Source organism: Ipomoea nil, unplaced genomic scaffold (genome assembly GCF_001879475.1).
Source record: "Ipomoea nil cultivar Tokyo-kokei standard unplaced genomic scaffold, Asagao_1.1 scaffold1407, whole genome shotgun sequence".
NCBI classification, from domain to species: domain Eukaryota; kingdom Viridiplantae; phylum Streptophyta; class Magnoliopsida; order Solanales; family Convolvulaceae; genus Ipomoea; species Ipomoea nil.
The window spans coordinates 1,260,107-1,377,458 of record NW_017617835.1 but is presented as its reverse complement, the minus strand read 5'-3'; the positions used below and the strand labels follow the sequence as shown (position 1 = coordinate 1,377,458).

Here is a 117,352-nt window from a genome sequence, read left to right as displayed (position 1 = left end):
CTAAGGTTAAGCAACCAACCAATCTCAATTGAAGAAAATATTGAAGATGTTGAAAGGATTGAGAAAGGTATATACTTCTAACTTCCAGCAATGATCTGTTTAATTGTTTAAGTTTTAATTTCCATTTTGTTTTTGTACTGCAGAGTTGTGCTGCACATCCAGCACTGGAACTGGAATGCCTACAATTGTTGTATGTTTACTTATTTACTTATTTGATTTGTGATTACTTATTTACTTATTTGATTTCATGATAAATTTATGCCTCATTGCCTCTGTATCAGTGTATCATGTATGTGTATCAATGATTCAAATCAATGTCCCTCGTGAGGCTGGGAAGTTGGAACTGGAAACTGGAAAGTGCTCATGGCTAGGTAACATTTTAAATGTTGCTGCCATTGAGCTCAGGTATCAGTATAAGTACTGACTAAATGTCTAAATGTGACTTCTGACTTCTGACTCACTATACTTATAAGTTATACTTGTATAAATGTTCATTATTGTGCTATGATGATGCTTCCACCATGTTCTCTGAATATATAGAATTGGGTTTGGTATGTTGCCTTTGAAGTGTGGTGTTTATGTCATACTCATTGAGTAGTGTGCCCCCAATCCTAACTTGATATGGAAAAAAAAGCTCTATCTGAGCATTCTTTTAGTCTTTTACAGTTTCAGTTTGTGTGATTGTGTTATTTGTGTCAATTCTAACTAACTACAAATGTTTTGAACTTATTGTGTTTTTATGTGTTCACTTATCAGGAAGAAGAATAGACATAGAGTACTCTATATTATATTAATCATATATTCATATATTGCTTTTGGAGTTTTGGATATCTGGCTTTCTTTTGCTCAATGCCTGAAACATGAAAGCTGAATGCCTGTATAAATGTTCATTATTGTGCTATGATGATGTTTCCACCATGTTCTCTGAATATATAGAATTGGGTTTGGTATGTTGCCTTTGAAGTGTGGTGTTTATGCCATACTCATTGAGTAGTGTGCCCCCAATCCTAACTTGATATGGAAAAAAAAGCTCTATCTGAGCATTCTTTTAGTCTTTTACAGTTCCAGTTTGTGTGATTGTGTTATTTGTGTCAATTCTAACTAACTACAAATGTTTTGAACTTATTGTGTTTTTATGTGTTCACTTATCAGGAAGAAGAATAGACATAGAGTACTCTATATTATATTAATCATATATTCATATATTGCTTTTGGAGTTTTGGATATCTGACTTTCTTTTGCTCAATGCCTGAAACATGAAAGCTGAATGCTGATGTGCTGATTGGAGAGTTGGAGACTGATGCAGTGATGCTGTTGGAACATGCCTGCTTGCTATGAACAATTAAAATTCTCATTACAAGTTTTAATTTTGTAACTTGTAACTTGTAAGCTAATCTGCTGATTATATGTAAGCTAATTTGTATAAGTTTACTTATGTTATTTACTTATTTTTGCTGTTAAGTAGTTAGTAATTACTAGTTAGTGGCTTTTAGTACTTAAGTAGTTCATTAGTTAGGTACTTAGCCACTTAGGTGTTCCATTTAAATCCATGAATAGAATATTTGATTTTAAGTTTTTTTCATTCTGATAAATCCGAATTACAACACGGATATCCGACCGATCCGAACCAATCCGAAAATAAAAATAACCGATCGGATTAGTCAACAAAAATAAACGGTTAGGGTGGTCAAAATGGAAATCCGAAATCCGACCGAGAGTCTCATTCCGCAATTCGATCCGTCCGATCCGTCCGACTGCACAGGCCTAATCTAAAGATGACATATTGAGATGCAACAATTCCTGGGGATTAGCATTGTCCAGACTCTGAATATCTCCCAGTCTACTCCAGCAATCCTTAGTGAAAGTGCAATGCATGAAAATATGAGAAATTGATTCCCTCTGGCCGTGACAAAGAACGCAGCTTGGTTAATTCTTAAGATAACTGGTTATGGCATTATTATTAGGGACTCCAATGGAACGCAGATCACAGCATCACTGGTTATGGTTCTTTTAAGAGTTAATTTTTTTTAAAATTAAAAAATCCATGTCAGCCTATTATTACCGGTAACTTGTGAGAAACCTGTAAAAAATGCTAGACGAACAAAAATTAATGATTTATGACTCAAAATATCACTTATTAAAGATCAAGGTGCGGCATGAATAATCATGAATGGTTCATGGTGCGGGATGATACTTTAGCCTAATATTTCAAATACAGTAAATTGCAATTTTAATTATTAGAGTTTTGTTAATTTCAATTCACCATTATTAAAATTGTTAATTTAGTGCTTAGTTATTTAAGTTTTATTAATTTTGGCCATTCTAATCTCTTTTCTTTCTTATTCCAGGGGAGAAGAAAGAAAAAAAAAAATGACTAAAATACTCTCATTATTTTACCTATTAATATTGAATATTGTCCCAATTGGGGCTTGAGCCCATGACTTCTCATTTTAGAGAGTCACTTCATGCCACTTGATCACAAGGTTATTGACATATTACTTTGGAATAAGGGTCAAATAGACCACTGAACTGCACACGAGAATGCAATTAGGCCACTGAACCTAAAAAACCTACAATTGGGTCCCTAAACTAACCAAATTCATTCAATTTGTCTATTTTTCAAGTTTCTCAAGTTTCTAACAAGTTATCCCTCCACCTAGGATGCATATGTGGCATTTAAAAAATAATAATTTATTTTTAAATTAGTTTTTTTTAATGTTTAATAAATAAAAACTAAAATAATTTATTTTTAAATTAGTTTTTTTATGTTTAATAAATTAAAACTAAAATAATTTGTTTCTTTTTTTGAAAATAAAATCCAAAACCCATGTACGATTAACAAATTATTTTATTTTTTTTAAAAAACAAATTATTATTATTTTTATTTATTAAACATTAAAAAATGAATTTGAAAATAAATTATTTTTTAAAAAATGCCACATATGCATCATAAGTGGAGGGGTAATTTGTTAGCAACTTGAGAAACCTGAAAAATGGACAAATTGAATGAATTTGGTTAGTTTAAGGACCCAATTGTAGGTTTTTTAAGTTCAGTGGCCTAATTGCATTCTCGTGTGCAGTTCAGTGATTTATTTGACCCTTATTCCTATTACTTTTAATGTATATTTTAATTATATTAATTTTATATACTAATACTAAACTTATCAAGTTACCATTATGAAATTTTGAAATAAAAATAACTACAGTCAAGTCTCGTTAACCAGACCAAATACATAGTGAAAGTATATTATTTTACTTGTCCTCCATGAATATTACTCTTAATTGTCTGAATTAAAACTTGAAAAGTAACACTCTAAATCTTGAGTATTTTGAATAAAATGTATATTACTGTCACTTATCACTAGCATTATTTGTAGGTTAAAATGAAGAAAAATAATCACTTTTAAATAACTTTAATTTTCTCATTTGAAAAATAATAATCTTTATCTTTATATATATATATATATATATATATATATATATATATATATATAATAAAGCAGAATCTAGCCACAAAATTTTCTCTTCAAAGTGTGATCTTCCTCTTGGCTTATGTAGAGATATTGATTCCTTCACACAACAATTTGCTTCTCGTATCGACGAATTAGAAGAGATGTCAACCGACAACCGTATCTGGAAACAACGATTAGTGGATATTGGTACTGTCACTGCACAGCAAGCAAAGGATTGGGGATTCACTGGTGTAATGTTAAGAGGTTCAGGGGCAAGATTAGCAAGTATGAATGCATTAATTGTGTGGGTGGATATATTTATACATATTTTTTTGAAGTTATTATGTGTATTTATATTTTATAAATTATATTTTATTATTATAGTTATATATCTATCTCTATCTCTATCTCTATATATATATTAAAGCATAATGAAGTATGGAAAAAATTTTATTGTATTGAAATTTATATATATTCATTTAAACCTCAATTATAATTAATTTGACTCCACATATATAAATAGGAGAAATTAGATATAAAATAAATATAGTCCTTACATAAATAATCTTTTTCAAATGAATAAATTTTTGAAAAATATCGCATGTTATTTTATTTACAAGTTTTATTTAAATACATTACTTATTACTTATATAATTAAAGTAGTTATTTCAAATTCAGATTCCTTTAAAAAAATCAAATTCAAATAATAATACAAGTAACAATAAACTTTAAAATCAACATAATAATAGCATAATTAAACTTTTAAAAATATTAAATATTACATTGTATAGTTATACTTATATTTTTAATCAAACTAATTCTGAGTTCAAGAACTCAAGTACGTATTTATGTTTCCACAACCATTACTTACTTTACTAATTCAAAGGATGTCAAAAATTTAATTGGTAAATTTGTTAAATTAATAATAGTTCGTGCATCGCACTGGACAATTACTAGTATAAAATGATAGTGATGAATATGTTTTATATTTTAATATTATTATTTTTAATTTATAATAAAAAATTGAGAAAATTGTGAAAATGAGAAACATATAATAAAAAGGGAAAATGTACTAAGTAAGTCTTTTTTTCTTTTGGTTTGAAATACTCATAATTCTTTACAATGTAATATATGTTCTATACTTTCTCAAACATTTTATATTTTTCAACCAAAGAATATAAGTCCCACCAATGGAGATCGAAACTATGACAACCCATTTGAATTGATAATCGAGATGTCATCACACTAGATTACTAAATAAGTCTTTAAACACCACATATATATATATATATATATATATATATATATATATATATAGTTAATACCCAAAATCGTCCTCGACTATAGTGATTTTTCTCAATTTCGTCCTAAACGACTTTGGTGACCTAATATCGTCCCAGACTTTTGTGTTTCGCTCAATTTCGTCCTCCATTTGTTATTCCGTCAAATTGGTGTTAAATAAAGGGACAATTCAATAATGTCAATATTGATCTTTCTTTACTTTCAACTTGTGAAGTGCGAAATTCCTCTTTCTTGTACGAATTACACCCAAAATTACTCCCGGACTTGCAAATCAAATTTTATATTCGCAATTTTAGGAGTAATTCTGGGAGTAATTCGTAAAAAAAAAAAAAGGGATTTCGCAGTTCACATGTTTATGAGTAAAGAGATGCCAATATTACAATCACTTAATTGTCTATTTATTTAACACCAAATGTACAGAATAACAAATGATGGACTAAATTGAGCAAAAGCACAAAAGTCTGGGACAAAATTGCGCGAAACACAAAAGTCCGGGACGATATTAGGTCACCAAAGTCGTTTAGGACGAAATTGAGAAAAACCACTATACTCGAGGACAATTTTGGGTATTAACTCTCTCTCTATATATATATATATATATGTGTGTGTGTGTGTGTGTGTGTGTGTGTGTGTGTGTGTGTGTGTGTGTGTGTATTTCTTCTAGCATTGTATAATCTTTGAGAAAATTTCAATTTTGGTCATATGACTATAGGGGCTTTGTTAATTTTAGCACCTGACTTTCAAAAGTGTCAATTTGGTACCTTAACTATGCAATTGTTATCAATTTTGGTCACTCCGGTCAAATTGCCGGTCAAAATTCGCTAGCAAATTTTAACAGTTAAAATAATAAGGGTATTTTAGTCATTTCACATCTCTTCCTTCTTCTCCGGCGATTTTTTTTTGCCAGCGGAGAACACCATCGTCGCGATCCGGGTCGCCCAGACTCGCGTCAACACCCCGAGGCTCAACGCCAACAATGTTCACGCCAAACAGCCTCAGTTGCTTTGCAGCAGCCTTGCATTGGACCACAACCACCGACTCGTACACCATTGCTTAGGTGCACTCTCTACGACGCCATTTTTCCCGCTTCAAACCCTTCCAGAACCACTACAAACACAGGGATATATACCTACATGGACATGGTTGAGGGTGATGTCGGTGTTATTGAGGGCCTGCTGAACCGATGGCGAGATCTTGGTAGTATCCTCGTAGACGGAGATGGAGATAGGCCAGCAGTAGTTCAATTTGACCAACGCCAAGCTAATATTCTGCGCGATCGGTTCGCATGCGACTAGAGTGGCCAAAATTCGCTGGAAAGAAAAAAAAGAATTCGCCGGAGAAGAAAGAAAAGATGTGAAATGACTAAAATATCCTTATTGTTTTAACTGTTAAAATTTTCCGGTAAAATTTGGCCGACAATTTATCCGGAGTGACCAATAAGTGCCATATGCCTCAAAGATGATCTTCAATGCAAGTTTGTTATGTTATGCTAGGCGATATGGGCAAGCAGAAACGCATGTATCTGGCGAGGCAAGCAGTTCTCGAGAGATTCCGTCAGTACAAAGATGAAAATTAGAAAAAATAAATGATGTCATTTACTTTCAAAAAAAAAAATGATGTCATTTCTTTAAAATAATAAAGACAAAGATAAAAAAAAAAACTTAAAAAGGTACTAACTTATTTTGAAATGCTACCTAAAATAACGTTTCAAAATAAATTCTTATTTAAGCTACGAACTTATTTTAAAAACATTACCAAACAAAGTTTATAACTTAAAATAAGCTCCTTCAAACAAAGCCTACGTCGGTACAAGTCAATCAATGGTGAGCCGTGCTGATAATGTAACGACAAACGAACATTAGTGTTATAGTTATGAGTAGATATATAGACTGAAACGAGAGCGATACATCATACATCACAACTGAGACTTTCTACGCACAGGAGAGAGCGAGGCGCTTCGGAAACTGCGCGTCATCGAGATTTCAGGTAACAATTGAAGCTACCCAGAAACAAAAAAGATCTATCTGATCTTCCTCGCGTAGAAATGCATTTTTCTTTTTGGTATTTATGCTTTTCTGCGTTGTTTCTACATTCATGTACTATCTCCTAATCGTGCTTGATTCATAATTTGGTCTTCGATTTGTCCGGGGCTTTGACGTAAATCGAAAAAATGTTCGTCATGAAGATGTGGGTTTTCTGTTCTTGTCACTGATAATCCATTTTTGGGTATTTTTCCGGATAATTATAATTAAATTTCCCAGCTTTACTTTGGGATTTCTCTCTCTCTCTCTCTCCAATAAATTATTCTCTTGCTGTAATTCGAGTTGAAAATGAATGCCTGATTATCTGTGATTAAGGAGACTTTTGATCCGCATATTTCTCAGCTGGGTTAGTGGATTTGTTAATGTAGATTCAACTACGTCGATACTAAGGTATCTCTATTGTAAACTGTTTGCTGGGTACAAACTAATGGATTTTCTAATATTGAGTAGCCTTGGTTTTATGCACATTTCCTGAGTTTGTGCAAGTGTGTTATACCAATGGCTGTATTTCATTTTCAGTTGTAAATGATGAGTTGGGCTGTATTACTTGAGCTAATCTTAATTTCTTTTACCTGTAGGTGAAATATACAATTGTTCTAACAGTCTGCTCTCAGTTTTGTTTGAAGGAATGAGTTTCACTGGCTCTTCTGTAGCTTCTGGTTAGTATTTTAATCGTATTTATTTTATTTTATTATTTTTGAGCATGTTCCATTAGCTAAGAATAATTCTGGATGATGTTTTTGTTGGATCCTGTAATTCATCCTAATGGGTTTGGAGTAGTTTAGTAGTCTAGTAGCTTTTGATCCATTATATTTGCAGTATCTGTTGTTTCTTGTACTTAGCCTTTGTGAAAATCATTGAAAATTTGGCTGGTTATGGAGGAAAACACCCAAATACTTTCTTTCTCTGGTTCTTTTTATTCGTAGGAGAAAGGGTGAGGTAGAAGTATAAGTGAAACATTAGGAGACATATCTATATTTGCACCGTATTGTCTATTATAATGAATAATGGAGAAAATTTTATTGTTATTATTATTATTATGATTATGATTATGATTATGATGATGAGAATCTTGCCAAATATATTCAATTGTTCAATCTGCAAATGCAAGGGAGGAGTACTAATCAAAAGAAGAAATGATTTTGACGACTTTGTCTCTGTATATCATTTCTTTATTCTTTCATAACTGAGTGAACTGTAATTTAAATCCTTATAGCTGGTAGAACTGCTGGAAGGTCATTCAACTTTGGACGGACTTATGTGGTGAAGCCCAAAGGTAAACACCAGGCAACTATTGTTTGGTTGCATGGCCTTGGAGACAATGGCTCTAGGTACTTCCATCCCTATTCCTTTTTGTGAGTGTCAATGTGATATGCTTTTGCATAAAGATTGTGTGCATCCTCCTCTTCCTATGACCTTGCCTTTAAGTGTCTTAATATCATTTGTCACTTGAGAATGGGTTTATCACTTTATCTCATGTCCTTTATCTTGTTTCTGGAAGCCCGGCATATTGATCTTACCACGCTTGGAAGTATAACTTTCTGTTAGCAGGACCCAATCTTTAATATTTCCTTTAGTGAAAAGGATTAATAAGTGATTTTGTTTCATGTTGAATTACAGTTGAAATTAATGTATGAGAGTGCTTAAATGAATATAAAATTAATTCTGTGAGCAATAGAAGTAAACTTTTCATTTTTATCTTTATCGAAGTGAAGAGGGCATCGGTGTTACGTCTTCCTTGCTATGGAGTATGGAGTTCTCAGTTAGTTAGTTGATATAAATGTGTTCATCATCCATACAACCATCCAAACTCAATTATGAAGCTTACTTAATCACATTCTTTGCTTTGATTTTCTTTTTTTGACAGCTGGTCCAGTCTTTTAGAGACTCTTCCTCTTCCAAATGTAAGGATTAGTTCCATAGATGTACTTGCATTAACCTTTTGTTGCATCATTCTACATTGGAATATACATGCTTTTGCTTATTGATGCATTTAACAGTCTGATTGTGTTATTCCAATGTTTTTTTAAAATGCAGATTAAATGGATCTGTCCAACGGCCCCTCAGCGGCCAATAACTTTATTTGGAGGCTTCCCTTCAACTGCCTGTATGTTGCCCTGCTATTTTAGCTGTTACTTTTCATTTTGATCAGCATATATGAGCAAATCTTACTGTAGTTATACTGTCTTAAATACGTTGGGGGAGAAAGAATCATTATGCAATCAAAATTGCTTTATATTACTAGTTGACCTAAACACTTCACACTTTTTTGCTGAAAGTTATGGATGTTATACTGTCCATAGAGTTCGATATTAACACATGATATAGTTGACTATGTCATCAATAAACACTTTTCATGGTTGAATCAGGGTTTGATGTGAATGAGCTTTCCGAAAATGCAATTGATGATGTAGAGGGCCTGGATGCTTCAGCGGCATATGTGGCAAGCTTGTTGGCTACTGAGCCTTCTGAAAGTGAGTTTTTATCTCGCAGTTCGAGAAATATAATTCCTGCCCTAAAGATATTTAAAACTTTTCTTGTTTTGGCCTTTTTAAAATTCTTGCTATTTCAGGTTGCTATGATTTCTTGTTTCCTAATGGGCTTTCATGTTTTAGGATATCAGATTTTGAGATTTTATTTTCCTCTTTTATATAATATGTTGGTATTTAGGGAGAAATAGTTCCTACTCATTGTATGATTATGGGAACCAACATGGTTGGCGTGGTGGTTCAGCACCTCGTCCCTTAAGCATGAGGTTGGGGGTTCGATCCCCACCCATGTGAATCGAGCAAACCATTTGGCCAGTCCCCTACCACTTAGTGTGCTGACAGTAGGGACGGGGGATTAGTCCTTCTGGCTATCGGCTGGAGGGATACCTTTGGGCAACCAAAAATAAAAATAAAATTGTATGATTATGGGTATATTGCCCGTTTATATAAGCATATACCTCATCTATCTAATTATGCATTTGATTTTGACAAACAACTCTGCTACTACTAAAATGTAGCTGAACAGAAAATGCAGCCCCCCTCGCTAATTATGCTCAAGTTCTCAGTAAGAACATAACGGCTTATCACCCTTTCACATTTATTAATACAATTTGTGTTTTGCAGTCAAACTTGGTGTCGGAGGCTTTAGCATGGGTGCTGCAACCTCCCTTTACTCTGCAACTTGTTTCACGCATGGGAAGTATGAGAATGGAAACTCGTACCCTGCCAACTTAAGTGCAGTTGTTGGATTAAGTGGCTGGCTTCCTTGTGCAAAGTTTGATGCCTAGCAACCTTCCCTTATTTCTTCTTATTACAAGCACGTTGGATCTAGTAGATATTTTTGTTGATCTATTATTCTGGCAGGACTTTAAGCAACAAAATGGCAGGGGTAGAGGAGGCTGCAAGGCGGGCTGCTTCACTGCCTATCCTGCTTTGTCACGGCAAAGGTATTTGATTTTTGTGTGGTCTCATTTGTATGGCGTATATATGCACTGAAAATTGATTTTCTTTCTATGTACAGCTATTTTCTATTTTTTTAACCAGGTGTAACTTGATATTTTTTTCATACAATTTGATACAGGAGATGATGTCGTTCCATACACGTTTGGCGAGAAGTCATCCCAAAAGTTGATTTCATCCGGATTTCCAGATGTCGCATTCAAATCATACACAGCGTATGTGCCTTGCACTTTTGAGATCTCGTATTTATGACATTTTGTAAAATAAATTCAATAAACCATCTAGCGTTGTTTGATTGACAGCCTCGGTCACTACACTATCCCAGAGGAGATGGATGAAGTTTGTGCATGGTTAACCTCCAAGCTCGGGCTCGATGGGAAATAGTTATCTTCCCATTTTGTTAATTTTGATTGTTGCTCAAAGGGCACTATGGTGATATGAAGGTTGCAAAATTGCTTTGTTTTTTGTTTTTTTTTTTTCATCTTTTTTAATGGATTGTATTTGACAAGTATTCCATCCAGAAGGTTGTAGCTTTACTCATATTGTATGAATTTATGGACCTTTAAATTATCTCTTTATTGGCTTGGGGGAAGTAAACAGTGCTATTTGGTAATTTCCACTCTGAATCTATTCTGTGCTTTATTTCTTGTATTCAAACCTCAATAATCTGTCTCAACTCAACTCACAGAGCTATGCAAACCTTTATGAATATTTTGTACAAACTTGATGAACATTTACTTCAAAAATGTAAAAATGGAAGAAATCTATCTTCAAAAGCCCTGGATGAACAATTGAATTGGCTGTTCTGAACAGTGAATTACAAGCATAATGTTTGCTTTGAAAGCAATGGAAGTTGCAATGATTAAGCAATCACTTGAAAAGCCCCACTGAAAATACACCTCAAGAGAATATGAAGAAACCATTACTTGTGGGGGCCACAAGGCTCATGATACAATGTGCTCTCTACTGTCTACACCAAATAATGCTCCTCTACTCTACTGCCATTGATCACAATTTTGCCACTTGCAGAAGAAAGTTGTTGAACGATTCAAGCCAATCACGAACGGATTTCGAATAAATAATGTCTCACTTGGATATCTCCCTTATAAAGCACACTTCCCCGCTGCCACGGGGAGGTGATAGCAGGTGCTTATCTGGATCGCCATCCTCGCTTTCATTGGGTTCCTGGGGTGTTACAGTAGAGAGCGACCCACTCCCATCTTCTTCTGGGGCACAATGAAAAGAATTAGCAAGTTCGGAGTAGCAGAAACATTCGGTCTATAGTAAGATCTGTTGTTTGCATTCACGAAAGGAGGATGAAATTCGTAATCGAAGACAAATATAAGAAGAAACCACCTGCACAAATATGGTATTCAGGAAGCTGTTTAACACTCGTTACTTGAAGGTATTCGGGAAGAAGACAGCTGCAGAAAGCACCTGAAAATTTAACACCAATTAATCATTCAATGTATAGAAATATTAGGGGAAAACCACCGATTCTTGGACTTTAAAGTTGCTTTTTTTCCTAAATAAAAAGAAAGTTTAGAAGTCGAGGGAGATGATGAATCGGGAAGAAATTATTACCAAGTCTGGCAAGTCGATTCACCCACCCGGGAATCCCCTTCCTAGTCAGTCTCCTAGCCATATCATCTGTGAAATGGTTGCAGTTCTTGGAGATGAGGTGGTAGGTGTCCCCGTGGTATTCAGAAGCCACATTTTCGATAAAAGTTCGGAATTCATATGGAGGTAGGTTAATCTGACCCAGCGGGATCGAACATCTGTAGCTAAAACCTGGGCAGCTCTTAGGCTCCACTTCAAACACCCCGCTTATAGGAAAGTCATGCGCTCCAAAACCATATTCCATTCCATGGACTGGAAATTTTTGCAATGCGGAAACAAAACTGAAAATTAATTCTTAGTAAAGTCTCATTGCTTCATTTCGCAACATCGTTTCATCATCAGGTTACAATAAAACGTCACTTTATTGTTCTTTTATTTTTCACATGCCTAGTCTACCAAATAAGTCTTCCGAGAAAATACACATGCTTATAGAAAGAGAGGTAGAGATCAACTTATCTGGTCACAAAAAGACCGCATAATCTCACAAATAAAACATATTTGTATAATCACTTTAAAATCATATCAAGAACAATCAACTAATATCAATCTGGCCAGCACTTTGTCCCTTAATTGGGCCGCCCCGGTGCGAACAGGGATTAGTCTGAGTATGGTACGGGCTTAAAGGTGCCTCCTACAGTTAGGGCCTACTCAAGACACCTCGTGGTCTGACAAAAAAAAAAAAACTAATATTCACCGTCTCCGTGTCTTGTGCAACTAGTTACAAAGATGCTTGAAGTATGCCTACTTATGATCAATTTATGCACAGAATATATTCTTTAATAGATAGATAACCCAAGCAACCCGATGATTTATCTGGAATTTCATACGGATCCACTCATTATGAAGATAAAAGCATATCTTAGAGAAGCAAATCAATACAGCATGAGCATCTATAGAATATTTAGAATGGAAATGAGGGAAAGTTTGTCACATCTGCATGCTGTTTTTGCAAAAAGAAGCTTACTTTTCTGCTTTTATGCTCACTTAACTTTCAAAGATTGTAATGAATGAAAATGGAGGGAAAAAAAAAAGATAAAATGAACATGTATATACAAAGATATCCATGAAGGAAAAAGGAAATAGAATCAGTCTAGAAGTAACTCATAAAGCACGAAAAAGATCAAAATTGAAAACAGTGAAAGAAAAAGGGAGTTCAGTTATTGCTTGCTCCTTAAAACCTTGGCATTTGTAACATGCTTCGAAGGACCAATAACCGACAGCATCTCTAGTGTACACTGTACAGGAAGACTCTCGAGAATGCTTGTAGACATTAGAAACTGTTCAATTATTTATTTCCCGAAAACTACAGCCTACCAATTGCTTCAAATCATTCCTATTATTTATGGTTCTAATTTTCTAGATCTACATGGCTATTCAAAGAAAGTCAAGGGTACATCATGAATCCCATCAAACTTAACATGCCAATAAAGACTAAAGAGAGATTCAAAGTGAAATGAATGTCATTGCAATCTCCACTTCCTTATTCCATCTTTTTCTTGGGTCTAGGAGCCAGAAAGGCACAAAGAATCATCTCTACCAAATATGGAATATTGGAATACTAATTCAGACTTAATCAATAAGACTCCATTAAAAACCTGTCCTTCAAACAACAAATTTTCAGTACCAAGAACTGTTCAAGATTTCAGAAACTCTATCACAGAGACCAACCACAATATGTTTCAATAACTAGAGAAAAACCCAATTCCTTAAAAACCAAGAAATGTTAAGCAAAAACAAATGCACATAAACATAAAACATAGATATATGCAAAAAAAAGGGTGGATTGATTGGGTGGTGCTGACCTTCAATCCCAGAATGGAAGATGCCAAACCCAAACCAAATGGTATAGTGATTGATGGGAGTAAGGTCATAGACGTTCAATATAACCTGCGAGCCGCGGCTGACGTTGCTGCTATTGCTGTCGGCGGTTGAATCGCTTGCATTTGCAGGCTCTCGGCTTGAACAAGAATGTGAGACGATGTTCCCTTCGCCCATTTGATTACCTTTTTCAAGAAACATAAAAAAGGCCCTTTTTTTTTTCTTCTTCTCCCTCTGGCTAGCGATGATAAAACATCCCAGAGTGAGATGTTTTGAGTAGTTTCGAGTGTGATGTTCCAACCTTCAAATCTTGAACGATTTGGGTCTCTCTCTCTCTCTCTCTCTCTGGGATTCTCTGATTCTTTCTCTCTCCGACTAGTGATTAGTGATTACACTTCTGGGAGAGGAAAACTATTTTCATTACTATTTGCTCCCCTTAATTGCTTATCAAGCTTAGACTCCCTACAGCCTTAGATCTCACTGCAAATTTCGTTTTCGCTTTCTTTGTCATGGCAGAAATGGATAGAAACAATCAATTATCAGAATTTCGGGGAAATTAATATATTTTTACATTAAATGTACGGAGAAATTAATTGGAATAATATGCAGAGTATAAATTTGAACAGAGTGACGTGTAAAATATTTGTTTATTGGATGTCCAATAATAGAATGTATGATAAATGATATAAAATGATTAAAAAAATAAAAATAAAAGATTGTTTGATAATGATGACAATTATTGATGAAACAACGTTAATATAAATTTATTTGTATGAGTTGTCGAATTATTTGGCTTTTGAAGTGTACGTTCAAATTAGATTACAAGTGTGTTGGTTCTTTTTCTCTTTTTTTTTTTTTTTCGCGTGTCAAAAAATCTGTCGTTATTATCTAAGAACGTGTAATATATGTGGAGAGGTTCATGCTTTACTTACTTGACTACCCTTTTTTCACAAGCTTTTGAGATGTGTCGGACAAGGAATAAGAAGTTGAAATAGACAAGTAATCTGCAAGTATTTTTGTACAAAGCTACAATTTAATTAGTTACAATATGAAAAAGAAGACGTGACGAGAGTTCAAAAAGTTATATTCTAAGAAGATTGATTGCTCAAGTTATTATTCTCAAATTTATACACTTGGTAAACATCAAGCTTTGAAAGTTGAACTTATTCGGGTGGACCATACACCACGACACCACGTGAAGGGGATTTCATGGAAGAGTGATACAAGGAATTTCTGGTATAAATTTAGCAAATGATGTACATTTAGTACATAAATAATGTAATCTTTTAATATATTAAAAATGTACATTGTATTCAGGAAAAATACATTATTTGAGTATTGAAAGTATATTATTTTGTATAATGTACATTCAGTACACAAATACTATATTTTTCGTATATTGAAAATGTACTTTTTGTTATCGTCCAATCAGCACTATTAAAAGGAGTAAAGATTGACAAATCTAAACAATTGTGCATTAACAAGGTTAAGATGTTTGTTTAGGGAGATTTAGTTGCTACTTAAGAAGAAATGCACAACAAACGGTGTGAAGTTTTTAGATTACTGAAAACATTCATATGCAAAATAAAGATTTTCAAAAATAGAAGGTCAAACTTGAAAAGAAAGTTGTTAACTATATATAAATCATTTACAATAAGAGCAAAGCATGTGAAGGTGAACTAAATTATGAATTACAATATGTGAAAAACAACTTAAAATGCTAAAATCATGCACATCTACATAGATCATATCTTAACAATTAGCAAACTAGGGGTGAGCAAAAGAAAGGGGCAAATCAAACATTCAAACCTAAATGCTACAAGTACTTAGAGGGTACAATGCAAGGAAAATCTAGCACTTAGAGGGTACAATGCAAAGGAAAATCCAAGCCACTCATGAATGAACTTAATGCTTGCACTAAATCAATATGGATAAGGAGAGAAGATAATGTGTGTCATTATTGTAGCCAATAAGATAACATCAAGCCAAAGTGCTTCAAATGTTTAGCCAACATGAGGTAAGGAAAACGAAAGACTACCATGAAGATAAAAATAGACCCCAAACCTTAAATCTTGTATACGATAAATTTACGTTTGAAAATTAAATCCAGCATGTTTTATTGTTGATGACAATGTAAATTAAGAGTTCAAGATGACAAAATCTATTATTAAAGGTGTCACTTATAATATTGCAACACAAGTTGAGACAACCAAGAACCAAAGAATTCTTATTACAATATTACATAGCCAATTCACTAAGAAATCCTCAACACAAGTCTAGAAGTGGATAAATGATCAAGGGGGATTTGTTGTGTACTAAAAGATTCACCTTGGGCCTTGGTGCTCTATTAAGATCTTGAAGAAAATATTCAGAAAGAAGAAAATCATTAAGTATGAAATGCAAAAGCCAAAAAATCTAGCAAGGAGCTAAAGAAGAAATTATAATCTATGTCACTTTTCTTTTATAACTCGTGTTTTAAGCTTGTCATGAAAATCATATTTGAACCTTTGCGTCTGCATATGAGTCTTAAATTTATAATCCCTTTTTTAGGGACAATCAAAAAAAAAAAAAAAAAAGGTTATTATTATTGCATTACCATTTCAAATTTTGGTGTGCATTACTAACTTTAAAAGGTTTGATTATTAAAATATAATTATTAATTTTAAAAATTCAATTACTACGTTACTAAGTTTAGCAAAGTTTAACAAATTGCTCCTATGTATTAATAGATTACTAACTTTAAAAGATTCGATTATTTGTTTGATACACTCTAACCTATTATTCTATTGTAATGCCAACCCTAATCAGAAAAATAACAGTGATACCATAAGATAGTACTAAGTTTAACAAAGTTCAACTAATTACTACACATAGGAGCAACAAGAGGCTATCTTGTGGCCTCATCAATAATGACATAATATAGTTAAGAATTATTTACTCAAATAAACTACCAACGAATTATACTTCCAAGTACAAATAACTCAATTCCTCTTTTAAATAAGATTTCTATTTAAGTCTTATAAATATAGTAATAAAAATTAATAAAACCCCTTTTATATAAAGTTTGATAATATTTCAAACTTTAAATTAGTTAAAATATCAAAGGTTCTCTACCCCAAGGGCCCCCTAAGATGTAAATTAGGATGACTCAAGGGCTCAACATACAGGGCCAAATGCTGATGCGCACAAGGATAATCTCAACACTGCCGCTATTAAAGTTCGAACCTTGGTCTCTTCTCTTAAATACTGTCTACTGAACCATTGAATTAAACCTGTGCAGGCTGATTCTCTACCTAAACCTAGTAATGAATGTTGTACATTTCATAACTTAAACAGAGTAACACTTGCCAATAATCAACAATAAAGATTAAATAAGGTTGATGAAAAAGGCACAATAACTTGATGCAAAGAACTAGCTAGCAGCTACTTAATCTCCCAACTCATACAAAGACTTACTTACAGTGCATGCTTGCTTGCTAACAATCAACACATACAGCTTTTCCACCTCATACTATGTAATATAAGAAAAAGATGAAAAGAAAAGAGACAAATATGATGAACATTCATGGTGCATTAGCTATTAATCTCCCAAACCAAATGGCTAAAACATACTTATAATAACATAATCTGGTGACCTCCATATCCCTGATCCCTTGGTAACCCCATTGTAAGAGCTCTAGATGTTGCTGGGCATAACCCCATTGGACTTTTCTTCCATTAAAATCCAGAAGAGTAAGCATTAATTCAAGGTAGAGGAACCGCTTTCTCATCCACTTGACACGGCTTTGGTATCCTGGGGGAATTGTATATATGTATGTACATCCCCGTATCCAAGAGACGACTGATCTGCTGCTTTTCCCGCTTTCGAGAGGAAAGGATTGAAGTATATCCAAGAGACGGATGGCGTTCGTTGATGCTCAATCATCTAACAACTAACGAGACAGCTTGCATTTGCGGGTTTAGTTAGAGCTGAAATATTGCTAGCAGCAATAACGTCGAGGTGTTCCCATGTCAGCCTTCGTCTCTCCGCAACCACATTCGACAACGACTTCTCTTCCTCGAGTTTGCTTTGGCAGGCACACACGAGCTCCTCGTCCATCTCCGTGATCACTTTCCTCACGTTTTGTGTCAGGTTCAGAATCGCTTTGTTCCAATGGTTTTGGCTATTCCTCTCTAGAGCTGACACTACAATCGGCATTATCACATCCTTGTTGTGCATAACAAGGTTAAGGATGTTGTCGTTGTTCCATAACAGGTGTGCTCGCTCAGCTACCTGGAAAAAAAATGGTAAGAAAAGAAGAATAAGCTAAGATGCTCGTTTACTGGCTAGGGTCAGTCAACTGGGCTATAATGCACATTGGCCAAACCACAATAAAAGATTGAATCCAACCAATTAGTTAGTCTAACTCGTGGCCTTATAAACCCATATGTTCTCTCTTATTTTATCAATGTGGACTCTTAACAGTTCTAAAGAAATTATCACCTGGAAATGTGAGCTGTTGAGGCAAGACCCTAAGCGGCGAAACAGTGGCACCATGATCTTCTGAAACTCGGAGACGTTGATCAGTTCCAGAAGCTCTTCTATCTCGCTGATAAACATCAACTCCTTTTGGCTATTTTTCACGGGCCAATATCTCAAGAGTTTTTCTATCACGACGCTACCCAGATTTTGATCCTTTTCTACAAACTGTACAACACAGTACGCAAGCTGTTGATGATAGACCCCCAATGATTTCGGTTTGTGTAAAGGTATCAAAGCCCGAGAGAAAAACATCTTGTGCTCCTCTTTCAACGGCAAAGCAAAGCCACTAATCACACTCCCGAAAACTTCTAATAGTTCTGAAATCCCATTATGCCGTTGAGTCTCGAAAACAAAGCCATAAAATATATTACTGACAGCGTTTCTGATAAAAGGCCTGTGCATCATGAACTTTCCATATAGCCGATGGAGAACAGATTTCAAGCCTTCCCTTTCCCTTGGGTCCTCGGAATCAAATAGGTTTAGTAATTTTAGTATGAAAGAATGGTGTATATATTTCTTCGCTACCTTCGGGTCAAGAGAACTTAGGCTTATAAATTGAAGGAATAGGTCATACACGAGCTGTAAGTGATACCAGGCGGGATCAAATAACGGTTCTTCATCATCACCTTCCCCTCGAGCAGATTGGGAGGGGTACTTCGGAGGAAAATCTCGAAACAAGTTAATGGCGCACATCTTACAAACCGCAGCTATTACCGATTCAGTGCATTTCAAAGATCCCGAAGTAACGAAATCATTCAGCTCTGCTAAAACCTGTCTCTTCAGATCTTTCTCCGCTGAGTTCTTATCCGGATCACTGAAATCATACACGGAGCAGCAGAGGTTCAGTTTACTCAAAAACAAGCCTTGCTTTTCCCCATTCGAAACATCTTTAAAGCACAAATGCGGTGCAATAGACTCCCCCCCTCCAGCCACAATGTTCGCTGGGAAAATCGCGGATGACATGCGTTTCACTACATTAAGCCGGTTCGCTATGACATTGCAGCTGTTTGTAAACTGAACCCCATTGCCCGAGTTCGTAGGGTTGTTGAACGAATTGCTCAAAGACGAATCTTTTGGGTCCGATTTCAGTGATTTCCGAGGAATTTTCGCAAGAATTTGCTTAAGCATAGTAGCAACGCTTGAAGTTGCAGCCAAGAGTGGACCTAAAGCCAATATGAAGAGCAAGATATACAATGAATATAAGGAACAACACATTAAAGCTAAGGATAAAAGTTTCATATTTCTATTCTCAAGTTATAATAAGTTACTAAATTTCACTGAGTTATTACTTTCAAACCACTCAATGTTGAACATATACACAAAGCCCTTGCTTGCTTTCAAGATTTTTAGCTTCAATTCAACCTAATTTCAAGAACATTCCTTTGCTATGAATGCTATAAGTTAAATCCAATCAAACTGAGGAATTGTGAGAACTGTCTACTCTACACTATGTTCACAGTACAGATCTCAGAAATTTAAGATCAGAATCCAACAAAAGACTCCAAACACAAATCTGCACATCCAAAACCTAAATTATATGCATGTATAAAACACAGATCCGGGACTGAAACCAGAGAACAACACTAACACACAAGAAGAAAGAAATCCCAGATCATTAAATCCACAAGTGAAAACTTTTCTTTCTCCAAAACTTCAAAAAGACAACAAGATATCATTTTTTTAATTGCACAGATATACATATATACACACATTAATATAGTCCTAATTTAAATGGGAATGGGTTAAAGATTCCATCTTTAACTGACCCGAAAACTCAAAATTAAATAAAATTAAGCAGCGGAGAGAGAAATGGAACCTGGGTTAGTGTGGGTCTGATGAGCGATGAGGAAAGAAGAAAAGGGCATAAAGATTCCTGGGAGAATTAGCAGAGATGAATAAGAAGAAGAAGAAGAAGAAGAAGAGAATGCAGGAATACTAAAACCAGCAGGGAGAGAGAGGGGAGAGTGTGGAATCACATCACATCATGGTCTTCCTCTTTTAGCTTTGAATTGAAGACACAATGATGGAAGTGGAGGAGCCCAGTTCTCTCTTTATTTATTTTTCCCCCCCTCTGGCCTCTCTCTCTGGGTACCGAGAAAACAGCACTCTTTTTTTTTTTTTTTTGTAAAACACAAACGTTTTTGTTTTTCTTCTTTTTCTCAGTTGTTGTTGCTGATTGATTGTTTTGTTTTGTCTGCTCTACGGAGGACTAAGTTGTGTTCTTGTTGAAACCTCTTTTATAGTACTACTCTCTCTCTCTGGAGGTTTCCTGGAGTGTGGTGCAAAGCATGATGAGTGAGAAAGGCAATGAATGACAGCGGCATTTTCAGAGAAATTGCCGGCATCAGACGGCGGTCACCCCTTCCGTCATTTGTAACGTAAATTACTGCCGTTACTTGCTACCCTACCAACCCCACTTCAAAAATATACTCCGTAATATATATATGTACTCAATTGTATTTAAAATTCAAAATTTTAGAGTGTTTTCTTTTTTAGAAAAAAATTAAATTTTAAATCTGGTATCTAAATTGGCTATTGTTATACCATAGAACCGGGTGGACCCATCGCAATTTTTACATACTGAATGTTCATAATTCAAATTATGAACATTTAATATTTAAATTGTATATTTTGAATTTGGGTCCACAGAATAATTTGCTCTAAACTAGTATGGTATGGTACAGGCTTAAAGATATTTCCTATAGTTAGAGTCTACTCATGACACCTCATGGTCTGTCCAAAAAAAGATTAATAATTTAGATATATTTGAGTACAATAATTTAGATATATTTAGTTCATGTAAAATTATTTTGAGTCTTTTTTTATTTTATTTTGTTATTGTTTCTTATAAAATATTTCATCTGTCCTATTTTATATATGGAGTTTGATTAATGAGTGATTGAAATTATTTACAATTTTTTTTGGTAATATGTATTTTAGTATTAACATATAAAATTTATATTTTGGAAACTACATCAACAACACTTTTCAATATAAGACTGTGAATTTAAATTTTATAAAAATGTTAAAGAAAATAAACAAATAAATGAGTTGATTTAATCAATAAATAATAAATAGAGCAGATAAAATGAGTAGAAAGTATGGTGTAAATGTTTAAATTTTATTTTTTTAGAATCTAAATTAATTATTTTTATTTAAAGTTAAATAATAGTATAACACTACCCCCCTCCCTTCTTTCCAAAAAAAAAAAATAGTACAACACTTATATTGTTTTTATTAGGTAAATTTTAACTATACTCTTAAATTAGAACAATTTTTATATAAACACATAGAGATAGAAAACAAAATCAATAACCTTTGTAATGTGAACATTGTTTGTTATAATAAGGCATTGTTAACGTGACTTTCATATAAACCATGTATTATCTGTATGGACATCACATTTTTCATATTTACCTTTATTTTATAATCAAACTGTAAAAACATGTATGACTGTACTTTTTGTCATTATGAATAACTATACTCGTGATTTTTCATCGACACATTTATCAAGGACAACCATAACATGTCCAACAAGGCCCCACGATGGATAGCCATGACAATACAATAGACGTGGCTATCAATCTTTTTTGAGATTTTATAAATTTCTAAGAGTTATATATATATATATATATATATATATATATATATATAAAAGATTAAAAAAATTCATTTGACCAATAAATATATAATAAATAGAACATAAAAAAAATTAGATAAAGTGAGTACCAAGTATGGTGTAAATGTATAAAATTTATTTTTGAGGATCTAAATTAATGTTTTTAATTAAAACTAAATAACAGTATATCACTAATAATGACTTTGCTACAACTTGTTTAGATTGTTTTTTATTGTGGAAAGTTTAACTACTGTTAAATTAGAACAATTTTTATATAAACACATAAATATAGAAAACAAAATCAATAACATTTATAATGTTGTTTTCTATAATAAGGTAGTATTAACGTGATTTCCATATACAACATTTATTGTCTACCTGGACATCACGTTCTCCATCTTTACATGTTCTTCTCTATCGAAACTAAAATCAAAGTAGAATCTCAAGCAAAATATGTATGACAATTGTCGTTATAGATAACCACAATCGTAGTTGTTCATCGACACAATTATCAAGGACAATCATAGTGTTTCCAACAAGGTCACCAGTAAGGATAGTAATGACAGTATAATAATTAATAAACGTGACTACCCATCTCATTCCAGCTTGTACAATTTTTTAATATTTGGTTAAAATTAAAAAGATAAGATTTAAAAAATAAGTTAATTTAATCAATAAATAATAAATAAAACATATAAAATGAGACTAAGTGTGTAGAAAGTATGGTGTAAATGTGTAAATTTTATTTTTGAGAATCTAAATTAATGTTTTTAATTAAAGTTAATTAAATTAAATAACAATATAGCTCTAATAATAACTTTCCTACAACTTGTTTAGATAGTTTTTATTTGAGAAAGTTTAACTATACTTTTAAATTACAATCCCTTAGTTCCATTTTGTTTGTTTGTTTTGATTAACAAGGTTTGATTGAAGTTATTTTTAATTCAAATTTTCATAATATTACGTTTAGTAATTAATATTAGTATATAAAATTTTATATTTAAAAACTACATTAAAATTACTATTAAACACACAAAAAAATTTAAAATAAATAAAAATTACTAAAAAAATAAATAATGAAGAAAAAATTGATTTGACCAATTAATAGTACATGACAAACAAAATGAGACAGAGGGATAACAAATTTGATATAAACACATAAAGATAGAAAGAAAAAAAATCAATAACCTTTGTAATGTATACGTTGTTTGCTATAACAAGGTACTATTAACGTGACTTTAGTATAAAACATTTATTGCCTACATGAACATCGTGTTTCTCATCTTTACATTTTCTTCTCTACCTAAACTAAAAATAAAGTAGAATCTCAAAAAAAAACATGTATGACATTTTGTGAATAACCACAATCATGGTTGTTTATCGACACAACTATCAATGACAATAATCATAACGCATCCAACAAGGTAACCACGAAGGATAACCATAACACTATGATAGGCATCATTGTCCATCTTTTTCGAGATTGTACAAATTTTTAAGAGTTTGGTTAAAAACGATAAGATTTTAAATCGGTTTTATGGGAACGTTACATTAGTAATAATTTCTTTTCTGGCAAATTTTAGTGGGTAATTAGTAACGTACATGATTTTACGGAGCAACTGTTGTTTTCACCTTTGGTTAAACCGTTTAAAGTGATGAGGTGAGATTTGTTAATGATTGAATGGGAATGATAAAAGAGAGATGCTTTTCAACAAAGAATTTTAATTTTCCTTCATTCCTTTTGTGTATATATTTTAAATAAATAATGGACATTATCCTTATGGTTAGAAGACAGTGATTGATAAAAGAAAGCGGCATCAAATTTGGACTATTCTTATATATTTGAGTAAATATCCAAAATGGTCCATCGACTATAGCTAAATTCACACATTGGTCCTTGACTTTCAATTTCAACTAATTAAGTCCTTAACTTTGTAATTTTAACACAACTTGATCCTCGTCTATTTGACCGTTTGTTGGCTGTGATTTTTGAGGATATATATATAATTTCATGGTCCGTCGGTTTGTTAAGGTCCCGGTTGCATTTCCAGACCGCACTGTTACATTCGAATCCACTGTCGAAAGCAATCTACCAAATCCGGTCGCCTTTCTTCAGCCTCCCTTTGGATTCAATGTAGTTGAGTTCGTACTAGAGTGAAGAAGACGACGTGTTTCCGAACCGGTGCAACGTCATCCGATCCTGGAGGCCTCCACGTGCTCCGACGAGAGCTGAAAGTTCTTCTGGAGATCGTCAATCAAGGTCAACAAACGATCAAATAGATGGAGGACGAAATCGTGTCAAAATTGCAAAGTTAAGGACTTAATTGGTTGAAATTGAAAGTCGCGGACCAATTTGTGAATTTAGTATAATCGAGGTACCAATTAATTAATCTTGTCCCAAAATATATTAATCATGGCGAATTGCACACCCGGACCGCCCGCAACACCTGCATGCTCAGCGTGGATCCATCACGCCAACCGTCGAGCAGGGCCGAGAAGCGGTACCGCCTCCTACAGACATTCCGCCCACAAACCACACTGCTGCCCCCTCACGGAAGAAATGCTACATTGATGCAGCCTTTATCCATGCCACAAGCAAAGCCGTTGTTGGGGCAATACTACTAGACGAACAGGGATCGTATATCACAGCTCTACAGGCGCCTTTGATAGACTGCTTCTCCCCGATTATGGCAGAAGCAATTGCGTGTAAAGAAGTACTATCCTGGTTATGGGATCGTGGAGAGAGATCAGTGGACATACTAACGGATTGTTTGTCACTTCAACAGTATTTATCACAAGCAAAGGATACACCACGTTCGTACCTCGGCTATGCCATTGACACCTGCAGAAACCGAATGGTTTCCTTTGATTACGTTTCAATTAATTATGTTCCTAGATCAGATAATCGTTTAGCACACATTTTAGCCACTTCGACCTTTAATTATTCAGCACCGATGTACTCGGACAATGGTCCGCCAGACGCTATTTCAGTATATTTCCAATAAATGCCGCGCAGGCTCTTTTCAAAAAAAAAAAAAAGCTAATTACTATAAAGTAACTACTTAAAATGTATTGAGACAAAAAATTATTTCAATAAATAAATTTAAAAATATTTGTTTTTTAAAGAAAAATAATAGTTTCACTAGTTTTAAACAAAGAAGCCCGTTAAATGACAGAAAAAGCAATAGATTTTTTATTTATTTACATACTTGTACACATCCAGACGTTATGCCATGGTACCGTGTTCACCATTCATGGTGAACACGATTCCAACGGTGTTAGTGCACCGTTATCTTTTTTTTTTTTTTTTTTTTTTTTTTTTTAATTACGTGACTGCCTACGCATTCACTTTGGAACCATGAGATTATGAATTTTCTGTTATGAGATTATGAATTTTCTGTTATGAGATTATGAATTTTCAGTTATGAGATTATGAATTTTCTGTTATGCGATTATGAATTTTCTGTTATGCGATTATGAATTTTCTGTTATGAGATTATGAATTTTCATTACATTCATAATTTCGGAGTTTCGGACATTCATAAATTATGAATTCATGCATGCACATTCACTTTGGAACCATGCCTACATATTCCCGTCCGAAATCACGGACATTCATAAATTATGAATTCATGCCTGCACATTCACTTTGGAACCATGCCTACACATTCACTTTGGAACCATGAGGTTATGAATTTTCTGTTATAAGATTATGAATTTTCTGTTATGAGATTATGAATTTTCAGTTGTGAGATTATGAATTTTCTGTTATGCAATTATGAATTTTCTGTTATGAGATTATGAATTTTCATAAAATTCATAATCTCATAACAGAAAATTCATAATTTGATCAGTAACGCGCCGTTAACTCCACATCCGCGATTTTTTTTTTTTTTGCCTAAAAACGACGTCGTTTTGACTTGTGTTCACCATTCTCGGTGAACACGATTCCACGGCATAATTTGCGGTACACATCAACGCAAACTAGGATTCTATGTCACTTTTGACTTTTTATTTTATTTTATTTTCTACTATACTAATAAGAGCCCAAGAGAGTTAGGTCTATAATAGGTAGAAAAAATGACGGTCAAATTTTTTAATCAAATGAATGACTCAGATTGATTATATTTTAATTTTTTCTTAAGATTTCCTAATTTATCCTTAATGAATATGATTATCCGTTAAATATTATATTTTTCGTTAATTTTTGTTAGTTCACCGTTAACTTAGTCATTGATTTCAATAAGAAAGGTAAAGGTCTTAGGTTCGAACCTCATCCCAATCAAAGTTGGCATAATTAGTAATCTATTTTATTCTTATTAAATTATAAATAATAATTTAGTAGCTACAACAAAAAATAATACATATACATTTCTTTAATTTGGAATTATGTGTCTACAATGTCTTTATTCAAAAAAAATTATTCATTATCAATAAATTAAATAAGAGAAATAATTTCATTAGTTATATTGTCTTTATTTTTCTCCAATATAAAAATTTTTTACATTCAAATTCATCAATTGATTATATTCGCTACATTGTCCCTACAATGTCTTTATTAAAAAAAAATTATTCATTATCAATAAATTAATTAAGAGATGTAATTTTATTAGTTATATTGTCTTTATTTTTTTCCAATGTAAAAATTCTTTACATTCAAATTCATCAATTGATTATATTCACTATATTGTCTATTATCTTTTTTGTGCACTATTTTTTAATTAAATATCAAAGTTATAATACAAAATAATGCTATATATTTATTTACCAAGTATGTTATTAATACTATGAAAAAATAAAAAATATATATATAATTAATAAATCCAATCATATTAACTACTTGAGGGATTTGTTGACAAAAAGAGTATTCAAATCATACAACAAATTGAAGTGATAACTATCTCGCAATGTCCTTGCTTGACAATCAGCAATTAGCGGTTAGCGTTAGCGGATTTGACCAGTGAATTATATCAACGGTTGGTAAAAAGATATTTGAAAAAATTAAATGTTTAGATTAACATGTAAAATGAACTAAGGGTATCCATATATTTAATAATAATAATAATAATAATAATAATAATAATAATAATAATAATAATAATAATAATAATAATAATTGTTTTAAAAAATAAAAAATATATATATAATTAAGCCAATCATATTAACTACTTGGGAGATTTATTGACAAAAAGAGTATTCAAATCACATAACAAATTGAAGTGGAAAACTATCTCGCAATGTCCTTGTTTGACAATCAACAGTTAACTCTTCAATATTAGTATATATTTAATATTTTATGCCCTAATTTTTCCCTTATGTCCCATATTTGGTTTCAATCATACCTATACAATTATTTTATTGGCAATTATAATCAATATGATATTACCTTGCATTTGTAAACTTAGAATTACCTATTTAAATAAGTAAATTCAACATTCAATTATCTATGCATGAACAATTTCAATATAATCTTGTCTTGATATATTTTAAAGTACTTATTTAAAAAAAAAAAAAATTGGGCATTATCCCAATCGCGCAATGCGCGTAAAAAACTAGTATTGGAATAAGAGTCAAATAAGTCACCGAACTGCACACAAAGTACAATTAGGCCATCGAACTCAAAAACAATGCAATTGGATCTTTGAACGACACAAAATCATGTAATTAGGTCTAAAATAACCTGTTGACATGAAATTGTGCTGACGTGACGATTACCAATTTTAAATAAAATAAAATATTAAAAAAAAAAACAAAACAAAAATTAGAACTGCCGGAGACGAATCTTCTCTCCATGGCCAGGGAAACGAAGCTTCGTCTCCGGCCATAAAGACGAAGACTGCCGGAGACGATATGTCTTCGGCAGTTCTAGTTTTTTTTTTTTTTTTTTTTTTTTTTTCATTTAGCCTAAAAACATGCAAGATTGCAAGGTAAAATGAAAGTAATTCTAATGTGCTATCATTCAATTTGCACAAATGTTTAATCTTTGTGGATGTATTTAATTGAACAACTTTAATTATATCCGGTCATAAGATCTCTTATAATTTTAAACAAGTAGAAATGTGAATCTCTAACATTATTGCTAACATATCTCACTTTATTTACTGCGCAGAAGATGATTCTTTTGTAATTCAATGGTTTAAAAACCTTTTATCTAGACATAATTAAAGATCACATTAACTACTTGAGATAGAAATTAACATTAATTTTTGCAACAATTTTATGTGTAGTCATACTCCAAACGCGTACGTACTCCTTAGAGTAATAATTCTTGTGCTTATATATTTGTTTCAAGTACAGACACGTTGACAGGAAACAAATGCAAATAACAACATTATTGCTCAACATGCCCTACAATGTACTTTATAAGCAACTTGATAAATTCTACAACTCTCTAATCCAAAAAAAAAAGAAAAAAAAACAAATAAAAAAAAAACACAAAACAGTAATTGATTGGTATAACATAATTCTCATACTAGAATGTCAAAAGTCTGCTTCTTGAATTACCAATAATATCGCAGTTAAGCCCGTTGCATAATGTCTTCTTTATGTAGTTCGTACACTCTTGAGTAGTGGATGTGTGATTCTCATGCTATCCAAAAAAAAAGAATATTTCACTTTTGATTCTCAATTATAGTGAAATTTACAATTTTGGTTTTTCGCGTTGACTTGTTTCATTTCTAATTCTCAACTTAAAAAAAAAAAAAAAAAAAAAAAAAACTTCTAATTTAAAGTGCTTTTTGAAAATTTAACTAAACTTTATCATATTATATTTAATGACACTTTGCATATTTTAGATTAAAAATAGAACAAATTGAAGTTGATAAAAAATAGAATATAATGTTTTTGAACTAACTATTTGTTGTAATATTTTATTGTTTGTCTCTATAATATTTTTGAAGTTGATAAAAAATGGAATATAAGTTCCATTAGTTCCTGACAAGTTGAGATCACCTTTCTTGAATATCACCGACACAATTTCAGCACTTAATTGAAGTATTTGAAATTTATTTTCCTTTTTTGGATTTTTACGAGAATTAAATTGTTAGTTTGATTTAAAATTGTAAAATATGGGTCGTGTCAAATTATTATTATTATTATTTTTGGTGTGGGCCGAAGTATTATTTTTTTATTAGTAAAAAAAAACTTTATTATTTTGGGGTAGGGTAATGATATAGGCGTGAAGAAGAAAAAATAATGAAGATGTATAACGTAAGTGGTTAGGTTGTTCCATGAAGTGAAACCTCAAAATTGGGAGACAAACCGCTTTATCTTTTTACATAAAAGTTCAATTTAGTCCCCAAAATAAGAATCCTTCACCAAGCAATTCCTAGTGGTTTGCAGGCTAAACCAATGATATGATGTGCCATAATTTTGTGCAAATTTTGCATCAATGTTCATCATAGCCTTTCATTTCAAATACTATGCACCAAATTATATCTTGAATCACTAATAAATGTTTATTTTTAATGTATTATAGGTTCATTTTAAAATAATTTATTAAAAATGAACATTCAAAAATTGAACATGTAGTACACACTAAAAATTAACTTTTATTTTGTATTATACAAAAAATGAACAAATGTGTTAATGGTTCAACGTAACTTACAATGTGAAGCATAATCCACAGTATAGTGATTGATATAGATGGATACTCAGCATGGACACCCAATCACTACCACATAGCAGACAACCGGGCATGACACTCAAACTCAACAATCAGCACTTGAGATATGTTCAGTCAGTCTGGCTCCCTAATTATCTTTTCATAACTTCTAAGCTCATTATTATTACTCATAAATACAAATAATTATCCATAAATCTTAATAATTACCATATTAATTACCCATGAATACCCCCTACTCACCACCGGGGAGAAACGAGAAAAGAAATGAGGGGTTGATCCACATCTCTATAGACTAGAAAACATAATACGGTGATATAGGTACAAAATCTCCTATAAAATAATGAATTTTTGACTTAGCACCGTCCAAAAAGGCATGTCATTTTTACCTTTTAGTTTCTACATTAAAATTCTTGTCTCTATTTATTTTTTACTTTTTATTTCTCATTTCATCGGTTATGTTAGTCCGTTAAGTTACTACCTCGGGTCACAAAGCCAACAGATACTATGCACAATGGAGCATATGTGCGAGTGAATACATTGAGTGAAGTATCAAACAATCTATATATATATAAAAGTAAAATCCTCCAAACAAATTTTCCCCCTAAAACTTAGGGTCATTTATGTAAATTAATATATATTATGTTGTTTATGGAAAGAATAATTTGGGATTGGTACGTGTGAATTAATTAAGAATAAAATTAATTAGGAATATTAATATAATGACTTAATTAAGAATAAATCAATATAATAAATTAATTATGGCAATACTTTAAAGAATAAATCAATATAATAAATTAATTATGGCAATACTTTAAATAAATAAATACAATTTCCTTTTGAAAAATCTTACAAATTTACAATTCTCATATTTTTTACCTATAAATACAATGAGATGACTAAAAAAATTAAACTCTTCATTTTACATTGCATCCTTCTTTTCCCTTGAAGGGGACTCTCTCATCACCAATTTAATCATTGTGGTTCAATAGTTGCTCAAACTAATATGCATATTTCAATGCATTAAAGGTACAATTTCTCTTTTAGCTATTTCTATTTCTGTGAAAAAAATATATTATTTTTTCATTTACATTCTTTATCATGTATTTGTCCAGGTCGATGCCACTTTAGACCAGCTGTAGTTGCTCTGACTAAGCCGATGCAGAAATGTTTAATTTTTTTAGAAACGTATATTTTTCGTATTATTTTTGTCTGTAATTGATCTTCCATAGTTTTTAATTATTGTTTTTTTTAATTTTGTATTATATGTATTTTTTTTTTGTATTATTGTTTTGTTTCAAACAATAATTTTGTAATATTGTTTATCTATTTTATTTTCAGGCATGATTTTTGTTATTTGTGCGATGCAATGGTTACGGAGTCAGTAGGGGATACTATAGAGAGAAAAAAATCGATGGCAAGATTCAGAAGAATGTTGTGGAAAGTAGTTCCTCTTCATCTAATGAACATACTTCTTCTTATTCTGAGAAAGAATTGAAGGCCAATAAATTAAAATATCTCTATATGCATACTTAAAAGAACCATTTAGTGTTTTTTGCTTTTATTGACCTAAACTTGATTTCCTGTAATTAAATTCTTATAAAACCAATGTTCTTATATTTTTTGTTTGTTTCTAGAGTATGGATTATTTGTTCCATACATTTTTTATTTAAATATATTGGTTGTGTTTTAAGTACTGAGTATCTGATGGTATTTTTTTATTGTTCTCTTTGTGTTATGCAGGGAGGATTTTATTTTTTATTAATAGAATACAATATTATATGATTAATATTATTAAAGTAAGAAATTTATATATGACAAATTACTATATATAATTATGGTAACGTTTTATTTAAAATTTAATGAAATTAATTTTTTCTATACTATTAATAAAAATAAATTTTTTCTATGTACAATAATTGTATATTAAAATATAGTAATACAATACCTAATATAATATATTCTTTCTTACTTTTCCTGTTCTTACTATAATTATAGATTAAATTTTCTATCAATTTGCTTATGTAAGATATCGTATGACATCTATATATTATTTCCTCTTCTGTTTTTCTTATTCTTTTTATTTTTTTTAATGCCTAATAATTACCACAAATAATTATTAATAGTTGTAAATTTATATTAGGCAATTATATAAATAATTAATTATTAAATCAAATATAATTTATTTTGTATTGTAGACGCATTGTTTTTAATAATTTTGATTTAAACTATTTAAGTTTCTATGTTTTTCATATACAAAGTTATAATTGTAAATTTACAATTGTAATACTGTTATAATAATATTGAATAAATATTACCCATATGTTTAGTTTTAATTATATATTATATTAAAATAATTATATATTAATATAATATAGTGATGATTAATACGGGTAAATCATATATAAGGATAATCTAATATAGAAAATATTCATTACTAACCATATATAACTTAGGAAATAACTAAACTTATTGAAACTTAATTATTTATAATTTCATCTTTAATATAAAATTATAAATATATAATTTTAATATCCAAATTTAATAAGATTTTTTTATTGTGAATCTATATATTTTAAATAATTTTAATTTAATAATATTATACCTTAATTATAAAATTAATACCATGTAGTCAATTAATTAAATATTCTATTTTATTTTTCCGCTCAAATTTTTGTAGTCAATTAATTAAATATTCTATTGGTAATACCGTGTACAAAAAATATTAATTAATTAATTAGGTAATAACATAATAGCATAATTGGTAATAATATGTATGGTATTTTATAATATACTTGGTAATATAATTAATTGGTAATAAACATATTCAGTAAACTGCACAAATAAGCATATAGATTTTATATTTTAAATTTTAAATTTTAAATTTATGTCTTTTGTTTAAATTGAAAGATTTAATTGGTTTACATCTATACTATTACTAAAAACAAAATCATCCTTTCCAAAATATCTATACTATTACTAAAAACAAAATCCTCCTTTCTTATTTTCAAAAAAAAAAAAAATCCTCCTTTCTTACTTTCCTTCCCAAACAATAAAAAAAGCGAAAAAAAAAAATATATTACCAATTAATAATACTAATAATTAGTAAAAATGTTAGTAGTAAAATAGAAAACAAAAACTTAATTCACGAAAAGTAGAAAAGGAAATTAAATTCACTGATTAATTAATACTAACAATAATCAGTAAAAAAAAGTTTGTAGTAAAATAGGAAAATAAAAAAATACCCTTAATTCACTAAAAACTAAAAATATAAACGGAATTTACTGATTACTAATAACCAGTAAAATAGAAAAATAAAAAATGAGTCTTAATTCAATGAAAATGAAATAAAAAATGGAAGATTGTGAAAAAAAAAAAGAAGATCATAATAAAGATAACAGTAAAATAAAAAGCAAAATTCTACCCAAAATTAGAAATATAAAAAAGATTCTTTTTTGAAGTCATAAAAAAGATTCTTAATTCATGAAAAATAGAAAAGGAAACAGAATTGACTGATTAATTAATACTACTAATAATAATAATCAGTAAAAAGGTTAGCAATAAAATAAGAAAATAAAAAAAGATCTTAAATTCACTAAAAATCTATACTCTATACTATTATTAAAAACAAAATCATCATTTCTTACTTTCCCGCCCAAACAATAAAAAAGAGGAAAAAATTATCAATTAATAATATTAATAATAATTAGTGAACAGGTTCATAGTAAAATAGAAACAACAAAATCCTTAATTCACAAAAAATTGAAAATGAAACGAAATTCACTGATTAATTAATACTAACAATAATCAGTATAAAAAAAAAAGTTGTAGTAAAATATGAAAAAAAAAAAAAAGGATCCTCAATTCATTAAAAATGAAAAAAGAAACGGAATTCACTGATTAATACTAATAATAATCATACAATATTTAAATGCACTATAATTTTTTAATTATAATTCTATCAATATAAATTATAATTAATGAAATTATATTATAGAATTTTTCTATATACATATTAATAAATATTATGTGTATATACAATGTATTATACAATCATATGAGGAAATGCGTCCGATTAGAGTTTAAATTTATTCATACAAAATTTAAAATTTATATATATATTTTTTATTTCTAAGTACAATTCTCTTAGTTAGTATTCATATTTTTAGAATTATAATATATATAAAATACAATTAGGAATGAATCAACTTAATTATCTGAATTTTTACAATAAATTTATCTAAATATGTACATGATTAGAGATTATATTAACTATACAAAATTTTAATTTTAATTTTGTATGTTATGAAAATAGATACTTGACCAAATATATAAAAGTCCAACTATATTATTATATTGTACATTATAACATCTTTTAATTGTTTTCTATTTTTATTTTTAAATTCATAATAAAAAAAATTCATGTGCAACACATGGGTAAAACACTATATTTTTAAAAATACAATTTGATAAACATCATAAATTAATTAGTACAATATCATTTATGTTTATAATAATTAAAGAAAAAATAAATAATTCAAATATGTGAAGCAATGATTTCAAAATGAAATTAATATACAGTTACAAATAAATATAACATGATTAGATTTACTTTAATTAGTTTTAATTTTCTTAATGAAGTGACTTTTCTTTATTCATTTTTTTATGGGATACTAAGGGAGTGTTTGGATTGCTAGAAAATCTATACTATAATTAAAAACAAAATTCTATTTACCTGATTTCCCGCCGAAACAATAGTAAATAGTAAAGGTAAATTAAAAAATGAACAGAAATATTTCACAATAATTCTCTACATCATCATCAATTAAAAATTGAACAAAAATTAGGTAAATTGGAAAATAAATGAATATTAATAATTGACTGAAAATTAAAAATGAAAAAAAGAAACAGAAATTAGGTTAATTGGAAAACGAAATGAATATTAATAATTGACTGAAAATAAAAAATGATCCATAATTGACTAAAATGGAAAAAAAAAATTGTCAGATTATTGCATTTTAATTTTTCACAATAATATTACACAGAAGAATAAATCAAATCACAATTATATCATAAATTTTTCACAAATTTTAACAATGGAACAGAAATTAAAAATGGAACGGAAATATTTCAATAATAATATTCTACATCATCAATTAAAAATAGTTCGGATAGGTAAAAATATCACTGCATCTGATATTCTAATTGACTGGAAATAAAAAAGAATAATTATTTGAAAATGAATCTGATATTACTAATTGACTGAAATTATAAAAGAAAATGAATATTAATAATTGACTGCAAATAAAAATGATTCATAATTGACTAAAATGAAAAAAGAAATTGACAGATCATTGCATTTTAATTAAAAAAAATGGAACGGAGATTAAAAATTGGACGAAAATATTGCAATAATAATATTCTGCATCATCAATAGTAAATTTATATTTTAAACAATAGTAAATGTAAATTAAAAATAGAACGAAAATATTTCAATAAAAATATTCTGCATCATCAATTAAAAATGGAACGAAAATTAGGTAAAAATATCAATGCATCTAATATTCTAATTGACTAATTGACTGAAAATAAAAAAAAAAAAACAAAAAAAAGAATAATTGACGGAAAATTAATCTGATATTACTAATTGACTGAAAATAAAAAAGGATCACTAATTGACTGAAATTCTACCATTATATATTTTTACCCGAGTCACCCATACTTTTGGACTAAAGGTGTTAGCTCTAGACGAAGATGGAAAAGATTGTGTTGTTACTACCAATGTTGTCTACAAAGAGGTTTTAATAGTGTGCATGTAAATACAATATGTGATATTATGTTTTTTTTTTTAATGACAAAATTGTTATATATCTAGACAAAAATATATATTTTCCGTACAAATAAATTAGAATATCAATTCATTTTTATAACTGAGTTGCTACACATTTGTCTAATTTATAAAAATACTGAACAATGATAAATAAAATCTTCAAACTTAAAGCACCGCGTGCGTACATCTACATATTAGCTATTAATTTGAACAATTAATAACATAAAAACACATAAACGATCCAAACCATACCTTCAATTGCACTATATAATATTTGATGTTTTAATTTAAATAATTATATATCGATCCAAATATTCTTAATATATTACAACAAATTCATTCCGTGCATCGCACGGGCGCAAATACTAGTTGTTTTAAAACTAAATAACCTCTAACTTTATAGTAAAATATTAATTGACATTTGACAAAAGTTTCTTTATACTATTTTTCAAGAGCTTTCAGAATTTTAAGTATAATATAAAATTATTGATGTTGCTTAAGCATGATTAATTTATGAGTTAATTGCATTAGATAGACATTAATAATCAAATTAGTCTATTAATTATAGAGATAAGTCAATGTCACTTATATTTATGCATTAAATAAGGTGGCAATTTGAGGGTTTAAGGTGATAAATTTAGTTAAACAATATATCATACGTGAAGTTGGCATATTCTAAGTTCTTATATGTCACCCCTTCAATTTTTTTTTTTTTTTTTTTTAAATATTGGTGACTAATTAACATGTGTGAAACTAACAAATAATATAATATTGTAACATCCCAACTACTATGTAGTGTGATTACATCTCTATTACCATTCCAAATGGGTGGTTAAAGAATTGAACTCCAGTGATGGGAGCATTGATTCTTTGTACTAAAAAGATTGAGAAAATAGAGAACAGATACTATCTTGTAAAGAATTATGAGTGTTAAAAAAAAACAAATAGTGTAACTTAAGGGACCAAAACAATCGCATTTATGTATAATTAGGGATGGTGTTGACTTATCTTTGTAATTCAAAGATTAACTCATATTGTCATATATATTCATATAGAGGCAAATACATGCTAGACCACATGGCAACTAGGGCCAATCCTTAAGAATCATGTCTAATGTTTGCACTGCACCCGAATACAATTGCACCGCAAGGTCCTCCAAACATGTCTGGAAGTCATAGATGTGCAATCATGTAGTAGTTGCCGTGCAATCATTCACAAATTCACAGGTTAAGTTTGTGGAATGCAATATTAAATTGAAGTTGAATTCTCATCACAATATATTAGTTGTAGTAATGAATTCATTCATCCGGGGTATGAAGTTGAGCATAATGTATATATCTTGTAATTGCAAATAATAGTATAGTAGTTAATCATATCCCAGTGTTGGTGGGGTGGCATGTGAGCAAAAGGAGCATGCATGTGACCTATGCTTATTAGTAACATTGTATTAATATCACAATTATGGCACAGTCGGTGTGAAATTAAACCTTTGCCTAATATAATTAATCATGTGAACCCCTCTCTGCATGGCTGACGCATTATTTTAGTTTTGTTGTTTATTCATTTCTTCACTTCAATTCAATTCATTATATTGGGCCACAATCCCTACCCCCCACCCCTTAACTATATGCTCTTCCATCATCATCATCATATCTTCTTCTTCTTCCCTTTTTCTTTTATATGCTAACAGACAAACCTACCCAACAAAGAAAGGAATCATATATCAACGTAACGGACCTCTTCTTCCAATGTCTTTCATACTAGCTTGATGAGATAGATGATACTACTATACCTATAAAAGGGACATACTATACACTTGAGAATTTGCACGTCTTTCTTTTGTCACGAGAAAGAATACACTCTTTCTTATGGACACACTTCTATTTTTGTACAAAGTATTATCATCATTATAAACTTATAAATAGTATTTCTGTCTCCATTGTATCTCATTCTTAATTGCATTCTTGATTATTGATTTCAAACAAATAATACTATGTTGTTTTACAACTTATTTTTTATTTATTGATTTCGGAACTAATCACTTACCAAAAGAAAAGAAAATTACAGGGTGGGTAAACAACTGAATTATTTGGGGGGATGCCAATCACAACAAGAATAACAAATTATCCTATAAAGAATAACAAAAATAAAGCATTTGGGAATGAAAAGAACAGCAGTTATTCGGATGGGTTGATGTGCCCAAAAAAAAGAAGAAAAAGAAGAGATGGGAGGGCAACTGGGGAAGGACTGTACTTACACGACCTTAAAACTGCTAACATAATTGTGAGGTAAACAATGCAGACACAAGGCGGAATATACCAAGGGGAGAAAGCATATACGTATGTATATATATCTAGATGACGACATAGCAGAAGAAGCATTTCTACGTGGGAATTACGATATGGAGCAGAGAACACAGGCTTCCTAGCTGCTTTCTGCTGGGAGCTGGACCATGTTCCCGGGCCTGTTTGCAAGTTTCGGCCTCCACTCGGTCCGCCCTTTAACAATCTCGTCGCCACCCTCAAGACGAAGCAAATGTTGGCATTCCACAGTTTCAGGGTTGTCAACATTGTTTCCCAGAACAGAGGTGAGAGACTGCAGGACACTGTCCCTCCCGCATTCCTTCCTGTACTCCAGAGTCATGGCAGCTAGCTCGTTATTCTCCAAAATTGGCAAGGGGGCGCTCTGCAACAAAATAACATTCCAGCAACTAGGATCCCGACATACTGTTGAAAGAAGCAGTGAAAATTACTATAGAGAGGAGGAAGCAGATATCTACCTCCAACATCCACCCAATATACTTCACATTATTAACATGCTGGTTCACATCCAAATCACTCCACTTTGGCTGCAAATTTAACAAAATGAGTATAACACACAATGGGAATAGAAAAGGAATTACTCCGTAATATATACGTACAGTTAGTCCAGTAAGAATGGAGTCTGCTGTCTCGTCATTAAGCTTTGGTAATTTCCTACTATCCTCTTCAACAATTGGAGCCCTATCCGAAAAGTGCCTTCCAATTTCAGTTTTAACTTCATCAGGCATTTTTGCTAACCTTCTTGTCTCTTTATTCATCATCACCCACACACTAAAAGCAATTCAACAAGTAATCAGTAATTTTTTTAAAAATCATTAATTAATTCAAATGATTTTCTGACTCATGCAAGTAGCATTTTTCCACTTTCCATATCCTTAATAGTATATACAGTTTAGGCAACAAAAAAATTATGAGACGAAATGAAGAAGCTTTATTCAAGTGCAAGAGATATGTATGGTTCATTCGGTATTTGGGTATAGGCATAGAACTGCTAATATCTATAAAGGACAAAAAGATCTTCTGGATGCTTATACCTGGAAGCTCTCATTAAAGTGTCCCCAGTATAAAAATCACGGAGAAGCCAATCACGTCGCATACCATTCTTTCCTGATGCAGCTACCCACGTATCTACTTCAACAAGATCACCCCTGATAAAAAGAAATTGAAGCTATGATCTGAGGTCCTAAAATACTTGTTCAAGCATTCTGACTTGTTCATTCTACATATAAGGAGAGTACAGAGCACTTAATGCACGAACAGGGAGATTAGTGACCTGATGGCCTGAACAAGCAATACAATCTAAAGCTTTACAATATAATCAGAAAGTATTTCCTTTAGATCAGCCATAGAGGTCATGGGAAACTTTGAATTAGCTACATCACAGATAAATCAGCTATGAACTCAAATTCATATATCACCAGATTGACTCCTACAACAAGAGAATACATACAAGCATATTCCAAAACTTAATGCACACATTTTGAAATTTAACCACAGCCTGGTTCATTCAAAATATAATGTCAAGGTATGCACTATGCAGAATATAGTATCCTAGTATAAATGACTGGTATCCATATGCAATTCATGGAAGTAACATTCAAGGAAAAAAAAAACCTACCAAGCAGGGTAACGATCCACAATAACCTGCATTTTACTGACTACCCAAATCAAATTTTTCTTGCACATTTCCTGAGTTGAGCCAAACCCGTCACCCATGATTCCCACCGTCTTCACATGGTTCAGCGCAGTTTCCTGCAGTTTGATGTCATCAAGATATACTCAAGACACCATAAAATTGTAATCCTATAACTCCATTACATTGTTTTTAGGTTGCACGTCTAAAAAAAGTACTATCTGTTCAATAAACATCCAAGCAAAACACATATAAATGCCTCAAATATACCTGTAAATGATTCATCATTGTTTCTATTGATGCAGTTCTATCAGCTCCTATTTCATAAGACCTGATACTAAAATTTTGACGAAAAACAAAACCATCTTCAACAATTCTTCCCAAACCAAATGGATCAATGAGCATGTCAGGGCGCTTCGGCTTCCAATCTAGCATCATCCACTGCTTCTCAGCGGCCAAGAAAATAGTTGTTATGGCTGCAAGAAGCATGCTCCAATCCGGCAGCTGATTGATAAATGTCTTTGAGGGATGTGAAGTGGTCACCTCATCATCAGTCTTGAAGCCATCCATCACAGTTGTCACAGTTCCATTTACCTTTGGAGGCGCTTGTGCACTGGCCTTAACTTGCAAATTTCTAGCAGTGGAGGATTTCAACTTAATGCCTTGTGCGTCTATGCTTGCAGGTGCACTTCCTCCAAACTTTGCAGATGTTTTGGCACCAGATTCAGGGGGCACATGATGACCAAGGAAAAAAGCAGCAGTGGCAACCATGATGAAGTTATTATACCTCACTAGTCTGTTTAAGTACAACAAAATCTCAAGTTCAACCCAAGTGAATCTTATGACTTAGGGAAATGAAAATTTAGCATACTCAGCAAAATGCATCAAATGTCAACATTTCTCTCTGCATCATATTGTAAGTATCAGATCAAATCCAACCTCCAAAGTACAATATTTACATCAATAGTAGCCCCTTGAACTTAAGCTTCAAGTAACCGTATACATTAGTCGTTGAAACAGAATGGAGAAAAGATACAACTCTAACAAATCAAATATGTTTTCAGTAATTATTCAAATAATTAGTACTTTGATAGTAAGAAGAATTTCACCAAGTGAGGGCCAAGTTCCTCAAATAAAATTGCCCCTCCATTTGACAAATCATAACAATTATGCAAGAACAAAAAATGTATGCAACTTAAAAAGCAACCAGAAAAAAGTTCAAAAATTAAGAGGGTTACTTTCCAGTTTCCACTAGTTTCACAACATTTGTTATATGTAGTAATTTATCAGAAGAATAATCAACAAACTAATTTCCAATTTTAGCTAAACAAATAAGCATTTTCCCGTCAGAAGATTAACCACCACAATAAACCAACATATCTTCCCAATAAAAGATGAATAGTTATATACATGAAGCATGATCCAAAGAACTCAAGAAAAAAATAAAAATGCATCCAACTATCCCAAAAGCAAGAAAAAATCAGAAATGTTCATGCACCCAAAGAGCCACATTTACGCAATGAAAAACAGAGAACAGATCTGGGAATCCGACCTCGAAAACCAAACCCATTAACTTGATATTCCACTAACAAACGCAAGCAACCAAATGAACATCCATTTCTCCGTTAATACACATCTCCTATCCTCACATTACGTAAAATACAAGAGCATATCACTCAAGCCCCGGAGATCAAAGGCACAAATCCAGAAATTCGAAAAGACAAACAAACAAACAAAAAAATGGAAATGGAGATAAATCCTTACCTTGAAGCATACGTGAGTGGAGTGAGTTAATATTGAGGATGAATGCGTGGAAATGTACGAAAACAGAGAGTTCAATTCCTGATCAGCAACCCATATTTCGAGAAGATTTCTTAGGGTTTGCAATCTTTTTTTCTTTTTTCTTCTTTATTATGAAATATGATGATGATATTCTTGTATTCTTCGTTTTCTTAGACTTTTTGAAATAGCTGAGAAAAACTTTGGCTCGGACTCTCGGAGAGAGAGAGAGAGAGAGAAGAAACAGCGGCTTTTTGATGGTAGGGATTGGGCGTTTCTTGGACTACAATTTATAGTGTCCACCTGGCGCATGCATTTCAACTCCCACACTTTGCACCCTGCTTTTCAACTTATTCACAACTATGCCATTTCCCCTTTTATTTTTTCCGAATGCCGTACTCCCATAACTCCGTAAGCTATACATCTGGAAGTAGGTCCCTTTTAAAAAACAAAAAAATAGTCTTTTCTTAATGTTTTTTTTTTTTTTTAATGTTTAACTAAACATTATAAAATAGTCTTTTCTTATTTAGTTGAAAGTATTAAAAAAATCGATTTGTTTCATTTTTTAAAACATAAACATAAATTTATTATAAAGTTATTTTGTATAAAATATTAATTATTTTAATCATGATAATAAAGGCATTGGTAAATCACGACTCGTCAAATCCAAATCTTCATGTGCATAAGACACATCCTTGGACATTTTTGTCATACATTTTTTCAATAGGAGTCGAACTACACACTACCACCTACAGTCATGATTTTTAAGTTAGGCGATAAACTAACTATGCTAAGTCATGGGTGCAGTTTTTGGGATTTTTTCATAGTTAGAGAAGAGAGAATAGAGGAAAGATAAATAATAATAATAATAATAATAATAATAATAATAATAATAATAATAATAATAATAATAATTATTATTATTATTATTATTATTATTATTATTGCAACAATATTGCTACTTCAATATAAGATGCTAGATCATGATTATTCTAATAGTTTTATTTTAAAATGTTAAATTTTTTTTAAGATAAAATGTTAAATTTTAATATGTAAACAAACTAATTTAAAATTTATGATGATGTTCTTTTTAATCTTTTTACATTTATCAGCTTATCGAAAAGCTAATTTTACCAAACACTTTCAATCATAACAGCTAAGTTTGCCAAACAGAGTCATTCTATACGCCCAATGGCCATATGCCCCATGAGGCCATGAAGTCTTCTGGTCTCCTCCGCCGCGCACGCTACCGTCAAATTATTGAGCAAGAACGAGAAAAAAGTAAGCCAGCGGAAGTTTGTTCTTGATGAAAAAAATTGAAGAAACCAGTCTAAAATGATTTATTTAGGAACAGGGTTGTAAAAATCCCGCCTAGGCACCGAGTAATTGGCGCCTAGGCACTAGGCGCCCATAGACCGTGGCGATTTCCGCCCTAGGCTCCTGCCTAGGAGACTGGCCGCCTAGGCGCCCGCCTAGCACCTAATTCAGCCGCCTAGCGCCTAACTCGTCTGATTACGCCAAGTTAACTCGTCAATTTCTGTCGAGTTAGTCGAGTTAACCCGACCGACCCGACCTTGCTAATTTTTTCCATTTATATGACATATACATATAATATGACATATATACACTCGTAGACTAGTTTGATACTTTCACTCTTTGGATGATTGAAGTATTTGGGTATTTCATTTGAGTTTTTTTTTTTTTTTTAATATTCTTTTGATGTGATGACTTATGAATTTGTCATTATGTCATTTATTTGGATGTGTTATTTGATTGAATGTTGAAAACAACATCATTAAAATTGTCAAATTGCAAGTCTGCTACTGTTTTTTTCGCGACCGCCTAGCGCCGCCTAAATTCCGCCTAGGCGCCGACTAGGCCGCTTAGGCGCTAGGCGCTGCCCGGGCGCCCGACTAGCGCCCAGCGCCTACTGCAACCATGTTTAGGAATATAGGGTGCACTAAAACACAAAAAAAAAAAAAAAGAAAAAAAAAGTACACATAAGCTAATAACCAGTGCCATGTCATCATGGTAACTTCGGGTAACCTGCAAAAAATTCTAAATGAAAAAAAATTACTAGTTTGTGGTTCAAAATATATGTTATGAAAGTACAGGGTGCGGCATAAATGTTCCGATATAGTTCATGGTGCGCAATGACACTTTAGCCTAAAACTTATTAACATAGTTTGAGTTAGTTAACTAGTTGAATTGTGTTTGAATTTATTTATTTATTTATTTATTTTATTTTACCAACATGATAATCAAAATTTCATACTTTATTTTTACATTCCAAATTAGTTTTTTTTTTTTTTTTTTGGGGGGGGGGGGGGGCGGGGAGGAGGGGGGGGAGGGTGAAATCTCATGGGTAGCAAATAGCAATATAGGTTTTCGCGACTAAATTAATCGGCTGCTACATTGCATTTCACGTTGTGGATAATTTATTATAAAAGCATTTTAAATGTATAATAGTTTACATTTTTATAATACTAGATTTATTATTATTATTATTATTATTATTATTATTATTATTATTATTATTATTATTATTATTATTATTTGAAAATAAAAGGCTAATTCATTAAACATAAACAGAAATGTTTACAATACAGATCATTAGAATGACAGTGCATTCTTTACCGTCAGACATAGAAACAAATTTCTTATAAATGTTATAGAAAATTTGGATTGCGGACTGTTTTATAAATTTGAAGCCGAAGTTGTTGAATGAACTCGGTGCTTCTTCACAGATCTGGTCAAACATAGCCAAGCCTGACTTTGATGCGACCATTTTATCATTCCACGCTTATGATAAGAACTCGTCAAAGAAACGAGAGGAAAACTCGTCAAAGAAACGAGAGGGAAACACTCGCTAGAGAGACGAGAGAAAATAAACTAGTCAAAGGAACAAAGGGATAACATAGAACCAAACTATAACAAAATAAATGGAAAAGATGATAGAAAACTTGTCAGATCTAGAGAGTGTCTGGCGCCTTCTTTGAAAAACGATCGGAGATAATCTGAAATCTAACGCTTATTTTTAAAACAGCCAGAGGATGGAGTCTACTAATGGCACCGCCGGCTCAACCCTCCATTAGAGCGTCAGCCGGCAGTCGGAGGATGGAGGTGTAGGGCTTTTACAGATGAAAAAGGGAGAGAAAGCAGTTGTTTGGAGAGAAAACATTTTAGAATTTTTTAAAGTTAATTTCGTTTACTAGATTTATGATTGTACATTACACGACTACACGTGCTACAAATCTATTTGTCAAAAATCTATTCTACAAAGATGGAAAATATAATTTCACCGAACATATTATACAATCTTAAAAAATGGAATATATATAAATTAGCCAAAATCACATCAAATAATTGAATTTCTTTTGTCATTTTTAAAATTAATTGGTTATTTAAGTATGAAATTGAGGATTTAAAGTTTTTTTTTTTTTTTTTTTGAAATAGGATTTAAAGTTTTAAACTCATAAGTATGCAACAATGTTCATAGAAAATTTGTCTTTGAATGTGGCTATTTTTAATTGATTGGCCCACCATGAAACTGGATTGATGTAAGAAAATAGGGAGAAAATATATAATAATATATTAATAAGGGTCCAAAAAAAGTATTGAAAATTAGCTATAAATAAATGAACACGACTGCTTTCAAAAAAAAAAAATGAACACGACATGTTTTTCAAAAATAAATAAATAAATAAATAAACACGACATGGAAATAATGCAAGCCCAAGTGACCCAACCTATAAGCCCAACCAATAAACTAATTGACCCACTTGAAAGCTAGTTGTTAGGTGCCAACCACTAAGTCAAACCAACTAACTAGACCACCTAGTTAGACCACTTAAACCAACGTTAGACTAGGCGGAGATGTTTGGTCGACGAAGATAATGATGACGACCTTGTATGAACTAGACTCCCCCCACCCCCACCCCACCCCCTTTATACTACTATTGAGGTCCTAGGTCGTCGAGAATAGGTGGACCAGAGTGTTCAACAATCTTTAACCATATGTGTGTCATGTGAGTTGCCAAAAATTATCACCAAATCATCCTCCATGTGATACATTGTTAATCAAAAGGGTTTATGTTTGACTCTCCATAAAAATTGTTTATTGATTTTCTCGATTTCAAAGTGAACTTCACTTAGAACGTACATTTAGGTACCAAGTATGTACTTTCTCATAAATTAAAAGATTTGACTTAAGTTAATATTTCGTGTACACCAAGATAGACATTAAATTAAATTAAATTAAATAATAAAGCTTTGCAATGTCAATTAGTAACAATGCTAACTACTATTCATAGAAAAAAAAAGTGATGACTTTTTTAGGTAGAATAATAGTTATACTTTTATTATTTATAAAAAGGCTCGTTAATTGAAATGTATTGTGTTAATTAAATCAATGCCCAATGATAAAAGAAATTGTAAAATTACATTATCAAAATAAATATGAACTATTATAGTTTTATTAAATTGTTAATTTGTTTAGAATTTTATATTTATTGATCATATTTTATTCTAACAAAATAGTAATTGAAATCACCATCAATCATATTCAAACATTTAATCATTTATATTATCAAATATATAATTATATGTAGTTGAATAATAAATTACTTCATTTTATTGAAAGGCAATGAAATAAAGGAGAAAAAAATATTAAATTTGTTTATAATCAATAATCATCACAAGGTATGGGCTAAAAGTTTACATGTACCAACACTATAAAACTTGTGCAATTAAAATATACTAATTTGAAAATAAATTTCAACACAACCCATAGAAAAGAAAGAAAGAAAGCTTGTGCAATTAAAATATACTAATTTGAAAATAAATTTCAACACAACCCATAGAAAGAAAGAAAGAAAGAGAGAAAGAAACAAAATCTTTAGATTGAAAATGGTATAGGATAAAGTATAACAAATCAGTGTATTACATAAGGCTGCCAGAAACTCCAAAACGACATTTTGAATTAGTGTTTATTGATTTTATTTTGAGATCAGTGAATAAGGCTGCTCATGAATTGGCAAGAGCAGCTCATTCTAATTCTGATTTCCTTGTTTGGCTTGATTCTATTTCTTCATGTATTGAACGTTTGATTTAATAAAGTATCATTTTGGTTTTCGAAAAAAAAAGTATAACAAATCTTTTGTCGCAAGCTTTCAAACATTGTTTTTTTCTTTGACTTTTCAAACATTCTATACTTTTTTTTTTTAATAATAAATGACGGGATAACCTACTAGACCCAACCCCGACCTGAGAGTAGAACAATAACGACGGTCAAACATAACGGTAATCTAGGCACTTATATAGAACAAGTATACTCATTATTATACAAAGCACCGCCTCATTTCAGAAACACATACATTTATGAAGAGCAGGAGCGCTGCAATTATTGAGTGACGTTGTACATATTATTGTAGGCATTGTACATGCTTAATCATGTACTCACACTCTTAGCAATACAATTACTCGTCTACTTACTTTCCCACAAACATATTTCAGTGACTTTATTACCGTCAATGAATTTAAATATCATTATATTATATTTTATTTTATTTTAATAGTGAATTAAAATTGTAAAATCATTGAAAAAAATAAGAATGTATTACAAATATACTGATATTTAATTAGAGTTCAATTTTAAAAATAAGATAAAATTATAGCGATAAAAATAGCCTTAATTTCCTTGAAGCATTCCCCACGTGGTTGTTAAATAAATAATACCCCGTAAAATAAATATTGTAATTAAATGTGGTTAGATAAGCTTTGATCGATAAATGTGGTACATGAACAAGTACTTTTTATTTTTATTTTTTACTTCTGAATGCGATAGAATTTTTTTGAAAACCTAAACAAAAATGGTAAAAATAAAAAATATTGAATAAAATCAATCATGGCAAAATGTCAATTCAGTGTAAGATGGTGTGTCCAAAATAGAGTTTTTTGCACTTTTGGTCCCATGATTATAGTGACACTATCAGAATTGATCCACGACTTTCTGACATTGCAATTTTAGTCCACGATTATTGTTTTTTTGGCAAAAATGGTCCTTCCGACCACTTTTCCGTCAAAATTTCACCGGAGTAAAATTTCTTCATTTTTAAGAAGGCTAAAGTTGACATGTTTAAGAGGCTTGTATTACTGATTGTTTTCTGCCATATTTTGCAATAAAGAATTATTTTTTATCTAGGAAAAATTGTTAAGAGAAATGTCAAATTTAGCGCTCTTAAAAATCGTGAATCAATTCTGATAGTGCCACTATAGTTGTGGGATCAAAAGTGCAAAAAACTCGTCCAAAATAGAAACGTGTTTACTGGCTCTGCATTTTCGATAGATCCTGTCATTTCACAATCCCGTATGTCTAGTAAAGTAATTCAATAAATTCCATAGCCTTTCAATAAACACAAAAAATTATAATTAAAAAAACAGTCGATAAGTTGTTACATCAGTCCAGAGGTGGGAACTGGGAAGTAAAATTAGAAGTACATATAGACATATAGTACAATTTTGTAAATATTTTAAAGGGAAAATGACACTTTTTCCCCCTAAGTTATATACTTATAGCACTTTTTTTCCCTCAATTATTTATGTAAGCACATTAGCCCCTTTAATTATTTTAAAAGTGGTAATTTTTCCCCCTGATATATTAAATTGACATTTCTACCCTTAAAGTAAATATTTTATTTATTTTACTTCTCCAACAAATTATTGTGTATATGTAGCAATGACCACGGTTCGGTTCGAACTGAACCGGACACTATAGCAATCGAATTAAAAGTTTCCGGTTATGATTCAGATCTAGAATCCAATATTTAGATTTCAATTTATTAAATTTATGAACCAAAAAAAACTGGATCATGAACAGTGAACCGGTGGTTCCGGATCCGGATCCGGTTCGTGATTTTGAACCGTCTTTATTTTAAATTTTATTTTATTTTTTATTTTAAAATAATCTAAATTCAACAATAAATGTATTTTATTTTTTCAGTTCGGAACATGAACCAGCCATTTCGATTTGCGATTTTAATAAACTCTAAATATCGCGTTTTGATTCTAAATTGTAATTGGAATATTTTGGTTTGGTTGCTATAATATCTGTTTGGTTTGAACCAAATTATAGTAATAATTTGTTGAAGAAGAAAAATAAATGAAATATTTATTTTAAATATTTATTTTAAGGGTAAATATGTCCATTTAACATTTTAGGGGGGAAAAGAGTCACTTAAATAATTCAAGGAGAAAAGTGCTATAAGTATATAACTCAGGGGGAAAAAGTGTCATTTTCCCTATTTTAAAAATGAAATTTGTTTCACAAAAACTAAAAATAAAAATAAAAATGATACTCCGTATGTAAGTATGTTATATCTTTGGATATTGTGACCGAAATAGAGGACATTTACCGGCTCTTTCGGAGATTACAAGAAATTTCCTCGAATATTTCACAAGCACCATGACTCGCTCAAATAAAAACATATTTAAATTATCCTAAAATTAATATACTAGTTATAATGTGTGCATTGCGCAATTAAATTAATTCCCAACACAAAAAATTAAAATGAGTATTTTTGACTTGTAATAATAATAGTAGTAAAGAAGAGTATTGTAATACGTAATATATAGTTATAATCGAGAATAAAAATGATGTCCTAACAATTTTTATATTAAAATAAATTAAGTCTTCTTAATGTGATATTGATGAGTCAGTTTTTTTTTTTTTTTTGTTTTTTTTTTTTTAAGTAGCATGATAATAAAGTGCTTATTTATGTTGTTGAACAGTAATTAAAAATTTATGTAAATTAAGTTAAAATATATGAATTCATAAGTTCTCCTTATGTATATGATTATGATCTCAACTGTTGGTATATGTAAACTATTCATCTTGTATAATTTAATTGTTATAATAATAGTATAAAACCAAAATGCTCATAGTTATTGTTGTTGTTGTTGTTATTAAAATGTTAAAAAATATTTTTGCAATAAGTAAGTTAAGAATAATAAATAATTAACGGAACATTTCATTATTAAAGTGTGTACTTAAATAGAAAAGTGTTCACGGTCCCACTGCTCAAAAAATAAATTTCATAATTTGTTTTTAAAATTAGGTGATGTATTATGCAACAACTGAAACACTTAGAATACAATTACTAAAATTGTATAAATTGAAAGACTAAAACACATTTTCAAAAAAAAAAAAGAAAGACTAAAACACATTCTGTACTTTTCTGAAATTTCAATGAGGTCAAGTAATCCCACAAGCGATAACATAACTAGTCTACGCCACTAAGAAACCAATATTATACATAGAACTTAATATTTTAACACATTAATGAAACTGACACAATTTTATACGTAGAAGATAGAGTATGCAAATAATATTATTCTATGTTTTTAATATTCGTACTATTTTGATATACAAAATAAAATAAAAGAAAGGTGAATTGTCTAATAATAAATGACATATATTATTTAAAAAAAAAAAACAGGGAGTATTCGATACTATTACATGGCGTTTGGTTGGAGAGGGGGAATTACGTGGGAAAAGAATTACAATTCCATGAGACATGAGAGATGAATTACTGGGAATAAAGTGAGAATTTAAATTTCAGTGTTTTTTTACAGGAATAAAATTACCGGAAATTTCAATTCCAATGTTTGGTATACATGAGAATTGAAAGGAAATAAGTAGTATAAAGTAAAAAATGTCCATTGTTGTTGTTAGACATTAATTTATGTTAAAAAAGGAAGGAGTAATTTTGACTCATCACTATCTTTTTTTTTCTTCCTAAAATCCCCGGAATTAAAATCTCGGGGGGGGGGGGGGGGTCCATTGTTGTTGTTAGACATTAATTTATGTTAAAAAAGGAAGGAGTAATTTTGACTCATCACTATCTTTTTTTTTCTTCCTAAAATCCCCGGAATTAAAATCTCGGGGGGGGGGGGGGGGGGCATGGGATTTTAATTCCATGAAAATGGGGGAATTGCAATGTCTTTCAACCAAACAAGAAAATTTTGTGGCCTTTGGAATTATGTGGGAATTAAATGGGAATGGAATTTAAAATTCCTTCAACTAAACGCCCTGTTAGGATTTTGTATTATATATATATACTAGAATTCAGTCTCCCTCTCCATGTATTATTGAGAATATATCATTTAACATTCATATCTGGGACTCTTTTATCCTTATAAATATATATCTTTATGTACTTTAAATACAATTGATTGATTAATAATAAGATCATTCTCAGAACTATCATTTTCATTTGGTATCAGTAAATCAAACGGTACATGGCTACAAACCCTACCAAGAAAAAAAAAATACCATTGCCGCGCTGCCTTTGGCCGAGGAAACCACCTCTTCTTCTTGCACCATCTCCGATATTGCCTATCCAACCACAACCTCGATAAATGCCCTACAAACAACCCATCACTTTATCTCCATTAAACTTACTTCCTCAAACTATATGTTCTAGAAGACTCAACTTGTTCCCTTTCTCCGCGATAAAAATCTCATGGATACGTTGATGCCACATTATCGTGTTCGGCTTTATTTATTAAAGCTTCGGATGAATGTTCCATTGTACCCGGTCATGCAGCAAAAAATTTGGTCCATCAAGATTTTTTTATGTTGTACATGCTCACCTCGTCTCTATCCGATGAAGTACTTGTATGTTGTAGTGGGACATGCTATGTCCCGGGTCCTATGACAAACTATTGAAGTCGCATTTGGGTCTTTTTCTTGGACACGATATTTGAGTTACATAGTCGGCTACAGTCTTTGCGCCATGAGAATTTCATTACGAGGGAGTATCTTAACAAAGCTAGCGTTTTAATTGGACTTCTTGTAGAAGCCGGCCAACCAATTAGTTTGGATGAACAGAATCTCTATTTAGTTAAAGGTTTCTGCCTTGAGTATGCACGCGATGATTTCTTCATTGACAACTAAAGAACCTGTGACAATTGATCAACTCAACGACTACCATTTTGTTCGTGACAATGTATCATCAAAGGAATTACAATGATGTGAGCTAAATTGTACATGTTTCTAGTGTTAGTTTGATTATTTGTTGGGATTTAATTCACCAAAATGTTACTTTATTTGCATATTTCCTTGTTTTATTATTTAGTTATGGTTTACACGTGTTTTAAATGTTTTACGGTGTTTGTTAGTGTTTTGAAACCATTGTAGGTCAAGTACAAGAGCAAGGGATGTTCTAGGATAAGTTTGGAATCAAATTGGACCAAAAGGGTGCGTACACAGAGCATTCAACGCGTTGAGCTTGTGGCTCGACGCGTCCAAAATTTCCAATAGCAATCACGGTGCAAGCCCAGGAGCCTCGAAGCATTGAGTAAGCTTCTTGACGCGTCGAGAGGTTGCAACCGAGAGAAAGAAAAATAACGCCCCATTCGACGCGTCGAGTTTTTCCAGAATGTTTCGAAGGCGAGCAGTGGAGTCTCGACGTGTCAAGATTACTTCTCGACGCGACGAGCGTGCGAGAATGCAAATTGGCAGTTTCCAAAGTTTGCGGGGAAAATTCCTATTTCGTCCCTGGTTTGACCGCCGCTATAAAAGGACGCCTTCTCTCAACCCTAGAAGATTATGCTCAACTTTGGAGACAAGAAAGAAGAGAATTGAGAGATACAAGTTGTCTTGGGAAGCAAGGAGAAAGCTAAGGAGATTTGGGAGAATCGATTGGTTTAATTATTGTACTCTTTTAATTAGATTATTTGTAAACTCTTAATATTTGCTTTGTATTGCATATATTAGCCCTGTGTGGCTAATTTACTTTTAAGATTCTTGGGTAAAAGTATTTATGAACCTATGTGCCTAGTTCTATAATTCTTAATATATTATTATTTGGGTTATAACTTATGTTGCAATTGTGATAATGTTGTTTGATGCTAGTAGTTAACGGCTGTAATTACTTGTTTCATAGATTTTTTTTTTTTTTTTGGTGTCACAACGGGAGTTGGACATAATTTAGAGCACACACAATTGCACTTAACTGATGCACCTTGGGAGATGACATATTTGTTAGGAAGTTTAATTCTTGATTGTTGCACATCGGGAGATGGTAGTAATTATGAATTTATTATGAATGCATGTTCTTTTGTTGTTGGGTGTTTATATCACGGGAGTGAATATTCACATAGGTTAGAGATTACGTGAGTAACTCTTTCTACTGTTTGCATTCTCACACTTGTTTGAACCCAGATTTAATATTGTTTTTAAGTTTGACACTAAGTGATTAAATACTTGAATCTCAGGAATCTCATTCTCTCCTTATTGTTCTCACAAACTTGCATACTTTGTTTTCCTTTAATTGTTTTAATCAATCATCCATGTCTTTCGTTAGGATTAACTTTATAATAATAAATTAGTAGCTAGTGCTTAATACGCCCCATTTCCATGTGGATCAATAACTTGTTTACTCCGAGTAATTCTTTGTTTGAGAAATATACTGCATTCATACAACTAAACTACATACGTTAATTATTTGTTTGAGAAATATACTGAATTCATACAACTAAAGTACATCTTAATTATAATAAAGCCATATAGTCTTGTGAAAATTAAATGTTGATATTAATGGTTAAATGTTGGTATTAACAACATTTAATTTTCACAAGACCATATGGTATATATATATATATATATATATATATATATATATATATACTTATTATTATTATTATTATTATTATTATTATTATTATTATTAGCAGCAGCAGTAGTAGTATTGTAATATATATATGAATATGAATATGAATTGCAACTATGTTGATATTAGGTTATGTATTTTTTAATAAATAATATTATTATAATGTTGTCCAATATTCATTCCGTGCATCGCATGGGTAGCATACTAGGAGCAGAAATACTCAAGATCAAATATGTATACCGTTAGCTGCGATTAATAATAGTAACTTTTTGTATCATACTATTTTCAATTATTAAATTAAATATTGTAAATACAATATCATAATTATTTTGCCATATGCTTAATAAAAATGTAATTTTAAACAATTAAATTGTGGTTCATGTTTTATTCTTCTGTACTTCAAATACCATTATTAAAAACATTTTTTTACCTATTCTAACATTACAAACAAATATTTAATATTTAGTCCGTGCATCGCACGAGACAATACTAGTACGTACAAAAAGACCAACAGACATCTTCACCAAGCCACTAAACACAACAAAATTAAATGATCTAAGGGGCATGCTCAATGTAACTTTAAGCTTGAGGGGTGTATTAGGACTTTGTATTGTAAGCACATTAGAATTTCTTCACTTTCATTGTATTATTGAAAATATATCATTTATCACTCTCCGTATATTATTGAGAATATATCATTTATCATTCTTATCTTAATGAGAAATCTTTATATCATTGTAAATACATGTCTTTTTTTTTTTTTTTTTTTTTTTTATGGGAAATCTTTATATCATTATAAATATATGTCTTTTTTTTTTTAATGCTACTGGCTCAAGGTTCGAGCTCACAACTTTTTAAATGGAAGTCCAATCATAGATATCATTATTAGAGTATATAGTCTTGGTATAAATAAATAAATACATGTCTTTATATACTTTAAATACAATTGATTAATCAATAATATGATTATTTTCAAAACTATTGTTCTCATTGTAGACATCCACGATGGTAAAGTGTGGCGATTGTGAGAAATGTGTATATAGCCCACCCTAAAGGTAATAATTATTAATATCCACATGCATGCACAGACTACCCAATACGATGTATATAATTAAGGTTCGGAATAAGGTTCAAATTGGCCACTGAACGTAACCTGAAAATGCAATTAGGCCATTGAACGAAAAAAAAGTGCAATTAGGCCATTGAACACTTAAAAAATGTGCAATTAGGCCACTGAACTCTCCAAACGTATGCAATTTTACCGGATAACAGGTTACCATCAATTTTAGCAGGTTACCTGCTTACGTGGCAGCTTAGTTGGCATTTTTAATAATTTTTAAATAATTTTTAATAATTAATTTTAATAATAAATAATAAAATTTATAAAAAAATAGAAAAAAATTAAATAAAAAATAAAATAAAGTCGTTTTTATTTTTTAAAATTTTTTTTAATAAAAATTTATTATTAAAATTTATTAAAAATGCCAACTCAGCTGCCACGTAAGCAGATAACCTGCTAAAATTGAGGGTAACCTGCTATCAGGTGAAATTGCACATTTTTGAAGTGTTCAGTGGCCTAATTGCACTTTTTTTTCGTTCAGTGGCCTAATTGCACTTTCAGGTTACGTTCAGTGGCCAATTTGAACCTTATTCCTTAAGGTTTTGATGAGAAAGCTAAGGTAGCGCGGTGGCGGCGCCTACCATTCCAAGACCAGTGAGATTCTCGCGAGGTGTTTCTGTAAAACGTATATAGTCTGAGGTTTTTCCTCGTAAGACAGAGGGCCCAGCAACCTTTTCTTTAACTAATCCTAAGCAAATTTAATTTGGCAGATCAGAGGTCAAAAACTTGGTGTGCCAACCTTTAATTTGTCAGCATTTATCCTCCCTCACATGCACGGAGTATATGTCTAACATTTTGCGATTATGAAAGGTTTTCGGACTTAATTTACTGATTTAATAGATAGTATTTATAAAAAGATGAAAGATTATGATGACTTAATTGGGATAATCATTCTACTTGCATTTACTTTTCAATAATTAATTAAATTTCTTAATAATTACGTGATATTGTATGATTACAGGGACAAATTATATTATACCTTAAATTATGATTTATATTGTAACGTGTACTATTGATATATGTTTATTTTTAGTATTATTAAGATTAATTTTTAATGTATTATATGTTCATTTTTAAGTAATACATTAAAAATAAACCTTCAGAAAAAATGAACATGTAATATACTGAAAATGAACTTCCAATATACTCTTAAATTTTTGTTTTTAATATATTATATGAATGTTATTTTTTTATACTATATGCTCTGATAAACACTTGATATGATAAATGATATCAAAGCAATGTTAGGGGGTTGAGTACTCATCAATACAATATGCTACACCTACTTTTTTTGTAACAAGTACAATAATACTATAATAATGTCATTATTCAACACCATAAAAATTTCCAATACTCTATTTATTCTCTAGTACGTAATAATACCACCATTAACATCCTAAAGCTTTATTTGCGCATGCATTAGTCCTTTTAGCTAGCTTTCATTAATCCCGAGTTAATCTCTTGTTTTATATTAGACTAAGATATTTCGTTTCAACATAACAACAAGAATATAATAATAATAATAATTCATGTAGCGTATGGTTGATGGTTCAATATAATTCTTCTAATTCTCGTATTCTACCTTTCCCCTTGATAAATTAAATACATGGAAAACAAATGGTAGGTTAGGTTTGTTGATCTAAAAGCAAAGCAGACTTGTATTTGTATTTTGCTACCTATACTAAATACTCTCCTATGCTAAGAGCATCCCAAGAGTCGTTTGTTGGATAATTTTTTAGAAGTAAAAATTGAGTGTGAATTTTTTGACGATTGTAATAAAGTTTTTCTTTTTGTAAATTATTCTCCTGCAAATGTAACATTTTTGTAGGACCCATTGAATGGGAAAAAAAATGAAAAGTTGTCACTCCAACGGTGCATTACGTTGGGTGGGTGCATTGCCGTGCCCAACTGACGCGTAAATATGACTTTTTTTTTCCTGCTTGTCAAAATGTTTTCTTTTTCCTGCTTTTTTTTGGTTCTCTCTTCACTCTCTATTTTACTTGGCACTGAAAAAATCATTCAAAAAAAAAAAAAAAAAAAAAAAAAAAAACTCTTTAGAGAGCTCTAACATACATGAATGATGAATACGGCGTTTACAGCTGTTTTGCTGCAGAAGGGAATAATGGCTTTAAATGCTGTTTTGCTGCAGAAGGGAGTAATGGCTTTAAATGTCATAAAGAGGGAGCAGAGGTACATAATCATCAAACAGGATTTTATATCACTGCCAATTTGTCTATGATGAGTTATTTGATTAAGAATGGTATGTTATTGTGCTTGGATTTAATCATGACCTGTGTTCATTATTTGGAAGCTAGTTCGAGAGCGAGTTATAAGATATTAAGGAACAATTATGTGTAAAGTACAATAATAAAATAATTAATTAAGACAATTAACAAGCAATAGTAAAACTAAGGGCTTGGACTATTTAGAGCTCGTGTAATGCATTGACAATGGAACTATGGAGATCTTACTAGGTGCCATTGCCACTCTCGTATCGTTGGACTCTCAATTAGCTTTAGCCCCCACTCTCATGGTGACTCAATGCCATTAAAGCATATATTTTATCAAACATGTGGTGCTCGCATCTCTTTTCAACCCCATTTTCTCAAAGTTGAGTTGTATTAGTGAGAGGTATGGCTATGGTGTGGCTCAATTCTCATAGGAGCAAGTGAGCAACATCTTATCCATATACCTCTTGAATAATTTGGCCACATGAACCATACAAGAGTCAATACAAATTAAACCACCAAACTCACAACTAGAGTCATCATCACATCATTACACTAGCTCATAGCACAATTCAATCACAAAAGATGACTTAATCCAATCCCTAAGTGAATCTAGCTATTCATCTTAGGAATGCAAATGAAAGCATCAATTGAAACAAGAGACAATGCAATCACAATTGGAAGAAAGACAATATAGAAGAAACAAGAAAGACTTAGCTTAGATGATGAACTATGAAAAATTAAATCTACAAATTGCAAGATGAAATCTGAAAATATTCTTCAAATCTTCTTCAAAGTTGTATTGATTATGCAAATGAAATGTTTGCAGGCTTTCTCCAAGAAAACCTTGGAGAGAGAGTGGATAATGAAAAATTTCCTAAAAATAACGCCTAGGGCTATTTATACCCCTCAAATCATGTAAAAAATACAGGTTAAAAAAGATTCTAGGCCCGTGGTCACAATGTGAGTCCCAGCGTTTTAGCATAGCTTGCAAGTTCCTTGAGGTCACGATGACACTCACCGGCCATGACTGCGATCGTGACCATTTACTCTGCGTAGTAGTTCTGATTTTTAGGTCATTTTTCACCTTGCAGATGTTAGAATTGGACTTTGTTATCTTCATAGAAGTGGTAGCTATTTGAAATACCTTTCCAATGCCATTGAATTCACTTCATTTGGATATTTCTAAGTTGATATATGCTTAAAATACTGAGACGTTGCATGACAGAGTAAAGTACATAACATAGTGGAGTCACGTTGGTACTCATGGCGTGAGTGTCAGCGTGAGCCCTGATCTTCAATCCAAAATGCACATTTCTAATCACTTTTATTCCATTGGGTCCCCGAGTCATGTCATGATACTTCCAACTCGTTTTTTGTTTTTTTTTTTCACTTTCTTGGCCTTTTCATGACTCCTGAAACACGATGTTTTGTCAAGATGACTTCCAAACATATCCAATTGAGCGTCAATTTACATGATGTTGCAATCAATGTTTTGTCTCCAAATCACCTAAATGACACAAAAGAATCAAATAAGTGCATACTTAGCTTCCAATTAACATAAAATTATATGAGTTTGATATTAATTGTGTACATAAAAATACTAAGAATTAGCGATTATCAATGAGACTTGAGTTTGCTAATCTCAAACAGTAATATATATATATATATATATATATATATATATATATATATTCTTGGTTCATTTTTCATGGAAATGGCTATTCCTTATGTAATGTTGAAAACCGGTATGGAGGGAAAAAAAATTCCAAAGATGTTTGAGGAATCAAAATCATTTAAAAACAAATGAAACTACCAAACACTTGAGAAGGCTAGGATTATATATAGAAAATTAGATAATAATTGTATCTTTTTGTACATACAAAAATCAAAGCAAATCAAAGAAAAGGAAAGAAAAGAAAGAAAGAAAGAAAACTCTCCTCACTAAACTTTATTATTTGTCACATCTAAAATCGATAATATCTTGATGTTTTGTGATTAACGATTGAATACGACTTTGTGCCAATGGCTCATTTGTCATTAGATTTGTCAAATTGTTTACCCACACTTATTCCCCTATTTTTAGAGCATGAGTTACCCTTTGAACATATCTCATTCACTAATCAATTTCTTACAATTTAGTAAGAAGGGATTTTTTCTTTGGAGGAAACACCCCAATTAACAAGCAGCCGATGTTTTTTTTTTATTATTTTATTTTTAATAATGTTATTTTATTTCAAACATATTTTGTAAATAAAATATGCAGTAAGAAATAAAAAGAAGATGAATAGAATAGAAATTCTATTCCATATTATTTGATCAGTAAAGCAAATGTAAGTTAGAATGTTTCGTTGTTTGCAATGAATGACAAAAATAACGATCCAAATATTCATGCACATAATAAAGTAAACATATATATACTTATTAACTTATTAACATAATAGATTTATTTCCAACAATTTCTGATGTAAATTCAATCATAGTATCGCACCAACATCGGTTATAACTAACTTATTAGTTAGTTGTCCCAATCCAAGCAATAAAATTGGTGTATATATTAAGGACCACATAAAATGTATTTCCTAAATAATTATTTATACCGCACGCTATTTCCTTGATAGAAAGTAATGGAGAAATTATCCAAAATTTCGGTGGTTTAAATAGACCAGGACTATGTGGTCTAATGGTACCCGGGTTGGACTTCCATTTGGAAGATTACGAGTTCAAGCCTCAGTGGAGGCGTTATTGGTTCTTTGTGTTTCAATAGGTTGAGAAAGTATATGAACAGATACTACAATGTAATAGAGCCAGTAACTTTCAAAAAAATAGACCAAATGTGTTTCCACATAAACAAAATCATACTTTTGGAAGTTACATCAAAGAGGTTCACATGTTCCTATCGCGAAATTATTGTGTGAACTATTGTCCGCATAGTTATGTGGACTATGAATACAAAGTACATTTTTAATATATTAAAAATAAAAATATACTCCGTATTATTTTTGTATTAAAAATATATTATTTAATAGTATATAAAATAATGTACTTTTAGTACTCAAAAAATGTGATTTATGTACATAAATAATGTACTTTTAGTATATTAAAAATGTACTTTTTATTTATGCTCCACACAGCTGTATGGATCATGGTTCATGTAATAATGTTTGGAGGGGGGAGGGGTTGTCTTGACTATAGGATTAGAAAGGACATATAGAAATACCTTTTTTTAATGCCAAGAAAACTCACATGTACTATCTGAAAGTATGCACTAAATAAACTCCAATTTTGTATAGTAACCTAATCATACAAAATATGTAAATCGCACTAAAATAATTTTATGTGACCTACTCAACTAAAGAATATTAGTAATATAAAACTCTTTTTAAAGGAATAGGATAGTAACGACAAATTATTGTATGGACCATGGTCCACACAGTACTGTCTACACAATTTTGTGTGAACCGTAACAAAAAGTACATTTTTAATATATTAAAAATACATTATTCATGTACTAAATATACATTATATAAACTGATGTATTTTCAATACTCAAATAATGTATTTTCCCTGAATATAATATACGTTTTTGATATACTAAAAATACATTATTTATGTACTGAATGTACATTATTTGATAGTATGGTTCACACAATAATGATTGTTTATGAAAAATTAATATGTATTCCTTGAATACAATGTACATTTTAATATATTAAAAGTACATTATTTATGTATTGAATGTACATTTGATAGCATAGCCGTATGGAGCATGATTGCTAATTTCCTATTACGAAATTCAAAATCCATTTTATATAAGGCCCATATTTAAAGCCTAATATTTCCAAGCACTCAACTCGGCCCGAAAAGAGTTAGCTGGGTCTGGTCCAGTTAAAAATAGCCCAAAGTGTAGTGGACCCGAACCGGTAAGCTTTTATGGCGTATTTAATTTAATTAAAGAAAAATTCGAAACACGTGCTTTCCATGCTGTCCTTATATTTTATAGGAATTACTACAAAACCCCAAAAACTTTCCTTTCTCCTATTGTCATAAGCATTACTTTGTCCTCCGCAGCTCCGCTCCTATCCCATCCCAATTTTTTTTTTTTTTTTTTGAAGAAAATTAATAATAATAAATCTGCGGAGGGAGTCGCCCAGTCGGCAATGGTTGATCGAAAGCTGATAATTTTGTGGTCATTCTGAACGACAACAACAATATACTGCAAAATCGAATATCAGTACAAGAAGTAAAATACCAAAAAAAAAAAAAAAAAAAAAAAAAAGAGAGAGAGAGAGAGTTCGTAGAAGCTGATCAATCATTGCTATTCACTGGTAAATTTTAGATTTTCAACATGAATTTCATTTTCAATTTGTTTGTATTGAATTTTCTAGGAATTTTCGGCATGAAGTTTTTGATTTTTTAGTATTTATTATTTAATTTCAGTTTAATTAATTTAAATTGGTATCGTGTTGTTCATGTAGCTGGGGAAGATTCGGATATTTGGAGAAATTTATTCTTAATTCTTATTCATTTTTATTTTTTTTAGTTTAATTTTTATTTTTATTGTAGTAGTAGGGAGGGGAGTGGCATTTCTAGTTGACCGGCATTCTGAATGGATTTCAAAAGTTGATTCCAATTGTCAATTGCGATGAGTGGTCTAGAATTGATATGTAGTTTGTGTAAACTGGATGTTATTCTCATTTGCGAATAGAGCATCCTTTTCTATTAGTTTAAGAAACAGCTTGTTAATGTCTTTTGTTTGGTAGGAAGTTCAGATTCAAAGTTAAAGAATTTATTTATATATGTAGGTATACATACCACCTGCTTTTACTTACTTGATTTGAAGAATCTTCTGCTACTATGTTTTCCAAATTGTAGAGTATTAGTTAATCTTCTGAATGTAGAGGAGACTAAAAGCTATTTTCATTTTATTGCCAGGTAAGAATTTCGTAAGAGGAGTTTTGTTGTGCAACTTTTTTATACTTTGTGATTGGTTGCTGTGCAATTCAAGAACGCCATCTGATTATGAAATCATTGCGGCAAATGCTATAGTGTTACTTAACTCTGTAACTATCCGGATTGCCATAACTGCATTGAGTTTTGTTGGGTTTAAATGGCGGCTACCTCTGAAGAACCAACTCGGGAGAACCCAAATGATAGGTTCCCTTTGCTTATGGAGCAGGAAGAAAGCTGTCAAAGTAATGATCATGTTATAGATATACGAGGTGTTAATCCTTCATTTTCAGCTTCACCTGACAATGAGTCTCCTTCTGGTTTGAATGCATCCCAGCGAGAAGATAGACCATCAGGCAGTCAATCTCCTCCTCCATCAAATGGTTCAATTTCTCGAAGTCTCTCAGTCACAAGGAGAGGCGAAAGTATGGGTCATCGGTGGAGCCCGTTTAATACAATGTTGTGGATTTCCGTTGAGCTAGTATTCACTTTAGGACAAATTATTGCTTCCGTCGTTGTTTTATCCTTATCAAGACATGAAAACCCACAAACTCCATTATTTGCTTGGATTGTGGGTTATGCTGCTGCATGTGCCGCAAGTCTTCCCCTCCTATATTGGCGTTATCTTCATCGCAATAATGTCATTAACCAGAGGTCAACTCCATTACGTCAAGGTTCTAGTCGTGTAAATTCGACATCAGATCCTAATTCTTACATTACCGTCTCGTTGACTCGGTCCTCAGAAGATGAAGATGGTCAGAATGTTCCAAATGCATCCCCACGCATTAGGAATCGGCAAAATACTGATGCAAGGTAAATACATGTGCATATCCATTCAGGGTGCATTATCATGGTAGCAGATGTTTTTGAAATGAATCAATGATATTATGTATTCTCTGAATCTGAATCCAAATATATATGTGCAATCTCAATTCCAATTTTTTTTCCTGGCCAGGATTGCTTCATTCCTGGAACATTTCAAAATGGCATTAGATTGCTTCTTTGCTGTTTGGTTTGTTGTTGGCAATGTTTGGATCTTTGGTGGTCAGTCATCTTCTGCCGATGCTCCCAATCTGTATAGGTACTGCTTACTTTAAATTTCCTTCTTTCTTTTGCCGCTGTAATACCTGTTATGCTAACATGCTTTCTACATGCTTTACAGGTTATGTGTAGTTTTCCTAACCTTTAGTTGTATTGGGTATGCTATGCCTTTCATCTTGTGTGCGATGATATGCTGCTGTCTCCCCTGTATCATATCTGTACTTGGTGTTCATGAAGATATGAATGGAATGAGAGGAGCAAGTGAAGAATCTATTAATGCTCTTCCGAGATACAAGTTCAAATCAAAGAGAAACGGAAGTGGCATTCGTGGAGACAATGAGACTGGGGTCGAAGAAGGTGGTTTTCTAGCTGCAGGAACAGAAAAGGAGCGGGTGATATCAGGGGAAGATGCAGTATGTTTCTTGATCTATATACTCACAATCCTTTCTTCTTCTCATACACAACTGTCCGTTGGATTGAAGATTCGGTGTAATTGTTGCAGGTTTGTTGCATTTGTCTATCTAAATATGAAGACAACGATGAGCTCAGGGAGCTGCCTTGCTCGCACTTCTTCCATGCAGAGTGTGTGGATAAGTGGTTGAAGATAAACGCGTCTTGCCCCCTGTGTAAATTTGAGATTGAAGTTGAAAATGAAGATTCATCATCTCCGGCAGAAGGCAGTCAACAAGTGTGAAGTGTTTTGGGATATGAAAACCCAATTGGCCGGCCAAGTGAACCTGGTAAGCCAGTGAGAATACACTTCATATTTGATTAATACTTGTCTGGTTTTTTGGCAATGAAATCCTGTTTGTACAGTTTTTAAAGTTCAAATCAGATATGAAGTGTGAAAGGAACAAAAATATTTGCCAAAGTATCTTGAATTGTGTTCAGCACTATCCTGAAGTTCAATGAATTTGTACATCTCAGATTTTATTATGTGATAAGGAAAAAGCTCAAAAATGAAAATATAAGTAATTAGATGGGCAGTGAGTGAGAGAAGGCATCTGAAGAGCCAAAGAAGGTTTGTTAACTCATCTGCACACTCTTTATCATCTTCTTCTATAGTACCCATTGCTAATATGCCAACCAAAATATAGCTTCTTTATCCCTTCCATTTCACTCCACAGTTAAATTTTTGTGAAAAAAAAAAAAATGGCTGTTTGTTTTTAGATTGCTTGTGGGATGTGATGTTGGTATTCTAATGCCTACCATATCAGGTGTATATATAGTGTAAGCTCAATATTTAACAAGTATTTTTGAAGTATTTCTATATATGGCCCAGTTTGGTAAAAAATTGGCCTATAAACCAATTTTAGCTTATTTGACCACTATTAATTGTTTGATTTAGTTAAAATATCAATATAAGTGTTTGGTTAATTAGCTTTTTGCAACTCCAAAATGTTAAAATTCAAAAGTTACTCCAAACAACTTTTTCAATTAACTTTTTCAGAAAAGAAATTATACCAAACAGCTATCCGCTATCAGCTAATTTACCAAACACTTTTCTACAACAGCTAATGTTATCAACTAATTATACCCTCTAATTAACACAATCAGCTAACAGCTAACAACCATTTACCAAACATGTATATATATTAATGTTCGATATTATAAATCCATAATGTGTTATGACGAATTAATAAACAAGTATACAATAATTAACAATAGAATCTATTTTACTTTTGGTCCGTAACTATAGTGAACTTTTGCCACAAGGAAGCTCACCAGACGCTTACGGGATCCTCCAAGATGGAGGTGCCCCAACTACTACACTAAGGGTGTGCAAAACAGAACATATATTGTCAAATAAACATAAAGTACTATAATAGTACAATTAAACTAGTGTGTGTGAAAAATGAAACTAAAAGAATAGAGCTCTTGCAATACCGTACATGGTCCAATGAAACTGTAGTAGAATTAAAATGCTACATTAGTGTTGCTGTAATGAAACTAGTGTGCATGAAAAATGAAATTAAAAAACAAAACAACATTTTCAAATAACTAAAATGTAATTAAAGTGATACGATGTCGTTCTGCTTTATGGTCCATACTGCTATATGGTCCACAATAAAATTTGCCAAACTCAGGTCTCTTGGGCCTGTTCAGTTCGGCATAATCAATTATGGACCTCTAAAACAGATACCCGAGCCTCCCAAACCCGCCTAGTTATATCCATCAAAGGTCCATTAAGAAGCCCGATTACCGTGCTCGTCACACATGCCACACCTATTGCATTGCCATAAAATCCTAAGATAAGAGTCAAATAGACCCTTCAACTACCCTTTCAAAAAAAAAAAAAAAAAAAGACCCTTCAACTACAAGCCAAAGTGCAATTAACCTCTTAAACTAACAAAAGCTTCAATTAGACCCTTGATCTTTTCACTTTATGCAATTAAGTTAATTAACAGGTTACATTTAAATCATAGGTAAAGTTTTTTATTTTAATTTTAAAAATTAATTAAAACAAAAAATATATTTCTGATTCAATAAATTAATAAATTAAAACAAAACAAAAACAAAAATCTTCCGACCACCGCTTGACTAGTTGGACGCAGAAGTCGGTTTGACTTCTCCGTCCAACTGGACGCGAAAGCCGGCCTGGCTTCTCCGCCCAGTTGGACGGATAAGTAGGTCATGGCTTCTCCGTTCTTCAAACACATGAATCGTTTCCATGACCACCGACACGGACAACCCATAAAACCAGCCTCTACTACTAACATGGTTAAAAGCAAACGTCACTATCTAATCAGCAATTTCGGCATCGGCTCGATAGTACACGGTAGGGAGTATGCCTAAGGTGAATGATAAAGCATTCGCCGATGAACTCAAGTCGGAGCACGAATTGAATTGAAATTCAAGCGAAAAATCGCCCAAGGCACAGAACCAGCTGGGGATGGCTCCATAGATCTAATAATGTTGTGAATGTGCAATCTTCCGACGGTTGGATTTCGTAACCATCACCATCACATTCTTAGCCACCCACGCCTTAATTCAGTCACCTGTGCTATTATTTAACAAAGGATTGTCAATGACTGACTTTATAGTGTTCTTCATCTGGGAAGAAGCTAAGCTGTATTCCAGTCAGGATTGAGAACGCTCAAATCTACAAAGCTTGTCTTAACCCATTGCTGAATTAAATACTATTCCAGTTTGGTCATATACTCGTATCTATTTCTTTGGTAATATTTTGTTGGATGAGAAGAAAATGCATTACGAATGAGTAAACCATTGGCATACAAAATCCTTCAGAAATTTACATACGAGAAAAGCTGGGGGGATAGGGGAATGGTTAAACAAAGTTTTGGACTGGTAACTTGGAAGGCAGTTAACAGCAAAAAGTAAAACATCAAAGGTCAGTCTCAATTGAACAAGATCCTGATGTTTATTGTACATTTAACAATGGACAATAAGATATGTATATATATGTTCATCCCCAACTCAAGAAAAAACAAAAGGAATTTACCGCTGTGGCTGCTGGTTGTAGTGGTTCTTCTCCTTTTTCTTTGCAGCAGCTAGCTTTGCGTTCCTTGCAGCAGCCTCACTAGCAGCAGCTTTGGCCGCACCATCCATCTCTTTGCTTGACTTCTTCTTTTTCATGGACTGCACTTTCTTAAGCTTCTCTTTCACATCAACATTATGAGCATCTTCAGCCTTCTCCACTCCACCACTTTCATCTTTTTCCTTTCCATTTCCAACTTCAACACCGTTGGGCTGATCCTGTTGCTCTTTCGCCTCCTTTGACTTCTTTTTCTTCTTTTTTGCATTCTTGCTCTCACCAGTAGTGCCATCATCCTTCTTATCCTCTCCATTCATCACATTCTCTACCTTCTTGCTCTGTGTAGCACCTATAAGTAAAAAGAACATTTTATGTTCAAAAGCCAGGATAATACAAAATTCATCATGCTACTTGAGCTTGAAAGCAGTAAAAAAATTCTTCAGTACAAATTCCAGCATGGTGCCCCAAACCAACATAACAAACCTCTCCACAACATCAGAGAGCATAAAAACCTTCCAGAAGCTCAGAGAAGTAGAGAATGTAAATTACCTAGTGAATCGTCTTTTTTCTCAGGTTGGTTGTATCCAAATTCAGCAAGCATAGCTTCAAGTTCTTCAAGTTCCTTCTTCTTCAATTCCTTTTTTGACAGCTGCCTTTCTGATTCCTTAGGTGCCCCAACTTCAGCAGGTATCTTAGCAACAGGCTCCTTCTCTACTGGCACTTCAGGCTCAGGCTCAGGCTCATAGTCCTGTTCTGGTTCAATATAGTCATCCACTTCATCAAGGCCTTCATCCTCACTTTCACTCTCCTGATATCCACGAGTAACAATGCTTATCCATCCACACTTAGTGAAAGAGGTAAAAAAAATAAAACACAGAGATTACAGGGTAAAGTGACATCTATCATGGTGCTAAAAAATGATAATAATAATAATAAAAAGCAGATGAGGAAAAGGATGATAATGCCATTCATTATAAATTGTCAGCATAAACAAGTAAAAATTAAAATTTTAAAATGTTTCGTAAAGGTCCTGATTGCCATCACCAAGACAGAAAAAAACAGGATGATTATATGCTTTCTAACAAGGATTTTTTTCTAAAAGAAATTTCAGGTAGTCAAAAATGAAAATAACGAAAGATCTTAATGAAATCATCAAAGAATACATGTCATGCAAGGGAAATGGTGAGAAAAGTGATGTGGGAATGAAGTGTATTCACTGATTACTAACTTTTGTTGTTCATGTCTACCGTGCCAACATAAGATTATTATCTCCAATAAACAGTGTAATATGTTTGACAGGTTTAAGTAATTTGCCTAAGCTAAGCTATCATTACCCTAGAAATGAAAGTCAGCCCAAATCACATGGAGTCATACTGGATGTGATATCAACTGGAGAAGAATCAGAATGTATAAAATATTTACTTATATCATTTGCCCAAACCACTCTTTGCATAACCAATGCTAGATGTTCTACGAGACAGTTTCCATATACTCCTTCCATCCCATTTTGGAAGGGGTAAAACAGGTAATTGTGTTAGGCATGGTTTTTACGAAGACAAGATGTGATATTATTTCCAAAATTTCCCTTCCAAATAGACACTGTTGTAAAAATCAGCCTAGGCGTCAATTAGGCGCTAGGTGCCCCTAGGCCAAGGGGATTTTACCCATAGGCGGACATTAGTTGGCCAACTAGGCGGCCTAGGCACCTGAGTCGGCCAACTTGGTTGAGTGTGTCTTTTTTTTGGTGTGCAATGTGTATTTTGTTGTGTTTTTCTTATTATTATTACTCACTCACATAGGCGCTAGACGCCTCCCGGACACCCAACTAGCGCCTTCTACAACATTGCAAATAGGCCCACCTAGTCGGCTAGTCAGATAAATTTAAAAAGTTAAATGGTATTAACAGTAAAATTGAAAAAGTAAAAAGCTAATGGTGTTTAAATTCAGTAAGTGGTCATTGTTTTGGGACAGAGTAAAAAGGAAGGTAAGACAAATAAAGTATGACAGAAGGAGTAATTAATAATGAAAAATTTATATTTGGAGAGACAGCTAAAAAAAATCTGATACAAGGAAAAGTCAGCTAAACTCAGCATTGTGAATCATAGCTTTATAACATGGAACCATTCCATAAACAGAACTTACTTAAAAGATTGCAAATAGATAAAATAAAGAAATACAGAGTATATTGTTTGTCACTAATAGGTTAAGTTTATTTAATTGGAAATTATAGATTGATAGAATAATTAGTCATCTACATGTTTGGAGAAGTCCTAAGGATTATGCAGTATAACAACTCTACTTATTTAAAGCAATATTGTATTAAAAACATCATAAATCATGATAATCATAAGCTTGCTTAACCAAACAGGACTAACATACTGCACCGAAAATAGAATAGCAATCAGACCAGTGCCAAATGCTACAAAAGCATCAGCACAAAAGCACTTTAAGTAAAAGAAATGAATACATAAATAATATACAGAAACATGAGAGTGCAGTATCAACTCAAACAATCAAGAGAGACATAACAAATAATTCTTGCGAATTGTAAGAGAGTAATTACCACATTCGAGCATAATTCTAAAGCAGAATTCAGAATAAATACCCATTTTTAACACATAAATTCACACTAAAAAAGCATCCAAGTGAAAGTACAAACTACAAAATGCATACCTCTACAACAGGAGTGGCTCTTTCTGTGGTCTTGGAATGCTGCTCCACCGGTGCCGCACCGCCCCAAACAACCTTAGGCGCAGCCGTAGTAATATAGTAATCATCGTCACTTTCGTCATCCACATCGGCCCACGATTTCGTAGTCAGCGGCGCCGGAGCCCAGAAAACCTGCGGCTGAGGCTCCTGCTTCGACGAACCGGAAGAAACCTTACTCTTGGAATCCTTGCTGGACTTCTTCTTCTTCCTGAGAGCTCCGAGCGCCGCGAAACCGTTAGTGCTGTTAATCACCAACTGATCATCCTTCCTGTTTCCACCACCCACCATTTTTTTTCCTCCTTTCACTCAGAATCTCAACGCCTCCACCAACACAGCTCGCCGCAGTCGACAGATATCTATATCTACGCGATTCAATCCACGGAGAAACAATCCCTGATTGTGGAATGATCGGATGGAAATCGAAGATGACAGATTTTCAGGGAAATTCCGGCGAAACAGGAATTTCCGATGAATTGAAGGAAAATGTTGAATTGTGGATTGGATGGCGGTTGTAATTTTGGGAGAGAATAGAATCTGTGAGGGTTATACAAAGGAGAACAGTCTGTAATTATTAGGGTTTGATAGAGAGTCGAGTCGGGGAAGATGGAGAAGAAAATTGAATTCTGGTTCTGGGACTTCTGGATTTGTTTGAGGGTACGATTGTAAATATGTGACGCCGTGTTTGGATTTGACTGAATTTATTGAGATTTGCCCAAATATCCCCAAATGGAAATTCACAACATAATGGTACGTGGATCCTTTTTTTTCCAAATCGGATATTTATAGTTTTAAATAAAAATATTTTCAAAAATGTTTTTTTTTTTTTTTTTTGCTCCAACTCTCCAAATATTCAATCATTATAATGTTGACCATAGTCTATATTCCATGTTTGGCCACTAACATACATGTCCATTTTTAGTAAAATATATATTACATTGAAATATACTAAAACATAACATGTAATAATAATCCATCTTGTAACGTGGATCAACATACACAATATATATATATATATATATATATATATATATATATATATATATATAGTGATCATATGTGAATCATTCTCCCCGTGAGTTAATGAGAACCAATTTTTCATGACCATTAAAACTTTCTCCTTTGTCTCCTCGCCTTGTTGTCGTCGATGTTGATTCTTCGTCATCACCTTCCTCATATACGAGGAAGGCAACATGGCAATTGCCTTCTTCGACTAAAAAAGCGGTCAACAACTATCAATTACATGTTGATTGCCGATAAAAATGATTTAAACAGAAGATTTTACTGAATTTGAATGTTTAATTAAAATGTTTTAAATTTCAAAAGTGTTGTATTGCAAGTTTGTTTGCAGGTCTTTAGCTCGTGAAGAACAGTAAGAACAAGAAGAAGAGTAGAGACAAAATAGAGGGTTTCTTATTCCTTTATATCACACCTATGATCATTACATTAGAATGACATATATATAATAACAAGTGTAACAGAATACAATAATGGAGACATAAAGGAAACCGTTACACAATAATGTCCACAATCATTACTATTTATAACACTCCCCCTTGGACATTATTTGTCAATGATCAAGCCTCGTTTTAAAAACTTTCTAGGAAAACCCTGTGGGAAAAACCTAGACAAGAAAAGAGTACAATAGAAAATATATTCATGCCTCATTAAAAACTTCACTAGGAAAACCACGTGGGAAAAACCTAGTTGAAGAAAAGAGTACATGATATATATAAAAACATATATTGTATTTGGTCGCCTCATTAAAAACCTTAACTTAAGAAAACCATGTGGTAAAAACTTAGTTAAGGGAAAAAGAGTACAACCATAAGCCTTCAGGGCGCAAACCGCATAATCTTCAGGATTTTGGGGTTTGTCCATTTAAGCAATTATTTTGCAACTTTTCCTCATTGTCATTATTATATCATACTCATGCCTCGTTAAAAACCACACTAGAAAACCCAATGGGAGAAAACTAGTGAGGAAAAGAGTACATGATATTTATGTATTTATGTGTTGCAAATAGTGCGCAATTGTTAGTCTTTTATGACTTAATCTTCAGGATTTTACGTTCAATGTTCAATCTTCCGGATTGATTCGAGTAAATGTACTTCCAGTCTCCCCCTGAAGATAACAATCTTCAAGTTCTACATATATTTCAAATTTTGAAGAGATGGATTGGACAAATCTTCTGGATTGTCACTTAGAGTAGTGTACAATAATCTTATGGCTCTTCTAGAGCTAATATAACATTTGTGCAACACAAGTGTTATTGTCCTCATTTTGAACATTTAGGGAAATTCATTGTATAACCAGTTTGGACTTGGCATTGCGGGGATCAAACAAAACAGCCAGTACCCGAGTAGCCTATTAAAACCGTATCATGGTTTCTTACATAAATGTCATGTCTTTGTATCTCGAAGATACCGGAGGATATGTTAATCATTATTCAAGTACTTCATTTGTAGGGGGAGCACTAGATTTTGCTAGCAATTTTATCACAAATATGTTGCGGTTATGGAACTTCTGGTTTTATAATGGTGCTCCAATGATAATGAAGTAAGGGACTTCGAGTCCAAAAAGGTTCCTTATCTACTTCAAGAGATTATTAGGCAACCTTTAGTTTGATAAAAACATGACACTTATATGCATATAGACATATGAAAAAACATTTTTAGATGTAGGCTGACTGGTGTATAAAAAACTGTAAAGAAAAACTCGATCTTCAAGTCGAGATAATACTTATAGCTTTCACAAGCTTTTTGTTTCAAAAGTCTCAGTCTTTAAATATGAACTGACATCATCAAGCTCTTTATATCTTTCATTGATGTTTACACCATCAATCTTGACTGAGATAATAAATAATAAATAAGTTCATTATCAATCCTTTATCGAGCACACAATGGTACATATTATTCCTTCAATGAGGATATTAACTCCATTCGCAACCCTTTAAAGAGTAGATAATGACACATAATAATACTTAAAAATGAGAATTATGAATCCATCAGGGATTTCTCAAGATAAATTTAACTGCATATCTAAATTTATTATTCTGCAAATTGTATTATGTAGCGGAACTTAATGCCATTTACCGTGGGAGATTATATTTGATTAAAATCAATTAAGGGTCTCTGCGTGAACCCATAGGCTACAAACTCGCTTTATCACCTCATTATTCTTATTTCTCTTTCATGCACACACCCATTTGTAACCTTCAGGGTTAACACTTAAATGGTGTATTGTTATAAAGAGAATTTATTCATTTTAGCGAGTCGAGCTATGCCTTAATTGCTCCTTTATATATTAAATAGTCATGGCACTTCTGGTGCCTAACTCTGGATCCAGATTATATAACGAGCAATTTGTAATAGCAATTGTGTTGTCGACAACTATAACTTTTTTGTAAAACTCCCATATTTGTAAAAGTAATGGCAATTTCTAAAACAACCAGATTCTAAACATTTCCCAAAGATATTTTGATCTGGTCGTTCCGCATCCCTAGTATTACGTTTGTTTGGTGCACCTATAAGTCTTACCAGGGTTTTTCGTCATCTGGACGAACGTCTGCAGGACATAATTATTCAAACTATTTCAAGAGTGACAATATTTCTTTACTAGATCTAGTATTATGATTCATATCTCTTTCGCCGATAGGTCTCCTACACTTCTGGTGTCAAGGAGTATCGATAGATATGTTTGGTCCTAGGATATAGGACCTAGTCACTTCTTTTATGATCATTATGATCAATAGATGTATTCGACAGATTATTTGCTAAAATCGCAAATAGATTATCTTTTGAACTTCCAGTTCAATCTAACTAGTACATGGATTTAAATAATGAAGATGTTTTTATCCTTATGAAATTTCTTGGCATTCCAAAAAGCTACAGAGTAGTATATTATCTCCCCCTAATGCCGAGAAACAATCTTCATTAGGAATGCAGTCAACGTACCCAATTATATGTATTGATCCCCTATCATGGGCTTTCTGTATTTAATCAATAGACGGAGGTTTCTTTGATAGCCCTTTTAGAGGTACGTTGTGGTGGTGATATAAAATAGACTGCGCAAATAAAATAACGCAGATAGGAAAATGTTACTTCTGAAATCACGTACTAGGTGAAAAAGGGGGTATTTTACAATCCTTGAGGGATTGATTTGTGATATGCATTGAGTTAGACTTGGATAAAAAGAATTTGACTCATAGTAACGTCAAACAATCCTTCGGGGATTGATGGGATAGGTTGACCATTTTTGGTCAAGAATTCATTGTCAAGATTCATCCTAAAAGGATGACTTAGAGAATTAAAATCCTTAATCTACCTTCTGGGCAAATAAATATACAAAATAATGAGGGCTATAAATTTAAATATCATATGCCCAAATCTCATGTCAAAAAGTTTCTATAGCAGAAACTAGCACTGTAAACATGTCATAGCCTTTAACTATTATCACATGCAAGCTAAGGTTTAGCAACGACAGGTGCAACCTAACCATATTGAGAATTCATGCTATTTTCCACTTATAAGTTGGGTGATAAATCTCAATAGCTATGGCCTATAGCAAATCATAAATTGCCAACAAGATAAATAACAAAATCTCTTATGTGAACATAATCAAGAGATTATATGCTAAATGTTGTCAATTAAAGAGAAGCACATGCAACATGTGATATAATTGTCCCTTATGTCTTGGACACCAAACACTCAATTGAGTCATGCACATCCATTAAATAAAGAATATCATGTTTGGTACACACAAGGCATGACATGACAAGAGATATTGTTTATTAATTCATAAATTATAAAAATGAGAGAAGTACCGTTCGCCGAATAATAATGAGCACATGTTCGCTGCCGGGCCCATTCATTCCTATTTCGGGGCGTCAAAAACAGCACTTTTCCAAGCAAACTCTCATTTTATTTCATAGTTTCATATCTCAGCATGAAAACATCACAAAATAGCAAGATATACAAGCTGAAAACGGCAGAAAATTTTCAGAATTTTGACCTGGATTGCAGAATTTTCTGGGGGAAAAAGGTAACACATTTTGACACAAAATTTGGCAGATATGTAGTTCAGTAAGTCTAGAACGTACATAAAAATTTTCATGTCAATCCAAGGTGTGAAAGTATTTTTTCTGAAAATTTTCACAACATTGCTCCAGGCAGAAAAATAATTGGCAGCACACTGCCAAAACTTTACAAATTTTTCTGGAATAACCAAAGCATATTTTTAACAAAATATTTTTACAGACATCAAATATCACGAGTCTAGGTTCTCCAGAAAAAATTTCATGCCAAAAGGAGTTCAACAAGTATTTTTCACGAATTTAATTTTCAAACTGCGCCGGTCAGAATTTTCAGGCAGTGATTACTATGTGTAAAAAAAAATCACAACTTGTTTGCTTCAGGCAAACCAACATGATGTGAGTCAATATTGACTTTTGGAGAGTAGCATAGCATTAGAAATAGAAGTTGCAAACTTCATTCATGAGTCATTAGTCACCTTAAAGATCAATCCACATTCAGGGTCTTCCAGACCTTATTAAAAAAATAGCCCAATGACCAAACACTTAGCATAATTTTGTCATGTACTACTACTGGAGTACAATACGACCATTGACAATAAGACCCGCATACACCAAATATCCTTCAGGGATTGACTTAGGGTCTATAAATCCTTTTAGATCAAATATCTATAATCGAGGGTTGGGGCAAGATAACGGGTGACAAATAAAAATAGTGCTCTTGATTTACCTTCTAGGCAAAACTATATTTAGAATTCAGACTATGACCACTTGTTGATTAAAACGATCCTTCAGGGATTGTCCCATAATAAACAGTGGCTTTGATTTGCCATCCGGGCAAAGCTTCTAGTAAGATTTATAATAAATCTTAAAATATATGGCGTATAGCAAACAATTGCTACCATCAAGAGCAAATCAGTAAATGCTCTTTTGTGATGATTCACATCCCAGTAAGGCATGAGATAGCAATTTGTGACACAACAAAAATTTGACACTTGACAACAAGTGCACCGACCATACAATGTATTTGGTGGTCACATCAAGAAAGTGTCACAATATTATGTATTTTAATTAAGCTCTCTAATTCTATGCATGCGCATCGACGGGATGCAAAAGCATATGGCATAAGCTACAAGAATTATTAGGAATATTTTATTATTCCAAAAACAGCCCACAATATAATTGAGAGAAAAAAATAGGTATCAAGATAATGCTTAAGAACGATCCACTATATGGTATATTTGCATTCAGATATGAAAGAATCGTTCAAGCAGAAGCATGCTCGAAGGCATGGAATAGAGATTGAATATCCATTGTATGAGGTCATGGTTAAGGTGGTGACGAAGAAAAATGAGCGGTATTGCCTTCTGGGCCTCAATACTCGTAGATGCCTCTTTGATGGTGTTTGGCAGTTTTATAGATGCAAGATATATTTCGACATCAAACACCCAAATAAAGAAATTTCTTCCATTGAGTGCGAGCTCAGTGAATTCTCTTTTTTCAAGAGCAACTATTTTCTACCGGAAATAGTTTTAATGAGGACCAAGAAAAAAAAACATATTTTATAAAAAAAAATATGGGACTTAGGATTTTTATGTAAGAATGGTTCAAATATAAAGATGGTCCATTTATTTTAAAGGTGGTCCAATCCAAATCCTAAGTAGGAATTAACGCTTCTGGCGTTTTTTTTTTTTTTTTTTTTTTTTTTTTTTTTTTTTTTATGAATAAAAGCAAAAATCATCCGTAAACAACGCGAAATTAATAACTCTTCTGGCGTTATGGGGCTTGTATTTACGCAAACGGTTTCGATAAAACGAAGAGACCTCCGCCAACCGCCATTATTGATCGCCGCCCTTGCCGCAGACCACCACCGGTCGTCAGTAACGCGGCCACGATCTTCGTAATAGCCGCCGCTCGCCTCTACCGCGGCCACCCATAGGGCCATCCTCACAGCCCACCATGCGATGATGGTACAGATCAGAAAAAAATGGGGGACGATCGGCCGAAAAAACGGGATCTATTTTTGTCCTTCTCCGATCACTTCTAAAAACAGGGGCTGGACTGCTGGACAGACGCCGCAAAAAAAATAGCCGCCCCATGCCGCCGCTGCAACACCTCCGACGTGGCTCAGATGACAGGCGCGACGGCGATGGAGGGGAAAGAAAGGTATGAAAAAAAAACTCATTCTAGACAATTTCTCATTGTACTAAACGAATTATCATACCAAAAATAATTAATCAATCAAATTTTTCATGCCAGTATGTAAAAAAATAGTGTATATATTGAAAGCAATACAATTTTTCCGGAAAAAAAATATATATCATATGCAAAATTCCAGACTTAGTACATCTAGCAACTAGAATCTTAGATATTGCAAGAAAAATTGTACGCATATTTGATATGAAGTCACATATAAGCATAGGCCAAAAATTTTGATTCCTCATCAAATATTCATCAACATCAATATTTTTGGTTCATTGCTACGAAATATATGTATTTGCCCAGTAAACTTATTCATTCATGATATACATATTCACAGTAAATATATACTTACGGATGCAGAAGTATATTATCAAAAATATATAATCATATGATCAAGTTTTCATAAATTCAAAAATGCATAAAGCATAAACACATATAATTTTGAGGCATCCGGAAAATAATAAGGCATAAAAAACTCATAAAAGTTACCGTTCACCGGAATTGAGCGTGCTGATAACGTGTTGTATTGCAAGTTTGTTTGCAGGTCTTTAGCTCGTGAAGAACAGTAAGAACAAGAAGAAGAGTAGAGACAAAATAGAGGGTTTCTTATTCCTTTATATCACACCTATGATCATTACATTAGAATGACATATATATAATAACAAGTGTAACAGAATACAATAATGGAGACATAAAGGAAACCGTTACACAATAATGTCCACAATCATTACTATTTATAACAAAAAGCTTATTATTTTTTGTCAAAACTTGGAGGATTTATTTGACCATTTTTCTTTAATGATATAATTGTTCATTTAATATTTAAAAAAAAAAAAAAAAAACCGTAGAAGCTTTTTTAAAAGAAATAATTTCTCGAATTTATTGGGCCAAGTACCAAGGCAAATACTTGAATTATTGCTTCTTCTTTTTTTCTAATCCAAATCAACTAACCCCGATAATAGACAAGAACAAAGCAATATAAATATTGGAGAGTTTAGGACAAAGATTTGCTTCAAATTCCTTAGTTGTTTGTGTATTACTCCATACAAAGTTTGTAGTAAGTGAACAAGAAAATGTCTTAACCAAGGACAATGGTTAATAATATAAACTAATTCCCCTAATCAATTTCTTAAAAATTGGACGCCCTGTGAAACTATGTCTCTTTCTAATAAACCCTCGAGTCTGGAGGTCAACTCCGGAGGTTGGGCCTAAGATCAACTAGCTAACCACCACTTCCGAACCTTACTTTTGAGCATTGTCTACTTTGACCTTTCTTTTTTGGGTCGAACCCGATATATCCATTATTTTGAAAATTAATTTTGAAAAATAAAACTTAAATAAATAAATAGAAACCTAGTCCACAACAGAATATCTTACGCAAAAGTCAACTCGATGATGCGTATAGACGTTACAACATTACTCATCTAATCATTATGAATTAATCTTATTATTATATTTATATTTATATTTATATGTATAATATCCTTCCAACAAAAACTGCCACATTTATTATATGGATAATAAAGAATAAAATATATATATTTTTTTAATACTACTGACTCTATTAAAATATATTACTTAATCCGTCATAGAAGATGATATTTTCTAATTGAAAAAGAATAAATAAAATATATTACTTAATCCGTCATAGAAGATGATATTTTCTAATTGAAAAAGAATAAATAAATTGTCTTGATAATATACTTAGTGACGAAGTGTAGAACAAGAACAAGTATGTTGAATGAGTCACAACTCACAATAAGATATTTGATGAGTAAATAATACGGAGTACGTAATTTAAATATAATTATTACTTATATGAAAAGTAATAAAATAATGGTATAAATGGAAGAAATCAAATTTAAGTGCAATATTTTAATAACATAGCATACTTAATAAATTTGGACTTTGTTTCTCAAAAAAAAAAAAAAAAAAAAAAAAAAAGAAGTAATAATAATAATAAATTTGGACTTTTAAAATTAAATCGATGCTTGGGCTGTTCCACTGAATACCTAATCATTAACGTTTTTTTTTTTTGCCCAAAGGTATCTCTCCAGTCGATAGTCAGAGGACTAATCCTTCGTCTTTATTGTCAGCACACTAACAGCACGTTTGGTTCAAGCAATAAATTTTGAGGTAATAGGAATGCTATTTCATAAGGAATGGAATAGGTAAGGAATAGAATATGAATTGTATTCTATTGTTTGGTTCGCGGAAGGAATAGACTTTAGGAATTATATTACAGTGTTTGGTTGATTTAAGAAATAGAAATGAAATATGTTTTAAAAGACATAAATACCCTTATAAAAATATGTGGTGGTGGCGGTGATGGGGTGGTAGTAGTGGCAGTGGTGGGAGCGACGGTGGTGGTGGGGGTGGAGACAGTTGTGGCGGTGGTGGTGGTGGGGGTGGAGACGGTTGTGGCGATGATGGTGGTGGTGGCGGTAAAAAAGAAAATAGATTCTAAAATCTATTCATGAGCCAAATGATTTACTCCATTCACATGGGTAGGGATCGAACCCCCAACCTCATGCTTAAGGGACGAGGTGTTGAACCACCATGCCAACCATGTTGGTTAATCCAATCATTAACGTATTAATTAAACTTATGAATACCTATTGAAATGGGTTGCAATATACTAAAAAGGGTATAACGATTTATGGATACCTATTGAATTAGGTTGTAGACTTGTAGTACACTAAAAGGGGTATAACAATAACAATTGATTAATGCTCAAACAAAGCTTGGAATTCTAGATTGAGTCATTAAATGGAACATAGGAAACGTACTTGGTTGATTTATGTGAGGGGAAATGGGATTCTTCAACCCCGCCCATAAAAGAGACTGGAGATTTAAACTAAAATCCTAAACACGGCCAAAAGAGAGCTGTGGTTGAAATGATTTTTTGGATTTGTAACATGATAAAAGGTAAAGCAAAAAACTGAAAATGAAAATGGCCAATTTGAATTGAACCAGAATCTGATGTTTATTGTGCATTTTAAACAATGGACAAAGAAGTGTATGTATGTTCTTTGCAACTGAATCCAAAACAAGGGGGAGGGGGAGGGGGCTTTTTACCGCAGAGGCTGCTGGTTGTAGTGGTTCTTCTCCTTTTTCTTTGCAGCAGCTAACTTTGCACTCCTTGCAGCGGCCTCACTAGCGGCGGCTTTGGCGGCACCATCCATCTCTTTGCTCGACTTCTTTTTCTTCATGGATTGCGCTTTCTTAATCTTCTCCTTCATATCAGTATTACCAGCAGCTTCAGTCTCCGTGTCTTCATTACCCCTTCCAGGCTCAACACCGTTGTTGACCTGACCCTGTTGCTCTTTAGCTTCCTTCGATTTCTTTTTCTTCTTTTTTGCGTTTTTGCTCTCACCAGCACCTTCGTTTTCCTTCTTATCCATCTCTCCATTCACATTCTCTGCCTTCTTATCCCGCGTAACACCTGCAAACTCAACCAGTCACAAACATTCTCAGATAAGATATCGAAAGATAAGAATCTTCTAATTGGCCCAATCTAACGATCACATAGAAAGTGCCATCGAAGTGAGCAAACCGAGCCTCTCTATTATTACTGTATAATTATTATTATTAAGAGTAGAGAATTTAAATTACCTTGATCATCCTTTTTCTCAGGTTGGTTGCATCCGAATTCTGCAAGCATAGCTTCAAGTTCTTCAAGTTCCTTCTTCTTCAATTCTTTTTTTGACAGCTGTCTTTCTGATTCTTTGGGTGCCGCAACTTCAGCAGGTTTCTTAACAATAGGCTCCTTCTCTACTGGAAGTGCTTCACTCTCAGGCTCATGCTCCTGCTCTTGCTCAATATCCTCATCCACTTCATCGAGGCCTTCATCTTCTTCACTTTCACTCTCCTGATATCCAAAACTACTATATATAAATTATAATGATCCACACATACTGAAGCAATTGGTATGTAATACATCAAGGTATACAGAGCAAGCTATGCTCTTGCAGAACATGTTCATCATGATTAAACTCAATGTTCATTTCAATTGTATTTCATGTTTACAATATAATATAAATTGAAATGAAATCATATTATGTGGAGTACAATATTGATGAACATCTGTGGATGGGGTACCTTGCTCTGTGGGAGCAAAAAAGATTTTGAAACAATTGAAAGAGAGAAATAAATAAGGTAACCTAGGCAAATTCACCTATCTAAAGTCTAAACTGGTGCTCGGAATCAAGAAAATAAGAGTGGATGTGGACAAGGGTGATAATGTCATTCTTTACAGGTCATAAACATAACAAGCAAAATTTTTAAAAATATGTTTCCATAAGGACCTGATTGGCATCACCACAATGGGAAAAGTCAAAAAGTAGTGTACTAGAACATAAGTTTGATAGAAAAATAAAGGATGATTCTTTACATGCTTTCTAACATTGTTTTCCCAATTCCCATAATAAATTTCCTAACATTCTTTATAAGTTTTAGGAACATAATAAAGTGAGGCTGAAAATGAAGTATCGGTTTTTGTGCAACTATTTCTTTTCTGTATGGGGAAAAAAGTTCAAAATTCAGCATTCAGTACGTGAAGGAAAATCTTAACACCAATTTCAGATGCCATAAATGCATACAGTCATGCACCATGGCAACAAAGGATTGTTATCTTCAACAGGCCGTGAGATAAGATTCATAATCAATTCAGTTCAAGTCATGCTATTATTAGCCTAAAAATCACATAGAACCATTTTTTGTTCCATCAAATAACTGAAAATTATTGAGTGAAAATTTACTGACATCTTTAGCTAAAACAGCATAAATATACTTCAATTTCTAGATGTTTGGTGATGATTATGGATACCAAGACTTAATGTTCTAGACTCTAGAGGGAGATAGAAAAAAAAAGCAGATATTCTATATCAAGAGTTTCACTTTCACTGAGAGAGCTAAATACACAAGAATATATGATATAAGGAAAGATCAGTGACAATTTTATAAAGAATCATTTCCAACCAAGAAAACTTATATGAAAGTTTATCAAGAGATAAAGTTTATCTACTCAAATATATCAGAGAAGTTACAATGCCAATCACCACTTAAACTGTGTGCACAAAGCAGCAAAACACCAAAGATTCAAACATTTAAGCAAGGAAAATGAGTAACTCTCAAACCAAACATTCAGGCAAGAGTTGGAAAGTTCAAACCTCTATAACAGGTCCTTTGGATTGCTGCTCCTGAGCTGCAGCAGGACCCCAAGAAACCTGAGGCGGAGCCGTTAAAACATAGTAATCATCGTCATTTTCGTCCTCGATATCGGCCCAAGATTTCGTAGTGAGCGGCGCCGGAGCCCAGATAACCTGCGGCTGAGCCTCCTTGTTGGACGAACTGGAAGCGCTCTTACTCTTGGAATCCTTATCGGACTTCTTCTTCTTCCTCAGGGTTCCCAGCGCCGCGAAAACATTAGTGCTGTTAATCACCAACTGATCATCCTTCCTGTTTCCACCCCCCACCATTTTCCCCTGAATCTAAACGCCACCAACACAGCTCGCTCCAGAATACCTATATCTACACGATTCAAACGATATCCGAATGTGCACGTGAAACAATCCCAGATTTTATATGATCGGATAAAAACGAAAGATGATAACTTGACAGGGAAATTCCAGCGAGGGGGGAATTTCCTTCCTCCGGTAAAGCAAAGGCAAATGTGAATAGAGATTAGACGGCAAACAATTCGAATTGGGAAGAGGAGAATCTATGAAGCCGAAGGAGATAAAGGAATGAAGAGCAGAAGGTCGGTTACGGTAAAATTAGGGTTTGGATGAGAGATGAGGGTAGTAGCTAAAGACGGAGAAGAGAGGATTGAAATTTCTGCGAGTTTCTTTGGTCCATGGACTGATGGAGGGACAGAGGCTTCTGGATTTTATTTGGGGTGTGACTGTAAATATGTGAAATTTGAGTTGGGATTTTGCTTCAGTTTCTGAAGCTTTGCCCTAATCGAAATGGAAATCAACATAATCCATACTTGAGGTTGAGTGAGTATCTTTTCTTCTTGTAATAGGGAATTTAATTATGAACTAATATTTAATTTAATAATTCTTAATAAACAATTCTTTTACCAACTACAATATTAACGGGTGGTTTTACAATAATCGGGTCCACCATAACTCGGGTATGAATAGTATTATTATTCAGGACCACCATAGCCGGGTATGAATAGTATTATTGCTTGAGACATTAGACCCAAAAAAGTATGTATAATGTTCGAGATACCAAACAATAAATAATAATGATGTAGTAAATACACTGAGATATACGAGTAAGTCTAGGTGGACTACAGGATACAAGTATGTGGGCTCGGGTAATTGTGACAGTAGGTCGGACGTTCCCGTATGGTTAGGTGAAGTTCTAAAGCCCCCTCACAAGGCATTAAAAACACCTTATATAGAGGGCTAAAAGGGGACACATGCCGGGAGTTCGACATGTGAGCCACGTATCGTGCATGCATTGAGGAGGTCGGATGCATTGTTGATATGCCAACGTGTGAAGAGATTCCTGACATGCTCGTTTCCAATGTGACCAGGTAGAGTGTCATTACATGTGTTTGTCTTCTAGTCTAAGAGGCATTACAAGCGAACACAGTACATGCTAGGTCCCTGTACTGTTGCATTTTGTTCAATTTAGTCCATGTACTTTAAGATTTATAACAATTAAGGACAATACTTAACACCGTTAATTTTTTCCGTTAAGTTTGTCCACGTGACATTTGAATTGCCATGTCATATGTCACATCACACAATCTGAAATGGCAATTCGAATGCCATGTGGACAAACTTAACGGAAAAAATTAACGTTGTTAAGTATTGTCCTTAATTGTTCTAAATCTTAAAGTACAGGGACTAAATTGAACAAAACGCTACAGTATAGGAATCTAGCAGGTACTTTGTCCCATTACAAGCACATGTGTTTGTCTTACAGTCTAAGAGGCATTACAAGCAAGCTCGGTACACCCGATCCGATCGAGCTCCAGGGTTCTGATATTGTAAATGATGAGATTACAAGCCTCGTGACATATGGTAGACGAACCGTGTGGCTATACAATTATACGGCTGAGGGATATTTCCCATCAAATAATAATCCATGGGCTAAACTTGAGAGTTAGAACCACAAACCACTGGGCTAAAGATGTTGTAATGAATAGACAAGTGATGTCCAAGAAGGAAGCAAAACTGCTTATTTATAAGTGTGTGATCCAGGTGCATGTGTATACACACACATATATGATTTACTATTCATAGAAATTTAATTAAAGTATAATCAACAATTAAAGTAATTATAATGATTTTAATAAAATGATAATAATTAAAGAATAGGAAAAAGATATCATAGATAATTGGATATAGGTGTATGATAATAATGATATAATTATGAAAGTTTTAAAATTAAATAGTAACGGTGTTATAGAATTATGAAAGTTTTAAAATTAAATAGTAACGATGTTATAACGGTATAAGGATATTAGTCTAACAAGAATGTAATAGTGACAATTTTGTCCATTATAATTGAAGTGTAGAACATTTAATAAAAAATGTATATCTTTATTAACATACAAATGTAAATATTGATATAAATGTGCTTATAGCTTAATGAGTATAACTTTTGTTTTTTAACTTGGTAGTCAATGATTCAAATCTTACTTTAGACATTTGATACATTGTATATATTTATTATAAAAAAAAAAAAAATTCGATCTGTTTATATTATTCCACATTTTTACTTTGAATTCCGAGCTCTAAGTATACATACAACTATCATAAACAATCAACCCAAACTAGCCCTAATTGAGTTAGATTTTACAGGAACAAACCACGTATTCAACCTAGGATGAAGTCCCATGATTGCAACGTTCGACGTGGAGCTCTATGAATAAAAGTTGGTGGATAAGATTCCATGTGTCAATTGAATGTACCAATCTCCATTCCTATGGTTCTCCTTGATTCTTGAAAGTGACACATCATTTGAGTGTACATTTTTCCAATCTTTAATGTTTTTTTACGGAGTATATATTTATCCATAGACTTGAATCTTTATTGTTGACAAACACCAACAGACCAGCTTGGGTGATTATGACCTTCATTAATCTGCATTCACTAAATTATTTTTAATGAAAATAAATGAAATATTTTTTTTTAAATACTTAAAATTCTTTACAATGCAGTATTTGTTCTATACTTTCTCAAATAAATTTCAGCTAAAAATCTAAACTCTCACCACTGAGATTATGTTCGAACTTATGACTATCCATTTAAAATGTTAATCAGGATGCCAAAGGAAATATTTAAAATAATTAAATATTTCTATTTTATGAAAATTATATTTAAACTTGTAAAATTTGATAAAATTATTAAACAGACTTTTGTGTTTTGGGACAGCCAATTATATTATATAATGTCAAAAATAATTCAATTATATTTATTTAGGTATTAATTGATGCCTATACTATTCAAACATACTTTCATATACTATGTTTTTTTAAAAAATAATTTTATGTTTTCATTTTAAACTAATTTGTGTGTGAGCTCAAGGAATTCGGCTTAAATTAAATTTATTCTTAAATTAAAAATTATAGTTGTTACAAAATAAAAATATTTGGAACTAATTTGTCAAATTTTAGAAGTTTTAATATAACTAGTATTTGTCCCGTGCGATGTACGAAAAATATGTTATAAAAATATACCCTATATGAGGTTTATTCATATATATATAATTTTTATTATTTAATAATTATTATGTGTGAATTCCTATGATAAAATTATGAACATAAATATATTTACAATTAAAATAATATTTAAGGTCGGTGGTTACTACAAATCTTAAACTATATTAAAAATTTAGTACATAGTATTTAATATATATTACAAATTTTTAAGAACTTAGTAAATTACAATAGTAATTGAATTACAATTTCACGGATCAAAATTTTTAGACCTTTAAGATTTCTAACTCTAGATGTAGCAATATACAATTGACCTTTAAAGACCAAAATCACAATCTTAGTTTGAATATTGATTTTTTTTCTTCCAAATACTATCAAATTAAGTGTGTAATCAATAAAATATGAGAACTAATAATTCGAGAATATAATCTTAATGTTACTAAGCCAATTTCACGTCAATTAAGTTGGAGAGTGTTGTTGGATAGTATCCGATGAATCCACGAATAACGCATCTTTGTCTCCGTAGTCCTCAATATGCACATCAACAATCTTAAATATTAGGCCGCCTAGTTATGCCATATATTAATTTCAAACTTATGAACTTTGGGGTTGCATGCAATAAAAAGTATATTTTAAATATACTAAGGGTACATTATATATGTATGTAAGGTACTTTCAATATAAAAATAATATATTTTTAATATATTAAAAATGTTTTTGATATTCATGATCCATACAATTATGTGGACCATCGTTCACACAATAATTTGCCAGTAGAAATTGAAATATAAATAAATAAATAAATATATATATATATATATATATATATATATATATATATATATATATTAGAAACTGTCAGTGGAAATTATTATCATTATTATTATTGCAATTATTATTACTATTGTTATTGTTATTATAATTAACAATATTATTATGGTCTTGTGAAAATTAAATGTTAATTTTCACCATTTAATTTTCACAAGACCATATGGCTTTATTATATATAGGATTATTATATATAATTGAGTACACTTATCACAAAACATAGAAATTTTTGTTGTAAGAAAATTCAGAATAGACAAGGAGAAAGAGGGACCATCTCTTATTCATTCTAGCATTCAAGTGTTCCGTTTCATCCAGCATACAATATATGATAGTTAAACTATTAATAATGACCGTTACATCTGTTATAGAAATAATGTCCACTTATTTTATATTTATAATAATTTTATATTTTTTTTCATCAAGTTTTAAATATAATTGTCTGAAAGTATAATGGTATGACTTATGAGTTTGAAAAGATTTATTTAGGTGTTGACTGCAGGCTGCGGCTGTGTTGTTGACCAGACGGAAAATAAACTTGCGGTGAACGTGTGGATCGAACACGTGACCTTCAGATCTTCAGTCTGACGCTCTCCCAACTGAGCTATCCCCGCATTTTGATTATATTTGGTTTTTAGTATTCTTATTATGAATTCAACATTGGCCGACGTAAATATAGATGCACGTTATGTTTTAACCATGCATAATCTATTCTATTGAGTTTAAGATAGATATAACGACAATATTTATATGGATTGACACCATACAATTTTTTTTTTTGGAAAACCAACAACTCAACAGAATATATTAAATCAAAGCATGAAGAAAATTAGGAGGAACACATTCCCAAGTCATACGACCAGTCTGAGAGTCAGCCACCTTAGCCAAATCATGGGCGATCTAGTTCGCTGATTGAGGAATATACTGAAAGACACAAAAAGAAAACGAACCACTAAGAGTTCTACAATCATAAATAATAGAACCAAGATAAGACCTATCTATCTTCCCACTAACTAAAGCTTGAACTAGGTTGAGGCAGTCAGACTGAACACAGACTTTCAGCACACCGTCCATTAGGCCATTTATAGCGGCCATGAATCCTCCATCACCATTAATCAAGCAAGCTCCGAACAAGTTTTAAGTATTCATGACAAAAATGTCACAACTATATGTTTAAACTTGCTAACTTATAGCACTATCAAATTATATATACTTCGCAATGCACCCTTACAATTTAATATAATCAACAAAAACAGTATTATCCAAAAACCGTAATTAAAATAGTAAATGTCATACACTTTTTAATAATTAATTAATATTAAACAATTTTTTAACGAGTTCATGTTAACGGGTTGACATGATAACTTTAACGTATTAAACGATGAATTAGCGAGTTAAACAAGTTAATCCATTAATACAATAATCTTAGATAATTTAAGTACTCTGTAACTCATTATTTTTTTGTGTCATGTTAATAAGTTGTATCGAAAATTTTGAGTAAATAAAAAAGTATATATGCAATAATAACTTGATATGTATTTAAAAAAAAAAAATTATTATAGACTTGAGACCTACCACTTAATAAACAATAATAAATTTGTTAGTACATATTCAAAAAAAAAAAAAAAAAAAAAATCCAAACAGAGCTAAGCTCAACTTAACTCCTCAAACCCAAATTCTTTTCAAGCCCTGCAGGTTTACACAAGAAAACAGCAAGAAAATGCCATGTTTTGCTTTTACTCCTTTTAGCAAGGACAATAGGACATAAAGATTTTTTTTTTTTTTTTTGAAACACAATAGGACATAAAGATGAACATCAAACCCACAATTTTTAATTTTTATATATCTTCTGCCGAAAAGTTGAATCTCCAACCCAATGACCCCACGCTCCGGGCCCGACAAAGCATTTGAAAGAATGTAAATCACGGTGACTTAATGGTTCAGACATGACCAATTGCCGGTGCACAAGGGATCTGCCTACTTTGAGCATAATCCTCATAGTGCCTTATACCAATGCAATAACACTGCTAGAAGAATAAAATCTTATGATTTCCTATGTTTATTATATATATAGCAAGATGAATGTCAATGTTTGAAGAAACAAAAATCCCATGTTTTTTTGTTTTGGATTATATTGGTATATATTGAACTGTATTATGGTTTACCTAAGAAACCAGAAGCAAAAACACTATACACCCCTCAACAATGGCCAGCAAAATGTACAAAACCTTCTTATGCAGCAGCACAACAGAGTGGGCATCTGTGATCATCACTGGGAATTGGCACTTACCATCAGAAGGATCCTCATCTGTCACCACACCCAACCCGGAGAAATCGCAATCCCACGCGTTCTGGTTCTTGAACTGATAGTACATGTTGAAGGCGAAAGAAGCGTTCCCTTCGACACTAAGATGATTGCAAGAAGAGCCATAGCCTAAAGCCGTGCAATCAGAGAAGGTGCAAGCATAGTCAATATTTCTTGGCAAATCATCCAGTTCTTTAAGGTGTGGGTTCAAAATGCACCATCTTTTGTGCATGTAAGCCACCCCTTCTACTGCAACAAGGCCTTTGTTGAGCTTTTTGCCTGATAAGTCGAGTTCGTATTTGGGCTTCCCATCGAACTCGAGAATCCCCCAATGCCTCTCGAAGCACCCCGGGGCAATGCTCTTTGTGTTCTCATCAATGAGGCTAAAAAGGTAGAAATCTATGATCTTCCCTTTCCTAGCTGGAGTCCCTTCCCCACTCAGAGCATGCTGGAGAAGTCCCTGGTTGAACCTTCTGGCATTCTGGACATTGGCATTCTTATCTCCATCTGTTGGCCACCCAACTTCCCCAATCATGATCTTGATCTCAGGGTATCCAGCCTTCTTCAGGGCCCACACAAGCGTGTCGAAATTCGCATCAAACACGTTGGTGTAAACAGCATCCCCATCCCTGAGGGTCCTGTTTGAGCCATCGAAGAAGGCGTAGTCGAATGGGAAGTAGGTGTTGCTGTAGAGGCTGAGGAAGGGGTAGATGTTGACGACGAAAGGGGCGCCGTTCGAGTAGAGATACTGGACAATCTCGATCGAGAGATCGCGTATTTCTGGCCTGAAATCGCCAGCAGATGGCACAGGGTTTGAGTCTGGAGAGTAGTAAATGTCAGCATTGAATGGAACTGTGGCCTTAACATCTGTTCCTAGCCCAGCATGGTTGATAGCTTCTTGAATGTTTCTCAGAGCTGGAAAAGTGTAAGGCAGAAAACTCCCATTATATGTTGTCAGAAATGGCTCATTCCCAACTGCAACATACCTGCAAATTACTCCATTTCAGATCAAACATTCTTCTAAAACCAATTCCCAATATCAATCAAGATTCAGGAAGAAATTAAAAACCCAGACTTTTCTTTTCTAGTAAGAGCAGCCTATTGACGTTCTTGATTTGAACCCAACAGTTATGGACAACCTAAGCTGATTTTATGGTTTTTTGTCGAATAATGCTACAAAATGAGGTTTACCCAGTGCACAATATCGGATTTTTGAGTAAAGGGTTGAAGAATTAGGAGAAATTGTGACAAAATATTGTGACCTGATTTTGACGCCACCAGTGTAGCAGTAATTGGTGACATTGGCATCAACCCAGGCGGCGGCGGCATTGGGGTCTTGGCTCATCTCCTGCAACATCACATTTGGGATTGCGAGCATGACTTCAATATCAGAGCCCACCAGGGCGCCCAGGATCTTCTCATCGGCCTCGAAGAGCTTCACCTTGTCGAAACCGTTGTCTTTAAGGACCTTCACCACACTCTCCGGCGGCAACTGGTGCGAACTCATGGTCCCCCAGTTGACTCCCACGCCGGAACACTCCAAGACCCGTAGTGTCAGCGTCAAGAACAGAATCAAGAACCAGCCGGCGTGGAGATTTCTGCCCATTTGGGAATCCTGGAAAGCGAGCGGCGTCTTTTCCTCTCAATCTTTCTTGGATGGATCAAGAAATCCCGAGAAAGTTGAAAGTGAGTGTTGGGATTTTCTCCTGGAATATCCAGTGGACAGGTCAAGGTCTCCTCCCCCTTTCTCTCTCTCTCTTTCTCTCTCTGAGTTTTTAATGGATGCGAGAAAACTTCAAGGAGAAGGTGAGAAAATCCCAGTGCCCAGAAAGGTCAAGAATGAAAGATGCTTTTCTTAATTCAGTTATACAGTAACGCCATATTTAGCAGGACATGCAATTTTGCAACTGATTATTCGTTTGGTAAAATACCCCTCAGTTCGTTAGTATCAGACAGACTGTGGACCAACTTTGTTGCTTAATTATTGCACCAAATATTCATAATAACACTAATTTAAACGAGTCTCGATCTGATTGACTAAACTCTTTTCACTTTTGTCAATACTTTTTTAATAATTTTATTAATTTTTGCGGTTACAATGTAGTATTTGAATCAAGAAGAGTCATAAAAGTGTCAATTGAGCACACAGTGCTTAACAATTCAGAAGAGACTTAACTTAAATCAACTTATAAAAATACGTTATATCAATTACATTTTTAATCATCTATTCAATATTATTAGTTAAAAAGTAATACAATGAGTAAGAAAAAATTGTTATTTATATACACTAAAATACAATTACACCAACCGCAAGCCTACTTTGGCTTTGTCCCTTTTCTTTTCTTTTCTTTTGTTGCTGTTTTTTAATTTGGTTTTCTTCCTTTTTTTTTTTTTTTCTACATCTTTTTATTTATTTATTATTTATGTTTATCAATTTCCCTTATTTAATTTATTTCCTTTCACCCTTTTTGGTTTACTGTTGGGATCCACGTAGTAAGAGATAAATTATATTTGTGCTCAAGAAGAGCCTTATCCAAAGATTTAGAAAAAAAAAAAAAAATGTCACCTTGGAAAAGCTTCTATTTAGTAAATTCACATAAAGCTGATAAATAACTATTAGTTGATAGCTGATAGTTAATTAGGTTAGTAAGTTTGAGTTGATAACATTAACTAATTGTAGAAAAGTGTTTGATAAATTAGCTGTTAGCGGTTAGCTGATAGCTAATTACATACAAAATTACTTTCTCACAAAAATGATTTAAAAAAAAAAAATTGAAATATTTAACATTTTAGAGCAATAAACTGTTACAAAAAATTGATTCATTAAATATTCATATTGATTATTTAACCAAGTCAAATATCTAAAAATGATCAAATAAGTCAAAATCTAATAAGCTAACTCTGTTATCAAATAGGAACAAAATTTGCCTGCATATGTTTATACTATACGCAGGTGATGTCAACATGCAAAGCTTAATTTTTATTTATTTATAAATTTTAATATCTTTGTTTTGAGAGTAACAATTGAGAGAATAGTTTCATACATCACTGATAAATATGCAAATTTGGGGATTGGCATTTAGTGACAAAAATATTTTGGTCATAGAAAAGGATTACAAGCAAGAAATGAAAGCATTATATTATTAGGATTGGTATTGACAGCAAAAGGTTTGATGATCTTTAATGCAATAGGGCTCTGTAAAGGGCTAAAAGTAGACTTTTTATGAGACAATTTTTTATGTGTCCATTCAATATGTATGCAGCAGTATGCCCACTGTCATTTCATTTCATACCCATTATTTCTCCCAATATTCATATTCAGAAAATTAAATTATTTATAACAAATAATTGTAATATTATAACAAAGAAAAGGAAAGAAATAAAGAAAAATATAACTCACAATATTATCAATCATAATATTATTATGTTGGTATAGTATTGCTCATAAAAGAAAAGGGTACACAAAGAGGGAAAAAAAATCCAAATTGGGCAACTTTCCAACGGAAGTTGACGTGTTTCATGCTCATGCAATCTTCCTTTTTCTTGTTTTTAAGATATGAATTTCTTTAGATTATGCTTATCTATCAAAGCTGTGATCATCATCTCAGCTTTTTTGAATGCATGGGGGCTTTTGGTCAGACATACAAAAAGATTGGATTGTAAGTATAGATGGTGCATTTCCAGTTCAGGAAGATAGATATAATGCATCTATCCTATTGGTTAATTGGTTAAAGATTTAATTTGGGTCTCCAATTCCTTTGACTTATATTGACTGCTTCCACCTTACAAGTCCCCCCACCCACAAACAATAATATGTTGACAACTTGCTCTCACTCTTTACTTAAACTTGTTTGTGTCTCATTATATTTTGCATATCAAAACCTTTGCTCTCACTCTTTACTTAAACTTGTTTGTGTCTCATTATATTTTGCATATCAAAACCTTGTACATATCATTGAAGTAATTAAGAATCCATACAAATGAAATGACTAATTTTACAACTTTCTTGTCTTTCTAAGAGAGAACATCGATCATTATTCCAAACACATAAGAATTTGTGATCTCAATCCCATATATATATTATGATTTCTTAGTGTAGGTATCTGATGTGGTAAATATGGTTATTATGTCCACGAATACATACAATTCATGAGGTCGGATCATAGATAAATCCTTAGTAGTTTGCTTATTAATCTAAGTTTAGAACTCGGATAATGACGTGAGGTCAGAGAATCCCGAACTTGTAGTGTGGTAGGTAGAAATGTCAAAAGTCCCCCTCTTTGCATTTAATGTGGTATTTATAGTCGAGGAAAAGGTAACCCATCCTGGACACTCGGCATGCTAACCATGTGTCGCACATGCAACCGGTTGGCTAGGGAACAACACCCTGCCAGCCACATGTATTGATATTCCTACCTATCCAATGAGGGATGTGGTCGGATTATAGTTAGGAGCCTAGGTCCAAATCCACAAGTACCCCAGTTCGGGATAACCGTTCGAACTTATGCGGGTCGGGGTTGATCTCAGGACACGAAGTGATTATTGTTTAGCTCGGGCGAGGCATTTAGGTCGAGAATATTAAGCTAACTGGTCGGTTAAGGTCGGGAATGATTTTTCTCATCGACCCGACCGGATATTGAGAAGGCGTACAGTATGTAAGGGGAGGCAAGCTCGATGAATGTTCTCTATCAGTATCATTAGAGCTGATCCTGATAAACTATACGTCATGTGTAATAACTTAATTTAGGTGTTCTTGTAAATAGAAAATAAGGAACATAATACTAGCTTACAAAATACTCCGTATTGATCATGCAGAGATGTAATCATAGGAGTGAATATATAATACATGTAAGAATACAAACCTACAATGAATGTGTAGAATGATTGTACGATCCATCTCCAGAATGACACTATCAATAGATCAATACTTCATGGTTGTCACCTTTCAATCATTTTTTGTAGGCACTGTCAATATGGAGACCCATTTTTGTTCGAAAATATCGTAGATGGTTGAATTTATATGTTCAGATATGTCTACCAGAAGTATAAATAATATTTTAGTGCATGTTGTGAAGTTAAAAATATTATTTTATGCTTGATAGAAATTTTATTACTTGGTCATTAAGAATGTCAGTTATCTGGTTGTTTACAGTGACTTGTCAGTCCATTAGGTAGGAGGACTAGTACCTAGTGGAGGGGTGTAAATGAACCGAGCCAACTCAAGCTCGATAACAATAGGTAGGCTCGGTTATGAAACGAGCTGGCCCAAGTTCGGCTCAATTATGAAACGAGCCAGCTCAAGTTCGGCTCGAGCTCGAAGTCGACCGAGCTTGAGCCGAACTTTGACCGCTCGACTATATATATATATATATATATATATATATATATATATATATATATATATATATTTATGGCTCAACGAGCCACGAGTCTAAAACATTTGAGCTCAAGCTTGAAGTTGACCGAGCTCGAGCCGAGCTGCCTGCTCGGCTCATTTACACCTCTACCTGGTGCCCACAAGAAAACCATCCAATTGGATGTGATTCCTACATTGCCGCTGCCAAGGCTCAACCATCTATAAAAACCTTGATGCACCGATTCTCTGTCATCCTCAATGTCTTCAACAATGAAGGGCCTTTTACTTGAGCGCAAATTATGCTGTGCAACCGAATGCACCTTGCAAGGTGCATACGGTTGCAAAACGGCGCCGTTTTGGTTAAAAAAACACGCGTCCCACTTAAAGAAGAAATCAGGTTCGATTCCCGGCAATAGCATTTTTATATATCCAGAAATTCATAACTATATAACCACAATTTCATAACTATATATCCACAATTTCATAACTATATATCCATAGTGAATGAATGAAGTAAAAATCCACAATGAATGAATGAAGTAAAAATCCATAATGAATGAACTAAATATCCACAATATATGATTGAACTAAATATCCACAATGAATGAACTAAATATCCATAAATTCATAACTATATAACCACAATTTCATAACTATATATCCACAATTTCATAACTATATATCCACAGTGAATGAATGAAGTAAAAATCCACAATGAATGAATGAATGAAGTAAAAATCCACAATGAATGAATGAATGAAGTAAAAATCCACAATGAATGAACTAAATATCTACAATATATGATTGAACTAAATATCCACAACGAATGAACTAAATATCCATAAATTCATAACTATATAACCACAGTTTCATAACTATATATCCACAATTTCATAACTATATATCCACAATAATGCGATTGCTGAGAGTCGAACCTGATTTTTTTTTTTTTAAGTGGGACGCGCGTTTTTAATCAAAACGACGTCGTTTTGAACCGTATGCACCATGCGCATGGTACATTCGGTTGCACAGCATAACTATTGTTACTTGAGGCTGTAGGCCAATATCATCTATCTTTCCCCATAAAAGAAACCTTGTTGGTTTTATCACTCTCCAAATTAACAAATATCAAGAATGGATATCGAAGCACCACATTTGCATTTACCTTCATGGTGCCAAAACAAAAGCCATATTCCACCGAACTACACAAAACTCTATGGTACATCAGTAGAATAACAAAAGCAATTATAATAATCAGATGACTGCTGGAGAACAATCAATTCACATTAAACCAACAAAATTGTTCAATATGGGAATCCTTTACGAGCATTCTTCTTTGAAGATTCTGCCAACCTCCTAATATGTTTTGTAGTTTTATAAAACGCCGTTAGCTCATCTGCAACATCCTTTGGATGACAATCTACAAAAACCTTGAAGAACCGTTTCTCTGTCATCCTCAATGACCTCAACAATGAAGGGCCTTTTATTCGAGGCTCGAGACCCATATCATCTATCTTTCCCCCTAAAAGAAACCGGGGTTTTATCACACCCTCCAGATTAGAAAATATCAAGAATGGATACTGAAGCACCACACTTGCATTCAGCTTCATGGTGCCCAACACAAAAGTCATATTCCTTTGAACTTTTTCTACAGATAATGTCAACAGGAGAGGTGCTCGCCCAAAAAGCCCAAAAATCTCATCTTCAGTGAACCCGAATTTCTCAAAATTCGCAACCTTCTCAAGAACAGTCTCAACCCTGGAAATGGCAAAAATTGTGACTACATATTTATACAACTTAGAACCTTTTTCTACGCCTGTCCTCCTAATAAAATCCAACTTTACATCACCCAAACTACTTCTCGGAATCAATGTGGGTCGGGAAATCAACATAGATATCAAATCGTGTTTGCCAACACCCATTTGCTCGTAAAACGAAACAACAGGCTTAATCTGTTTATGAAAATCGTAAATAAGCAAAGAAGGGTTTCTCACAATGGCTTTACGGAGTGTCTCCTCGGACTGGAACAGGTCGCGGAGGTACTGGGAACGTTCGTCCAAGAATCTGTCGATCCGAGAGTTGAGGAACCGAGGGCGGCAAGTTACGATCTTTACGAGGTCGGAGGAATTAACGCCGAAGTCGCCGAGAACCCGGAGCTTGGACTGAAGGGTAGCGAGCTTCATATTGCGTACAGATGGTATGAGTTGGAGAATCTTGGAAATGTCGGATTCGGAGCAGCCCCATTGCCTCAAGACTGCGGGCGAGTCTTTGAGTTCGGAGATGTCGGGGGTTTTCGCTTCTGGGGATGGAATACATGGCGAGGCAACAGTGGTGAAGAGGAGATTAAGGTTCAAGATTGGGGATTTGGGCAAGAATGGAATGAATTGCAGAGAGGTAGAGAAGTGAGAGCGAAAGAGGAGTAAAGCAGTGGCTTTTGGTATCATAATCAGACAAGGGTTTAAGATTAGGGTTTTGGGTGTTGCAGAGTGACGGGGGAACTTGGAGGTTGATATTAGTTATACCGGTGAACCAGACGCCAGGGTAAAATTTCCCAGCTACAAAATTAATACTTTTTTTTTTTTTTGAAAGGAAATTAATACTTAAAAATCTGGGTTTTTTTTTTTTTTTTTTTTTTTTTTTTCCTTTCCAGGTAACCTCATGTGTTGATTTCACATTAAAGTGGCAATTATGGAATTGAATTTAAAACTCAAATTCAATGTCATTAGTGTTAATTACTTCCGGTTATCCTATTTGTATTGGACGGAAGGTTTTTACATAAAAATTCTCTGATTTTGCTTGTTACGATCTTAGAAAATTGATGATCCAACGCTCTTAACACCTTTCGGGAGAAACAAATTGCTTTTAAGGAAAAATGTGAATCACACGCCTTACTTCTCAGTCAGTTCTTACCGTTGACTCTGAAAATAATAAATTCATTCCACATTTTTGTCAACTTAAAGAGTTCAAGAACCTAAACTCTAAGCCTACTATAACACTATCACCCTATCACTAAAATACTAACTTTAAGTCGGATGATCATCAACCACTTGAAGTAGCCTTGGAAATTACCATGTGTAGTTTTCTTTCTAGTGTTTCCCTTAGTGCAAGTACACTTTGAAAAGAATATAATTATCTTTCTTGGGCTACACATGGTAGTAGTAAGTAAAATATGGTTTGCTTTTGGGCTTTTGTTGTAGTCTTATTGGTATGAAAGAAAGCCTATCAGCACATTAAGAATGGGCAATCAATTATACAACATTATACGATGGGCTAAAGTATCAATTTAGCTCCCTATTCGAATTCATGACAATTTTATCTTATCACTTAAAATTGTCCGATTAAAATTCAAAATGATCAAATATTTGGTTTTACCTTAGCTACCTTAGTCAAATAATAATTGATTTAATAACCATAAAGTTTTAAATTTAGCTTCAATCCTTTGATGGGATCGGACTATGGCAAATTTTACTATGGACCATGGTCTATGTACTTATGTAGCAACATGGACCATGAAGTATAAATCATTTGAATTATAATTCAGTTTCATTTGTCAATATTGCTATATTTTTTAATTTCATTTTTCACACACATTAGCCCTAATTATTTACTCTTGGTCTAATTTTCATCACAAGATAATGAATGGTTAAGAAGTATGTGGTCATAATTCTTTGGCCCCTAATATGTAAATAGGATTGTGCTTGAGTTATACAAACAAAAATTGTCTCATATCTTTCTTGTCTATTTTTAACGTTCTAATCTCTCTCCTTCGGTGATTGTCATGTTAACTTTAGGGTTAAGGGGGATGACGCCGTTGCTATGCACCTACACCAATAACCTTAAATTTGCTTCTATAACAACAGATATTTCACGACACAATATTCATTTATTCTTACATTATCAACTTTATTTTCCCAACACACTCAAGTATGATATGTTTTTTTTTAACAAATTAAATTCATATAAGATATAATTATGATAAAGGATTGTAAGGAATGGGGCCGGACGTGTACCACACTTCACATAGGTTTCTATCTGAGGCACAGAGGTGAAATCCATAATAGGATAGCATGTGGAGAAAAGGCTCAAAATCTCCCAATTATATTACACTACATACATTAATATTGTGACCGCCACTAACTCGTATAGACGTAGTCGTAGGGGCAGGCACCGCACTTTGTTGCACGGACCTCATTGTGAAGTTCCGGTCCAGATTAAAGATAGGTTGCAATCACACATTGTACGTGCCCAGACTGTTGACTTAATAATATTTTTCTAACTAGAACAGGCTAGAATGTTGACCGAAGATCTTGTGGTCGAGCAGTATAGTTATAGACCTTCAAATGAAAAATTTTAGGTTCAAATTTCTGTGTTTTATTAGGTTGAAAAAGTACATTTGAACAGATATTACATTGACTTTATTAATTTGAATTAATGACAAATACGAGAAAATGATAGTGTAATAGAATTATTGGTGATAGCTTTTTTTTTTTTTTTTGGTAGAGAATTGGTGATAGTTATGATGCACATAAACTTTACCCCATTAGAATTGGGTTCTAAAATATCCTAATTTCATAATACATCTCCTTAATTTACTTTTGTATGCATTTTTTTTTTTTTTTGTTCACATTTTATTGACTTTGTCTGTGTTGTAGACGACTTATGGAATTTGAGAAATAAAATTTAATTAATAGAGGACCACAAAATGTAATATACATACTTATGTGAAAGGTAATTCTTGTCTCTATATTATTCATCGTATTATAGTCAGGACGGATTCAGAAAAGAGCAATGGGAACAGTTATTCCCTCACCACCCCATTCCTATTATATATATGTGTATATATAGTATATATTTTAGTAAAAATAAATAATATATTACTATACATAAAAGGTATTAAAAGTTGGGATAATACAGTTTAGTTGATAAATAGTAATTATTTTTTATAACAGGTCTAAGGGTCAAATCTTGTTAACTACACAGATATACAATTATTTCATCTTTACTATAAATATTTTTATTTTTTGTCCCCACTAAATGAAATTTTTTAATCCATCCCTGATGATTATAGTATATAAATTATTTAAGAAATATTATGGTGCCATACTATATTATTTAAGAAAGGGATATTTTAACAATATTTAGAAATGTAATTTTAAAATAAAATTAAAATAAAAGCAAAAAAGTGTCTGCTCCTTTTCTGCAGTAGCCTGGCTGTTATGATTGATGTATAATATATATGATAGTACCATAAATATATTGTGATACTATTTAATACAATTATTTTCAACTTTTGTAGTTGTTACAATTTTGTCAGCCTTTTATTTGTGGTTCTATTATAGAAAATATGGTATATCATAACGTGTCATATAATTTTCATAACGTGTCTTAGAGTTTTCTTATATTAGTATATAAGTTTGGAGTGAATAATATAAAAAAAAAAAAAAAGAAATTGAAAGGGAATAATATTGATGGATAATATTATACCCACGACCCGATCCGGGGTAGCAACATGGACCCGGAGCACCTTGGTGGAGCCCAAGAGCAACACGGACCCGGGAGACCACGGAGGTGTCCAAGAGCAACACGGACCCGAGGGACCACGGAGGTGCCCAAGAGCAACACGGACCCGGGGGACCACGGAGGTGCCCCGACCCGAGCCAACCTACGTGGAGCTCGGGTCGGGGAGCTCGGTCCTACCCGAGCTCGGGACCCGACCTGACCCGGTCCGCCCGGGCCCGGTCAAAGTGAGATCTAACCACCCCCCGATTTAGGGGGAGGCGGTTGGGGGTTAGCTTGTATAAAAAAAAAACCCCTACTTGTCCTAACAAGGGGCGATTCATTGCATATGCTACACTTATTACACACTTTGTCCTATCAGATCTTTGTAATAGCCAAGTACTACGGCAATTAATATAATATACGGTCCCCAGCGACCTTTACGACATCGTTCTATATTATTCGCTTATTATTCTTATTATATTACGTTCTTATCCGGATTTATTGATTCGGGCACACCCCCTAAATCCATCAAATATAAATCATAATAAGATGTAAATTGTACTATAAAGACTATGTGCTACTTCTTCGCCCTTATCCACCAACTTCTTGGCTTGGTTCACCGTCTATTTTTTCTCTTAGGGTGATATGTTCGACTAAAAGATTGGTCGTTAAAATTACTTAATCTTGACATTTAATTTGATATGAGAATTGTTGTCAAATTACTTAATTGTTATGTTGTAATTTATTTTTCATCGTAAAACGCACTCTAACTTAATTGAAACCGAATTGTCTATATGGAGGTTGTGAATTCGAGCTTCAGTGAAGACGTTATTGGCTCTTTTGTCTTTCAGTAGGTTGAGAAAGTAGTTATGAATAGATACTACATTGAAATAGAGTCAGTAGCATTCATATGGATTAGAATTTAAGAGCAATTTTTTAATAGAAATATTAATAAGAATGGATTGAATTAGTAAGTATCATTCATTAAAATGTTTAGATTTAATTTCCTTTGCTAACCTTATCTTGATTAGCAACCCATATCCGTTGTAAATGTAAATCTTTTTTTGAGAATGGCGGTATATCACAAATTATGATTTTAAGTAGTTAACTAGTATTTGCACCCGTGCGATGCACGGAATGAATATGTTGTAATATATTAAGAATATATGAATCGATATATAATTATTTAAATTAGAACATCAAATATTATATAGTGCACTTAAAGATATGATTTGAATCGTTTATATTTTTTGATGTTATCATTGCTTGAATTTGTGCAAATAATTGCTCAAATTAATAGCTAATGTCTAGATGTACGGATGCGGTCCTATAATTTTGAAGATTTTTTTTTTTATCATTGTTTAGTATTTTCATACATTAGGTAAATGTGCTCGTTCTCTAACAACTCAGTTATAGAAATGAATTGCTATCCATATTCATTTGTATGGAAGATATATTTTTTTGTCTAGATATATAGCAATTTTTTCATTTAAAAAAAATTAATATCACCGATTATATTTACACATTATTGAAACCTCTTTGTATACGACATTGGTAGTGACAACACAATCTTGTTCATCTTCGTCTAGAGCTAACATCTTCTCCATCAGGAAAGGTTACTTGGGTGAAAATATATAATGGTAGAATATCACTCAATTAGTTATCCTTTTATATTTTGAGTCAATTCGTAATATCATATTCATTTTAAGCCAATTATTCTTTTTTATTTTCAATCAATTAGAATATCAAATGCAGTGATATTTTTACCTAACTTCCGTTCCATTTTTAATTGATGATGTAGATATTATTATTGAAATATTTCCGTTCCATTTTTAATTTACATTTACTATTGTTTAAAATATTCATTTACTATTGATAATGTAAAATATTATTATTGAAATATTTTCCTCCAATTTTTAATTTTCATTCAATTTTTAATTAAAATGCAATGATCTTACCAATTTTTTAGTCAATTATAGATCATTTTTTATTTGCAGTCAATTATTAATATTCATTTCCTTTTATATTTTCAATCAATTAGTAATATTAGATTCATTTTCAGTTAATTATTCATTTTTATTTCCAATCAATCAGTCAATTAGAATATAGATGCAATGATATTTTTACCTAATTTTCATTCCATTTTAATTTGATGATGTAAAATATTATTAATGAAATATTTTCGTTCCATTTTTAATTTATCTTTACTATTTTTAAAAATATGTCTTTACTATTTGATGATGTAAAATATTATTATTAAAATATTTCATTTCCATTTTTAATTTTCTTTTACTTCTAACCAAAAAAAAAAAAAAAAAAATACTTGCCCACATTGATTTTTTGTTGTTGGTAAACCTAGGGTTTTCACCGTTGGACACAGTGACTAATCCCCTCGCTAAATTGTAAGCACCTCTTTTGGGTGGGACAACTGGCTTAGAGATTTAAGGCTGCTCCATTCCCAAATCCAAGGATCGAACCCTTGACCTTTGGTTAAGGATGGATGAGTCCCTTACACTCAACCACACCCTTCAGGTTACTTGCCTACATTGATGGGCAAGCAATTATGTTTGTAAGAGGAGCATTGCTCCTCTTTCCAAACATTTTCAATGTGAGATCAAAATGATCCCACATCATTTACAAAGGGAGCCCGTGACTCCCTTTTGTCTTCTCCTTATTTTTTTTTTTTTAAATTTTAATTTTATTTTGTATATCGTTTTATTTGGATTATTATTATTATTATTATTATTATTATTATTATTATTATTATTATTATTATTATTATTATTATTATTATTATTATTATTATTGACAAATTCGTCATTTTAACAATTTATCTTTAATCAAAACACCAAAAATATTATTTAATAACTAAGTAATTTGCTCCAAACTGCTAAAATCTAAAACAACACATATATTTTGAGTTAATCTTTCCTTACCCCCAATAATAAATAATAAAAACTAAAATAAGAAGACAAAGCTAAGGTTTCTTAAATAAGAACCTTTTGACTTCTTAATACTCGCCACATCGATGGGCAAACAATTATGTTTGTACTTCTTATATAGAAGAGCTCAGGAGCTCATCTTTTCAAACATTTTCAATTTGGGATGAAAATGAACCCACATCATTTACAAAGGGAGCATGTGGCTCCCCTTTGCCTTTTTTTTTTTTTTTTTTTTTTTAAATTTTATTTTGTATATAGTTTTGTTTGGATTATTATTATTATTATTATTATTATTATTATTATTATTATTATTATTATTATTATTATTATTATTATTATTGTTGTTGTTGTGTTGTAATTTGATTATTTGGCAAATTCACCAAAATTTTAAGAAATTCGTCTGTTTAATATTTTATATTTAATCAAAAAAACAAAATATTATTTAATAACTTAGCAATTTCCTCTAAACTGCTAAAAACTAAAACAACACATACATTTTGGGTTAATCTATCCAAACCCCCACTAATAATAAATAAATAAATTAATAAAAACTAAAATAAGAAGACAACGCTAAAGCTTCTTAAATAAGAACATTTTGACTTCTCAATACTTGCCCACATTGATGTGCAAGTAATTATGTTTGTAAGATGAGTTTTGCTCCTCTTATATAGATAAGTTCTCTCGTTTCAAACATTTTCAATGTGTGATCAAAATGATCCCATCATTTACAAAAGGAGTCTGTGATTCCTCTTTGTTTTTTCTTGTTTTTTTTTTAATTTTAATTTTATTTTGTATATAGTTTTGTTTGGATTATTTTTATTATTATTATTGTTGTTGTTGTTGTTGTTGTTGTTATTGTTATTGTTATTGTTGTTGTTGTTGTTATTGTAATTTGATTATTTGGAGAATTCTCCAAAATTTTTAAAAATTCGCTTGTTTAACATTTTATATTTAATCAAAACATCAAAAATATTATTTAATAACTTAACAATTTTCTCCAAACTGCTAAAAACAACACATATACATTTTGGGTTAATCTTAGCCAAACCCCCTAATAAATTAAAAAAAAAAAAAAAACTAAAATAAGAAGCCATTAAAATAAGGTTTCTTAAATAAGAGCCTTTTGAAACGTTGGGCTTCAATAGGTTGAGTAAGTCTATATGAACAGATACTACATGTAACACGGTGAATCAAATAGTTATGCTGTGGAACCGTGTCCACTCTGCAAGGTGGACACAGTTCTATGTTCATAATTATAAAGCTAAATATTCAGAATCTTTGAACTTCATATTCATAATTATTGAACTCTATGTTCATAATTATAAAGCTATATATTTATAATTTTTAAACTTCATATTCACAATTATTGAGTCTCTATATTCATAATTACATAACTATATGTTCATAATTATGTTCACAACACTATATTCATAATTTTAGAACTATATATTCATAATTTTTGAACTATATATATAATTATGAGCAATTTTAGAATCGTGTCTACCTTGCTAGGTGGACACGATTCTACAACATAATTTGACGGGTCAATAGTACTCAAAAAATAAAATATTTGCCTTTGGACTTCTCAATACTTGTCCACATTGATGGACAAACAATTATATTTGTAAGAAGAGCATCGCTCCTCTTATATAGAGGAGCTCAAGAGCTCCTTTTCCAAACATTTTTAATGTGGGATCAAAATGATCCAACATCATTTACAAAGGGGAGCCTGTGGCTCCTTTTTGTCTTCTTCTTATTTTTTTTTTTAAATTTTAATTTTATTTTGTATATCGTTTTGTTTGGATTATGATGATGATGATTATTATTATTATCATTATTATTATTATTATTATTATTATTATTATTATTATTATTATAAATGTTTGTATATCGTTTTATTTGGATATATGTATTCATAATTTTTGAATTTCATATTCACAATTATTAAATCTCTATATTCATAATTACATAACTATATATTTATAATAATGTTCACAACACTATGTTTATAATTATAGAACTATATATTTATAATTATAAACAATTTTTGAACTGTGTCTACTTTGCAACGTGGACACAATGCCACGGCATAATTTGTCGAGTCAATAATACTAAAAAAAAAAGTCTTTGGACTTCTCTATACTTGACCACATTGATGGGCAAGCAATTATATGTTTGTAAGAGGAGCAATGATCCTCTTATAAAGCTCCTCTTTCCAAACATTTTCAATGTGGGATCAAAATGATCCCACATCATTTACAAAGGGGAGTCACATTTGTCTTCTTCTTATTTTTTTTAAATTTTAATTTTAATTTGTATATGGTTTTGTTTGGATTATTATTATTATTATTATTATTATTATTATTATTATTAATTATTATTATTATTATTATTATTATTATTATTATTTACGAATTAATAAATTTTATTTAATTTTCATTTGAGATTTACTTATCAAATAAGCTTTACTACAAAAGTTTTGGGGGGGGGGGGAATGAATTAGGATGATTTTGTTTTTAATTATATATAGATATAGATAAATTGATTCTATTTCATTTTTAAGCAAAATCTTCCTTAAAGATTAATAGTAAAATAAAGCTAACTTATTAATAACCGATTCTATTACATTTTTTACGCAGAATTTTTCTTAAAGATTAATAGTCAAATAAGGCTAAATTATTAATAACCAATTCTATTCAATTTTTTATGCAAAATTTTTTCTAAAAAATTAATAGTATCTTAATGATTCTTTTTCTTATACTGCTTATTGATTCTTTTCCATTTTTCAGAGTGTAGAAAACATTCACATGAATAATATTTCCTTCCATTATTTTCCATACTTCCATATTATTATTAATTTTCTTTCCAATATTATTATTAATTGTTTGGGGGTACGACTTTCTTCCATTCTTTTTCATTTTTTCATATTATTATTAATTGTTTAGGCGGGAGCTTGTAAAGATGATTTGTGTCTATTAATTAATATAGAATATAAATATAGATTAATATAGAATATACATTACCCAATTAAAATAAGTTTTTTTTAATATTATATTGAACAATAATATTACCAATAATAATAATAATAATAATAATTATTATTATTATTATTATTATTATTATTATTATTATTGGTTCACATAGTTGAATTATTTATTTTTTGTTTAATTATTATAAACATAAATGATATTTTACTAATTAATTTATGATATTTATCAAATTGTATTTTTTAAATATAGTGTTTTATCCATGCATTGCACGGAATTTTATTTTTGTTATTATGAATTTAAAATAAAAATAGAAAAAATAAAAAGATGTTAAAATGTACAATATAATAATATAGTTGGACTTTTATATATTTAGTCAAGTATCTATTTCATAACATACAAAATTAAAATTAAAATTTTGTTTGGTTAATATATTCTCTAATCATGTACATATTTAGATAAATTTATAGAAAAAATTCATATAATTAAGTTGATTTATTCCAAATTGTATTTCATATCTATATATGAAATTTAAAAATATGAATAATAAAAACTAAGAGAATTGTACTTAGAAATCAATAAAAAAATGTAAATTCTAAATTTTGTATTAATAAATAAATATTCTAATCGAACGCATATCCTTATATGATTGTATAATACTTTGTATATACACATAATATTTATTAATATGTATATAGAAAAGTCCTATCATATAATTTCATTAATTATAATTTATATTGATAGATTTATACGTATTTAAATTATATTTAGAAATTTAAAGTACATGTATGTATATTTAAAAAAATTATAAATATTCATGTTTTGTTAATTTTATAATTTCATTTCTTTAATTATATTTTATATTTTATTAATTATAATTTAATGAAATTGTCACAAATATGTCTACGGAAGAAATCATATATTTCTCAATTTCATTACTTATATTAATTATAATTACAAAATATTGTGGCAATTACCACAATAATTTCATTAATTATAACATTTGTTTTCTTCCAATATTTAAATACATTACCATAAAATTACCATAATAATAACACAAAAGAAGGAAAGAAAAATTATGAGAATAATCTATATCTATATATAATTAAAAGTAAAATCCTCCTAACCAAGTGTATCCCCAAAACTTAGGGGCATATATATATATATATATATAAATTGCATATTTACCATACATGCATATTTTGTGTTTATATAGTATAATTTTTGGTATCAAACATTTGAATGGTAATAAACGGGGGAAAATGTCAACATACAAATGATAATTCTTTCATTACTATACTAATTTTAATGGTAATTCATTAATTATTATATTTCACGATGAGTCAGCCTGTTCATGCCCATCATTTTTCAAGAAACATAGAAATGAAATAATCAATTATTAAAATTGTTTATGATTTCGTTTTTAATTTTTGTTTAAAGTTAAAGATATATATTTTCGGCGATTATAACATTTTTTTTATTAACTGAAAATTTGAAAGTTTTACCTTTTTTGAGATCTCTTACCATTTTATAATTTCAATATTGTGCTATTTTGAACTCATCCATGGTGTATAAATACACTCTATATGTCCATACAAAATCCATTGAGGAGACATTTGTACTCAAGAGTAAACTTCTTAAACTAAATTCGGGTGTCAAGAAAATCTCCGTTTTTATTCATAATGATATTCCTATTTCTGAGTCTCTCATCATCGTTCGGTACATCAATGATGTCTGGATTTCTGGGTCTTCGATTGTTCCCTTTGATCCTTATGATTGTGCCATTGCCAGTATTTTTTTATTTGGGTTTAGTACAACGTGGATTTGTTTGGGAGGTTTCTCTAATTAAATTTTTGGTTAAAAATTTATATTTCCTTTGTATTTTATTTTATTACTTTTTTATTTATTTATACTAATATGTGAATGGAGTAACACAAAATCTGAAATTGTATTTGTTATTTATTTCTTCTTTTTAAATAATCATTATTTTTGTGTTTTACACAAATTTAGAAAAAATCAAATATAGCGAGATTTTTAACAGGTTAAACAAACACTCTACTCAAGTTGTGATATATATATATATATATATATATATATATATTATAAAAAATGCTGTAAAATGAACTCTGCTTGGTAAAAAAAAAAAAAAAAAAACATAGAAACTTGAATGACATGTACAAATCTCGAAGTCAACATACTAACTCTAAGTTTCAGAAAATCTTACAAAATTATCAAAATTACTGTCTTTATCATCCTCAATCGCATCTCTACAATCTTCCATAAAAACTAAACCAATAGGGTTCTGTTACAAATGCTCTTCCTCCTCAATTTCCCTCTGTTGAAGCAGAGCCTCCTTAAGTATCTTCAAACTCATACCAGATGATATAAACTGCAAAACATATTGAAGTACGTGAGAATATAGTTAGAAAAATGTAAAAAATTCATACAAAAAGAAAGCAGAGAGATGAGTCTGAGATTCTTTGATTGAAGAAGTCATTGTATTTATAGGTAGAAAATACTAATTCAAAAGGAAAGTATAATAATTTATTTATTTAAGGTAATAACATTATTATTTTTATTTATTTATTTATTTATTTATTTTCTATTTGACATTTACTTACCAAATAAGTTTTACTACAAAAGTTTTGGGGGGGAAATTTGTTAGGAGGATTTTACTTTTATATATATATATATATAGATATATAGATATATAGATGGGGTATTACTTATTATAGGTTGGCAAGTAAGCTAGTTTATATATAAAACATTTTAAGCATATTCAAGCAGAAAAATACAATTCAGAGTTGCGGTTTGATATCCCCACAAAGACTTGTTCATGGGAAATCAACGAAAATAGTAATTGTATTATAAAATTAGGATATTTTAGAACCCAATCCTAATTGGGGATGATACACACCCTATGTATGGGCAAGTTCTTGACCTATAAATAGAGGTATTTGGTCTTACATTGATTTATCAATGAAACATTCATTCTATACTTTATTGCAAATAATTAAACATTCTTCCTAGCATTTTTTACATCCATTAAGTTTTGGGTCAAAATAATTGGCATGGACTATTTTCATTTTTAGTCTTATGAAACTATTTTCATTTTCTTTAGTACTATATGATGGATATACTTTCGTATTCGATCTTTAAATATTATTTTTTTGGGAAAATGGCACTTCTTCCCCCTAAGTTATATACTTATAGCACTTTCTCCCCCTCAATTATTCAAGTGGCTGTTTTTCCCCCTAAAATGTTAAATGGACATATTTACCCTTAAAATAAATATTTCATTTATTTTCATTCTCCAACAAATTATGACAATAATTTGGTTCAAACACTATAACAACCAATTACAATTTAGAATCGAAACTCGATATTTAGAGTTTATTAAAATCGCGAACCGGAACGGACGATTCATGTTCCGAACTGAAAAAATAAAATACATTTATTGTTGAATTTAGACTATTTAAAATAAAAAATAAAATTTTAAAATAAAGACGGTTCAAAATCGCGAACCGGATCCAGAACCGCCGATTCACGGTTCAAGATCCAATTTTTTTTATTCATAATTTTAATAAATTGAAATCCAAATATTAGGTTCTAGATCTGAATCATAACCGGAAACTTTTAATTCAATTGCTATAGTGTCCGGTTCAGTTTGATCTGAACCGTGGTCATCCCTACGTATACGCGATAATTTGTTGGAGAAGTAAAATAAATAAAATGTTTACTTTAAGGGTAGAAATGTCAATTTAATATATCAGGGGGAAAAATCACCACTTTTAAAATAATTGAGGGGGCTAATGTGCTTACCTAAATAAGTGAGGGGGGGAAAATGACTATAAGTATATAACTAGAGGGAAAAAGTGCCATTTTCCCTATTTTTTTTTACCACATTTAATTTTTTTGACCAAATCTTCTGTAGAAAACAATCACAATACATTCCATTTTTAATTTAAAATCATACTGATTTGACCATATCAACACTTGGGGAAGAAAATGTATAGTTTTGTATGACAATACTACGCATTTTGATTATTTTTCATAAGAGATTTTTAGGTGAAAGGATGAATTTAACAAAAAGAATAAAAGTCATTAACCAAATGTAACAAATTAAAATTAATACTTAAAAACTAAATACAAAAGTAACATAATAGTTATGTGATCAAAAGTGAAAATAATTCTAATTAAGAGCTACTCGAATGTGAGTTTTAGATGTTCACCTTATGACCCTAGTTGACAAAGAATCACAAAGAGATAAACCAGTTTAAGTTGCGCATAGTTGATCGGCTCAAATCAAAAAAGTCAATAAACACTTTTCACACAAAATCAAACTTGAAACTTTATATTCACCAAATTAACTATCCAACAAATTCAGGTGGTTACTCCTATCCTCCATGGTTGAAATCTTAGCTTTTTCATAGTTCCCAATAGTTGAAAAGATAAATTATGATGATTAAAGAAAGAGGTCAGCCCACTTTATTTTTTTACTTTGTATCAAATGCCTGCAATGTTTTTATTAAAAGTCCCACTAGGGGAAAAAAGGATGCCAAACTAATAAAGTTGTAAAGCCAATTTCAAGTGGAAGCACCAGAAATTGGACCCATTTTTTGCTTTTGTGAGTCTTTTACGAGGGGATCCTATGAGTTATAAATTCTTTTACAACATCTGAAACCTCCTGCCTCAATTTTATCGCTGCATTTACTAATTAATTTTTGTCCCTGAATTATAGTGAAATAATTGATTTTAAAGTTGTAACATTTTTATAAATAGAGTAATAATTGATTTTTCCCTCATTGCACTAACAGATCTCTAAAGTACTATAATATAAAGTATAAACACATTTGATTTAGTTCACACTAAATATAAAATTTGACTATGCGGAACTCACCTGGTTAATACATGTAAGAGTTTATAATATCATGAGAATTTTCTATTGCCATTCTTGATCGATTTGGTTCGGTCAACTATAGGTAACTTTGACTGATTTATTTAATTGTGATTTTTTGTTGGTTGCCGTGTGACCATTTTTAGCCAGAATTACAAAGACAAATTTCACTCAAAATGCACTTTTAGGTAATCGTTACAAACTTTCTTGTAAATTAAAAAATTAATAATATAATTTGGCAATTTGCAACTAACATGTTAACCTTACAATACCAAGAATATGTGGTCTAATGGTACCCGGGTTGGACTTTCATTTAGAAGGTTGTGAGTTTGAGCCTTTTTTTTGTGTTTCAGTAGGTTGAGAAAGTATATGAATAGATACTACATTGTAATAGAGTCAATAGCATTCAAAAAAATGTTAACCTTGCAATGTGACAAATTTTAACTTCAAATAAATACGATGAATTACAACAAAAAAATGTTATAGAAACTAAGGCTGATTTTGCAATGTGGATAGAAAATGCGAATAAAGAAAAGGAAAATATATAATATTTGACTGACAATATTGTACTCAGGATATCCTGACGGATGAATTGCTTCTTCTTTTTTTTTTTTTTTTTTACACATCCAGTACTATATATATTCGTCTCATGATGTTTATATGATATCCTTTTATGAAAGAAAATAATAATTACTCCGTAATTTTTTTTTAAACACTACGGAGTACAATGATGAATAATATGAATGACAACTTTTATAAATAAAAAACATTTGTATACATAATGAAAGTAAAATTATTACTCTATTTATAAAAACGTTACAACTATTATTTACACACTAGTATTTTATATGCGCGATTCGTAAAAATAAATGTCCAATATTAATACTCAATGTTAAAATTTTAATTATATTAAAATATTTTTTTATTTAAAAAAAATTATAGTTGTAGAGTTCATAGCTGATAAAGTTAGCTTATCATATCAGATAAATAATTATGATATAATTAATATTATTAAAATAAAAATTTTAGATATAATAAATTACTAAATATAATTATGGTAATCATTCATTTACCAAAATGTATTATTAAAGACGGAAAAAAATTTTAGTATAAAAATGTAGTGTATTTGAAAGCAAAAGAGGGCGATAATTGAGTAAGGGAAGCGCGTGAAGTTGGGTGAGGGGCCAAAGAAGGTAAGATTTGTTGTGGTTTGACACATGGCATCAGTCAAACCTGTCTTCACTTTGTCAGCGACAAATGCCGCCCAGCCTGTCCTCCGTAACAAGACAAAACCCCCGTGCCCCTCGACTTCTCCTTTTCCATATCCCCATTTTACCCTTCACTCACAACAATAATCACTTGTTTTGTGTCGTTCAAGGAAATAAATCGTGAGTCGCTCAATCTGTCTTAAGATAGATTAATTTTGAGTGCACAATCATTCTTAATTTTTACTCTCGATTTCTTTTAAGGGATAAGAGTGCACAATTATTCAAAGGATCTTTTAAGGGATAAGAGTGCACAATCATTCAAAGGAACGAAGTACAAAAGTGCACAACCACTCAAAAGAACAAAGAAGAAAAAAAGAGTGTACAACCACTCACGCCAATTAAGCTGGTTCATTTGAACTAAGTGGTTAAATCAACTGAGCTAACTTTAGGATAGAAAGAATGTTTTTTTAATGGTTTGGGTATTTGGATTAAGAAATTAATTGAAATTAACAAAGACAGGCAGACATGAAATAGACCATTAGTTATAAACAGTCAAAGAAAAGGCCAAATGCAAAGAAGCATATATTCTTAATAAAGTTTTTGAACAAAAAGAATCAGATGATAAAAGGAACAACTGAATACATCAAATGGTCAACTCCAATCACTTCATATTCAACACTCTTTTTTTTTTTTTTTTCCTCCTGCAAACTACCATTATCTCTATCAATTTCACTGCACAATTTTCTTGAAAAAAGGAAAACAAAAAAATGGAAGTAATATACTTGACTGAATAGCCTTCCAGCAGATTTCAACAATAGCTTATGTTGTTTTGCTTTGATCCTATGGAGGTGAAGCTCGGGGTTCCTGAGGAGGTGTTTGGATGTCGGACCCTTTCGATGGATCATCGGAGGATTGTCGTCGCAATCCATCGTCCGTTTCGCCCCCGCGGTTTATCTCCTCCATCATCCTCACCACATCCGGCATCGAGGGTCTCTGGTCGGGAACCATGGCAACACATGCCATTCCAATCTGGAGTAGTTGCACCATCTCTTCTTCCACATTGTGATACCTCATTAGCTCGACATCAAACACTTCGGCGGTCCATTCCTCCCTAACGACGCTTTGAACCCATCGGGGCAAATCAATGCCCTCCTCGCCTAACGAAGCCTGGTTGGGCGATTTGCCCGTTAGAAGCTCCAACAACAAAACCCCGTAGCTGTACACATCTGACTTAAACGTGACCTTTCGGGTCTCGAGCACCTCTGGGGCCCGATACCCTGCGACCCTGTGGTTGACCGGCGTCGAGCTGGAAAACAACGGGTTCAATCCATAATCCGCTAGACAGGCCTCGTGATTGTCCTGCTTGAGCAAGATATTTGACGCCTTTATGTTGCCATGCACTACCTTCCCTCCCGCGTGAAGATACGCAAGGCCTCTCGCCGCACACAACGCAATTTTCATTCTCGTATCCCAGTCTAGTGGCGTTCGCCCAGACCCTCTACTACCTACACAAGATAACCGAACAATATAAGACTATTAGCTAAACATCCAAGTTAGGTTTACTGGTCCAAACCAAACGTAAGGTGCATCAAACCGAAAACCCGAATTTATTAGACACCAAGAAAAGAAAAGAAAGAAAATGAAGACAGATTTACAAGCAAAGGAATAACAACTGCCATATTGCTTACATTCAAAGTAAAGGAGGCCAAGAAGTTGGATGGCAAAAATGCTAAAACAATGATGATATAACCATTTGCTTTAGTTGACCTTTTCATTAGCAATTGTGAACAAACAAGGTGGTATTTGGTATAGGGCATAATAGGAAATAGGACACGGCATATTTGGCTTTCACCATTGGCAAATTCTAAGAATGCAGCAGACCTTGAAATTTTAGACATGAAATGACAGCACAACCTTTGAATTTGAATTAAGGTTACATCTAATATGTTTAGGTAAAAACCAACAAAAATGTTGTGGCTGTTACACCGTACAATCGAAATTAATCTATGTTGGTACCAAACTTCAATAATTGATAGGGAAAAGAAAAAAAATAAAATAAAAAATCTAGTCTTGAGAAACACTCTAAAACTGTAGGCAAAATTTGGCAAAACTCACAAGTGGTGTATCCCATTGTCATGAAACTAAAAACAAAATTCTAGTTAGCGCAACCCAGCCAAGTTGGTCATGCCGGGCACAACAACATAAGACTAGTTATGGACAACCTAGACTGGTCAGGCGAGATTTACTCATTACAGACTCGAGATTTCCTAGTCATGGAAAAAATTATAGTCCATAAAAATTCAAGAAATGAGAATGTTCATAACTGCAACACCATGATCTTCTTGTTAAGCTAAATCCCAGAATAAAAAGATGCAAAATTGGTAAAAATTAGAGAAATATTAGAGAGAAAGTGAGGGAGAGGGAGATGATACCATGAAGAAGAGCAGATAAGCTTCCGGCAGGCATGTAATCAAAGACTAACAATTTCTCATCTTTTGAGAAGTAAAAAGCTCTTAATGGAAGCACATTCTCGTTTTTCAGCTTCCCCAAACCTTCCAAATGCTGCTCAAACTCTTTCCGGCTAACCGCCACGTCTTTCAGCCGCTTCACGACCACCGTGGTTCCCTCCTCCAGCACCGCCTTGTAGCTAGTTCCGACGCTGCCTTTCCCCAGAACCTCCGCCGACGCCCTCAACAGGTCCTCCAGATCGAAACTATAGCCTCCACCGTTGAAGAACACCAGCTTGTTCCTCTCCCCTTCCACTGACCCTCCGGTGACGTCGTCCTTTGACGACGACGTTCCGGCCTCCCCGGCCGCCGCCGCCGCTCGGGTGACCGTCGAAGGCTTCTGCGTTTTTGCTGCCTCCCCTGTTCTATTCCTACTTTTTCGTAGACAGAGGAAGAGGATGAGTAATAAGAGGAGAAAGGCGGCTACTGAGCCAACCACAATCCCGACAATGGCGCCGGTGGAGAGCTTCTTGGATTTCTTATGCTCCGTAGGGATATTGGGCTGGAGTGAAGGAGAAGGCGTGGGAGAAGGGAAGAACGGGGAGCAAGACGGCAATGGGCCGCCGCAGAGCTGGAGGTTTCCGGCGAAAGAAGACGCCGGAAACTTGGATAGTGTAGTGGGAATAGACCCATTTAGGCGATTGTTCGAAACATTGAAATCAGTTAACCTTAAAGGATTGATGCTAGGGAGTGTCCCATTAAAGCCATTGTTCTGCAAGTAAAGCCGAGTCAAATTGCTTAAATTGTTGACGGCGAACGGGATTGGCCCGGAAAAGTTGTTAGATGACATGTCAAGGCGGATAAGTCGGGTCACCCCGGTGATACTCGCCGGAAACCCGCCGGAGAGCAAGTTGTTCTGGAGATAGAGGCTACGGAGGAGCTTGAGGTTAGAGAAATCCTGCGGGATTGGACCGGTGAGCCGGTTGGACCGGAGGCTAAGAACCCGAAGCCGGCTCAGGCGTCCCAGCGTATTCGCCGGAATATTCCCCACCAAGCCGACGCCGGGAAGCCGGAGAGCGAATACAAACGACTGGTTATCATCACATTGCACGCCCACCCACGTGCACGCAGAGACGGAGGCGTTCCACTGGACCCTGCCCTCGTGTGGGACCCTCGACAGGAAAGCAAGGAGTGCTTGCTTGTCCTGAGTTGGCTCCGAGTTGACGCGGTGGTGGTGACTCACCTGTAACGCCACCACCATAGCAAACCACAGAAGAAACCAAGAATTCAAAATCGCCGCCATAATATTCTTCTTTTTGCACCAAAAACTCTACGCCAAAATTCTTATTTAATTCTTAAACAGCTGCACTTCTGGACTGATTCAAAACCCGGCCGCCGGCAAGGGTCCATGAGAGAGAGAGAAACGAATTTAGAGAGAGAGAGAGAGAGAATCTCGCTCTGCTCTCCGAAAGAGATAGAAGGCGGAGCAGAGTGTGGGAGAGACTTTGTTTTGTAGACGGAGACGGAGAGAGTGAAAAACGTTTTTATTTTGCGGCGTTTTGTTATCTCACGCGATTCCCCAGCGCGTTCAGAGACATTCGACGCCTTAAACCAAAACATCATAGTATAACACGATAACCAATACCCTACGTGAAGAAGGAAATACAAAAATACTCCGTAACGGCGATAATGTATAATTGTATATCGGATTTGGTATCTAATCTCTTAAGATATGGTTGCATACATTTGCAATTCTAAATACCAATTATTTGATTCCAATTTTTTATTTTTTTTGGTGAAACTGAAGCCCTCAGAGAGAGCCTTATCTAACCCTTAGGTAGAGTGTCTTACACGAATCAGCTGACATAAGATCAATCAAGTCTGTTGGCTCGTGATCCAAAAAGATGACACTCTAGTCGATCGTTAACTTAAGTTTGTTAGTCAATCCGTACATTTATTACCTTTCCGTTCGATGTGGGTGAACCGAATGTTACGAATTATTTGATTTCATTCTTATTCTTTAGATGCACTTCAAGCTCTTCTTCTTTCAAGAAGATGATGAATTAAATTTGATGTCTAATATTTATTATGTTGGAATGTTTGTGTTAACGATGATTATATTAATTAGTTATAGAAATGTGTTTTACAAATTAATTGTTTATTCTAAACTAATTATTACAAGTAAAGTGGTCTATAACGACACAAGTATATCATGTTATTTACTTAAACTCTTAAGGGGTGTATTTAATCATGACTTTTATAAACTTTTAAAGACTTTTATGAACTTTAACGGGGTGTTTGATTGGGATGAAGGAATTAGGAAGGAAATGAATTGCAATTGGTGGGAAAAAAAATAATGTAGAAATTCAAATTACATTATTTGGTAGGAGGAATAAAATTATTGGGAATGAGTAGGAAAAAGGTGGTATAAAGACTAAAATGTCCTTATGTAATAAGAAGAATAACAATAATCAAGGGTAATTTTGCCATTTCATCCATTTTTTCCTTCCCAAAAGCATTGAATTGCAATTCATGGGGGTACCCCATGAATTGCATTTTCCTCCAACCAAACATGGTAATTTGTCTTGCAATTGAATAAAGTGGAAAATAATTACAACTACATTCAACCAAGAATCTCCTAAAAGTTTGGATGTATTCAATTCAAAGTTCTAGAGAGTCTTTAAAAGCTAGACGGTATTCAATCAAGATTCTTAAAGAGTCATTAAAAGTCGGGTGGTATTCAATTAAGACTTTTAGGAGGTGTTTGGTTGGATGGAAAACATTTTCCAAACAAAATATTTTCCTAAAAGTTAAGAAAAATATAATCTTATGTTGTTTGGTTAATTGGAATTCATTTGAATTCCTCAAAGTTGATGAAAATAAATTCTTTGTAAAGGGGTGAGATTTTGTTTTCCGCAAGGCTTGGGAAAAAATTTTAACATGATTGGATCATTTTACTGTTATGAAAGTTTCTTAATTACATAGGTACGCCTATTTATTCATTGATCTTTGTATGGACATATTGGTCTTTATATTCATTATTCTTTAACTTTCTAAATTCAACTAAACAATGGAGTTCATATTCTCAATAATTTATTTTCCCCGCACACCAAACAATGAAATATATTTTCCATGGAATTTCAATGTCATTTCTCTTCAAATATTTTCCAGCGAACCAAACAAACTGTTAAAGAGTTTTTAAAAGTCCTATGATGTTCAAAAAGTAATGAATGTTTGTAGGCTTTTTAATTTTAAGAGTGTTATAGACCTTCCATTCTCAAATATAAATAGTTATAATCCAACCATAAACCCTAAAATTTTAAAATTGTATTTCTACCAACTCTGAATGTTTTTTCTCTCTCTATATTTAAACTCTATTTTTCTCCCTATTTAAACTTTATAAACATAATACCTAAATTCAATAAATTATTTTTTCTTCCATTATCTTATATTTTCTTCATACCTAAACTCTACCAATTTTTTTTATCTCTCTTAAACTTTACAATATTCGTCTAAAACGTCAAAATAATATTATTTTTACTTCATTATTACTTGTATATTTTAATTTTTTATTTTTTTTTCTACGATTTTTTTATCCTTAACTTCTAAACTTTCTCTATCAATTTTTTTTCTTAATTTATAAACATTCTCTGAGAACTTTTTCTTCATAAATACATAGACAATTTTTTTTTTATGATGTGACAAAAGATGTTAAATAAAATGTCAAATTTTTATTTTATGGATCTAGAAAAAATGTCAAATATTAACTTTTCTTTATGAAAGCAGTAAAAGTAGAAGTAAAATGTAAAAGTGCAATATTATTTTCGAGGAAATTTCAATTTTGGTCATATGACTATAGGGGTGTTGTTAATTTTAGTCCCTGACTTTCAAAAGTGTTAATTTAGTACCTTAATTATACAATTTTTTTCAATTTTGGTCACTCCGGCCAAATTTTGCCAGAAATTTTTAATAATTAAAATAATAAGGGTATTTTGGTTGTTTCACGCCTCTTTTCTTCTTCTCCGGCGAGTCCATCCCTTTTTCTTGCGTTTCCGACGTTCTTTCTCCCTGTAAACACTATCTTTAATATCATCAAGCCTCCTTTCTCATCATCTTAGTTCATTGCATTGGCCGGAAACGAGAGAGGAAGGATGGACTCGCCTAGGGAGAAGAAAAGAGACGTGAAATGATCAAAATACCCTCATTATTTTAACAATTAAATTTTTTCGGCGAAATTTGGCGAATAATTTGGCCGGAGTGACCAAAATTGACAAAAATTACATAGTTAAGGTACTAAATTGACACTTTTAAAAGTCAAGAATTAAAATTAACAAGACCCCTATAGTTATAGGACCAAAATTGAAATTTCCTCTTATTTTTCTTATATAAAAATTCACAATGTTATAGGTCTCGCTTGATTGCGTGTAATTACGTGTGCAAGCAGGGTAGAAGCCCACTTGCAGTGCAGGTGCGCGTGTGGCTTGTGAGTGAAATAATAAAAGTTTTTTTTTTTTTTAAGTTTTAGAACTTGGAAGGGATAAATATTCACGTTGGGTGATGATTATGCGCCCCGCTCTGTATACGCCACCAGCCATAATATTTACGCTTTTTTCTTTTTTAACTTTCTGGTTTTTCTATTAACTTTTTTTTTTTTAATTTCTGGAAGAAATAATAATTCAACCGTCTTACGGCTGAAATCTCACCGACATTTTTCACTTTGTCACTATTCCGGCTATTCATATGGCTTC

At 32.2% G+C, this 117,352-nt stretch overlaps 9 protein-coding genes, 2 long non-coding RNA genes and 1 other non-coding gene across 15 annotated transcripts; 3 read left to right on the top strand and 9 right to left on the bottom strand.

The window, feature by feature from the left end:
• Nucleotides 1-6,613: 6,613 nt before the first annotated feature.
• Nucleotides 6,614-10,866, top strand: LOC109186543 (acyl-protein thioesterase 2). 2 transcript variants are annotated; one of them, XM_019336565.1, is made up of 10 exons: nt 6,614-6,740; nt 7,375-7,455; nt 8,013-8,127; nt 8,664-8,700; nt 8,834-8,903; nt 9,166-9,270; nt 9,910-10,060; nt 10,150-10,232; nt 10,367-10,460; nt 10,548-10,866. In XM_019336565.1, exons 2-10 carry the CDS (start codon nt 7,425-7,427, stop codon nt 10,627-10,629), a joined length of 768 nt encoding a protein of 255 aa, XP_019192110.1. In that variant the 5' UTR covers nt 6,614-6,740; nt 7,375-7,424; the 3' UTR covers nt 10,630-10,866. The 2 variants fall into 2 exon arrangements, with proteins under 2 accessions (XP_019192110.1, XP_019192111.1); XM_019336566.1 differs by lacking the exon at nt 6,614-6,740 and adding an exon at nt 6,957-6,980.
• A 144-nt stretch (nt 10,867-11,010) lies between these two features.
• LOC109186544 (deSI-like protein At4g17486) lies at nt 11,011-14,227 on the bottom strand. Its single transcript, XM_019336567.1, has 4 exons — nt 13,668-14,227; nt 11,830-12,117; nt 11,602-11,682; nt 11,011-11,471 (listed from the first exon to the last, which is right to left on the bottom strand). The coding sequence occupies exons 1-4, from the start codon at nt 13,882-13,884 to the stop codon at nt 11,332-11,334; spliced, it is 726 nt and encodes a 241-aa protein (XP_019192112.1). The 5' UTR covers nt 13,885-14,227; the 3' UTR covers nt 11,011-11,331.
• A 2,415-nt stretch (nt 14,228-16,642) lies between these two features.
• Nucleotides 16,643-30,628, top strand: LOC109186545. Its single transcript, XR_002055145.1, has 3 exons — nt 16,643-16,653; nt 30,397-30,474; nt 30,561-30,628. It is a non-coding gene; the product is annotated as an uncharacterized LOC109186545 (long non-coding RNA).
• Nucleotides 17,056-20,490, bottom strand: LOC109186541 (serine/threonine protein phosphatase 2A 57 kDa regulatory subunit B' iota isoform-like). The gene is made up of 3 exons (XM_019336563.1): nt 20,022-20,490; nt 18,167-19,368; nt 17,056-17,956 (listed from the first exon to the last, which is right to left on the bottom strand). Exons 1-3 carry the CDS (start codon nt 20,068-20,070, stop codon nt 17,609-17,611), a joined length of 1,599 nt encoding a protein of 532 aa, XP_019192108.1. The 5' UTR covers nt 20,071-20,490; the 3' UTR covers nt 17,056-17,608.
• A 6,735-nt stretch (nt 30,629-37,363) lies between the features above and the next one.
• On the bottom strand, nt 37,364-62,409 carry LOC109186558. The gene is made up of 3 exons (XR_002055146.1): nt 62,399-62,409; nt 50,301-50,309; nt 37,364-37,699 (listed from the first exon to the last, which is right to left on the bottom strand). It is a non-coding gene; the product is annotated as an uncharacterized LOC109186558 (long non-coding RNA).
• On the bottom strand, nt 37,384-41,272 carry LOC109186555 (palmitoyl-acyl carrier protein thioesterase, chloroplastic-like). Its single transcript, XM_019336580.1, has 7 exons — nt 40,994-41,272; nt 39,500-40,025; nt 39,215-39,348; nt 38,631-38,744; nt 38,196-38,367; nt 38,055-38,123; nt 37,384-37,960 (listed from the first exon to the last, which is right to left on the bottom strand). Exons 2-7 carry the CDS (start codon nt 39,998-40,000, stop codon nt 37,700-37,702), a joined length of 1,251 nt encoding a protein of 416 aa, XP_019192125.1. The 5' UTR covers nt 40,001-40,025; nt 40,994-41,272; the 3' UTR covers nt 37,384-37,699.
• On the top strand, nt 60,076-62,950 carry LOC109186554 (E3 ubiquitin-protein ligase At1g63170-like). Its single transcript, XM_019336579.1, has 5 exons — nt 60,076-60,356; nt 60,964-61,791; nt 61,934-62,059; nt 62,141-62,432; nt 62,522-62,950. Exons 2-5 carry the CDS (start codon nt 61,139-61,141, stop codon nt 62,711-62,713), a joined length of 1,263 nt encoding a protein of 420 aa, XP_019192124.1. The 5' UTR covers nt 60,076-60,356; nt 60,964-61,138; the 3' UTR covers nt 62,714-62,950.
• Nucleotides 62,951-65,214: 2,264 nt separating this feature from the next.
• On the bottom strand, nt 65,215-81,385 carry LOC109186557 (stress response protein NST1-like). 3 transcript variants are annotated; one of them, XM_019336582.1, is made up of 3 exons: nt 80,627-81,341; nt 66,065-66,323; nt 65,215-65,864 (listed from the first exon to the last, which is right to left on the bottom strand). In XM_019336582.1, the coding sequence occupies exons 1-3, from the start codon at nt 80,933-80,935 to the stop codon at nt 65,479-65,481; spliced, it is 954 nt and encodes a 317-aa protein (XP_019192127.1). In that variant the 5' UTR covers nt 80,936-81,341; the 3' UTR covers nt 65,215-65,478. The 3 variants fall into 3 exon arrangements, with proteins under 3 accessions (XP_019192127.1, XP_019192126.1, XP_019192128.1); XM_019336581.1 differs by lacking the exon at nt 80,627-81,341 and adding an exon at nt 68,189-68,897; XM_019336583.1 differs by lacking the exons at nt 65,215-65,864; nt 66,065-66,323 and adding exons at nt 78,398-78,900; nt 79,071-79,326 and having other exon boundaries at nt 80,627-81,385.
• A 4,117-nt stretch (nt 81,386-85,502) lies between these two features.
• TRNAF-GAA lies at nt 85,503-85,577 on the bottom strand. The gene has a single exon. It is a non-coding gene; the product is annotated as a tRNA-Phe (tRNA).
• Nucleotides 85,578-87,077: 1,500 nt separating this feature from the next.
• On the bottom strand, nt 87,078-89,079 carry LOC109186331 (glucan endo-1,3-beta-glucosidase 8). Its single transcript, XM_019336270.1, has 2 exons — nt 88,531-89,079; nt 87,078-88,254 (listed from the first exon to the last, which is right to left on the bottom strand). Exons 1-2 carry the CDS (start codon nt 88,872-88,874, stop codon nt 87,129-87,131), a joined length of 1,470 nt encoding a protein of 489 aa, XP_019191815.1. The 5' UTR covers nt 88,875-89,079; the 3' UTR covers nt 87,078-87,128.
• A 4,849-nt stretch (nt 89,080-93,928) lies between these two features.
• Nucleotides 93,929-94,546, bottom strand: LOC109186219. Its single transcript, XM_019336147.1, has one exon. It carries the CDS (start codon nt 94,544-94,546, stop codon nt 93,929-93,931), a length of 618 nt encoding a protein of 205 aa, XP_019191692.1.
• Nucleotides 94,547-110,717: 16,171 nt separating this feature from the next.
• Nucleotides 110,718-114,116, bottom strand: LOC109186846 (probable inactive receptor kinase At2g26730). Its single transcript, XM_019337014.1, has 2 exons — nt 112,590-114,116; nt 110,718-111,662 (listed from the first exon to the last, which is right to left on the bottom strand). Exons 1-2 carry the CDS (start codon nt 113,905-113,907, stop codon nt 110,998-111,000), a joined length of 1,983 nt encoding a protein of 660 aa, XP_019192559.1. The 5' UTR covers nt 113,908-114,116; the 3' UTR covers nt 110,718-110,997.
• Between the last annotated feature and the right edge of the window lie 3,236 nt (nt 114,117-117,352).

What these genes read in the sequence shown, in the direction of transcription:
- LOC109186543 (XM_019336565.1), top strand. Translation starts at nt 7,425, where the DNA reads ATGAGTTTCACTGGCTCTTCTGTAGCTTCTG. An exon ending in AGGCTTCCCTTCAACTGCCT is followed by an intron (nt 8,904 to 9,165) that starts GTATGTTGCCCT and finishes TGGTTGAATCAG; the next exon opens with GGTTTGATGTGAATGAGCTT. An exon ending in GCATTCAAATCATACACAGC is followed by an intron (nt 10,461 to 10,547) that starts GTATGTGCCTTG and finishes TTTGATTGACAG; the next exon opens with CCTCGGTCACTACACTATCC.
- LOC109186219 (XM_019336147.1), bottom strand. Translation starts at nt 94,546, where the DNA reads ATGGGTGTTGGCAAACACGATTTGATATCTATGTTGATTTCCCGACCC.
- LOC109186557 (XM_019336581.1), bottom strand. Translation starts at nt 68,512, where the DNA reads ATGGTGGGTGGTGGAAACAGGAAGGATGATCAGTTGGTGATTAACAGC. An exon ending in GAGCCACTCCTGTTGTAGAG is followed by an intron (nt 66,324 to 68,188) that starts GTATGCATTTTG and finishes CGTGGATATCAG; the next exon opens with GAGAGTGAAAGTGAGGATGA. An exon ending in GAAAAAAGACGATTCACTAG is followed by an intron (nt 65,865 to 66,064) that starts GTAATTTACATT and finishes TTTTACTTATAG; the next exon opens with GTGCTACACAGAGCAAGAAG.
- LOC109186846 (XM_019337014.1), bottom strand. Translation starts at nt 113,907, where the DNA reads ATGGCGGCGATTTTGAATTCTTGGTTTCTTCTGTGGTTTGCTATGGTG. An exon ending in CTTATCTGCTCTTCTTCATG is followed by an intron (nt 111,663 to 112,589) that starts GTATCATCTCCC and finishes TATCTTGTGTAG; the next exon opens with GTAGTAGAGGGTCTGGGCGA.
- LOC109186555 (XM_019336580.1), bottom strand. Translation starts at nt 40,000, where the DNA reads ATGGTTGCCACTGCTGCTTTTTTCCTTGGTCATCATGTGCCCCCTGAA. An exon ending in CAATGATGAATCATTTACAG is followed by an intron (nt 39,349 to 39,499) that starts GTATATTTGAGG and finishes ATCAAACTGCAG; the next exon opens with GAAACTGCGCTGAACCATGT. An exon ending in ACTTTAATGAGAGCTTCCAG is followed by an intron (nt 38,368 to 38,630) that starts GTATAAGCATCC and finishes AATTGCTTTTAG; the next exon opens with TGTGTGGGTGATGATGAATA.
- LOC109186554 (XM_019336579.1), top strand. Translation starts at nt 61,139, where the DNA reads ATGGCGGCTACCTCTGAAGAACCAACTCGGGAGAACCCAAATGATAGG. An exon ending in CGGCAAAATACTGATGCAAG is followed by an intron (nt 61,792 to 61,933) that starts GTAAATACATGT and finishes TTTCCTGGCCAG; the next exon opens with GATTGCTTCATTCCTGGAAC. An exon ending in TGATATCAGGGGAAGATGCA is followed by an intron (nt 62,433 to 62,521) that starts GTATGTTTCTTG and finishes TAATTGTTGCAG; the next exon opens with GTTTGTTGCATTTGTCTATC.
- LOC109186331 (XM_019336270.1), bottom strand. Translation starts at nt 88,874, where the DNA reads ATGGGCAGAAATCTCCACGCCGGCTGGTTCTTGATTCTGTTCTTGACG. An exon ending in ACTGGTGGCGTCAAAATCAG is followed by an intron (nt 88,255 to 88,530) that starts GTCACAATATTT and finishes AGTAATTTGCAG; the next exon opens with GTATGTTGCAGTTGGGAATG.
- LOC109186541 (XM_019336563.1), bottom strand. Translation starts at nt 20,070, where the DNA reads ATGCCCTTTTCTTCTTTCCTCATCGCTCATCAGACCCACACTAACCCA. An exon ending in TCAGACCCACACTAACCCAG is followed by an intron (nt 19,369 to 20,021) that starts GTTCCATTTCTC and finishes TATTGGCTTTAG; the next exon opens with GTCCACTCTTGGCTGCAACT. An exon ending in TCAACAGCTCACATTTCCAG is followed by an intron (nt 17,957 to 18,166) that starts GTGATAATTTCT and finishes TTTTTTTTCCAG; the next exon opens with GTAGCTGAGCGAGCACACCT.
- LOC109186544 (XM_019336567.1), bottom strand. Translation starts at nt 13,884, where the DNA reads ATGTTTCTTGAAAAAGGTAATCAAATGGGCGAAGGGAACATCGTCTCA. An exon ending in CTTCCATTCTGGGATTGAAG is followed by an intron (nt 12,118 to 13,667) that starts GTCAGCACCACC and finishes AAAAATTTCCAG; the next exon opens with TCCATGGAATGGAATATGGT. An exon ending in GAATCGACTTGCCAGACTTG is followed by an intron (nt 11,683 to 11,829) that starts GTAATAATTTCT and finishes TTAAATTTTCAG; the next exon opens with GTGCTTTCTGCAGCTGTCTT.